This window comes from Simochromis diagramma, unplaced genomic scaffold (genome assembly GCF_900408965.1).
Source record: "Simochromis diagramma unplaced genomic scaffold, fSimDia1.1 OVJJ01000321.1, whole genome shotgun sequence".
NCBI classification, from domain to species: Eukaryota; Metazoa; Chordata; class Actinopteri; order Cichliformes; family Cichlidae; genus Simochromis; species Simochromis diagramma.
The window spans coordinates 11,828,491-11,932,483 of NW_024386772.1; the positions used below are offsets into that span (position 1 = coordinate 11,828,491).

Genomic DNA, 103,993 nt, shown 5'->3' on the forward strand with positions numbered 1-103,993 from the left:
GGAGCGTTATTCAGTCTCTTTTAGCTCCCAGACGTAAATAAATCTTCCTTTTGAGCTAATGAATAGACTTCAGCTTCAACTTAGGGTTGCCTGCTCACCAGAGCAACTTCATCCCTGTTTTCCAAGAGAAAAACACAGATGGAGTAGAACAAACTCAGTAGCCGCTGCTAACGATAGTTCTTTGTGGCATAAAGTGAACACGGTGCAGAAGTGACACCTGGTGTGGTCTTCTGCTGCTGTAGCCCATCTGCTAACATGCTCTACATGTTGTGCAATTAAAGATGCTCCTCTGGAGCTAATGATCGTTATTTGAATTACTGTTGCCTTCCTATCAGCTTGAAGCAGTCCTTTTCCTCTTACTTCTTCCACTCATAAATATTTGCTGTTTTTCTGACCGTTCTCTGTGAACCTTGGACCCCTGGTCTGACCCCAACATGCCATGTTCGAAATTACTTAAATCACATTTCAATAAGGAGAGAGCTAAACATGATTTACTGAGATGAAGAAATTAGCGTATTGGGCGATTAGACACCAAATGACCCATCATGGCAGAACAGAATCCCAGCAGTGATAGGATTTAAGACAGGACCTCCACAAATGGTGGTAAAGATGAAGACTGAGGCTTGAATATAGCTGTGGCTGAGGTAACTGAAGTGGAGATGGGGAGGAGGTGGGTTGCATGAAAGAGAATCTGAAAGGGAGAATGGCAGGGAGCACGGCAGGGAGCACAGATTTAAACCATGCAAAGCCGAGGCTTTTGGCTCAAAGAAGGCAGGCGAGAATTGATTGGACTAGAGTAATGATGTCAGAAATTAGATTGACAGCATGGGAAAGCAGTAATCCTGTAAACAACAGAAAAGCAGCTGAATACACAGGAAAACAGACAGATGAGTGACTACAGATCCCTCCTTATTGAACTTACACTTAAGCTTAATTTCTGCCTCATTCTGATGCTTACCTTGTTTCTCAGCAGGTGATCTTGACCATCTCTACATGGCTAAATGCATTGGGTTACTGCTATGTGATTATATGCTGTTGGCATTAAGAAGCTGCTGAACCACCCAAAACACTCTACTGCAGCAACATTACCTTTGCCACACATATTCACACAGCACTTTATTCTGTACTTGCATGCTTCATCTACCTTGCATTTACACCTGCAGCCAACTGAGAATCACCAGTTGACATATTTTTGTAATTCAGGAGGAAACCAGAGTAATTGGACAAATCCCACCCAAGCACAGGAAGAGTATGCAAAGTCTGCTCAGGAAGCCCTAGAAATCTGGAAGGGATTGGGCATCCATAAATCCAACTGGTATCTCTCATACATCATAGCCACAGACTGGAGGTAAAAGATGGGTTGGTCTGAAATGTCAAATAAAAAAAACAAACAAAAAACTCCCCAACTTGGTAGGTCAGCAGCATCTCCCCCTATTACAAAAATAAGTGATTATACAAAAGTGAATGAGAGACTTGTGCAAACTTGATCTATCACCCACAGTAAACGTCCTGCTAATGAGATCTGGTCTCCATCTGTAGTTTTAGGACTTGTTAGGTTGTTCATCCTGTAGATTAGAGTCCTTTTCAGAGAGAAAAAAGACAAGAAAGCAGTGTATACTTTAGAGCTTTGCCTGTGGGTTACAAGTGTTTGGTTTCCCAGTCAGAGCTCACCCTAATTCGTCAGATCTGTTTAAATCAAAATTTGAACATCATGCACAATTTCTTGCAATTGCATTGAGCACCATGTTTCCTTGAAATGGTACACAAATGGTTTTGAGGTCCATTTTAAATGTAACCCAACCAGCAGCATGCTGTATTAACAAGAAAGTGCAGTAAGTGGTTCAGCTTCCATAGATAAATGCAATACAACATACATGCACCTCTTTTGGTAAGTCAGACTTTCTTAAAGAAAGAACCCTTCTTAAACAGTGATGCTCACCCTATTTGTGCTGTTTACCCACATACCATTTGTAGATTTGGAAAAAGCAGAGGAAGACAAAGAAAAAAAACCCTACAATCAGCTCACAAAAGTCACAACTTTATTGCACCTTTTCAGTTAGCTATTACGAGGTAAGAGCTACTTTCATTATGAAAGCTCTCTTCTCTGGTCAGAAAAGGTGGTGCAAAATATGGAACCATCAATGCAAACATGTGGACTGTCCATTCACGCCAGTAAATGTTCATCTGCCAGTCTGCCAGTCCACTTCACAGCTGTCCTTTGGAAATGACACTGCCCCTCTTGTACTGTACACATTACAGTGACATAAGGAAGGACTTGCATGAAAAACAAATGTCTCTCTTACACACAACTGAACAAACACACTTGTAGATAAATTCTCAACACCCACCGACTACTCTGAGTATTTAGTAGCACAGTAAAGATCTTCTTTAAATTACATATTTATAACATTAAAACCTATGCTTTTTATAGCCAATTCAAGGCAACATCTCTAGAATGAAAAGAAATGCGTGGGTAAATCTTTACAGCGTTGTCGGGGTGGGGGAAACACTGGTAGCACAAGATGGACTGTACAATCTACACTGGCAAAGCATTTGTTTATTTAACTTTAGTTTCTCTACACATCTGTGCCCAAACTGGTGCAAGATGATTAGATGGATTCCACACCTGATATATTTTGTATAAAACAGTTGTTTATAGGATGTACAGGATGCAACGAGGCGGCCTAGGTCCAGGGATGACTCCTACATGAAATGGGGTCTGATCAAGGGTGGAGATGGGAATACAGGAGGTTCTGGGTTCCTGAGTCTCAGCCCAGTTTCTAGACGGCGAGCATGACTGTCAGAAAATTGCATAGAGGTATAAGATACAAGGGGACAAGAAGATCTCATCATGTAGTTATCGCATCATAACACAGTGCCAGAAGTATAAAATGTAACCCTTTAATTGCAGTATAGTGGTGAAGGACCCATTGTGGAGTTTTTTTCCTTCTTTACAGAAAACAAAAACATGTTTCCAAACTGAGCTTCTCTAAATGAAGAACTGATGAGATGAGCTACATAGTTGGATAGCTGCACAGTAGAAAATTAACTGCGCCAACGAGAGTTCCTCCAGAAACGCCGGCCTCTACGACGCACACAACGATTGCACCGAGCTGTAAGAAAACAATAACTCATGAATAAAAAATAAAACTAACAGCATCCGATGCGTTTCCTACATATCGATGACATCGCCCGAGCATTCCTTTGTATTATTAATGTATTGACATTAAAGCTGAACTTGGTAAGGAAGGGAAAAATCACGTGTGTAACAAGAACTGCGCAACTACAAACGACCCTTCATTTAAAATGGGTTTTGAACCAGTTTAGGCATGCGTAATGAGGAAACGGTGGCTATTTTAAACCTCAATTTTACCAACAATATGCAGGCAAAACTCGGTCCTTAAAAAGAAGCAGTGTGGTACAGACACTAGAGTACAAAATAAAATCCCAACTTATGAGAAAAAAATAATAATAACATAAAAATATTTAAGAAATCTAAAACAAGAATAATGAATGAGTCCAGCTTTGTTATTTGACATAGAATAATTTCATTTTTTGTTAAAAAGGTCACTTTTTTTGCTCAGATTGCGTTTTCAGCGCAGTTTTCAGCGAGGCCAATGAGTCACAGCCTACCTTTCACAATTACGGTAAAGCTTTTTGTATTTCACGGTAGCACATTTTCAGGGAAATAATCGGGGCTCAAAGGACACAAATCTAGCGCGATATTGACGTGATGTTCGTGATGTAAGGATTTTCAATTAAATACTGAATGCATAGAAAACTTTAAGCTGCTCATGGCGGCATCTAAAGGGGAGATAGTGAAATTCAGCTGTCTGCTGAAAACAATATTTCACATTGGTTAGTTTAAAAGTTGTGTTGGCAGACTGCTGATGCAGTAATGTGTACTGCTTTTGGCACATATCTTATTCTTGAATATGGGGGATTAAACAAACAAAAGACAGAAGAAAAAAGAGAGAGAGAGGGAGAGATTGGGTAAATGAGTTTGGTAAGAAAAGTATTTTCTGTCTCAATTTCAAGTCAGCAAGACTTCAGCAGCAATCTGGACTCTCAGCGTCGGACTCCAAAAACTCTCTTCCCTCCGGGTGTTACAGACCACTTGTTCCGCCTGTCCTGAATCTTCTGGAACATGCTGCTGGCCCCTCTCCACTTCTCTCTTTTATACTGCTTTACTTTCTTCACCTGTTAACAAGTAGAAAAGGGGACAAATTAAAATTAAATAATTGCATATCGTCTCGGAGAAGTATTTTAGTTGTTAATAATCAAAATACCAAACAGGAAAGCAGGGTAAAAACTGGCCATCATAGAGAGAAATAGGGGCGCTGTGTTGTTTAATAACAGAGATTACAACAACACATTTTTAGACAATCTTTCCAGGGATCGTGCTTGATTGCACAATATACATGCAAAGTGTAACAAGTAACTGTTTAGGTCCCAAGAGCAACAACGTGTCTGGTTAGTGGCACTAAATTTGCCTGTGAAATGACAAATGTAACTTTGACCTCGTGCACGTTTTGAGTGAAGACCCATTAGGTGATCACTGTGTGCAAGTTTCACTGAAATCCAACCAACTCTAATGCAGCAGTACAGATTCTTGTGAACTGAACAGACAGACAATGACTTTTTTCATGTTGCATTTCACCCCTCACCTTTCCCCTGTCGAAGTCTTCATCCCACTCGTCGATCACAGTGTCACACCTGGCATCGCGGGCATCTTCAATGGCATCTCTGCTGACAGCAGAGACCTCACCATCCCAACTGAGGACTAGTGAAGACAAGACATTGACACCCTTTAGGGTCTTTAAAAACACATTTTCTTTAAAATTGCATTTAAAAACACAAATATGACTCTGCATCTCACCATTGGCTCCGTAGGCTTTATCCGAAGCGTTCCTGAGCAGCTCTTCTACCACACTACTCGTCTTTTTCCCATCCCAAGCTACGGGTGCGGCGCGGGTCGAGCCATCTGATGTACTTCCATCAGCCGCTGGTGCCACGCTGCGCTTGTAGCCGTCCTTCACTTGGCTGTCCCACACTACCACTGTGGCTGGGAATTGAGAAAAAAACAAAACAAAACAAAAATCACAGAACTGTGATTAAATCTGACATTCTCAAAATGCAATGAGTCACACTCTGCACAAAAGTAGAATAACTGGTCACTCCACAGAAAGGCTGAAAGGCTGCAGAGGTGCAAAGTGATTTTGTCAAATGGCTCCAATCAAAATTTTACATTGACACTCCACGGGTAATCGATGTAATGTTAAGTTCTCGCTCACACACCTGTGCTTTCTTTGTTTATTCTGTCCTTCTCCATCGTTTTCTTTTTGTACGGGGGCTCCGATGCTTCAGTCTCAGCATCAGGACAATGCTTGCTCTCCTCCCACTGTCGCATCTCTTCTTTTAGCCCCTTCTTCACTTTTAATTTCTTTTTTACTTTTAATAAATCTCCTGTATCTTTCTGGCTCCCTGTGGGCTTCATCTCAGAACTGCTTCTGGGGAAAAAGCAGATGAGAGATCGAGGTAATGAAAGGCATATAGCAGAAGCAACTACTTTGTCTCACTCTTAAACCCTTAAGGGTGAGGAGATCAAATATTTAATGAAAAAGAAAATCTTATTTCAAGTCCTTTATGAAGATATGAATAATGATAAAACATTTAGAAAAGTTCTTGATTCCTAGAGTCAAGCCAGTAATGTAGACTTTCTGAGAGCTTTACACAAAAACTCAACTTGAGGTGAAGAACAAACATAACCAGACTCGAACCAACCTTTCTGTTGTAGAGCGTGCAGACGCTGTATCCTGCAGAGCGTCTCCTGACTGACCCACATTATCTTTCTTTTTCTTCTTTTTCTTCTTCTTCAAAACACAATCCGTTTCCTGCTTTTTCCGGTTTGACTCACACTGCGATGGAGTTGTAGCGGATAACTGAGGCTTTTTCTTAGACTCTTCTGCACTGGACTGAGGGGTCAGGCTCCACATGCCACTCTGACACCAGTCCTCCTCCTGGCTTGACGTGTCCAAATGAGACGAGACACACGCCCGCTCCTTCGCCTTCTCTCCGTCTTCGTCCAGCCGCTTTCGCTTCTTCTTTTTCCTCTTGCACCTCTTCTCGCCATCGGACTCTGCTGCAGTGCACTGTGTCTGTGGAGCTGGGGATGTGACTGGCTCTGGGACGCTCTCCACCTCAGAATGCCGCCGCTTCTTCTTCTTCTTTTTGTGTTTGACATTTTGAGCGGGAGGGTCGTCAAGGTCTGGTTCTTGAACCACTGAGTTGAGCTTGTTGGAAGACTTGGGACTCTTTGGGCCTGGACAGTGAAGACCGTTTGTTTTAGGAGGAAGGCTCACGCTTGGCTTTTGCAGTGTGGAGAAAAGGGACTGTTTCTGAGGACTCTGCAGTTTGAAGGATCCAGTTGAATGGGCTAAAGGTGATGATTGGACTTTACATGAATGGAATGGATCAGCTCTGGAAAAGAAATACGGATCGTCTTTGTTTTTGGGTGTCAAAATTTGAATGGATACACTCACATTAAGAGTATACTGACCCCCTAAGTGGCAGAGGACTGTACAACTCAACCATGCCTAGTGTGAGTATTCGCAATACGAAACAGGTTTCCATATACATACCTGTGAGTGGGAGTGGGTGAGGCAAGGGTGAGGGAGTTAAGTTGATTTTGATGCATGGGGTCACTGGACGGCAAACGGGGCAGAACATCAATGCTGTTCGGACTCCGGCTGCGAGCCTGCAGTTATCGACATAAATAAAAACTTGGTGGTCTAAAGAAAATAGCCATGAGTGTGACAAAAATAAGGAAGAGAGTAAATAAAGGAAAAAAACAGGGTGATTAAAAGGATGATGGGGGGGGGGGGGGGGGGGGGGTGGAGAGAGGAAAACAAAGTGGAAAGGGTATGGCAGAGAAGAATTAGAAATGATTAGGAAAAAAGAACAAACTAAAGGAAAAGAAGACAAACTTTAAACAAGTGCTAACATGTGGTTGATTAGACGGTACACTGGAGAAATAAGACATTACATAAAAGGCATAAAACGTAGCACAACACCACTCTTTAACTTGCCTGAATAAAAAAAGACTAATTGAAATCAACGGTGCAATTTGTGACAGCAGGTGTGGCGTTACACGACAGGAAGCAGAATTATTATGAGTTTGTAGTAAGACAGGAAGTGAGGCAACTGCTGTGGATGGGGATGACGTTCACCTTCTTGGCCGACAGGGCAAGCTTCTTGGCAGGTGGAGGTGACATGGTGCTGGTGGCTTCAGATGTGATGTTGCCGAGAGCCGGGGGTTTAATTTTTGCCGTCTTCTGCTCCTCTGTGCTCTGAGAGCGCTCCACGCTCCTTGCTGGAGACGCCAGGCCGCTGGAGCCTTTCCGAGGAGTGGAGGGAGTCTCTCCTACTGGTGCACTTTTGGGACCAACGGAGTCCTGGTCCAGAGAGAGAAAACCACAGGTGGCGGTTATGCTTTTGTGAAGCTGCAGATCTGATCTTTTACATCAAACATGGCTTCTGAAATGTGAGAGAATCCTTCTTTTCATGCTACTGTAGACTGAATCTCTGTAGGAAAGCATGTTTCCCTAAAGAAATGCCACTGCTTTTCACAGCACTCAAATATTTTGAGTATTTTTATTACCTGATGATCAAAATTAAAAATCCCTGTCAAGATTTCACCCTTAATGTAACATTTGTATTCATGCTTGTTGACTTTATACCGTACCTTTGACTCAGTGGTGTCAGCAGAGGAGGAGTCAGACAAAGACTTAAATGAGGTAGACGCTGCCATGCCTCTGCCTTCTCCACCTTGTTTTTTATCTCCCTCCGTTCTGCTGACCCCGTTGTTGGAAGGGGTCGGAGTGCTGCTGCGGGATGGCAGCTGGCTCTGCGGAGAGGGCTTCTTCACCTTCTTGAAAGGTTCCTCTATAACTGCGGGTCCACCCGGCAGCTTTGGCAGACCGTTGGAAGAGGATGTCCAGTTGGACAGTCGGGGCTGTGGCTGAGTGCTCACACCGTTCCTGGAAATGGGCAAACCCAAACCACCGTCCATCGACTGGATCTTGCGCAGCTGGGCTGGCTCAAGTTTCTATCAAGAAAACATGGACTTTTCTTACATTTTTTATCCAGAATGTTAAAAGCTAGAAAGTTTAACACATACATTTACTATTTTACAAAAAGCCAAATATTTCTTATACCTTTTTCACCTGTGGGGAAGAGAGAGGCCCGTTCAAGTTGGACCTCTTTATCTGTTCCGATGGTGCCGTATTCTTCCCGGAATACAACATCCCCTGCTTGGTGGTCTGCCCATCTGCATTTTTCTTGGTTTCAGGTATCCTTTAACACACAAACACAGACTCTAGTTTGTTGGACTGCACATCCAGGAGGTACAGACATCTTTTTTGATCTCTTGCATCACTCGCTACCGTCTCACCTCAAGTAGAAAAGCACATAAGCCTGCTGGTTCAAGACCACTTTGATGTTACTTGAGTGCACCATTGAATCATTCATTTGGTACCATTGTCCATTGCTTGCCTGTGAGGATAAAAGAGAGAAGAAACATAAAATAAAGCCATTTTCCCTGTAATGATAACTAAAGCTCTCAAATCTTAATCACTAGTTTAGCTGTGAAAGGGATTTATTTACTTTTAGCTTTTAAAAAGGAACTGAGAGAAACCAATGTGACCCTGACTTTTGGTGAAGATCGATATTTGGCAAAAACTGGCAGCTATCTGTGTAAATGTGTTGTACTGGTATATTCTATGGATACAGCTTGTTATCCAGGTCTGCTATGGTAAGCTATTAAAAATCCACTCTCTTGTCCACATATAGTCACTTCTGACTCCAAAAAACTGACGTATTAATGGGAAAGTTTCACAACAAGCTTTCACAAACAGTGTAGAAAAGGAACTATAAATTCAGATCGCTGACACCTAATTTGTCACCTTTCCCGATCGGAATCCACAAGACGGAGTGGAAGGATTTTTAAAGCCAATTTTCCTTCACGTTGCTGTCACACGCACACTAAAAAGATTGTTTATCTATACTGTCTTGCCTTCACGTAGCAGTAGTAGTGTCCAGCATGACAACTGTAGCCTGAATGCACCAGAACAGCATAGAGGCCGTACATGACAGGATCGCCTGAGCTCTGAGACATGTAAGGGCGGATGTTTAGAAATTCTGGGTAACCAACATCCTGAAAAAGAAGAAGAAAATGACAGAAAGGTGTGAGATATATAGAGGAATGAGGCAGTTTTGCTAAAAATCAGTCCGTGTCGTGAAAATTCTTTAACCTTTGTTATTTTTCCACCGCTGAAGTTTGCAAACCTCTTCAGTGAAAGGGTGAGTACGTTGGATGTTCGATGCACTGTGAAGCGCTTGGTGGCCGGCACTTTCTTTTTGCACCTGAAGAAGACGAAAAAAAAAAAATTATGACGACACTCTTTAATCTTTTTTAATTTTAAGACCTTTTCCCCAAAAATTTTAAGATTTACACTCACCACTGACTTTGTTAGATACACTTGTTCAACTGCTTAATGTAAACATCTAGTCAGCCATTCACATGGTAACGACTAAATGCATTTAGGTACGTACACATGGTCACAACGACCTGCTGAAGTTGAAACTGTGCATCAGAATGGAGAAGAAAGGTGATTTAAATTACTTTGAACGTGGTTTGGCCCGTCTGCCATCAACAACCAGTCTATTTCGGAAACTACTGAGCTACTGCAGTTATACTGATCTGCATCACGGATGTGCTACCAACAAATCTGCAGCTGTGTGATGCCATCATGTCAATATGGCCCAAGAGGCACCTTGCTGAATACGTGCCACAAAGAATCAAAGCAGCTCTGAAGCCAAAATGGGGTCCAACCCAGTACTAACAAGGTGTACCTAATGAAGTGTCTGGTGAAAGTATTTTGAATCATTTCTGACTACATGAGAGGGGAACTTACTTGGCACACATGTAGGCATTCTCTCCACTTAAAACATCTGGTTTAACAAACAGTTCCAAGGCTCGCACTATGTTTGCTGCTTGCTAAAACAACACAACAGAAATTACGTTACCAAACTTTCCAAAGACAGAAACATGAACATTTCCATGAAAATAAATGTTATACAATAAGGAGATATCGTGCAACATACCCGAATCTCAACGGCGATATCCAGGTAAGGATCGTACGTATCTGAGACACTTTTACAAATAGAGCATTTTACTGAAAGGCAAAAAAAAACAAGTCTCACTCTTCTGACAGTACTTGTAAGTAAAATCTGTTGAAGCTGCAGCAACCTCAGTTCAATTTCCTGTAAACATGAAACTGTCAGGCACCTCAAACAACCTCATCTGACTATTAGAGCAAACTTTAAGGGGAAATTCCTTTTACAATTTAACTCGTTTCTATTTTTCCATTATAGAACAAGCGAAACTCTTGAACCCACACAAAAGAGAGCCCTAAAATTACATGAGCTGCTCCTTAATCTCTCACTTTCAATATGAAAGTTAATCATAATGAATGTCTCTTTTAATAAGATTTAAATTAGTATTATTAATAAGATTTAAATTCAATTTAAATTAGAATATTTGAGCAGTGGGTTCTTAAGTAAAACACAGAGATTGTCAAAATTTAACTATTCAATACAGTTTCTTTTTCTAAAAAATAAATAAATAAAATAATTACACAGGATACCTGCATCTTAAGCCAAGGTAAGAGACACATATATGACACCTCTCTGTTTTCCATGCATGACTAAAAAGATTATATTAGCCTAATTTAGTATATTGAGTATTAACCTGCATCAAACCATTAAGACTTAATCTGAGCTGCGTGTTTATTCATCAGTCAATACCTCTTGACCTGAGGTAACCTCCAAAGATCTGGTGAACCAGTGTCGTGGCCTGGGTCTGCCTGTCAAGCCTAAAAACACAAAGACAAAAGTTAGTCATGTAATGACTAATGAGTAAACAAATATCATAAGAAGCTTAAACCCTTACTTCGGATAGCCATTGAGACAGGCTTTCTGCATGGCATCGATGGTGTACCGCAAAAATTCATGGGCGTCCTCTTGACTACCAAAGCGAAAATGTCTTGCAATTTCTGTGGACGACAAAGAGCCCGTCAGATTTCATGCTTTACCAGAGTTACATTTTTCCTCTAGCCTCGCACTTACTGAGACAGGGAGGCTCAGAGAAAGGCGTCTCTCACTTTCCAACTTGTCAATAATGTTCCTTGTATTTGATAAAATGTTGATGAACTGCAATGACCCACAGGCTCATTAAAGAAATAGATCAACCACTGACTACCCAGATTATCTGACTGAGGTCACAGACATTTGTTACATATCGTGATTTCTGACAATAAGTGAGAGCAAAGCAAGAAACAGAGGTTCATTAAAAATAAAAAAAACCTAACAAAAAATTCATTTCTTATTTATAACATGACAGCTTATCACTTATGGCCTGATAGACACCAAAGTAAACCATTAAAGGTCACAAATTGAAGTAATATTTTTATTGTTAAATAACAGAAAAGTTATTGTTTTCCATAATTTTCTACAGAAATGTTTTTATTTATACACAAACAAAATGTAAAAACTGAATTTTGCTGTTAATTCAAAGATTTTTTCTATTATTTTTTTTTTATTTTTGTTGTTGTTTTAATTACACGTCAAAGATCAGGAAGGAGTTGACAAGTGCTTTTAATGTTTACAACTTTATTTCTTATAGACAAAGTCTAACAGCAATGCTTTTTACTTTGATTTACTACAGCAGCATTTCTTCACAATGCAGAAACATGAAGACTTAAGGAGAACACATCAGGTTTTTTTTAAATGGTCATTAGGTGATTGACCGATTTGTCTGACCCACTGAGATTTAACTGAACTGGCCCACAACGTAAAATTAGGTTGACATCCCCTCTCTATAGTCTTCATAACAAGAATAAGTGATTATAGTCATTTAACTATTAAAATATGACACGGCACATGTGCACACTTATAAAGTGAATGGCTAGTACAGATAGTAGTGATGTACAACAATCACTGAGCTGATTCATCGGCTCTCTCTCGGCACTCAAAGGAAATACATGCATGTCGAGGTAATATGATAAATACCACTCCTTTTATAGGCTGGCACTATACTCTTCCTACACTGGCAAACTGGACAGTACAAAACTCTAGCAGTCCTTTGTTTCTTCCTTTAGAAACTAGCACCTCCTGTCCTTTTTGTGTCCAGTCTCTTTAGCTACACTCCAGCCATCCAAGTTGTCATTTTCCCCAGACAGGTTAACAGTCACACTTTTTTGTAACTATTATAGAAACAGGTTAGGTCAGCACATTCATTTCAAACAGTGGGCTGGCTGTTTCACTGTAACTACATAAAGGTCCTTTATCAGGAAATACAGTACACCCTGCAGCCAATCAAACTAGATCTTTCACCCAGACCATGGCATAATGACCCAATAAACATGTTATGGTTACAGAGCGGTGTCTAATCTGCAGTAAGAGTCTCATAGTAGAGATAATGTACCCTACTGTTATTTCCTAATGGAAAACTGGATGAGCTAATAGAATGTGGTCATCAACATATTCCCAGCATAGCACCCCTGCACATTCACAACAATGAGTCACCCGAGAGTGGGGAAAAAGGAATATAATACATCAAGCACTAATGATCTATTCCAGGCACTTCCAGGAGAGGAGAGAGGCAACATCTTGAAGACATTAAAGCTGTGGGCATTAAGACTGGTGTGTCGTGTTTTTATTTTGTTTGTGAAACCTCAGCTGTGAGATCTGGTGGCAGTTCAGGAATCGGCAGCAGTAAGCTCTTTTGTTTTTGTGCAGTGATATGGCACTGTATTAATGGGCTTTAGAGTTGGATTAGAAATACCGAGGTTGATATTTCAATGTGTGCATTTAAACTGTTCCAGCATTAGCGGCACATTTTAAGCTACAGAGGAGGCCACTAGCTAAATCAATGTATAAAAAACCTGAACACACATACAGCGCATCCTGAGCTCTGATGGGGGGGGGGGAGAAAGCAGGTGGCCTGTACATTTTTGTGCTAAAGCCCGCAGTCACAAGGAGACAGAAAGGGCATTGGGAAAGGAGGGAGGCAGAGAAAATGAGGCACAGGAGGTGGAGACATGATTGCAGCAGCACATAAGGAGGAAGCAGCCAGGTAGGGAGGGGACTAGGGTGCAATGAAACTACAGCACAGTAACTCACCGTGTCAGGGCACTACTCACACCTCATCGCTACTGTCTACGTGGGATTCATTCACTAACTGCAGTCTCACTGCTCCACTTCTATACTGCAGTTACTGCCCATTGTTGTCATACGGGACACTGTTGCAACACATTACCCTTGAGAGTAGCCAACCAATAAATGTGACGTCTGAGATAAACCTAGAAGGCATAAACTGCTCAGGCACTGTTAAAGGAGGGCGATCTTACTTTTTAAGTCTCTGATGAAGGAGACGGGCTTAATGGCGTTGCCTGTGTTGGCGAAGGCTTGGATGATATGGTTCTGCATTACACAGATCATACAGAAGCCTGACTGGTGACCTGAACAACAAAGAGGAAGAGGAGTTACACATAACATAAAAGTATAAGCAGGTGTTAGCATTAAATACAAAAACAATACCTTTAACTCAAATTTAAGGGGTTAAAAGGCATTCCACAAACCAGCTGCTGATATTACAATATGTTAATCTTTTATATAGAGTCTGTTTGAATGAGATGATCAAAACGAGTAAAAAAAAAAAACAAAACAAAAAACGCTCCACATAATAAATGTCTTGATGCATGCACAATCATCCAGGTAAGGAAATCCCTGGATGATTGGGAGCTCAAAATAAACTAGCTGAACCAAATTAAGCTACACTTCTTGTTTTTCCTTCTTCAGGCACACGCAGGGATATAGGCCAGGTAAAAGTAATTCCCCAAACTGTGTGAGAAACTGTTAGTGTTTAAAAAAAAAAAAAAGAAAATAAGTAAATGGGATAGTAAATCTACTCACAGACACGGCTGTGCTCCTTTGAGAGTAAGTAGTTGGCAAGTGGCGGCGTGTAGGTGAGACACTGCACTGTGGAATTGAGGAAGCAGGTGTTTCCAAGGTTATGGAGGCCGGCTCCCACCCTGTACACACGCTCCCACTTAAGGGTGATCTTGTTCCCCGGAAAGAGCATCTTCTGCGGAGCAGGGATCCCATCGCTCTGGCCCCCGACCACATTCTCTAAGACTAAAGAAGGGGTGCAGGCAATTTTGTGACATTAGCCGAGGACAGAACGCCAGAACTGAGCTTTCAGGGTAAGCATCAAAGAACAAAAGGTCAAACATGGAAAATGTCAGGCCATCAAATTCTGCTCAATTTTCAGTTCATTTTGAGAGCTTACCTTGCCTCTTAATTTGAGCAGGCTCTGCAGCTTTCTGTGCTGTAGCACCCTCAGTCCTAGGATTGAGGATCACATACTTGTTCTTTAGGCTGTCAAGCTGATAGGAGAACCCCTTGGTGGCAGGCTCAAACTCTATTTTCTGCAAAAGGACCTTCTTGGCAGAAGAGGCCAATAGCTTGTTGAGGTCACCCTCATCGCCTGTGTCCTTTCGGCCAGGTTTTAAAGCCTCCTTGAGTTTATCCACTATCGGCATTGTTGGAACATCACTGTGGGGACAAACAGATTGGGTATCAGCATCACTTCTCAAGACTGCACAAAAAAATAAATAAATAAAAATGTACCATTTCAATGATATCAATGACATCCCATCCTTTTTTTAATATCTGCAAAAAACGCTCACACAAAAGTACTTTGTTTCAGAGTTAAACATGAGCAAAATTAAACCTGCAAATACAAGTTAAATTGCTCTCATAGCTAATAAATTAAGCCCGTTTGTTTGCCCTCCAGTGGGTACCTCTCTAGGCACATTTTCTGACATCACCTTACAAGAGAGATAAGGACTGAGTGCTTCCAGCTGGGTCTTGGCAGCTGTCCCTGCAGTTATGCAAGGCATCAGATGTAACATAGGGTGGGGGAGTGTATGGGATAGGAGAGGGAGAGCATTTATGCTTACACATAAGGTGTGAGCAGCTGTTGTTAACTGCCAAATTACATTTATACAACCAATACGAGTCACATTTTGACCTAATCAAATTTTTTGTCATCCTCTCGACTCCAGTGAGTGCATAATCAGTAAAACTGTAGCTCCTTAAATTTTGTCACAACAGTGAGAGATCTACAGTAACAAGTAATAACAGTAAACCTAAAAGTGTTTTCCATGTACTGTTTCTACACATAAAAAGCAGCTTAATGTACACAAAGACCATTTTAGTGTTGAGAACTGCTGCTTTACACCAGGCAGCTGTAAAGGAGCTCTGATTCAGGCTGCTGAACTAAACAGCTGATGAAGGGTGTTAGTCGATCAAGTTGACTGGCCGGCTGACTGCAGCGGGAAGAAATGAGGAGATCAAAGTCCAAAGGAAAGAGTGACACATTGTTTACACAGCTGATCATTGCAGTTAACAGAGAGCAACTCCAAACTACGGGAGCATTAGAGGGTCGGAGAGTAGGTGACCTGCAATCCCCCGAGTAACACATTCAACTATCAATCGCTGAACCTGTGACTTACTTTTTAAACTTACGAGTAAGCTATTATTACACAGCATAGCAAAGCAATATTTTGATGGTGAGTGTGTAAAACATTCAATCTTCTCTCAGTTTACCCATACAAATGATACCGTCCCCCCCAGATAAAGACAACAAAACATCTAAGGAAAAACAAAAACAAACAGAAGCGAAGGCTACATCGTAGAGACAATACAGCACTACGACTTACTCATCAGAGTAGGCAGTGACGTCATGAAGAGGGAAGGAGGGCCGAACATGCATTGTATGCACAAGGGCATGCTGACCTTCACGTGCTGCTGATACTGATACAACTAAGAAGCACAGAGCCCACAGGGAGAGGGAGCTAACTGCAGTGATGCAACCGTCCAAACAGGCAGCTCTGCTGATGCGCTGACCAAAACACGGATGTTTAATCCGATTGTGTCACATTACTGATAACACAGAAACTTTCTGACTGCTGTTTGGGATATGCTGGTTGCATAACTAACAAATGATGCTATTTAAGAGATGGGTCATTTTAAGGTGAGTGAAGGTTTTCACAAACAGTGATAATCTGGGAATAATTACTTACACCGATGCTTAATTTGAAAAAAAAAAAAAAAATCGATTAAATCCAAAAATAAAACAAATACAATTCCTCGTCTTGTCAACTCAAGCTTACATCAAGCATAAAATTACACTGGTAAAGCTTTTTAATGTTAAGAGTACTTCAGATATCTTAAAGCCAACTTTAATAAGTTTCCACTTTATGTGGTAATTTATGTTAGCATGGCTTTGTTTTCTGTTCAGTTTTCCATCGATGCCCTTTGCCTTTTTCGTTGTACATGTACCATGACAATAAAGGGCTATTCCATTCAATGAAGGAAGGGATGTACACAGGCAGACAGTCATTAAGCATAAGGTCTGGTTAAGCCATTGTGCCTATGTAATCAATATGTAGTGCAATGTCAAACTAAACAATACGACTTAAAGCCTATTTACAGGGGTTTAAAAACTTATAACCTGGTTGTTTCCAATTTTAAAAGGTAATCCTCACACTGATATGAAAATATTTCATTCAATTTGTAGGAACACAACTGATATTGAACTTAAATTTAGATGTTTAGAAAACTGACTCGTAAAGGATAGATTGACTCCATATTGCACAGTGAAAGTTCGGAGAACCTCAGTTTGATCCTGAGAGTTCCTTCTGGGATTGCATCACGAAGGGCATCCTGTGTAAACATGCGGCGCGATCCTTTCCGAATAAGTGAGCAACCAAAACTAGCTTTTACTTTTGTAGGATATATTACAGCTGAATTAGTTTATTAAGTGCTTTTATGGACAGTCAATAGCAGATTATGTTAGCTACTAATATTTAAACAAAGAATTAAAAAAAAAATAAAAAAATAAAAAAATGTAGAGACAGTGGGATTACTTTCAAGTACCCTCCAGTGAATACTTGCATTACCCAATACTGACTCTTTATTTGCATTTCGTAAACTATGTATACATAGATCGTGCACATATCCTGCCTAAACTACTGCTGGATGCAGGTGACTTCAAGGGCTATCAAAAATGTTGAATTATGACACAAAACAAACTATCAGAACATTTTAAAAAAATGATTCTTTTTGAATATATAGGAGGCATATATATATATATAGAGAGAGAGGCAATATATCATTAAAAAAGGGCATTTATTTACAAGGGGTCACCACAGCGGGTAGCTTTACATGTTTTATTTATTTATTGTCTTGTTGAGCCACAGAAGCTTTGGATAATTAACATTACTTACTCAGCATAATTTATCCCTGAAATAATTCATTCTCAACTACTACTCAAACGACAGAGGAAAAAAAATCCATAAACTATTAAAACAAAACACCAGAATATGAAAACATGCTTTCAGCCCTCACCTTCTCCCATATCTGTTCTAAGTCACCCACCACCACTAGAGGAGCATTGGGTCAAACCCACTGCAACACCACATGGTGCTTCCCACAGGCAAGAATTGCTCTAAAAAAAAAATCTGCCATCCTATGTGTTTTTAAAACTGAGGGTTCAGATCACTCTTAAAGAACTTGCTGCAAAGGTTTGTCTAATGACACCAAAAAAAAAAACCAAAACTGGACTACTCCAAGTTTAATATATAGATCTACAAAAAGCTACTCACTCGCTTCAACACACTCCCACAAGCACACACTCAAAGTGTAGAGATTTCACTTCTTAAATCCCACAGCTTATTGTTTTAACCTGCTTATAAATCTACCTGGACGCATAATTTAAGCTATTTTGAGGTCTTATTTTTTCTAAATGTCATTAAGAGCTCCATGAAGTAGCCGGTGTAGCTGCTCACCTACTGGTCCCACCACTATGGGCCAATCACCAAAGCTTGAATGCTAGTTTGCTTATCTACAGCCGCAGCTAATCTCGCCCTGAACCGTTTAAAATGTATACAGGAAGCGTCGCTAAATATCGCAACTGCTCGATATTTAATCGTTTATCTGTCCCTGCTGTCGACTGATTCGTGTTCTGCTATTTAATCGTTTAACAGTGGAGCAACGCGGTTAGCAGTCAAGCTAACTTAACGTGGCGAAAGCCAGCCTCCCTCAGTGCTGCAATGTGGTTAGCATCCCAGCACCCAGGTAGCTAACAAACCTCCCTAACCGCCACATCTCGCCTCTTAGCCCAACGACAGCACCATGTAAACAAGCAGCGAACAGATATTACACGAATACGCCTTTCCGTTCACTTACCTTTCACTCAACGGCACAAAATAATTTAAACTAGAAGCCTCTGCTTCCTCAGATGAAGCTCTTCAATCTAGTATTTTCGCCCATGCTGCATTATGAGAGGGCGATAGAAAAAAAATGACTGACAGGAACCACGGACCAATCAGAGCACAGGTCACGCTGTAGCCGAAAGGTTCAGCCAATCGGCGCTTAACGTGACGTCGATCTGTCGGGAGAGGGCTACACGTGACTTCCAGCCAGCGCTGTTTACCATTGATGCGCGATACCTGATTATGTTTTTATATAACAACAAAAACGCGCGGAAACATGGCAGGGCCTGAATCACACCGCTACTCATGCTCATGAAAATTCCCAGAGGAGGGCAAAAAAAACCAACCCCCAATTTTACATTTTTAATGATGATTTTTCATTTGCTTTTCTTTCTAAGATTGCATTTCATTCGATTGTCATTGCAAAGACCAGCAGTGTTATCCTAAGAGCAGGACATTTTAATGTTAGAATAGTAACGCATTTAAAATCTACAGTGAAAAAGGATTGCATGCTGTGAAATGCTGAATGGACTCATGTTTGCTTGATCTGGGCACATGGATTGGCTCGTGAATGTCACGTTGCTGTTGTCTCCAGTAGGCGGCAGTAGATTGCCTCAAACGAGTCTCTAAATTACAGATTTAGTAAGCTAAAATGATGCACTAAATGCACATTCCTAGGCATTTAGATTTAGCAGCAAAGTGTGCTTGCTGCATGTACTGGTATGAAAATACTGAGCACACCGAAAGAGGTTTATGAATTTAATTGTAAGGGTCAAATGTACAGTAATGTTTCAGATGGCTATGCATACAAAAGTCATCTTATCTCTAAAAAAAAGTCCCATGTGAAACCAACACATCATACTTGACTACAGTTTCAAATGACGAATCTTTTTACACTCTCATATTAATTATTCATGTCACATTTGCGCCACACTGACAGCAATCTTAGTACCGTCAGTGCGAGAAAAATGATTGGTTACAATCTGTTATTCCCAACAAAAATGTATTTTACTAATGTTAAGAAAATATATGGTGTTCTTTATTTAAATATACTGCAACAAAAATTAAGGGAACAATTCAATGATCTTGTTGTTTTCCACTGACCAAGCCGATGGGCCATTTAATTTTTTTCCCACAGTATATACATACACTTACATTTACATATTTTATTTATCAAAAAAAGAGAATTTAAGTGTTTTCCCAATAATTATTATATGTAGTACCTTAAATAAAATATGTGCTCACATGTACTAAAGTATAACAGTGCCTAGAGCTGTGATCTATATATGCAGAAACAAAACAAACAAAACAACAAACCATGGAGGATTTGATCCTCTTTTAATTCCAACATGTTTTTTTCATTACAGACAATATGAATGTTGCGATATAATTATGTTCAAAGTGCCTTCTTGTCTATTCAGGATTATAGTATAAGAAAAGCAGCGACTGTGGTTAAAGAGTCGTGCTTTAACACAAATCAGTTGCCACACATTTAAAAAGCATGCTCCTGTTCCCTGTGATAGCTCTGCCAGGATGATGATTGTTTCCTGGTGTTATTTATCAAAGCAGATTCAAAGAACTTTGATCAGTAGGTACATGTTATTTTAATTATAGAACCCTTTAAAACTTGAATAAAGAATTACAGATTAATAGCTCAGGAAGAAATTGTATCATTGAATTATGGTGTTTTCCCCCCTTTGTTCCAGCTGGAGGAGAAGTGGTTTATGAGGATGTGCTTCAGATTCAGGGGCCGGTGTGGCAAAAAGCGCTGAGCTCATAGGAATGATAAGTGAAAACATGAGATCTGCAATTAAAACCTTTTTTTTTTCCTTTTTTAAAAATCCACTCTACAGCTTTTTTGATAATTAAAAGAAGGGGAATTTGATGAGTTTTTTATTTTTGTTTTTGATATTTCTATGGTGGCATATTTAAACTGCAGACATGTGCACAGTGGTAAAGTTAAGGGTCTTCGATGTCCATGAAATCCTTTTTGGGCGCTGCAGAGCCTCTGTACCAGGCACAAGAGTTATCACTCCTCTTGATGCATGCATAGTGTTTAGCTTGTCTTCCATTTTCAGTCTTCTCCATCAACCAGTCCAACCAAAGGCACTCGGATGGGCTGTTGATCATGCAGGGGATGGAGCTGCAGGAGGTGATCTGAGGATCAGAAAAAGCACAGTGATCGTTACAACATCGTGCATCTAGCGGTGATTTGTTTTATGCAACTGGGAAGTGATCATCTGGTAAATGTAAACTTTAACTACTCCCTTAGACTTTTAATCATAAATTTTCCATACCCTGCATTCGCAGCCCATTTGATAGCGCTCAGTCAGACCCATCTTCTGAGTGGTAGTCAGGTTGTCCCAGGGTTCAAATAAGCCACACAGAGTGACGTGCATTGTCCCATCAGCCTCCAGCATTCCTACAGTGGAAGGAGAGCAAAGTGTAAATCTAGAGGATATATAAGAATCTATATGAAGCCACATTAAAGAACATGTTTTGTTATATTACACAACATGTGCCTTACACTGCACTGAAAGTCATACCTGTGATTAGATACTCTTTCCTGCCGTCAGTCTCCAGAGACACTCCACACATCGCAGAAGAGCGAGCTGTGTAGAAGGCATCGATAGCGTTGCTGGGACCTTTGAACATCTGGGAATTCAAGCAAAAACATTTAGATTCCACTGAAGTTTTTACACATGGAAGAAAAATGATAAATGCAATAGCTTTGTCCTAAATACCTTGATCTGTTTAATGTCGTACTTAAGCCGTTTGATGGAATCCCCATAGACGTCATTGCCAACATCCACCTCTTGCTTTCCGACTACCTTTGCCCTGATAACTGGATAAAGACAAGAAAAAAAGAGAAAAAACAACTTGCATTAACATTCATTTTGTGTGAATGCCAGCTTTGTAACTGGAACGCTGCTTTGTTATGTTAAAACTGAAATGAATCCGCATCTATCTGTATCTGATCTAAGCCCTGCCCAGGTTTGGCATGCTGGAGTTGGCCGCAGCACATTGCTGTGGCTTGAATCTGAGAAGTTTGCATGTGCCAGGTCCTGGGAAGACAGAGGCGCATGAGTGTTTCATCAGCTGCAATCAGAGGGAGGAATGCATGCTGCCTGTTCCCAGGTTCCTGGGCCGACACAGGAGGAAGCCAGTCAGCAGTCTTTGAAAAAGCTGAACTAGAGTGCCCCCCGCCCCCAGGCCTCTCAGCCAGCCTGCCTTTCTGTCTGGAGAGAGGTGCTGACATGCAAATCAACCTCCTCCTTTCATATGTAGCCTCCTCCTTTTCTCTCTTGCACTCTGAAGCTGGAAGAAAAGAGCTCATGTGGAAAAAAAACAGGCTTTAATGGAAAATTACTATTAGAGCCATACAAATGAGCCGTTGAGCTAAAATCCCGAGTAGTCAAAAAACAAAAACAAAAAAAACACAAATCAACTTGTGTTTTTCAAAGTTGCTGCTCTTTCCATGTGTGTTCAAAATGTGGAAGTGCAGTACAGTATGATCACATGTCAGCTGCAACCAGACACCCGGCAGTTACTGTATATTCACAGGACTGCAAGGAAGCAAGCGACAGAGCTAACACTAACCAGATGTTCTCTCTCAAGTTCCACTTCAGTCCTTGCTTTCCCAAGGTGGCAGCTACTGACTGTCTCTGATCGCTCCTTGCCAAATAATATCAAGCCCTTTCATTTGCCTTTTTTTATATGAAGCTATGAAGATGTGAGCCATATGTGCCCTCATTCATGAGGCTTAGAGAACATCTCCTTTTAAGGGTCTAAAGCATCAATCCCAGACAAAAGGAAGCAAGAGAAAAAAGGAGAATGTGAGCACACATGGAGTGATGGAGTGATGGGTCCTGAAGCAAGCACGGGAAGGCAGTCACATTGCCGAAGTATTCTTAGCGTAACAATGTGCTGTGTATACAAGGAGAAGACGGCCCTTTAAAGTCAAGAGGGATACAAAAGAAAAGCTGTGTTAGGGATAATCTACACCAGTCACCGGATTTCTCTTTTTCTTTTTTGTTGTTTACATATCACAAACTCCCTCCCTCCCTCCCTCGCTTTGATGCAGAGTGAGGTAGCCATGCCGAGAAACTCTCCAACTTCTCAGCAGAGTGTATTAGCGGTAATCCCCCTTTGCTCCAATGTGTCGAATCAAACAGAGACCTCTTCTTCTACGCCTAAAAGCAGGAATTAGAGCAGGTGGAAATAACCACAGGATGTTAAAGAGGCATAAAGTGAAAAATACTGAAAATGGGGTCTTATGCGCATACTGATATATAATCTTAGCATGTTTTAGAATTAGGTGTAGCTCTTGAGTTACATGTACATGAGAAAATAAGGCAAGTTATCGGGGAAAAAAGGATCTTTAAGCTAATTAATGTGATATTCCTTTGACATGCCACTTATTTGATTTGATGGATTTTTCCTCCACAAACTGTTCGAGCGGTTTAGAAGTACAACTTTATTCTCTGTGCTGGTATATAGTATGTACGCGAGTTCTTGCCAGGGCCTGGATGTTTACTGGAACAGGCTGACAAAGCCCTTTAAAAATCATAAGTTTCACAGAACTGGAAACCGAAGGAACCATCTAATTTTCTAGTTACTCAAACAATAAACACAATATTTTGCATGCAGTATTGTGGTCATGGGAGGGTTTTAAAAACAAAGAACAAAAAAGCAAATGCATGTCATGTAATTGAAGAGCATGTGCCCTCGTCTTCCTCTCCGAGGAGCCACAAAGCGGTCAGAGTGCGAAAAAGTCAAGTACAAATTCAAACTGACTACCCTGCTGATCCTGTGCAAAGAGATACAGACTAATCTGAGGTAATCCTTTGTTTTCCTTTTAAAAACGGACAATTGTAGAGTTTAAATACTCATCACCTCATCGGTGTGCGTGTGGTAAGCAAAAGGTCCCCGGTACGATTCCAGCCAGGGATACAAATCGCCTTCAGGGAAGAGCATCCGATGTAAAACGCAAACACATGAAGCTATGGACGAAGATAACTTTAAAATCTCACCATCTACATTAGCCGTTAGTTTTGTTATGCCTTGCATAAAAAAATGTTTTTTTTACAGTCTGCATGTGACTGAGGCCATGGACATAACGTTCACATGCAGTTTCCTAAAGGGGAGTTGCAAGTGTCGCACTGCACGGATCAATCCAGCGCGCTATTGCAAGTGGTGCTGGAGCTTAAGGCAGCTGCTGTGGTTATTTGCACAAATTCTGTCCAGCTCAAAGGACGGAAATCTGGTTTTAATATCAGCTGTGTTTGCACAGCTTGCAATTTATGGGCTGCTTTTGTCCCAGAAGTCGTACCCACTAATGTTAACTTTCTGTTCAGGAACCAATATGACTCATTTTCTTTCTTCACAAAAAGCAGCACAGATAGTTTTTAAATTTAAAAAGAAAAAGAAAAGTAAAGAATAATGAGTGCGGTTTATGAATACCCAACATTCCTCTGCCTCCGCCAAGGAACCAGAAGATAGATTTCCATTTATGAGGAAAGATTGCTCTGACTGTTTTGACAGTGGAACTGTTTACAACAAAACTTGATCCTAGGCGTGCACTACAAACCAGGCTCTACAAAGCCAGACTTACTTTGCTGGATAAAACCATATACACCAATCAGTGGCAGTTACTTTTTTCTCCTAATCACATTTTCTCTATCAGCCTCTGTGCTGACTCCCAGTTAAGGGGGGTTCTGACAAGACATTAGACTCTTCTTCTGCACAAAGTTGACCAACAGCTGACTTCACTAAATAGGAACATGATGGCAGATGGCTGCCCCTCCCTGGTTCTGGTTTTGCCCGAGGTTTCCTACTGTTGTGATTTGGTCCTGTAGACATAAAACTGAATTGAATTGAAAATCATTGTTGTTCCAGATACAAGGATAAAAGAAGTCTCTGATTTTGTGTGTGTGTGTGTGTGTGTGCTTTTTTTGTTCCTGTAGCACCCAGGAGTTGCAATAGATACTAAAAGGTGCTACTTATCCTTAACTATCACTGCTCACTGACATCAAACCAACCCATCTCCATGTTTATCCAAATCTCTGAAAATAAGCTGGTTAAGTCTGCAGCATAAGTTACCATGGCGATCAACTGAGGTTAAAAAAAAAAAAGAGAACCACTGTTATGAGATTAAAAACTCTGGCTCAAGGCTTAAGCCTCCATTAATCTTAGTATCAAACTTGCATCTGGAATTTTCATTTTATATCGACTTTCAGGTTATACGAAGGCCCACCTTTAAAAATGACATCACAAGTGGTGTAATGATCTTCCTGCACTGTGGAAATGAACTGCTCTTCAGTAAGTATCTGTAATCTCCAAAAACCAAAACCAGCACTAGCTATGTGAAACTTTAGCAATACTTCCAAGTCAGTTAGCTGTCTGGCACTTATTAAGATAGTATCTTGACTTATTTTAATCTACATAGGAATGCTGTATTTAATACACACACATCATTTATTATAACACAAGTGGCCCATGGTTCAAAGAAAAACATGATTCACCTTCATTTTAAGCCCAAGAAGAATAAGAATTTTGAATGAGCTTGCTTAATGCAAAAATTCATCAACCCACTGAGGTAGCAGTCTGTTCATGGGGTGGTGAAGTGGAATGCCAACAATTTCGTAAATTCCCGAAACTTCTCTCTGACGTTTAAATAAGTTGTGCAAGTGTGCAACAGTTGACTGCCCTCTCTGTGACCCAGCAACTTGGTGAAGTTTTGCTGGCGCTTTTCTTCTCCAACTAGCTTGAGCCCACTCTTAAACTTTGCCTAAACCCCCGAAGACACGAACTCAAGAATATTTGGCCAAGGAACAGATTCCCCGAGACTCTATGGTGGTTTATGTTTATGTGAGGGTCTATCCATGGTGCTGAAGCAGGAGCGGAGGGTCAAGGTCATGTTAGAAACTGACTTAAGAGATGGAAATGAGGTGAATCAGCTGTGAGGCTGAGATGACTGCCAGCATCTTCGTTTTTCTAGAGTTCTGCACAATCTGCCTAATCAAAAAACAGAACTTATTTTAATAGGTTCACTTTGTAAAGCCTAAAGCACCAAAATAGGGTAATAAGAAAGAGAAATTGTCTTCCCTTTTAGTGCGGTATCTGACTTTCCATTTGTGTACATTCTCAGGTAGCATAATAAAGTTTATTCATCCTCTTGAGCAATGGAATCCAGTGAGTAAAAATCTTTGAATAAGTCACCTTCTGTCCACATGCCACACACTCAGCCATCTCAGAAGCAAGAAAAAAGACCCGGAGCTGGACAGGCTGGTCACTGTTAACAGTCCTGTTAGCTTAAGGTCTGTGTTGAAGGCAGCAACAAGTACTTTTTTGTAACAGGCGAAATTAAAGGGAAATTATCCTCAGGAGCGTTTGAGTGGGATTAAATGAATTTGCCTTTCAGTAAACTATATGATCACTGAGGTGATACTGGTGAAAGAAAATGAAGTTATGTTCATGTTGTCATAAACAAGCACAAACACAAATGATTTTGTTTAAAGTCTCCTTAGCAACAACAAGGAATAATGTGGTTTACTGTAGATAAAAAAAAAGCCTAAAATGGTATTGAAGAAGACAAAACTCCAGACAGTATATTGATGTGTCTATGAAAGAGCATTGAAACTATCAACAGAAGATTAGAGAAAAAGAGGAGGGCAGTGGAAAGAAAGACTGGGGGACAGAAAATTCCATCCTCCTCCCACTGCAACTGTAAACACGGGAGCTGGGCAGTCTCCCTCTCAGAATACGATGGTTTCCTTGTGGGGGAAAAAAAAAAAACCCCAAACCAATTTATCCTAGACATTGCTAACTAATACATTAATGGCAAAAACACAACTTGATGTGTTGATTGTTAGTCTAAAAATCAACTTACCGACGTCTGAGTTGCAGAACACCTGCTGGGGATGCCTCGGGGAGCAGCTGCAGGCTTCTGCCAGTTGTTGCACTCGCCAAAGACACAGGATGGCCAGAGTGACAAAACATCTCTTCATCGTCCAGGTCATCTCTGAAAACTACGCTTTCTAACTGAAACTGGAAAAGTGAGTGAGGGTATAGATATAGATCTGCCTGTCGGGTTTAAAGGAAACGAGTCGCTGTCCTTGGCTAGAAGTCGACGCACGACGGTGCTGTGCATAAAATGATGCACAGGGCACGAGAGAAAGTGTAATCCTGCTAAAGACTGCACACCAAGTCTGTTTTCCACTACCCTCAGCAGCAGCAGCCACGTTTTATTAGCAGGCAGCAGCAAACTCCTCCCCCCCTCCGGTGGCCAGAGAGCGCAAGAGCGCGACAGAGGTCAGGAGCTGCCGACTTTACACACGCACCCCTTAAACTACGTAAATCTCAGGCTGATGCATGAGGAGGCGGATAATTGTTTTTAGGAAACGACGGTGATAACAAACAGCATCACCCTGTGACACACGTATTTTGGGACTTGTGACTTTTTTTCCTTTTTTTTTCGTAAGTTTTACGCGAAGTGTTTCCTCACTCTTGCACGCCACTCCATAAAAGTACAAGTCTTGCAGTGAGAGTATGTAGGTATTACAATGGAAATAATGGGCATCTAAAAATATTTTAAAATGTTTTAATTGTTTAATTTTTGTACTTTTTTAAGGCTCCTTCTTTCATTTAACTAATTATTTGACTTATTCCTTGTGTGGTTTCGCGCGTGTAAACTCTCGCGTTGTTTTAATTATAGAAACATTTTATATTTTATCATTTTTTATCTCAAGGTTTTTAAGAAATAGTAAATAAAAAAGTGCAATATTTCCCTCCGAAATACGGTAGAACAGTAAAAACTAAAATTTGGCATAAAAAACTATCTGTTTTTCAGTTTGTGTGGTTCCTGCCACAGAGGTAACATTTGTTTCTCTAATCATAATAAACAATTTCTCAGTGGATTATATATAAATGCCTACAAAAGGCATCAAAGAGCTTGGAACCTGAACATCTGGATTCAACTCCAGAGGTAAGAAAGCGTCAGACTAAATCTTACTGACGTTTACAACTATGCTACTAACTTAAAATACAACTTTGGAATGAAAAGCCTTTCTAGATGGACGTGTGTGTGTGTCTGTGTTACTCATTTAAATTGTTAGATAAGGACAGGAGCTTTGTTTGTTTTAATGATAATAAATATGACGTATTACAATGTATTACTATTGTTAATACATGATATTCATTATAGTCACTGTACTGGACACCATGAGGCAATGGCTCAGCACACCAGAATAGTCTTGTGACTACATTTCTCCACTAACAGGAGACCAAAAGGAGCAAATACTGTGGAAGTTTAAAAAAAGTCTGTATAGTCTCATTAAATGAAGTGGTTCAATTATCACATCCTGAGAGAAATCCCCAGTACAGCAACAACTATATAAGCCATTTGTTGCCGTACCTTTTAAAAACACATTCAGCAATCATGGAGCAACACTGATATTTAGTGTCTTTTAGCCCAGTTTTTTGCATTAACAAACTCCTGGAGGAAATCTCTGTCTTGGCATAAATAATTCTTCTATCATGCTAAAAAACTATCCTATAAAATCAATGAGACTCCTGTGAGGGCAAAACCATTTGGCAAAGCTGTGGCCTGGACAGACAAACAATTTACTAAAAATTGCTATAAATCTCACTTAAGCTGTGGGTAGCGGGAAATTCAGGCCACAATCCCCTGCAGGTTCATCGCTCAACTCCTTTCCCGTTGCCAGGTCTTGTCACGGCAACATTTGATTCACTGTCACAAAAATATTGATTTTAGATGCTTTAAACATTTGCACACATGATAATTCACCTATGAGTAAATCCTAACGTGGGTCAGGCTGAGTAATCTGTAGCCCACGCTGCGCAGTTATCTGAGGTTGGAATTTAGCGAGAGTGTTTATGTATCTTATAGTCACTTTCAGGAACTCCTAAAACACTGTCTGACAGAAGGAGGTGTGGCACGGTGGAGAGAAGTGACATCATGCCCTTAAAGTTAATGAGCTCAGTCTGGCAGCAATTCAGCAGCTCCCACCCCCAGCCTGCCGAGAAAGAAACATTATGCTATAGTCGAATTCCTGAGTCGTTCCTCATCCCGTATTCATGTACAGAAATAGATGGAAAGTTTACCGCTGATTCTGGAAACTGAGGATCTTAAGAGTTTTAGGGTTGCGGCCTCTTGTGTTGATTCTGGCACAGGAGGGCGAGATCACAGCGAGGGCATGATGTACAGTATTCAGCGATTAGAGCTGATGATGAATGAAGAAGAATGCCAGAGAGGGGACTGGATCTGCTGTGGCTGCCTCGCTCCCTGACATCATATTTGGCCACTGACTGTGAGTCCTCTGGCCACTCCGGCAAATATTTCCACTGTTTTTCATGGCTGAACAATTTTTGTATGTTTTTCTTTTCCACAGGTCTTTTACTTGATGTCTGTGTTAAAGAAAAAAAATTTAAAAAACACAGGCGGGAGAGGAAGAAAGCAAAATGGTACAACCAAATTGGTGTCATCTGCGTAACTCATTACCTTTGTTAAATTCAGACATTTATTTTACCGTTGTATTTACATGTACCTTTGGAGTGAGATCACCACCAATTAGATAAGAAAAATTCCCAAACTGTTTGAACTCTGGTAAGTCGTTATGACTCGTAAACAGAGTGCAGTTTACCAGAAACAATAGACCTTAGAGGGACAATACCACAGAAGATGGGTGTGAGAAAAATCAAGACAAACATACAAAAGGAAGTGACACATCTGAGACAGAATTGCCAGAAATATGCTTCTGTTTAATACAACTGTTTACCAGGGGCACTGGGGGAACACCAGATGCCTTCTTTAAGGCAAGGCCTGCTGCCTCCTGTCCAAACACTCTGCTTCCTTTACACTCATATGCTGACTGATGTGGTGGGCTCTGCTCACATCACACCCTTGTCCTGAGCTCCTGGGTATATTTCAAATTACCTCAGAGCAAGACCATTCTGAGCGATTTCCCGCACTGCGACTCTCTCTTTAGAACAGTTTTATCCACCAGTCGAGATCTGGATGATTGTATCAACATTTGGTTTTAATTCGTTGAAAGAGGGCGGATTTGTCAAAGAAGTGCAATGTAAGCAGCCCCCTCTGTGTACATTACCAGCTACAAATGCCAAAAGGGGCTTAAAAATGGCCTGAACCTCCATTCCCTAAATTACAGACTTGCAAGGCCAGGAATACTCTCAAAAGGAAGTGCCCAGTAAGGCATAAAAAAAGAGGTTTTCATTGTGGGTACTGGTGGGTGCTGTGGCACTGACCCACATCCTCTGACTCCCAAACAGACCCCTCGCCTGTTATCTGCACACATTGCACATGACCTGACCGCCACGCGGATTTCCAACTGTCCAGCCCCTCTTTGCACCCCCAGCCACAACCCACGGGGTATTTCCAATAACTTTCCATCCATCATTGCAGCTATTCGCAATTCACCGGTGACAATGGAAGACAGTGAATCAGCATTAGGAAACTGCTTCAGGGACACCGATGTGGAAGAAAACATCTGTTTGAAGTTCCACGCACTCTGAGGTCAAATGTCCACATCCACAGATGTTAGCAACTGAGATGTTAGTCACCATGAGTCTGCTGATAATATCCAAAAAGCTTTCTTAGTCTCTTCAGTGCATTTTAATAAGTGGTGCCTCTCTGGGTAACTACGGTGAGTGTGTTTACAGGAACTTTCACTTTTACCTAACAGGCACAGACTTGTAAAATATCAAGTTTGTACAAAATGTACAGTCATTTCCTCTGCAGACAAAGGCACTACCGTTTCGTGACTTTGGTACTGTGGGCAGCTCCTTAAATGATGAGCAACTTAAAGAGGGGAATAGATGTTGTGCAATTTGTTTAACCTGCTAATTCCCACAGAAATCCAAATCCACTAGAAAGCTGTTTCCTCTTACACATTGGGAATTGGGACATGGGACTGGTTTGAATATAGTGACTACACCTTTCTATCTAACATTCAAACACATTCATACTGTGAGGAACACATCAGAGACTGGAGCAGCCAAGTATCAAACTACCAACCTTCTCATTAGTAAATGAGCTGCTACTTTCTGAGCTACATCCAACAGACTCAGAGGAAATCAGAAATGTGTTTTCAGTATTCCAGTAGTTGTTAGCATAGTTCTTTTTTTTCTTAAAAAGTCACGTGAAACATCTAAAACGCTAAGAACACCTTCACTGCTACCCTTTATTCCATAGAAATGAAAAGGGTCAGTAGCAGTCAGGTGCTGCTAATAAAATATACTCGATTAACTGAGCATCAGCTAAGTGTGAGCAGTCCTTGAAAAGCAGAAGATTTTGAACTTTGTTGATCTGGGGCATTTAGCTATGTGTTAATATAATGTGTCGCAATCTTCCAGGAAATTCACCCTAAGGTCAGACTATCCTCGGACAAATTGTGTAAAACCCGAGAGCTACACCTTAGGATCTACAGGCCTCGGTTAGCAGGTTAAATTTTAAAGTTCGTGACAGAACAATTAGAAAAAGACTGAAGAAATGTTGGTTGTGAGGGTTGCTCAGGAGAAAGTGTCTTCTTTCACGCAGCTTGCGTTTGTAAAGTTGCATCTGAACAAACCACGAGACTTCTGGAACAAAGTGGAGATGTTTGGCCGTAATGCACTGCACCACATTTGGTGAAATCAAACAGCGTATTAGCACAAATACCTCAAACCAGCTTGAGCTCCTCTGTATACCTCTGTGCCTCCATGTGCCACCTCTGTGCCTTTGTCCTATCATCTCTTTTAGCTCTGTCACCTTGTGTTTGCTCCCGTTCTGTGACATTTTGAACTTCCTGTATTTCTGTTAGCATTAACGCCGTTTTGATCTCCTCACTCCTGCATTTGGATGCGCAATCTATCTTCTACACAGCTGAACCTTCACATTTGCAAAGAAAAGTGGGGCAAAAACCCTCCGCGATGCTGTGAGACTGAGACCCTTTGCTGCGGAACATTTCAGTATTAATGTGATGCTTAATTCTCGGCATGTTTGCAACTTGGTTTGTTATGTTGTTGTGCACTTTTGCCATAACGACACACTTAGTTGCATCTGACATCGGTGGAAATTGGGAAATTCTGGAGGATGTTCAGATGATGAAGATTACATAGTAAGAAGAACATTGTTCATAAAAGCCATGTGGAATTTCAAAATTTTGGGGCTGACCAAACAAACAGAATATGTCATGACATGCGGGGTTAATTTTTTTGGTGGGTTAAGTGACACAATAATGAAAAAGCTGCCAGATATTACTCACAAAGCAAGTCTGCCCTTATGATGAAATAGGCAAACCTTTCCTTCTTGTAAGTATATATTAGAGTACATTAGACAATCGCCTTAGGATGGGGCTACTTGTGAATTGATCTATTTTCTATCAACCAAACGGTTGTTCTGAGTTTATACTAGACTAAAGATTAAGTATTTGGTCATCTTTAAATCTAAAGCCCACACAGATTGCGTAGTTTGATCGACTGGTTCGGTACAGCTCTTGTTGTTTTGCCCACCTGCTCGGGCATGTAGGGGCGCTGCTGTCATGAATGACTCTCAGTTGTGTGAAGATGAAATGCAGGAAGACTTGAAGACAGTCTGGAGGGTGGTAAAAACAATCACCTGGGAAAATTTCATGATTCATGACGTGAGACTGCAACAACCTTTAATCAAAGCCCTGTAAACAGTTTTGTATTCGGTGTCCTACCGGGAGATAAATCTGACAGGCTTAACAGCTGTTGTTTTTATTCATTTTAACTTTTAAGACCTTTGAGTGTGACCTTTGACCTTTTTCACTTGCCGTTATCTGTGCAGGTACATTGGCTCAAGCACACCCCCTGTGAAGAGCAGTTAAAAATATTGTCAGTTTTTGAGAAATGTGCCAAAAGTCTGTTGTGGAGTGCAGAACTGCATTCACATGTCATCTGTATGAACAAATACATCTTCAGATATTTGTAAAAAATCATGACAAAGTCATTCCCGAGCGTTTTCAAACTAGCTTCTAGTATAAATCACTCATTTACTTATATAAGAGTATACATCATATACTTTACAGCTTTACAATTTACAACCAGCTTGCAGGGAAGCGAGGCTTCAGTGAGACAAATGACACAAAATTGCTGATTAGTTTTGGAAAGAACAACTGGAGTATCTGCAGTATCTGCCGTAAAGACATTTTATTACTCATATCAGTGTCATACTTCCTTCTCCTTCTGGACAGTAACAAACTGTCTGACAGCAGATGCCATTTAAGCAGGGTTCATGTCTGGATCTGTAATGTATTTGCTAGAATTTGGCTAAAACCTGTGGAAGAAACAACTTATAATATTAATAAATCGGAATGCATTATGTCTGGTGGAATGAACGTATGAATCAATTTGGTGATTAATGTAACATTTATACTTGTCCTGTGTTTCATATCAGGCTAAACTGCCTATTACATTCCACATTATGATTTATTTGTTCTTGTAAGGAACAAATCTTTCAAAATAAGACGAATGCACAAAAAATAATGCGGAAATCACTGTTTATTTGCCAGAAAAATATTTGTCAGTAATAAAAAAGAAAAAGAAAATTCACATGGATTATAATGAAAGCATCTTATTGCAACACACTAAATAATAAGGAAACAAAGTCACCAGGATTTTCTTTTAACCAGGAACAAATCATTCAAAAGAAGATGACTCATACAATTTTCACAGAAACCCCTTTTCACCTTTTTAATAAATGATGCTATGATTCTTATATGTGAAGAAGATATGTTTCATATATATGTCAGAAATATCAGTAATCAAAACAATTAGGACTCGCATGGATAATAATGAAGCCAATTGATTTCACTCCATGAAATAACAAGGAAACAAAGATCCTGGACCTGATGGTGCATCACACGTACTCTGGTGTCACTACAATCTGGTAGGTGAACTGGTCACCAGCACAGGGATAAGGAAGGACCTGAGTAGCATTCGCAGAGACGGAAGCCATATTGCTTTTGAAGTCCTGAATTTGACAAACATACTGGCCCTGGCAGACCAGCAAGATCCGGTTACGAAAGAGGATTTCACTTTGGCTGATGTAGCTTTGGGGTGTCAGCCTTGCCACAGGAAAAGACTCACAACTCACACCATAGTTTGAACATTCATACCTGTATATGAATATATTTGCTTGCCAACTCATCACGATGTCCTTGAAGATCAGACTGTTGTGGACAGGTGTGGTAAATGACTTGGATCTGGTTTGACTGTAAGGATTATAGCCATAGTTGTTATAGTGGTTGTTGTACTGTCCGGACTGGGTTTCAGAGGATGAAACCTCTAAAACGATGCTCCAGGGCTCAGCAGTGTAAATCCTGGGCTGGTAATCATTATTTTCTTTGCCGAACTTTTGCTTTGTCAGATTACTGAAGAGGAGCACGTTAAACTGAAAAGCTTTCAACATATTATCACGATACACGGTCTTGTGAGTGCTGTAGAGCGGAGAGCTGGACTCGATCACATACAGCTTCTCAGCAGGAATCATAGGAAAACGAATGCGTCCCAACAGATCAGCCTGCGTTTCCAAATCGATGGAGTCGCCTTTCTCACTGATCCATCTCTCTACAGACTGCAGCACAAAATATTCATCTGGTGCCACCAAATCTGAGCGAGTAAGAAGAGCTCTAAGAAGCCCCACTGAGAGGCCGGACCAAGCTGGAGACCTGGTCAGGTTTTGGTAGTTCCAGGCCATGTACTGGACACAGTTCTCCTCAAGCACTAAGTCCTTGGTCTCCACTGCATACTTGTAAAAAGACACCTGGTTGTGAAAGGTGGAGTCTTCTGGGAGGATTTTAGAAAACAGTCGGCCAATGTCCTCCATCAGCTGCTTTAACCCAAAATTAGAAGCCATTTGGTGGAGACACAGTGCAGAGGAGAGGGTCACATCCATCTTACGGGTGTAAATGTACCTAATGAAGATCAGATTATCGAATATTAGAATTTGTACACATTTGTAGATGATTGCAAAACATTTAGATGTTTTAAAGAATAAGTCATCTACTGCAAATGCAGCAAAACATTACGTTCATTATACCTGATGAAGGAGGTGAAATGTGGCTGGCAGGGCAAGCTGAGGTTGACTGTGATGTTAGTAATCCCCACTGAAGCATTAAAGAATGGGATTTGTGACAGGATCATTTTGTGAGCACAGATGGTTTTCTCACTTATCTCTGGGGTCCCATCCTCCTGTTTGTTCCCAGTAGGACTCTGCACTACGATCAGGAAGTCACAGCCATTTCCATCATCAAAGATTTGGCCGAGAAAGTCAGACAGACCGATACTGTGGTCCAGTGAGTGAGTAGAATCATTGATGTCCACATTAATGCCTGAAAAAGAATAATTAATGTAATGAACAAAGGGGGAATGAGCGGTGATCAAGCCATATTCAGCATCAATGCTTCTATGGGTTCTACAAAAGAGTTGTAAGAGTTTTGATACCTACTTCCTGTTTCACAAACTACTCCAACATCCTCTTTGTGCGTGCAGTCAGTTTCTCCCCAGCCTTTGAATTCACAGGTGAAGAGATGCGTTTCTGTGCCTTTACAATTGATGTCATCCAGCCAAATAGGTCCAGGCGCTACAATGGAAATGGACACAACACTCAAAAAAACTGAATCATCTTGCCATAACATATTAGACAGCACTCATTCACTCACCTACCCTTTTGTTAGGTACACCTTGCTGAAACTGGGTTGTACCTCTGGGTTGTTTACACCAAATTCTAACATTACCATCCACATTGTGTAGCAGAAATCAAAACTCAGCACACCAGGAAACAGTTTTTTCAATATCCTATTGTCCAATTTGGGCAAGCCCATGCAAACTGTAGACAGGGTGACTCAGTTTGTGCAATCTGAGCCTGCAAATTGCAGACAGGGTGAAACAGGGTGACACACACTAAGTGACACTCTCTGTGTCACTGGCCATTTACCTTTGACCTCTGGCATCAACAAGGTATTTTTGCCCAGACATCCGATACTCACCGGATACTTTTTCTTTTTCAGACTGTTCTACAGGTGCTTGTGCAGTGAAATCCAAATAGATCAGCAGTTTGTGAAACACTCACACCGGCCATCTAGCACCAACATCCATGCAACATTCAAAGTCACTGAAATCACCTTTCTTCCTTATTCTGTTGCTCAGTTTGAACTTCAGTGACTCCAACCATGCCTAATTTCCTAAATACACCGAGTTGTGATTGGTTGCTTAGAAATCTGCGTAAATAAGTGTACCTAAAAGTGGTTGGTGAGCGTACACATACATGTAGAGTTGCTTTGTTTAAACTGAAATCACAAACTACAATTTCAATCATTTCACTGCCCTCTGGTGGTGGATCAGTGGAAATAAAAGCCACCTTGTCCGTAGTCCTTCCCAGTCACAATAGATTTGGCTCCAAGAAAGTTGAGCTGGCGACACAACACCTGGGCGTCAGCCATGTCCCAGTTGTCGTCACACACTGTGCCCCATTTCCCATCATGGTAGATTTCCACACGGCCCTCTGACACATTCTTAGAGCCAAACAGCCTCACATCACCTTCCTGCGGTTCGTGGTGTGTTTCTATTGAAATATATATAAAAATAGGTTATGTGAGCAAAGACCATGATGATGGAAACCACATATTCTAGCCCTTCATTCCAAGTTAATTGGTCACTCTCAAAATCTATTTGTAATTCACTTTCATACTCACATAGTCATATCTACTGCATAGCAGCTATAGGATTTATTTGAACTGCTTCGTATGCAAACTGGTGATTACTCACTTAAGATGTCAAATTTGTAAGCCCTTGCAGATACGTGCAGAAGCAGAAGAATCCAAAGAGTGCGTAGATTTTGATGCGTGAGCATTTTCGACTTCCGGTGTAGGACTGACACAGTGATTAACAAGAAAGAAATAATGTGAGAAATCTGCTCCGTCAGCTGCTTTTGTTTTCAGTACAGCGCACTGCAAAATCTACTCAAATTAAATGTCTCGACCAAATTTGTGCATGAAAAAAAAAAGTCAAAGTCAAATCTAAAAACCTTACAAAAAATAAAGCCACATTACCCTTTTTGTGTTATCGAGCTGCGCTGTCCGCAAATGTGCTCCTGAGTGTGTCTTGCCCAAGGTTCACTCCTTTTAAAGTCCCGTGACAAAGGAAAGAGGGGGAGAGGGGTCTAAATGAACGTGCGCTCCTCCAGATTCTGTGAGTCTCACTTCACATTAAACTCCTCTTTTCCAAGCACCTTTCCTAAGTTTCATTTCTCATTAAAGCAGAAGACCACACTGGTTGCATAACTTTTTGTGGGTAAGTCGAAACTTGTCGGATCAAAATGTCTGCACTTTACTTGAACTCGTGATTGGATAAAGATCCCTATGTCAGCAGAAAAGCAGAAAGAACAGACAAGTAATGGAAAAGAAACAACCACTGACTTTGAGATTGTAAGGCCCCAAAAGTTAGAGGAAATAATTATAATCTGAAAAATCATTCATCTGTATAAGAAAGGAAACACTAATGTTTAATTTTCACCAGTTAACCTGTGAAGAAAGTGATCCATCGCAATACAGCCCTGCATTCTCCGATTTGACATGTATTTTCAAGTGAAGAATAAAATGGGACTACACTTCTGTAACTGTTAGAGTCACGTGTTTTACAGTTTTCAAGAGTAAACGGGTAAACAAACCGGGGTGCGTAGATTAAAAAAAGAAAAATGATAATAATAATACAAAAAAATCACCACCATGCAAATAGGTAAGAGTGCTTCATTGGAGACCTACTGTAGTGATAAATGTTTGAGGTTATTTAAACGTAACTGATGGAGTGAGTAGCTGCTCATTTCTCAAACAACCATGCAAAAACACATCTTTCTGTTTTAGAAGGGTCGAAATATTAGCGTGCATTAAATAAAGAGAACAACTAAAGAGACTGCTGAAACTACAAAAACTGACAGTGGTGAAGCTTTGTCTTCCAGAAAGAAATGTGGCTGCGTCTTTGATGGTCGTGTTTGGAAATGAGTTTTGGTCAAATCAAATTAAACAGCAGAACTCAAGGCTAGGCTTTGGGGATCAGGACTAAACAGCTGCCATAAGAAAATCACTTGGCAGAGAGGATTTTTTTTTTTTAAAAGGCTTCAGTTTGCAACACAGTGTAGAGATAGGGCTCTGGAGTTATGGAAAAAAGGACATCTAATCCAAATTTACCCTGTTCCACAGTAAATTTGTCTTCCTACTTGTCAGAAAGACAAGCAGATGAAATGATGCACCCATCGTGTCTGGGGTCTACAAGAACAACCCGGGTTGGTGGCTTTGGGGTGCTTTAGTATGTGAGGTTCAGATTATGGGAGAGTGGTTCAGTGAGCATAAGATATCATTTCCACGCATGGACTGGCCAACACAGAGACCAGACCCAAAACCTATTGAGAATCTCTGGGATGAGAAGACTTTATGGAGCAGTACGACTCTGTCAATATTAACAGAAGAGCTCACCAAATAATAAACTGTGGATGGAAATAAATGTTGTGGCATTGCATTAGCTTAAAAAGATGCCAAAGCAAATGCATACCAATTCAATTCAATTCAATAAAACTTTATTGATCCTGAAGGTTGACCCCGAAGGAAATTGGGTTAAGGCTGCCGACCTTTGCCAGCGCCACCTTACCCTTCCGACCATACATACATTACACAAACATCACATGGGGTAGACAGGTCAGAGAGGTATAACAATGGAAAATACACAACATGAGGAGAGACGAGGAGAAAAAAGATCTCCCCCCAGACTGAGCTCCAACGGGGAGATCAGTTTGAGAACAGAAAAAAACACCTCAGCACATAGCACATGAATCATCACATCTGACAACATGGAAGACATAAGCTTCAAAGGCATTTGGAGGGGGTGGGGGGTGAGTGTAGGTCTGTGTCAGTGTGCATGCATGTGTGTGTGTGTGTTCCGTGTTCAGCCGAGAGAAAGTGTCCCTTCACCCGGTTAAGCAAAAGTCAACAATCTTCGGTCGACTCGGGTGGCCTTGAAGGAGGGGGAAGAGAGTCACAACACAGTCTTGTTATCTAAAGGAGAGAATTGTTATTCCTGTCAGCTTTTGCCTTGAGAATCCAGCTGGCACCAGGGGGGTCGTATGAGATGAAGATGATAGCTGTTTTGGTTAGTGCGAACAAACTGCTTCCAATTTTACAGTTGGTCTAATGTCCGTCACTGGTCACCAGGTCTCTCAATTCCTGTTGTTCTTCTTCAAGATGTTGTCCATAATGCAGAGCCATGAGCTTCTCCAAGATCTTATCCATATTGTGTTCCAAAAAAAAACACAGTCTGAGTACTCACAGCCCTGCCCATCGTCTATCATGTTGGCCAGCCTTGTGGGATTTTGAGCAGCTGTAGCCGCTTCTTGTTCTTCGATAAGCCAGGTCTGAGCCAGCTCCAATCAGCCAGAACTCTGTTATCATGGTTCCGAATTGGTAGATGTCATTCAAAGTCCTCCATCGAGAGTGTCGCCAGACACACGACGCAACCGACCATCGAGTATCCGGCAGCAAACGTCTCTGCAGGACAATCAGGCTCTCCCAAGCCTAGGAGTTGTCAGTTTCGTTAAGGGACCAGTTGATCAAATCCATAATTCTTCTTTAGGTTTTTAGAGAACAAGTCTGGGAGACTCTCTTAGGGTTAGAGAATAAGCAAGACTATACAAAGACATGAGAAGCCAACCAGGAAAGATAAGGGAGAGGGAAGAGGGAGAAGGAGAAGGAGAATGTGCGACTGCCTCCGTCAAGAGCCAAGAGAGAAGGCAACAAAGTAATAGAGCATGTTGGTTTATTGGTTTGTTTTTTATTCAGTGGCAGTCAAGAGGCAACTTAGCCGGCCTCTTTTGACGATCGTTAAGGCCTTTAGTGGACTAGTAGCTAAACTGTCCAGCAAGATTATAATCTTTAAAGAAAACTAACAAAATAATGAACATTAGAAGTAAAAAGTCCAAATCCAGAGTCCAATTTGGGATTACTCTGACTATGACTGCGTTTTAGATTAAAGCAAGAATGTTGTAGTGAAATGAGATAAAATATTTATAAAGGGGGAAAATCCCACAAACCTCAAAGTGTACTTGAAAAGCTTGCAGAAGAAGGCTAACCTAGCTTAGGTAAGAGAGCACGCCCAACCCCCATCCCCAGAAGCAGAAGCTAACCCCAGGAAAGGCAACGTGACAGGCAAGGCAATGTCATCTGGACCAGCTGTCTTCCCACTCTTCATAGCAGCCCTCACTTCCTCCTTAGTAATCCTTTGTCTTTCCTTTAAAGGTGGAAGTACTCCTTCCACTTTTAAAGGACACTCTTCACTTCTCCTTGATCACCCTAACCTGTTGCGCAACACTTCTCTCTCTCTGCTTAGCCAGTTGATAAAAGTCCTTTTTTCCTTCCTTAGTGTCTAGCCTCACGTACAATATCAGTTGGCCGTCTTGTCCTTAAAAATTGGATTATTGTGCTGAATTAGATGATTTGACTGTAATGACATCTGTGTGATGGGCCACCACATAAGCGCCCAGACTTAACAGTGTAAATCCTGGCCTGGTGATTTTTATGACAAATGTCGAATTTATCAGACAAACACAAAAATGGTATAGAACTCGCATTTTATCTGTCAATAAACTATGCTAGGATGGTTATATGAGGCAAAAGATATTTTTTCACATATTTGTCAGAAATACTGGTCAGTAGTCAAAACAATTATGACTCACATGGATAATATTGGTTGTTTCTTTATTACTTCATGGGTTACAGAGTGATTTGGTCAGTTATTGAGAACACAAAATGATGAACGCATTGATCCTGAAGCTGACGCTGCATCACACGTACTCTGGTGTCACTACAATCTGGTAGGTGAACTGGTCACCAGCACAGGGATAAGGAAGGACCTGAGTAGCATTTGCAGAGATGGAAGCCATATTGCTTTTGAAGTCCTGGATTTGACAAACATACTGGCCCTGGCAGACCAGCAAGATCCGGTTACGAAAGAGGATTTCACTTTGGCTGATGTAGTTTTGGGGTGTCAGCTTTGCCACAGGAAAAGACTCACATCTCACACCATGGTTTGAACATTCCTGCCTGTTCATGAGAATATTTGCTTGCCACCTCTTTACAGTGTCCTTGAAGATGAGGCTGTTGTGAACAGGTGTGCTGAATGACTTGGATCTGGTTTGACTGTAGGAAGAAGTTTCATAGCCATAGCCGTGGATATAGCGGTTATTGTAGCGCTGCCGTTTGTCAATCGGTCTTGAGTGGGTTTGAGAGGATGATGTTCTGATTGAAAGCTCTAAAACGATGCTCCAGGGCTCAGCAGTGTAAATCCTGGGCTGGTAATCATTATTTTCTTTGCCGAACTTTTGCTTTGTCAGATTACTGAAGAGGAGCACGTTAAACTGAAAAGCTTTCAACATATTATCACGATACACGGTCTTGTGAGTGCTGTAGAGCGGAGAGCTGGACTCGATCACATACAGCTTCTCAGCAGGAATCATAGGAAAACGAATGCGTCCCAACAGATCAGCCTGCGTTTCCAAATCGATGGAGTCGCCTTTCTCACTGATCCATCTCTCTACAGACTGCAGCACAAAATATTCATCTGGTGCCACCAAATCTGAGCGAGTAAGAAGAGCTCTAAGAAGCCCCACTGAGAGGCCGGACCAAGCTGGAGACCTGGTCAGGTTTTGGTAGTTCCAGGCCATGTACTGGACACAGTTCTCCTCAAGCACTAAGTCCTTGGTCTCCACTGCATACTTGTAAAAAGACACCTGGTTGTGAAAGGTGGAGTCTTCTGGGAGGATTTTAGAAAACAGTCGGCCAATGTCCTCCATCAGCTGCTTTAACCCAAAATTAGAAGCCATTTGGTGGAGACACAGTGCAGAGGAGAGGGTCACATCCATCTTACGGGTGTAAATGTACCTAATGAAGATCAGACTATCGAATATTAGAATTTGTACACATTTGTAGATGATTGCAAAACATTTAGATGTTTTAAAGAATAAGTCATCTACTGCAAATGCAGCAAAACATTACGTTCATTATACCTGATGAAGGAGGTGAAATGTGGCTGGCAGGGCAAGCTGAGGTTGACTGTGATGTTAGTAATCCCCACTGAAGCATTAAAGAATGGGATTTGTGACAGGATCATTTTGTGAGCACAGATGGTTTTCTCACTTATCTCTGGGGTCCCATCCTCCTGTTTGTTCCCAGTAGGACTCTGCACTACGATCAGGAAGTCACAGCCATTTCCATCATCAAAGATTTGGCCGAGAAAGTCAGAAAGAATGATGCCGTGGTCCAGTGATTGTGTAGAATCATTAATGTCCACATTAATGCCTGAAAAAGAATAATTAATTAAGCATTGATGCCACATACCACATCAGTGCTATTATGGGTTCTACATAAAGTTTTTTTGTAAGAGTTTTGATACCTACTTCCTGTTTCACAAACTACTCCAACATCCTCTTTGTGCGTGCAGTCAGTTTCTCCCCAGCCTTTGAATTCACAGGTGAAGAGATGTGTTTCTGTGCCTTTACAATTGATGTCATCCAGCCAAATAGGTCCAGGCGCTACAATGGAAATGGACACAACACTGAAAAAAACTGAATCATCTTGCCATAACATATTAGACAGCACTCATTCACTCACCTACCCTTTTGTTAGGTACACCTTGCTGAAACTGGGTTGTACCTCTGGGTTGTTTACACCAAATTCTAACATTACCATCCACATTGTGTAGCAGAAATCAAAACTTAGCACACCAGGAAACAGTTTTTTCAATATCCTATTGTCCAATTTGGGCAAGCCCATGGAAACTGTAGACAGGGTGACTCAGTTTGTGCAATCTGAGCCTGCAAATTGCAGACAGGGTGAAACAGGGTGACACACACTAAGTGACACTCTCTGTGTCACTGGCCATTTACCTTTGACCTCTGGCATCAACAAGGTATTTTTGCCCAGACATCCGATACTCACCGGATACTTTTTCTTTTTCAGACTGTTCTACAGGTGCTTGTGCAGTGAAATCCAAATAGATCAGCAGTTTGTGAAACACTCACACCGGCCATCTAGCACCAACATCCATGCAACATTCAAAGTCACTGAAATCACCTTTCTTCCTTATTCTGTTGCTCAGTTTGAACTTCAGTGACTCCAACCATGCCTAATTTCCTAAATACACCGAGTTGTGATTGGTTGCTTAGAAATCTGCGTAAATAAGTGTACCTAAAAGTGGTTGGTGAGCGTACACATACATGTAGAGTTGCTTTGTTTAAACTGAAATCACAAACTACAATTTCAATCATTTCACTGCCCTCTGGTGGTGGATCAGTGGAAATAAAAGCCACCTTGTCCGTAGTCCTTCCCAGTCACAATAGATTTGGCTCCAAGGAAGTTGAGCTGGCGACACAACACCTGGGCGTCAGCCATGTCCCAGTTGTCGTCACACACTGTGCCCCATTTCCCATCATGGTAGATTTCCACACAGCCCTCTGACACGTTCTTAGAGCCAAACAGCCTCACATCACCTTCACGTGGCTCATGATTTCTGTCTATTCAACATAATAATATATTCTTTTTTTAAAAAGCCAGAGTAAATGCATACATTTTTATTTCATATTGAACAATATTAATATTGTTAGCTCATTTTGCATCCTGTAAAAGATCAATTAAAGCAAAATAAAACAAAACTATTTTTATGACACTCTATTCCAACCCTGAATTTTCTGTTTTGCTTTTTGGCTTTTGTTGCTCTCTGAACCTTTGAATTAATTAAACACATTTTTATTTATATTTTGCCAAGAAACTACAACAATGAAATGACCGTCTATGAGTAAGCACTTGGTGACAGTGGGGAGGAAAAACTCCCTTCTAGCAGGAAGAAACCTCTAGCAGAACCAGGGAGGGGCAGCCATCTGCCACAGCAGCAAGACATTAATAATAACTGACAATAACTAATGATTAAATACATATTGGATAAACAGAATGAAAACACTATTTCTCCTGTATCTTGGTTGAGATAAAACAAACAAAAAAGTAAACAGGCCTTAAATTCTAAAATCTAGTTAATGACTAAATCTGCCTCCCTTTTTAGGAGACACAACCTCGTGAGCTATTTGTTCTGAAAACACTGAGAAAGCAATCAATCGCTGCTGCATCCCACAAATGACTTCATTCTGTGTATAAAAGGTGCCTGATATGAAGTACATCAGTTAAAAACTATTCCAAATCAGCCAGTACATTTATCAAAGATAGTCAAACAAGACTGCATGTAAAGAGAGCACAGTCAGAGCTTCAGGTCTCCAAAGCCCGAGAGCCGTTATGTAACTAACTAAATGATCATAGTCATTACATAACTTTGACACTAACGTATATTATTTACACTTTTTTATTATTATGTGTAATTATAAAACTAGGAATATACTTAAAAGTATTTGTGGTTTGGATTACTCACTCAAAATGTCAAATTTGTATGCCCTTCCAGACGTACAGAAGTAGGAGAAGACAAAGACTATTTCGAGGCGGGAGCATTTCCAACAGCTAGTGCACGACTCTAACACAAAGACAAAAAAATAAGAAGCGGCAAATGACACATGCTCCATCTGCTTTACGTCCTAAAATTATCCTCCAAAGAATAAATAATCAACCTGCTCAGTACTTCCAAAGAGTTACTATATATTTCCATGAGATAGAGAGGAAGATCTATTCAAATTCAAACTGATAGCACAAAAAATCAAAAGCTGAAACTTTAAATACAAACTTACTTAAATCCTTACGTGCAATAAAAATGCATTACCTTCTTTCCTGTGGTTACGAAGTTGTGTTTGAGGTCTGTGAGCACATACCTGATTGCACAACTGCTCTTGGTTTAACAGGAACTTGTTTGAGGACAATGTCTAACTTTGGCAGATTGTGTTTTGAACATGTAAAAAGATATGACAGGACTCAGAAAATAGAAATTAAGATTTTACTCAGTCACCTCCCTCCACACACACACACACACACACACACACACACACACACACACACACACACACACACACACACACACACACACACACACACACACACACACACACACACACACACACACACAACCAAACAAAACTACATAGGATAAAATCACCAAAACAGTCTTCAAACAATATACAGGATTAAAAACAAGGCTTTTGCTATCCCACTGACAATACTCGTGTGGACAGGGTGATACTGTGGAAAATGGAGCAAAGGGGAAAAAACCTTAGACCTTCTGAGTGTGTATAGTGTGTGCATAAAGATGTATTTATCAGGGGAAAAAAACCAAAGAAAATCACAGTCTGATAAATTAGCTTTTGTACATTCATTATAAGAAAGGCTACAGTACTGTTTACGCCCACATTTGGCCTAGGAAGAACGCAGTCCACCACAACCCGATCCGCACATTCTTGAAACTTTACTCTTTCAGCCATTAGTTCTTTTATTTGTATTGACGATGTCGCTTCAACGGTTGGAGTTATGTGTTTTAGACTCAATGAGGAAGCAGCGAGTGCAAAAAGTTCAACAGTGACTGTAAACAAACTAGAACCACAGTGAAGTGGCCTCAAGTGTGAGTGTCTCTGTGTGTGAGCCCTCTATATAAACTCCAAGCCCTCATATTTTACATCCCCGATCTTAGTTTCAGACAAAAGGATGCGCCCATCAAGTGTGAAGGCCATAATGTACGTGGCAATCTTCCCAGCGTCCTCTTCAGACTTGAGCGCCAGGATGATCTGGTCATCAGTGTTGGGGACAAACTTGAAGGAGGAGAAACCGTGGGTAGGATTAAGTACACCCACTCGGCTGACTTTGATGTCGTTGAAATCTGGCGAGCAGCTAAGGACGAGGTTCGTGCCGCGTCTCTCGTCCGCCGTCTCTTCGTAGCGCTCGCTGCTCGCGCGGCGAGGAAGGAAAAACCAGCGCTGTAGGGTGTCGCTCCATGCTGCAGACTCGTGAATCAAATAGCCTGAGGAGATTCGGGGAAATACGGTAATGAGTAAAGCACGGAGATGGAAACGGAGGCGGCTGTTAGCAAGATCAGATCTGCGTCTTTACCTGGTTGCTCTATCCCTGCGGCGGACTTCAGGGATTTGTACTTGGGAACCCAGTTCTTGTGCTGTACGTCGCCTCTGAAGCCCACAACTTTCACCCATTCTGGATTGTTGTTGACAAATTCGCCTTCAGTGGTGGTCCACTCTTTCCCGAGACCGCCAACATACAGGTGCTCGTCCTTCACTGCCAGCCATTCGGCTTTGAATCCTATCGGATGAAGGCACCATGTAAATGCAAAGCAAATGAAAAGTGGAAACAAATCATCTAAAAGTGCAACACCAACCTTTTGCAACGCTGCCATCGCCATCGGGTAAGATGACCCAGGGTACAGCCTTTTCTCCATCTATATGGTAGACTACACCTGTTCTGTCATCGACACTGTAAAGCTTCCCATTGAACACCACCAGCTCAGACAGCTCCATGCCCCTGCCTTTCTCCGACAGGTGGCTTTCCAGCACCACCCTGTCAACATCCCATTCAACAGCCACCTTGTCACCGCTCTCTGACACCAGCAGGTACCCCCGCCGCATGTAGCTGAACCACGTCATCTTCTTGTCGCTGAGAGAGCTGGTGTCCAGGTCAGCGATGACGCCGATGCGATAGCGGGTGCCCTGCGACGTGCGCTCGGGTGGACTGAGGGGGTAGGTGTCGTTGTACTGCAAATCCGACTGGTGGCCGTCGCTCGGGTTGACTCTCCAGCTGCGTGAGCCGTAGGAGCGGTACCGTAAACCCGAGCTCAAGTGCATGAAAAACAGCAGGATTAAGGCCACAGAGCCAGCTACTGCCACGATGGGCTTCCACTTAAGGCGGAACCGGGGGTCGGTGGCATTGGCCATGGAAGCCAACATGGGGAGGCCTCCTACGGAGATACGCAGCGGGTTCATAGGCTCATTATGCTCAAGTCGAGTATAGCCTGGAGAAGCAGGCATGGGGGAACCAGGCTTGGAGTGACCTACAGAAAAATAGAGAGAATGTGAGTTCACTGTCAGAGAGGCCACTGGAAAATACTTCAGTCTGGTTCTCTGGTGTCAACATGGAGGTTATCGGAGATCCTTTTTTCAGCACCAAGCCACAGTGAGGTCATCTATTCACATAAAGTTGCTCTAGCCCAGGTGTGTCGAACTCCAGGCCTCGAGGGCCGATGTCCTGCAGGTTTTAGATGTGTCCTTGATCCAACACAGCTGATTCAAATGGCTAAATTTCCCCCTCAACATGTCTTGAAGTTCTCCAGAGGGCTGGTAATGAACTAATCATTTGATTCAGGTGTGTTGACCCAAGGTGATATCTAAAGCCTGCAGGACACCGGCCCTCGAGGCCTGGAGTTTGACACCCTGCTCTAGCCCTTACAAAATGAACATGTCACGGTTTGCCGGGGCAAGCCGTGTGGAATATGAAATAGGACCCAAAAGGCAGCAGCTCTGGTGCAGGTGAGTGTTTATTTACAGGGGTGTAAGTACAAACAGCGGTGGTGACAAAACATGAAACCGGAAACCTAAACTGGGTAAACTAATAAGACAAACCAGAATGAGGATGCAGGGAGGTCCGGAGAAATACATATGGGGAGACGCAGGGAGACCGAGGGGAAACAACACAGACGAACCAGCCACTACCATAACAGAAGACACAACTTAAATACACTCAGAGAACACAGGGAGATTACACACAGGTGGGGAACACAGGTGACACTGATAAACATAACGAGACAGGGCAGGAGTGAACACAACATGACGCATACTGACGAGAGACTGTCAAAGTAAAACAGGAAGTACACAGAGGTTCAGACAGGAGGAGAGAGAGCACGGGGAGAACACAGACATAACAGGCTGGGGGAAACATGGAATAAACACAAAGAGAGACGAGAGCTCATAAATACACAGAGGGGCACACAGGGGGTAAGAGTCACAAAGGGAAAACACTTAGGGAACACCACAACAGGACACCTCAGAAAACATGGCCTAAATAAGGAGCGAAAATACAAGGAACCAAGAATACTGGGCCAACATGGCCCAGGACCATGACAGAACACGTATCATACCTGTGAGCAAACACCAAAACTACAACAATGGGGTTGGTTGATCCTAAATCCCGAGCAAAGGTCGCAACCTCGGCTCGTAGTTAAAACACGACTTTCCAAAATGACAACGCAAAAGTATTAACAAAAAAAAGAAAAAAATCGAAAAACGACAATTAGTTTTTTAACCAAAAGGCTCATTTTCGTCATTTCTCTTAATCCACAAATGAGAGAATGAACGCAATTAAAATAATTAACTTCAACTTACACACTTCCATAAGCGATGGCAGGCAGATGACTCATTTCAGGTTATAGCTTCATTCTTTTCTTTTGGTTTAATTATTCTACTAAGTGTTAGAGTCAGAGCGGACAAAAGCGAGTCCACTGGTTGAACATTGATTGCTTAGAAGGAGGAAGAAACCGCTCTAGGTGAATATCAAATACAAATACAGGCCATCAAGCGCCCGACAATGAGTCTTGTCGACGTGGTGATGGGAGGAGCTTGCTCTGAGGTAATAAGAGGGCGGCTGAACAAGTTATTCAGGAAGTACACAATCACTGAGCAACTGTCACACTGATGAGCCGTCACATGTAGTGTAATGATATGGTAAACATGAGTGTTGAAATGTACAGTTGCCAATAATTCAAACTATCTATTGATTTACTGCAGGAAGTCCAGCCGCTTTAAAGATATATTCAGACATCTTCTGTCATATCTGAATATATCTGATTTTTTGTGTGCGTGAGCCGTTGTTCAAATATATAAAGATGGCTGAAGAAGGACAGAGAGTACAAATTAGTCATTCAATAAGCTGTCAGAAAACTGAAACATCCTGCCCTACCAGCTGTCCAAAAGCCCATTGTATTCATTAAAAATATATAAAATAAAGATTGTTACAATTGGATTAATCTGTCAGGACCTTCTGTCCCTTCTTCCCTGTTTTTATTTCAGGTAAATCATCCAAACTTGTGAAGTTTTCACCCCTTTTTGAATTGCAGCGTCCTAAATATTTTGTTTTCGGATAAAACACGTGATAGTGAGATAACAGATAAACAGCGGGATTAATTGGGAATAATTTAAACAACGCATTTTTATTTTACTTTACAAGCTCACGTAGAGCTGAAAGGCCTGTAACTTGGGAAAACTACATTCCTGTTATTTGCTTACACACCCAATAAACTAGTGCGTGTGACCTTTCAGCTGAATCAACACAACCCAAACACAGCAGTGGAACTGTCCGCTGTTAGAGGGTCTCCTGAAAAGCTCTGCAACCCTAAAGCTCCTCTGAGCCCAGCTGCCGCAGGATCATACCCCGAAACCTGAACGCGTTTCTTAAAGGGGAGCAGGATCTGAAAGGCTCTTTCATACGAGGGCCCTGAGCCAAACAGCCGTCCGTTGTGGCAGCAGCATCGGGTCTCCCTCTCTGAGGCCCGCCACTGTAACTACACTCAGTGAGTGGCTGAGAATAGAAACAGTGTTGCTGATTGACTGTTGGTGTAAAAATTGCTTGTGCCCCACAACACAATCAGATGACGCGGCTTACCCCTTCGTCTCCTCCTGCCCGCACGCTGATCCTGTGTCATTAAGTTTACTCCACAGGTCCTTCCACAAGTAGTCCTGAGCTCGAAAGCTGTCTTTCTCCCCACTGATCATTTGCACTGCAACCATGACTATGTTGCTACAAAGCTTGTGAACTTTACCTACACTTGGAGGATTATCACCAAGTCCAAAGGGGCAAAGCCTTTTGAGAGACAACGCAGTTCATTCAGTTTGTTACTAATCACCGCCTATGAATGAACAGCTACCGAGGGTTACGAAAACCTTTATTAAGTGCTCAGCGACTATCGGCATAAAGGTGAAAAGCCACAGCCCTGGACATATGAATAGAAGTTAGCTGCAAACCTACAATCAGAGGCGTTCCTGTGATGTAATCATTACACTGAGGACTGCGAGCAGCATAGTCGCACAGGAAACCTCACTGACTCTGAGACGCAGTAATGTCTGTTAATAAGTGATTAACACCTTCTGGACTTTAGTTGGAAACATGTTAAGAGCACAGACAGCTTCTTAAAAAGCAACCTTTCAGCTTCTCAGCCCGATACTTTCATGTTTCAGATTCCCCACGCAGTGAAGATGACCTAATAGACAAGACTGCAGCGCTGGGTGATAAGAAGACACTTAAAAGTTTGGGATGAATTTGAAATAGCCTTTGTTTTTAAAGAAAAGCACAGACGTTTCCCTCTAACATAACACTGAACTGCTTAGAATTGGCATCCTAGCTGATGGTGATGATGGTGAAAGGCTGCTCATTGGAATGATCACGTTCCACTTAGTTAAAAAGCTGACGGCATTTCTCCTAAAATGAACCAATAGATTTGGCTAGTTGTGTCTCTGCAGCTGCACCGCACCTCAAAACAACCGTTTGACAACATCAAACAAGCAAAATTAAAAACGTAAGAGTTCAACCTGAGCATCAGAATGGGGAAGAAAGGTCACTGAAGTGCCTTTCAATTTGGCATGGTTGCTGGTGCCAAACTGATGATTTTTCCACACAACCATCTCTAGGGTTGTGATCCCTAGAGGATGGTCCACAAGGGAGAAAAATACCAGTGAGTGGCAGTGGGTGGAAATGCCTCTCAGAGGAGATTAGTCTGGGCTGCTTCAAGTCGTTAAATGAGCACTTATTAGAAGCAAGGTATGCATGTCTGAATGCACAACACATTGCCCCTTGAAGCAGACGGGCTACAGCAGCACAACAAGTGAGATAAAGACTCCAGGAACACTAGTGGCCTTCATCGGGGTCATTCAGGCCACAAGCCGAAATGTGTTGGCCTTCTAATAAAGTTGTTCCCTAGTGTTTCATGTGTTGCTGGAGTCTTCACCTCACCAGGTCCAAGTGTGCCATGGACCTCTTCACGCACCTTGGAAGTAGGTGAAGTTGTGCCAGAAACGTTTGGATCTCTACAGCAGCAGAAGACCACACCAGGTGTCTCTCCTGTCAGCCAAGAACAGGAAACTGAAGCTACGGTTTACACAGGCTCACTAAAACTGGATAATAGATCAGAAAAATTACAATCAGACACATTATAGTCAAGCATTTTAATCTGTGTTTGCAGGTCTCTAAGTTACTTGAATAATTTAAAGTTCTCTAAACCCACCCCTGCCTGGTAGCAGCTGTGCATAATGTTGAGTAAGTGTCCTTTCAAGCGCCTCTCTGACCATAAACTTGCCTCTGTGCTCCCATAAACGATGACATCTGGTAAGGCTGACCTTCAAAGTGTGTGTGAGGCCAATAAACACTTTTACTGAGTACTTTAACTCGGGTTTTAAATGCCCTGCGTGTCAAGGAGCCACAAACAAATGTGCATCACACACTATGGACCTGATGTTACGTGGTTGCGCTGTCTGCAGATTCCCAGAAGATAACAGAAGCTGCGGGTGAACCAGGACAATACCCAAGTTTTTATTTCCAGGCCTTTAAGCGCTGAGACACTAAACCTGTAAGGGAATTAAATGTCTGCCGGACCATCATAGTTGATTTTCTCGGTGAAGAAGGCGAAGCTTTTGGACTGACACACGCGATCATCTCATTTGCAAGCGTGCTTTTAGCTGCTGTGGCTCTCTCCTGCCAGGAGCGCAGAGGTTAAAACGCAGATGCCGTCAGTAACGGCCACCTGAAACGTTTCCGATCAAACCCCTCCTCCCGCTTCGTTACTCACCGCAGATGTGGGATCTTCAGCTCTCAGTCCGCCGGTGGTCGGAGCTTGGATGTCATTATTGTGTCGCTTCCTTCCGCGGCCCCTTTTCCTCTTTTTGCGTTGTCCGGACAGCCGATCATTACTTCCTATGTCAGTTTGATGACGACAGCACCATGTCGTGCTTACGTGTAGTCGATGCAGAGGGAGGGGGGAGAACGCTGCCTTCAGGGGCTGTCGGAAATATGACAACTTAAAGTTTCAGCCTACCTGTGAGAATTATTATACTTTTATTATGTTTTATTCATTTCTTTAGAATTTAATTTAGTTTTACATACATTAAATAATGCAAAGAAAGACCAAAATTTAAACATGTCTCTCTATTGGTGAAAAAAAAACAAAAAAAACAATAAGGAATGCAAAAGAGACTTTGAGATGTTTCATTTATCTATTTAAATATTGTGTGTTGTGGATGTTATTTTTTACGATGCATTTTAGAATCTTTTTTTATGTTATGGGTTGTGTGGCTGCTACCTTGGCCACGAGATCACATCTATCTTTGTTTCTTTTACAGGTTGTGTTTATCACATTTAAGAAGTTCAGAACATGTGTCACATACACACTTTGCTCAAAGGTATAAAGGCTTTATACCTTTATGCCTGCAAGCCTTTATGATAAAGGCTTACAGTACTGTAAGAGAAGCTACTATTCCATGTTTATTATGATTCATATTATTGGATAGAGAAGACAGGTGTTAGAATATGAGCATTCACTCTAGATTTTGTGTAGATTTCTCAAATAAAAGTATAAACCAGTGTCTATTTAAGTTTGTTACAATGAAAAGTCTGCCGTAATTAAGACAAAAACCTAACTTTTAATATGTTTCTTTGCTTTATTGCAGTTCATTTTTAATTGATATTTTTATTTTATCCTGTTTTAAGCCTTACTTTTTAAAAATCCCCTTCAGGGTTGCATCAGGAAGGACTACTGCTGTAAAACTCAAATCAAACGTGGAGCTTCCCGTTGTGGTCTCCTCTTAAGACAAGGGAGCAGCTTTCACTTCTACTTACTTTTATTTTAACCTATAATGCATTACTCAAATCTTAGTACCTCAGTAGTTGTCTGGATCCTGCTGTCTCCACAGCTCAAGTGTTCCTCCACATTTACTATTCAAATATTTGACAAAGGTGCAGAGGCAGGAACTACACACAGTCTTGCCTTTTCTTTTAAAGAAGTCTGACTCAGAGTTTTAAAACCTGTTTTTATTTGGCACACTCCGTCTGATACAGGATCACTGTGCAAGGCACTTTAATGAGGAACATTTGCAAAGCGGTGACAAAGCAAAAGTGCAGAGGAGAAGAAAAAGCAAGGGGGGAAAAGTAATGTGGAAAATGATTCAATTTGATTGTCATGTACCTGAATTTAACAGTATTAAAAAAGAAAATAAATACCAAATTTGCCACAACATCAAAGAAATGCTAAACCTATGGCTGAGACATTTATGGCATTGATTACTTTAAAAATCCTAAGCAAAGAATTCAACAGAAGAATCCAATACAAATCAATCAAAACACCTGTAAAAGCCAAACTACAAAAAGAAACGATTGTGACAAATTAAAATGTCAAACAGAAACAAACTGAGTTTTTCAGTGCATGAAAGCCTATTTAGTGGTTGATTACTTAATAAAAAGACAAACACGTGGCATTACAGTAGTTATAGACTTCCGATACTTCTGATCTACCAACTAATTGAATAATATGAGTTTGCAATGTGGTGAAAGAGCAGTATACTCAGCTGTACGTTTGAATTGCAGTTATTGAAGTAAACACTGAACAGTTACATATTCAGTAAAATTTTTTAATGCAAACCAGATTTCCTAATGAATTACACTAAGTCTAACCTTTCTGATAATTAGTGCTTTGATAGGAACAGCAGCAAACTGCACTCGCAATAGTAACTAAAGGAGGCACTGAGAAATCTGCAGCGGTTTTGGTACAAAGGCAACTCAGGCGTGGCCATGCTCTCTCTCTCATTTTTTTTTTTATTTTTTTAACCAAGACAATCACCCGCTAGCAAATAAAAGAACATCTTTAGACTTTACCCGCTGTGAACAACACAGCAAAACTTCCACCATTGCAGGAAACTAAAAAGATATCAGTGCACCCAGAAAACCAAACGCGTTCAGCAGGAACAGAAGGGGGAGTGCACAGAACGGTCCGGCTCTGTAAAAGAAACAACTGGCACACATATTTAAAAAGAAAACTTCCTCATTTGATTCCTGCCTTTGAATCTTAGTCTTTCAATAAGATGGAGGCTGATACGCTCCTGGAGTCTCCTGGGTGTTGGAGAAAGGTGACTGCTGATAGCCAGAGGGCCCGCTGGTGGTGGAGTAGGGGCTGCTCTGGTAAGGAGCATTGTGGTCGTTGGCTGGGTCTCTGTATTCCTGCTCGAATTCATTCACTCCTTGGCGATACCTTGCAAGTGCAAAGTAGGTCAAAAGGCTCTGTAGAGAGAACTTTGAATTAGTGCTAGGATCTTTTATCACAGCAAATTCAAAGCTAATGCGAACTCTGCCTCAGCCTCACCCAGGTGATGATCGAGAAGAAGGAGAAGGCAATGACACCTCGGGCAGCGTCGGCCACGACTTGTTTGTTTGTCGTCTTGGACCACAGGTTCGTCAGGACGCAGAAGCAGATGAACCACAGGAACGTCCACACCGCTGTCAGGTGTTCACAGGAGAGAAACATGTTTCATGCGTTAACTTTAAGTCTCACTTCCTGATTTATGGCACAGTTCCTTCATTAAACTATGTGGTGAAAAAATGAAAACCAACTCTTACCAGAGAAAGCAAGATCACTTATTACAATGTATTTTCGGTCTTTGGCATTGCTGATGTTCGGGAAGTAGGCATCTAGCATGAGGAACAAAACACAAGCCAAGAAGGCCAAGACTCCGACTCCCACCCCGTAACTGCAAGCACTGTCAGTGTTGTGGAACATGCACTCGTTTTCAGCTTTTTCCTTCGTGTTGGTGTAGCCTTCGGCTGTGATGGTTGCAAAAACCACGATAGAGAATATCTGCAAAGACGGGACACAAAAAGGTCAAGGCCAAGTTTAAGCCACGCAGCTATAGAGTTTGCGGAATTACCATGACTCACATTACAAGAAAGCTTCTTTAATCAAAAAAATAATATCTGTCAATCCAATCTAAACAAGTATAACACCACCTTTTCAGCTACTCGTGACCCACATCCCCTTTTTCATAACACAGCTAACATGAAAAACATTACACAATTACGTGACACAAAATGAAAATACTACTTTTAAAAGGCAACCGAATCACCGAGTCACTGTTCACTCACGTTCTAGCTTCTTAATTCATGAAGACTTCATGCATTTTGTATGATTTTGAACAGGTTTTAAGCATTCTTATAAATACTCTACATGAAGACATCTGAAGAGAATATGAACTTATGGACAACCATTTGCCTGCAAAACCATGTTGGTTTTATTTATAACATTTGAACACTTAAACTTTCCTACATTAGTTATTATAGTTTTGTATTCTTTTGAATTGTATTACATAGTGACTTTTCATTTTTCTTTCGGTTTAGTTTCAGTTAGTTTCCAGACTGGATTGACTTATTGCAGTTTACTTTATATTGTTCGAAAAGGTTTTAGTTTAATATTTATAAATTTCAGTGCTAGTTTTAGCCTTTGTTTTGATTATTATTGTATGGAGGGTGTATGTCAGAAGCGAGATTTAGGAAAATCAGTGCAGGAACCTTTTGAAAACAGTTGATTCATAGTTTTAGTTAAATAAAATATCCTTGTTTTCTACCCGTCTTGTTCACAGATGTAGGTTTTCACTAATAGGCCCACTGAACTTAAATGCACTTACCGGAAAGCAAATACTGTAGCACAACTTTTACTTGTCTGTTTTCTGTTAGTATTGCTTTTTTTCCTTGCAAAGCACTCTGAACGTGTGCTTTAGTAACACTGCATACTTAAGCTTCCACTGCAGTGCCTGCACATTAAGCATTTCCAATCACCTGACAACTGGAGTTGACTTGACAACAGATGACGGCGGAAGCTTCAATTTCTGACAATTATCTAAACTATAAAACTGCAAGAAAAAAGCAAACAACTCCTGTTGTTTTAACCTGTCTCGTTTTTAAACCACGGGAACACAGAAACTTTAAATTAAAAGTCTGCAGATCGCTTATCATCATGTGGCAGTTAGTGTGGTGACACAGCACTGGTCAGTTGCTAGTTATTATTAGCTACCATCAACCAGAGCCACAGAAACACCTTTTTTTTACACTTTACTGAAAGCTCATTAAAATGTTTAAACGTGACACTCAGATAATGTCCCGCGTTGACCGCACAAAAAGCTAAAAAAACAAATTTTTCACTAATTTGGGTGGGCGCTGGCAGCGCACATCTGTTAAGCTAAACTCGGTGCAGTGACAGCTGGCTAACTGTGATGCTAACGTTTCCGTGAAGTCACTCACCCAGCTCAGGAAGCGCAAAATAGTTTGAGGCTGTTTTAGAAAGTTCGCTAAATCAAAGGCGCCACCGGCCAAAGAGGCCCCGTAAGCACTGTTCTGCATTTTCCCCGTGAAGAAAACCCCGACAGTCAGACAGTTTAAGGACAAACTGACAAGTCTTCCTGTCACAACTGCGGCAGTTTCGATTTGTCAAAAAAACTTCCTCAAAACTTTTTTAACGCCGCCCCTGCGGCGATGCGTTCACGGGACTCCCGGAAGTTTAATTCCTCAACGCCGTGGATCTTACGGAGGCCGTGTTATTATGTAAACCTTGCTTTTACCGTGTTTGGTGTTCAAGGCCCCTTTTCCCACCCAGAACTGCTTTAATTCTTCATGGTACAGATTCAACAAGGTGCTGAAAAGATTTTAGTGCATATTGACATGATAGCATCACACAGTGGCTCCAGATTTGCAAGCTGCACAGCCATGATTCGGATGAACCAATCATGTGAACGATTCGAACACATCCCAAAGGTGCTCATTGAGCTAAGATCTAATGACTGTCGAGCACTGAATGTGAGGTAAAGAAACCAGTTTAAGATGTTTCTGACCTTTACCTGTCAGAAGATGGTAGTCATAAAGGGATGGACATGGTCAGCAAGGTTATGGCATTTAAATGATGCTCAGTTGCTGCTCAGGGGCCCTAAATCTGCACAAAAAATAAAATAAATAATAATATCCCCACACCATTACACCACCGGCAGTAGCCTATACCACTGATACAAGACAGGCTGGGTAGACGCTTTAATGTTCAGAAATCAAGAATCATCAGTCCAGGTAACAGCTGTCTCGTTTTCTTGAGCCTGTGTAAATTGTAGCCTCAGCCTCACGTTCTTAGCTGAGCTGACAGGATGCCCATGGGGTCTTCTTCTACTGTAGCCCATCTATGCCAAGGTTCAAAGTGTTGCGTGCTCTTCTATATACCTTAGTTGTAACAAATGGTTATTTGAATAACTTTTGCCACAGATGAGCACAAAAAAAAAAAAATCCCTCATCAAAAAAAAAATCTAATACATTTTTCCACAGCTGCATATCTGTTACATTTTTACGTGCTGATTTTTTTTTTCATTTCGCACAAACACTCATAATCAACAGATTTCTACTAAATTATCACTTCACACTGAGATGAAAAAAGAAACTGTTTTGCAGAAAGGGCAGGATCAAGTGTCCCTGAACCCTTCCTTAGTTCTACTGCAATAGTGCTAGGGTGCTGGGGGCTTTCTATGATGCAATTAGTTTTCCGTTTTCAGTCACCCATGCACCTCTTTGCATTTAATCATTAGCTATTTTGATTGTTATATAATAATAGACAGAAGACACCTGATTGTTTTGGGGTTCTCTCTATTATTGCAGGTCTTTACCTTACAATATAAAGGCAATTGTCATGATTTGGTGCTATATAAATAAAACTGAATTGAACTTAAGAGAACAAAAGGGCAAGTATTTGAGCACCACCAGGAGTCTATCTGCCTATCAGCTCCAAGCAGCCTGGATATTCTTCTTTGGCATCAACGAACAGTGCTGGGGTCTTAACTCAAAAACGAATGCATACTCCTGCGCTTTTGTGCAATAAAAATAAAGATACTGTTCACATCTCCACTCCTCCCCTCTGCCATCAGTTGACTGTAGTGCAAGTGCACAAGGAGAAAAAGGCATGTTTGATTTTTATGTTTTATTCCTTTGCGCCTTTGTAACAGAAGTAATGACATCACTTTAAAGTGGTTACTGAATTTAGTACAGCATTACATTATTACCTCAGTGTTGTGTATTTATTGTCCTTCTGCATTCAGTTCTCATCTGATCTCTTCCTTTCGATAATTAGCTTATTTTTGCAAGGTTTCATTTATTTGTGTCCTATATTAAAGGACTGAAGGTATTGTGCTAGTCCCTCAAATTCACTACACCAGAGTGAGAACGGTCATTTCTAAAACAAGCACAGGGCTGGAAATAGCCATTTAACCATGAAGTAACCAATCATAATACTATTCACTCACCCACTCATAGGTAACCAAAAGGTCACGCACATTGAAACATATTACAAAGCACAAACTATTTGCCAACAATGGTACAAAAATAATTATACAAGAAACAATGACATATACTCTCAAATGCATGAAATACAGTACTACAATACATTGGTTTTGCCTTTATTTCAAAAGCCTGTATATTTTTTCCTGCAACTCATTTAGCTTCCTAATATAATGTTGTAGTTTGTTATTATGACCACTGGAGGGTCAACCATAACTCAAAATGCTCATCTTATTCTTCCAGATGTCTTGAATGCAAATACAAATGTTTCCAGTGGAAAAAAATGAATTAGACGTATTTTCTATTATTGCTGTTGTGATTGTGTTACAGTTATTCATATACTTTGTCCCCATACAAAGAATGGTCATGAAATGTTATAGCAAACAACTGAAAGGAAACATTTATGTCTTTAAAGAGTCAAGAAAGACTAACCTAACCTCCTCCTCTTTGCTCTGTATTCATATTCAAATGATTAAAGAAAAAAAAAAAGAGATCGTAAATCAGGAAGTTGTTAATACCCCAGCGGCTATGATAAAGGTTGTGGCAGGATGTCGCAAGTAGCAAAGCAACACTGTGAGGTTATCAGAGAAGTAGTTAGACAGTGTGACAAAATAAAGCATCATACTCATTTGCAGATAGTTTATTTTCAGAAGTGCAACACAGCACTGCTCCACTACACAGCAGACTTGGACGTCGTGTTTGAGATAAACGGTGATCATCAAAAACCATGGATTACAATGTGAACATTTGTGAAACAGATATCGACTACGAGTAAGTCTCTTTAAAAAAAACCCCAACTATATATATATATATATATATATATATATATATATATATATATATATATATATATATATATATATATAGTTTTTTAAAAATATTTTTCTGTGATGTAAGTAAGTAATAAAGATGTATTTCTATAGCACCTTTCCAGGTAAAATTACAAAGTGCTTCACTTCAAATAAAAATAGCAAAAAGGGGGAATAGACAATGAGACACAATAACATGCTACCTAAACGCTAGTTTGCAGTTTATTAATTTGGTTTGTCAGAGAAAAAACATAATGAAACTGTTACCACAAATCAACATTAATTAGATTAGGGTATTTCCTGTAAACATGTTATTTATGCACTAGTTTGCCTATAAAAACACATAATTCACATGTTCAAGGCCTGGGATAATAGGTGATGCGTTTAATGCCAGAGGAGTGCCGAGTGTCTGTTTTAACCATGACTAACGAGGAACACACATTTTCTCTAGTACAATTTAAAAATGTCTTGTTACACAGCTGATACAAACAACGCATACGAGCCTGAGGAGCAGAGCTTTTTCTAATCTGGACATTTTTTAAATAATCAAATGGAAAGTCTTTTACAGACGTAGCTTCTCATTGGTTGAAAATGGTTGAAGTAAACTGTAAATAAACAACAAACACAGACAGGCTCCTTTTGTTTTACTTTTAGTAGCCCACAAGTCCAATCTGTTTGGCTGCTGAAAGTCAGTCTCAAAGTTAATATTTGCTGCCTCGAATCCAAATCTCACCTGTGTGGGGTTTGAACAATCAAAGTCTATGCTGTACCGAGGGCACCGTGGGAGAGAGAACATCTATTCAGAATTCCCATTTCCAATGATTCTGGAAAATAAAGCAGTCAGCCACTCACAGGTGTTCAGGTTTACATTATACCTTCCGTATGCAACGTACGCCAAAACAGCCTGTTGAGAGAAATTTGAATTAGTACATTAATTGTTCGCACAAGAGATTCCAAACCAACTGTGAGTTGTACGTCAGACATACCCAGGTGATGATTGAGAAGAAGGAGAAAGCAACGGCAGCTCGGGCAGCATCGGCCATGACATATTCGGAGTTAGTTCTGGTCCACTGGTTGAGCAAGACACAGAAACAGATGAACCACAGGAAGGTCATAGCCGCTGTCAGGTGATTCAAAGCAGAGAAACAAATTCAGGGGAAAAGATTACAGCTGATGAAAGCTTCAAGTTATGACAGGCTGCACTTCCTTCTTTATAGGGTGGCTGTAGCTCAGGTGGCAGAGCAGGTCAGCCACTAATCAGAAGGTCGGTGGTTTGATCCCAGGCTTCCTCCTGGCTGCATGCCAAATATCCTTGGGCAAGATACTAACCCCGTGTTTGCCTACTGGTGGTGGTCAGAGGGCCTGGTGGCGCCAGTGTCCGGCAGCCTCGCCTCTGTCAGTGTGCCCCAGGGCAGCTGTGGCTACAATGTAGCTTGCCATCGCCAGTGTGTGAATGTGTGTGTGAATGGGTGAATGACTGAATGTAGTGTGAAGCGCTTTGGGGTCCTTAGTGACTAGAAAAGCGCTATACAAATGCAGGCCATTTACCATTTCTTTTGTACTCTTTTGTTCCTTTAATGAACTATATGGCATAACAGTTAAAGCTGACTTACCGGAGAAGGCCAGATCTCCTTTGACAATGCGATCTTTCGCTGTGGCACTAGAGATCTTTGAAATGATGACGTCCAGGATGGGGAACACAACACAAGCCACAAAGGCCAGGACTCCAACTCCCACCGCATAGCTGCATGCGCATTCATTGTTGTTAAACATACAGGTGCCATTTGTTTTACTCGTGGGGCTATAGTAGCCTTGGTCTGAGATGGTTCCAAAAACAACAATGGCGAATACCTGCAAAGTGGAGACACTCAGGGTTCAGTCTCGGGTGAAGTTGCAAGATCATGACATTGCAACATTGCAAGATTATGAAATTGCAAGAAAGCAGTCTAAAAAAAGAAAACAAAATAGAGACGCCTTTCTGAAGAAGTAGAGCTCTGTCAACATCAACTTGCTTGCCTACACAGAATATCAAACATAAAATAAACATGTTTGACATTTGTCCGGAAAAAAGATATTCACATAGTCCTGTAGGTGGGGCACTGCTCTGGACTACAGATCGGTGATTGCAGAGAGAAATCAAACTACTAACCTTCCACCTGTTTTACCTCCTCCTGCTGCAGCCACAGCAAACACTAAATAAATATATGAATATAAATACTTTAAAGCATTGACTTCCTCGTTTGTGATAGTGTTGATTTGCATCTTTAGTTGTCAAGTTATTTTTATATAGTCAATTAGCTACGCTTACTATTGTATGATTAAGAGAAAATGCTGCTTAAAATTTTGTGCTATGAAAAAGGAAGCGCACCTTCTCTGACTTTTAAATGTAAATTTCAACTACAGGAGCAAAAAACTTTAAAGCCTTTAAGACATGTCACTCATTATCAGGTGGCAGTGTGGTGACACAGGGTTATTTGCTACTATCGGTCGTTGCATAGTTTACATTTAATTTACAGTTAATTAAAATGTTTAAACCTGTCTACACTGGGTGTTCATGCCTCATGTAGACAGGTTTAAGCACATATATCTAAAAGCCCGCATTAGTCACTACTTTGCAGTGAGTAATGTGGCTAGCTAACTCTGATACTAATATAATTTCACTCACCCAGCACAGGGTGCGCAAAACAGTCTGTTTTATAAATCTCCTCCAATCAAAAGAATCATTATCCAATGAGGGTAGATTGCCAGTGTTTTCCATTTTACTCCACAAAAATTGCCTATCAGACAGTTTTAAGTTAAAAAGAAAAGCCTTCCTATTACAGTTGGGTACTTTCGATTTGTTGAACAATCTTGCTGAAAAGCACCTCGTAGGTGCCGTGGAAACTGGCCTTACAACATGCTATGCATTAGTGTGAAAAAAAGAACAGGTTAATCTCGTTTGCAATGCATCTGCCAAGTGGATGAAAAGTTGTGAAAATGATGAACACGACACGCACACGCATGGGGAGATGCCAGGCTATAACTGACAGTGTTTCTACTGTGTTTTTATTCTTTTTTTTTATCCACATCTGCTTTTACTGCATTGTTGTGCTTAAAAATGAAGCCATTGCCAATCACAGGTTTTCCAGATTGCAGTTTTGCATGGTGAATCAAAACCTGACGACACTGTGTTCGTAATTCCATCAATTCTAGCAAAATGCCCAACACAAAAAATGTAACCTATGGTCGAGCCGCCACTGTGTTTTAGAACTCTAAACACTCATATCTGCACCTCTGTCGTTACGTCTTGCGTACATGTTAACCATGATTTGAACCAAAAACTTTCCAATCTGGGTTCATCGCTCCATCAGACCTGCTGCCACTGATTTTCACTCCACTTCTTGTGCAACTTGGCATATCTCGGACAAACACTGAAAACATTTCTGATGAGGTTTCAGTGAATAGAAGATGGATTAAATAAAGTTTCGAATGCATCTTTTAGGTCCTGTTTTTGGTCTTACTTTGAAATTTTTTCTATTTTTTATGGATTTTCAGATCCTGTCCATTTGCTGTATATATTATTTCCTTATCCTTTTACGCTCGCTGCTTCTTCTTTTGTGGTCCACTTGTTCAATTTCCTCAAATTCGTAAGGACTCACTGACCAACATGCAAAGATATGCTTTTTTAAGTTTTCAGCTTATAGCTGTTTGAGCTAAAATATACAAGAGCCTAAAGATACAATTTAAAATGGTCAGTCGTGGTTGTTTTCTGAGTTGTCTTTGATGTGGAGACATAACGCTGTTTCCTCACTTGAGTTAGGGGCCATTTTTATGCATAAATGATGCAAAGTTAAGAGTTAGGCGGCGTAACAGATGAAAAAAGCACTCCCCTGAAAATAAGTGAAAAAGCAGCCAATGTCCAAAGAAAAACTCCAAAAGCTATTCATATAAAACAACATGAGCTATAAGTCCTCTTCATGTTGGTCAAAGGTTTTGGGGACTTTTGGTCATTATTCTGTTTACTCCCTTGTAGGAATCTGGCAGATGGAGAACCAGCTCAGGATTTCTCCTTCAATCCCATCAATGAGCCAGAAACCAGCACCCAAAATTGCCCTGAAATACTGGAGATGGAAGTCTTTAAAGAATGCACAGGTACAATGACTCAGTGTTTGCTGTTTACACCCCAGCGAAATGTTAGAATCCAATTTCTATCTGTAGTTTTATTTTTGATCTACAGATTATATAACCTATAAAACCTATCATTTCGTAGATGTACAGTCAAACAGAAGCAGTTACACGAGTGACGAATCACACGACAGAGAAGAGATCAGCCATCTGCAGAGACACGGCTGGTCGGCTGCAACGGTAAAGGTGCTCGCCTCGATGCCTAGTCGCACTGCAGGTGAGGGGAAAATCTCTCCGTGCTGTCTAAATGTTTGCTAGGATTTATTCACACGTGTTAACTACAACATTTGTTCAAAACGAAATTCCTCATCCACACAGAATTAAATAAATCCCGGCGAGTGCGATATCAGGCCTCATCCCATGAATCTCCTCACCTCTCCAGACCAGTCCAGGGTGCCTCTGTTCTGGCAGAGGCGGAGGAAATCAACACTGAAGGTGCCATTTGCTATTTTTTTGACAGGTGTTAACAAGTGTTTTCGTTCTACTTTTAACCCTCTCACTACAGTGAGATCTGACCTCTCTTATTCCACAGATTCCAATTTGTGTGCCGCTGAAAATAATATGGACCAGCTGGTGTCCAGCCTCCAAGGCCTCTCAGTGAGTGAAGGCACCCGCAAGCTGCGAGCAATGCCACTTAGCTTGGCAGATAAGATCGAAATCCGGTATGTGAGACACAAACCACTGGCGTGACCAGAGGAGTCGTGCAATGGAAATCACAATCAGTACTTTACGTCATCTTCAAGAATCTTAGAATCTATTTGGATGGCGTCTCACCATTTTTCTCCCTATCTTCTTCTAGAAAAGTTGCTTTCAGTTTAAAAACTGAAAGTTCATTCATCGGCAGAAATATACCCTGCTACACTCATCTAAGCATGTACATTTCAATGGTAAGTGCAAACAGCGTACACAGTGATAAGATTTCGCCATGTGTGTAGGCGACACGCTCATGTTCCTTTCCCCTCAGACTTGGCGCCACTGCCTCTTTAGCTGCCTGCCCGTCTTCAGTTCGTTCAAATTGTGGCATTCAGCCTTGAAGACACTGAGCGGACGTTACGGAACCGGTGTGCTGTCCTACTTCCTTTTTCTGAGAACACTCCTGTTCCTTAACCTTTTCCTCTTTGTCATCACTGGCTTGTTCCTAATCATCCCACAAGCCATCAACCCTCCTCCTAGTCCTAAAGCAGACTTCAGTGGTATTGAGCTTCTCACGGGCACGGTGAGATGGCTGTACATCATATCCCAGCTGTATTTACAAGCTTATTTCAGCGACAAAGAAACCAGAGCTATCTTTAATGTTTTCTTTGACAGGGCTACTTTTCTGACAGCTTGATGTTTTACGGCTATTACTCCAGTGAAACGTTACCTGGAGACCAATACCGAATGCCAGCAGCCTATTTCTTTACCATCGGCTTCACCCTCTTCATTATCTGCATCATCCTTGTGTACAGGTTGAACTCAAACTCAATTACTTATGCTTTAATTCTATTTTTGTTGTGTCTTTTTTTTTTTTTATGCTGGTTTTTTTTGGGTTTTTTTGACAGGTTGTCCAAATCCTTCGGAAAAAACTTTCAAGTCCTCAAATCTAACGAGAATCTGGCTGTGAAAGTTTTTTCTTGCTGGGACTTTAAAGTGAGCAAGAAGATATCTGTCAGACTCCAGTCTGAGAAAATCAGCACTCAGCTCAAAGTACGACCTTATATGAATACTCACTGAAGCGTGAAACGTTTCTTTTGGTTCTTGTTTTGTTGAAATTATTTTTAAAATAGACCAAACCAACCAAGTTATTTAAAAAGGGTTTCTTTACACTGAATGCTCTCTTGATGATTCTTAGCAACAAGTATTTCAGTTTTTGCAGCAGTCTTTGTCAGTTTGACATCACACATAGTAGTGTTTGTGGTTATCGTTTGCTCACAGGAACCTGATCACATGTTCACGTGTTATGTCACCCTCGGGGCCATGTCCTTAGTTTAAAAAGAACAAGCACCCTATTTGAAAGGCTTAGTTTACAAATGGTGCTTTTCCAACAGGAGCAGCTGTCTGAGATGATCAAGGGAGAAGACAAAAAGACCTGCATGCAACAACTTCACCGCCTTATTGTTCATCTGTTGGCGTGGACCGCATGCTTAATAAGCATTTTCTTGGGTACCATAGGAGTGCACAACCTGTCAGGAAAAAAATTCAAAGTCAAGGTACATTGTTGGGAAAAGGAAATGGTAGCATTCATGCACAGTCAAGCACCACTTTAAGTATGTAAATTTTAATTCCCCACCCACTGTGGTTAGCTACTTCTTCTTTTCTGCTAGACCTTTTGATATCTTTGTCTGTCTACTTTGTGTGATAATAAGCGCGCCCCCCCCCCCACCCCACACGCACACACACACACACACAAAACCCCCCAAAAAGATACTGGTGTTTCAAAGCTTTTCTGTGCAAGGACAAATAATAATAGAAATAACAGGAATAATATAGAAGTAATAAACTTTTGTGTTATCATCTCATGACTCACAAGGCTCAAGATGGTCCTGAAAACCTGCATATACAGCGCGGTGAAAAAGCACTCGCCCTCTTCCTTATTTTGTAGATTTCTGCATATTGCACACGTTTCAGACCTTCAAAGTAAATGCAACATGCAGTTTTGACATTATTTCATTTATTAGGGGAAAAAAGCTGCCAAAACCTATCTGACAATGTGTGAAAAAGTAATTGCCCCTAAACCTAACAGCTGATCATATCACCCTTGGCTCAGCTTTCTAAAACATTTGATTCATCACAGTTAATTCACGATTTAACAAGCGAGGGCAACTACTTTTTCACAGCACTGTACATACTCAAAGCGGTGTCGCCAATTTCACTCTTCTCTTTCTGAATAAGTCTAAAGACAATTCTTTAGTAATAAATCAGAATCAGTCAACGTTAGAGAACTGCAGATTGACTTCCAGTATAACCTGGACACGTCCCCATGATGTCAAACACAACTGCAGGTAGATGGTGTAAGAGGATTACTGATACTATAGCAATACTTCGTTTTTAAATATCATGGTTGTCAAGACGATCTCACTTCAGTTGCATATAATGTTTAAGCGGAACTTCATTTCCTGTTTTGATTATAACTTGTCGGTCTGCATTTTTCATTGTGATTTAGACCATTTTAAATCTGCCCAAAGACACTGAGTTGCTGGTCTTGTCAGCAGTGGTGTCGGGCATTAACCTGTTACTCCCTGGCTTCTTCAACTTGTGCGTTTGGGCAGAGCAATATGAATCACCTGGCACACGTGTCTATGTCTCTGTCTTCAGGTAAGGGGAAAAAAAAGGAAAACACGCAAAAGAAGTTTTCAAATGAATAACATAGTTCAACACGATGTAAAATTATTGTCTTTGTTATGTGATTTGATTTTTATAAAGTTTAAATATTTATAATAAAGTATTTGATCATTTATTTTTCAGGAACCTGCTGTTGAAGGTCAGTGTTATTGGAGTTCTATGTTATCGCTGGCTGGAGAGCATTCCAGCCAATGGTCTGGAGGTTAGTAACATCCTCACGCTCTTACATGATTCAGCACTCAGTTACTGTATGCAATCGTTTTTATTCCTTAAAGAAAGCTTTTTGGACGCAGATGTTTAACACATGCGATATTATAGCTACAGTTTTGGAATCTGAAAGCATTTAACATCCACATTTTTACATTTTTTTCAGTGTTGGGAGAGTTCAGTTGGCCAAGAACTGTACCGGCTCCTTGTGATGGACTTCATCGTTACGGTGCTTTACACTTTTTTGGGAGAGTTCCTATGGAGGCAAGTTTACCAGTTAGAGCAAGATCGGGTGATTGGTTTTACATCTGTTTTAAGCCAAAACCTAATTCTTCCCCTCTAGGGTCTTTTCCCAGACAATCCTGCAAAAGAAAAGAAAGCCAGTGTTCGACATTGCTCGTAACGTGTTGGAGCTCATATATGGGCAAACTCTTACATGGTGATTATTCAGTAAAAACACAGCTTTAATATCAGCGTTAAAAAGGAAAATCAGTGGTCATGTGTTGCATTTCTTCTTGTAGGATCGGAGTTCTGTTTGCACCACTTCTTCCTGGAGTCCAACTAATAAAACTGATTGTGTTATTTTACATGAAGAAGGTTGGTAGAGTGTGTATGCAGTGGGGCTGTAGTACCGTATGCCAAGACTGCATTGCAAACATGATTCTTCCTCTTTATTTTCCAGAGAAGTCTCATTCTCAACTGTCAGGCCTCGAGAAAGCCCTGGAGGGCCACTCAAATGACAACGCTGTTCATTTGCATACTGTGGTTCCCCTCATTTCTTGGCACTGTCGTGACTATCATTTATACAGTATGGACGTAAGTATAACAATCTTCTTGGAATGCACGTAAGCGTTTTCATGCTTATAGCGTGAAAATGCTTGTGAGCGTTTCAAAACCACAAACACGCAGCTCGCTAAAAACAAACCTTAAGTAAAACAACAATCTCTTAAGTACAAACTAAAACTACAACTGGAATATTTTTACCCTGAAGGTAAATGGCCTGGAAATGACATTTTCTCAAGAAAGACCAAAACCAATAGTTTCAACTTAACGATTACAATCTATGTATTCAAATCTTTCTATATTCACTTGCTACTGTGAAGTAACAGGCTGGACACTCTTTTGCCTTCAGACCTGCTGTAATGAATCAACACTGAGCTGCAATCACACAGGAAGAAAACAAAAACAGGAAATAAGAGTAGGACAAGAGACATCTGGTAGATAAGCAGGCTGAAGGTTCCCACGTGATTCATCTTGAGTTCACTTGGAGTTTTCTCTCTGCGAATTCAAAACTACAGGAAAAGACAATGAGTTTACAATCTCATCAACTGATTCAGATCAGAGTAAACAAAAAAACACGAGACATAAAGGATCAGGCTAAAAAAAGATGATATATATATATATACACTCTTTACTGTATCTCCTTAAATGCATCTGTCTGTCATTCACAGAATCAAACCCTCGGAAAACTGCGGCCCTTTCAGGAATCTCACAACAATGTTTGAGGGAGGGCAGATGTCGACCAGGCACCTGGAAGATGCTCATCCAATCCTGAAGTGGCTCAGCTGGGTCTACGACTGTTTGGTAGAGAATCCGGTGTTTCTATTCCTCGCCAGTGGAGTCTTTCTGTGAGTGGTAATGATTACGCTCCTGTTTCTGCTATGTATTTCATTTCATTAGCAAGTCAGCGTTGTTTGTTGGTAGCAATTCGTAGCAGCAAGCATCTCCTCCATTGAAACATTTAACTTTCGTGACTTACAGAAATGGTTTTACGCTCTTAAAATTTTGAAATGATCCATTGCTATTTTTGCTTTTGTTTTTGCAGAATGGTGATATACTTTCAGGCTCAAGTTGTTGATGGCCAGAGGAAAATCATCAGCCGGTTAGAAAAGCAGATTGAAAATGTATGCATAAGTTTGTCTATGTTAGCGGCATTTGTGAGTTTAAGCGCTAACACTCGCACCATGTTAAGGCTGACACTGATGGCGCACTTTTAAAATGTACAAGTAGCATTTGAACCACTTTTAGCATTTCCCCTGATGATGGCAGCGGAGAAAAAAAAGGCATCGCTAAAGATGTGAAAATTCCTTCTGAGTTGAGAGACAGAAATGACAAAAACAAATTCAGCATCCTAGTTTGAATTCATCATCTGAGTATATATGGTTATGTTAAAATTCTTCTTTCGTCTCTTCCCTCCTGGTTTTCACTTCTTCCTCCTGTCTTTTTGTCTGTGACATCATCTCTAAAGCTTACAGCCTACGGTCTCTTCTTCACCTCCCTTTTATACTGTCCTTTGCTTTGGATGGTTGACCCAGGTATTTAAACTCATCCATCTTCAGTACTTCTACTCCCCTCATCTTCACCTTTCCACCTGCTTCCGTCTCATTCATACACATATACTCTGTCTTACTTGTACTGACTTTCCTTTCTCTTCTCTCCAATGCATGCCTCCACATTTCCACTCTCTCTTCCTCCCGTTTTACCGACACCCAATCATTTGGACATTTAATACACGCTTTAATTTTTTTCCTGTCTTGATCATTGTAACTGACTTTTCATGTGCTTTTTATAATGCCGCTTCATGGTGATCTGAACAGACAAAAGAGCTTCCAGTGCTACTGAAAGGGCTTGCTACAAGCGTTCAAAGATCTGTGAAACATAGTCCAAAACATTCGTTTTATTGGATTGTGCAGAAGTTGTTATTTAAATAGTTTTAAAAGACCCCTGCACTGAATAACCAAAAACAACTTCAGCTGGGCTAAGACACAGGGATCCTTGTTTAGCTTCCCGTATTGCACATACCATTAGTGGAACTCCTTCATCCCAGTCATTACCAGTAGCCAAACAGCACTTCTGCAGCATAGATTTAATAGTCTGGTGCCACCTTTCCAGAGCTCCCTAGGACTCAGGATGACAGGCACTAGAGACCACATGTTTAACTACTAAGAGTCTGCATGACCTAGTTAAAGAGCACTCAAAAGAATCTGTTGTTGGATGAACACAATTTAATCATGGCACCTATTTCCACGTGATTTAACCAAGTACAATAACCAATTTTTGACCATGTCAAACCAACACATTTGGCATTTGGTGGTTTAATGTAATCAGATTACATTGGATCAACGTAGTATACTTACATTGAGTTGAAGTGATTTATTTAAGTATGAAATCTGTTTTAATTCATTCTACACAAGTTAAGGAAAACGCAAAGAAATCTTGTTGCTTGAATAACTACTTTGTTAAGCAAGACAATTACTGCTAGTCTTGCGTAATGAACCAATACAGGGGTTGATGATTTTATAGAGAAAAACAACCATTTACACTTAGATTTATGGGTAATGCAGAATCACCAATTAACCTAACTCTAATTACACACAGCAAACTAGCCAGATTGTGGATTTGAACCCAGGTCCTTCTTGCTGTGAGGTAACAGCATTAACCATAACACCACCAAGCTGTCAACCCAGGCTTAACAAACTAGGAAAGCTATGATTACAAGGCTTGATGCAGCATTTTCTGTACGTTTTTGTCCTTGACAGGTTAAACCGCAATAAATAGCAATAGCATACACGTGGTGTGGGTGTAGTTGTCTGCCTCTTAAAACTCCAGCGATTTTCCTGCAGTTTGACATCTAATGTGATTTTCGTGAGTCCAGGCAATGAACCACTCTTACTAGATTGTATCATGTCATCTCAACAAGAACAAATTAAGTTGCTGAATTTCATGCAGATGCTACATGATTTAATTACGTTCACCATAGAAACATGAAATTATTTAGTTCAAATTACAAGTTGTACATGTAACAACCACCCAATTTCATCTTTTTGAGTGTGTTTTGATAGAAAATTTATGCCTTTGTCTGTCTGAACTACTTTGGACTTTGGGAGGCCAAAGATGGTAAAAAAGCCTTTATGATTAGAGGAGCTGACTCACTCAAGGGCAACAAATCAGTGACTATCAGTGACCGAGATCTACCAGTATCCCTCAGGACTTTTATAGTTTGCTCAACCTCTGGTTTGCTTGTTAAAGACAAAGATCCCTGAAAGATAAATTGTTCAAAACATGGATCAGGCTCTGGGTTTGAATTGTTTTAATTAACCCCACCCCAGCTCCAACTTCCAAAGTTCAAACTCTGTCTGATGGTTTGGGCTTTATCCTGAGCCTCCAACTGTAATCCTGCTAAACATTCCTTGAGAAATGCTTCTTCCTTTATTCCAGGAAGTGAAAAGAACTAATTGAGCTAGGTCAAGTGGTTATTTTTGCAATTTTGGGTGTGTCTCGATAGCAACCAATTCCCCATCATCCACTGGCAGAGCAAATTTTGCTTGTGTAGATCTATTAGGTGAAACTGGAGGACAAGATGAACCGAGCCCACAAGTTTGTTTGAGACCACATTTCTCAGACCTCTCATAAGCATTTGCTTGCTCACATTTAATTCAAAGTGTTATGCTATGGACGACAAATCATCTTTTCTACACAAATACAATTCCGTCCATGAAGCTTCCTTCAGAAACTTAAGTCAGAAGCAACAGCTGCCATACTCAGCCCTGTTAACAGTCACCAAAAACACAAGATAAGATAAGAAACATAACATATAACTTTCACTATCTAGTGTTTGGTTGAGAACAGGACAGATCAGTCAGAGTTAACAACCAACATCAAGCTAGCCACAAACATAAACCTATCAAAAAGACCCGACATGGGTAGGCTCCTGCCTACATAGCAGAGCTTATAACAGCAGTCAGCTTCTCTGATCATCGGTTTATAGTTCCACACTATTTATAACCAGAGGTGACCACGCTTTTCACGCAGTAGCTCTAAAACTTTGAAACAGCCTTTCTCAGCTCATCTGGTTGGCTCAGTCAGTATTTTATTACAGTTTTTAATTTATTGAATCAATTTATTTTTTAATAACTGCTGAAATCAATTTTTTGTCATTATTAATGTCAATGCATTGTGTTTTGTTTTAATGCTGTTCACAGGAGGGTAAGGACAAAAAGTTCCTCATTGCCAAATTACAGGATTTATGCAAATAATCATCCCACTTCCCCTCAAGGGTGAGTATTCTCAATACTGCAGCTCTTCACTGAGGCTAATTTTTGTTTTGTTTAGGTTTTTTTTGCTTTGCACTGGTATTTCAAGTCAAAAGATGAACTTTCTTTTCTTCCCCAGTCTCTGGCTGAACACTGTGAACAAAGTGCACTCTCTCACTACACATCTCTCACTACGCAGCAGTTTGGCTCACTGAGAAGTATTTTGGCTTCGATATTATCTCAAAGCTGAGTTGATTGTCCAGATAAACAGGAACGTCTAAAACATGCTACAAACATGAACAAAATAAAAGTAAAACCAGTAACCGTGAAGTTTGCTGTTTTTAAATATATGTTAATCTTGGTCATCTCTGAAAACTGAATCACTGACAGTTGGCACCTCAGCAGGGTTATTAATATTTATTTATAGGCTTTTATTATCACAGTGTACAATGATCTTCAATGTATTTTATGACAAGACAAAATAAAATTTCTTCTTTGTTTTTGTCCCTGTTGTTTCTTTTATCTGATGGCAAGTGTTAAATTCCGGTTCTTTCGGATTCTTTATGGCTAAAAAGACACGGCTCAAAAGTGGTCTTTTTACTTTAAAAAATGATCTTTATTTTACATATACGGATATGGAGACCTTAGCACACAACACACAACCCAAGATTCTTTAAAATCAGTCATCATGAATACCTTCACAATGGATTTCTTAAGAACGCATTCCACATGACATTGTTTAACCGGTAAAATATGCAGAAGTGCGAAAGAAAAAGTAAAGTGGGGTCCTGTTGGATATGTTGTCAGTGAAGAACGACTTTTGCCTGACTGTAAAACCTTTTGAGAACACATAATGGTTATGTGAGTAAAAACTTACCTGAGCTGACTTGAAGTTGTTCTTTGATCTTTTTGTTGTTCTTCTTTTCCAGTACAAACAAATTGAGTCATATTCATGGTATAGACCACCAAGTTCTAGTCAGTTCATCCTTGAGTTCAAGTGAACAATTGAAGAACATTTGCCAAATCTGAAGGAATATGTTTCATCAAAAGAAATAAAAATATTATAATTATTTTATTTACATTTTTTTTACTGTTTCAATGAGAAAAGTCCAGCTGGATGAACCAACGGTCTAAAAATATGACAACTTGCTCCTGCGTACCACCATGTCCAAATACAGTAAGTTAACTAGCACATTGCTACATTAACAAGTTTTCAGTAATGCCAGCCGTCCCTAGCCACCATACAGTTTCCCCCTAGCTGCTAAACAAGTTAGGTAACTCTGAACAGTTATTCAAAAATTCTTCATGACTTTCCTTCATGAAAACACAAGAATGAAAGTGGGAGGAGTTTTCCTACCTTACATATTAACCCACTTTGCAGCAGGTTATTTTATTCCTTACTTCGGTCTAATCTGAAGTGCAGGTTTGTCTCACATCCGACTCTCAACAATGACTTCTGGTAAGTAAGGGCTTTCTTGATTTCATGTCTCATCTTTAAAGAAAATGAAATTACAAATTGTTGTGCGACTGCTTTAGATGCATCACCCTTCTATGTTATAATTTTCTTGCTCATCTTTCCCCCAGACGGCATGAAGACAGCGCCTAACAAAAGGCCGTACATCTGTATTCCGAAAAAACTCATCGATCTTTTGGCCGAGCAATATGAACTTGTAAACAACTTTTCTCATTCCCATATCTTTGAGCAAAGCTATCATTTTATTTCCTTTTATCTTTTTATGTTTAAATGTTTCATGAAGCTCTTGAATTTCTGCTATTTAACAGGAACATGGATTGCTTGTAGAAGATCTGAATCCCTATATAAATGAAGGATATATACAAGCTTACTTCCGAGAATGGGGCACCATCAAATCATGCAAAGTAAGACTGAAGAAAAAAACTATTGGTTTGCTTTTTTTCCCTACAAGAGACCTGTGATAAATACTTTCTGTTTTATACTGGATCTTAGATTAGGAAGAATCCCAACTCTGGGAAACAAAAATCGTTGGCCTTTGTGAAGTTTTCTTGTGAGGAAGAAGCAGACATGGCAGACTGGGTCGGTCCTCACTATATTGGTGGAACAGAAGTTAAAGTGAGGCGCTTTGTTACTTTCAAGGTGAGCAAATGACAACTATTTTATGTTAGGGACTTTTCCAATCACAGCCTATCATAATTAAATAATATTTTTTTTAAAAAGGTCTTGCAGGGTGAGGAAGATTCAGAGCAAGGGGTTGATGGAGCCACAGTTAAACCTCGACCGCGGCCTTCAATGGGTCTTCGCTACCTACTCGAAGATGCTCAGTGGTTAGACGAAGATGAATGAATAAACAAAGCTTTGATCCAAAGTTGACCAGCTTGAGGGCATTGGTTGTTATGTCAGTACCATACATGAGAACATACAACCTAATGCACATGTATTTATGTATGTATTTCTCTTAGTTTTACTAATAAGTTTTACTTACTTACCCATAACTGTGAATTTCTGGCTAAACAATATTTTTTTGTTTATTGTATATTTTGTAAATGTATTGTGTTTATGACATTTTAGTTTAAATGTTTGTAAAGGACCTACAGATGTCACACTATAAGTGAAGTTAGTCATGTAGTCCTTTGTCCAGCCACTGTTGGTGAATGTGACATGATTGTTGACTTTATGGTAACAAGACAAAATTGTGAAGTTGTAAGAAAATATTAGGTTATTGTTGGTTTTCTTTGCTCAGGAATAAATACCAAAGAAGTCAAAGGATTTGTGCTCTTCTGTGTTGCCTGTTTTCTGTTTTTTCCTCCTATGGTATATATGTGTGTTAATTACGGGGTGCAAGATGTACTATTGCGAAAACCAAAATATGTGTTATTGATATCGTTGTATGTTATTAGATGGCTATATTAGTGATTGTTGTTGTGGCAATTATATAAGCAGGAAGACAGATAATTAAAATCGGAGCACTATCTAACTAGGCAGTCTAGATCTATAGATCTCTGTATCAGTCTATATATATATATATATATATATAATATATGTATAAAATTTCAAATCTTTCTGTAAGTCCTGTGTACTGTACCGTCTACATGAGTTTTGCGTCACGGGTCAACAGCCAATCGCTACGTAGAGCGCCAAGTTTCTTCTACAGCGTAAAAACAACATGGCGGAAAAGGACGTAGAAATTTCCTTTAAAAAGGTAGGAGCAGTCAGCCGTTTGTTTTTAAGTGTTTATGCCTGCTTGTCCCCCCTCGTGTTTTAATAAAAAAGCGAACTTCTTTGTCGCCGACTTGTGTGTTTCCACGCCCACCATATAAACACAACATGTTTTGTCAGACGACAGCTAACACTTTACATCTTGTTAAGATATTCAGATATTGCAGGGAATAACATTGTAACTACCACGCCGAATAAAAGACTGGGTCCTAGCGATTGCTTTAAGACCACACTTCCCAGGACAACTTCCGTTTTTTGCGCGGACAGCGGAGAGCCCTTTAAATCGCCAAATTCACCAAAGACGTTTGGTTGGCGAAAACTCGAGAAGGAATTCGACGGACAAACTTAGCTTGAAAGCCAAATACGAGTTTTTTCAAAAGTGGATACGCAGGCAGGTTTTGTTGTGTCTGTGTTGCGTTCATTTGTTATTTTTACTAAATCGTGTCTGTTTTGCTTTGTTAGTGCTTTACTAATACTTTCTTTGGCCAGCTACTCAGTGGAAAACCTTATGACTAATACACTCCTATGTGCTCTGTTCTGCACACAGGATACAGTAAGCAAACTTTTGTCTAGTTTCTTCAAAGAAGACAAAACAAAACGTGAGTGGGATAACTATGCTGTTATCAGTGACGTCTTGCTCTCTTTGTGACCGTGCTGATGAAATGCCACTGTGTTGCAGTAAGCGGAGATGCCACACTGCTCATGGTAGAGATGCTTAAAGTGTTCGTGCAAGGTAAGGAGCTTTGACACAGTTGCACAACATTTGAGACACAATAACAGACTGGCTAATGATAACACTCTGAAGCTGTTATCTCCTTTTTCAGAGGCTGCTGTGAGATCACAGAAACAAGCCGAATCTGAGGACTGTGACCAAGTAGACATTGAACATTTTGAAAAGATCCTGCCTCAGCTGGTATGTGGCTCAACAGGCTCAAGAAATGTTTTCGTTTTACTTATTTCCGCTTGTTTGCATAGTCTTATCTTTAGCCCAGATTACAGCTAATACTGAAAATAATGGGATTTTTTATTTTTCTTTGCAGTAAAATATATTTGTTGCATTAGCTTTTGCACTTTGTGTATGGTTCGGGAACAGCTTCTACAAATCAAAATCATCATGGGTCTTCTGCTGAACTATCTAATATTATCTATATTTAAATGGTCCATCTACTCACTTCCTTCATGCTTTTTGTTTCTCACTTTGAAATCTAAGGCAGTAGACACTGCAATAGACAGCTAGTGACTATGTCTGAATGGTATTTAGGCATATTTCACAGTGATGCAAAGCACAGTATTTAGAGTACTTTTTAACATAAAATTTTTAGTTGCAAAAATGCTGTTTTCATTCAACTTTCATGCTGTAATGATCCAATATGGCAATATTGTACAACAAAAACAAAAATATCAGTAAATGGCCTCATCCGAATGCAAGAAAATTCTGTAATTTCCAGATGGTAATCTAATTATAACTGAGAAAATAACTTTGTAAGCATGCACTTTGCCCTGGAGTTTAAAATACACTAAGTTATGAAAAGCTCAACAAGTATTGTAATATCATTCGTAAGTATTTATAGTAAAACAATTAAGATTAATTAAAAAGGGATTAGTAGCTCATGTCACATGGGTAGTATTCTAGTACTGACTACCAGAATGAATGCTACAAGAATTGTAATATATATGAAAATCCTACATTGTTTAGCTTTCAGTAACTCTAAGTATATTTTAAACTTAGTGTCTTGTAATTAAACTGAATTATAAAACTCTTCCAGGGTAGCAAGTCTTGAAACAGTAGCTAGAGTAGGCCTTGAAAATGAAAGATATGCACATATTTGACAAATCATTTTCTAATCTAATCTCTGTACCATCTGTAAATTACAAAACTGTGATCTGTTCAGAGCAGACTATCTGCTGATGTTTTTAACTTATTTTTCTCAATCCAACATAGCTTTTTTATCAAATGCCATTTTTAAGACGTAGAATGTTATAAAGTGTTTTTGCAGTATTGATAAAAACATTTATATACTAATCTTTTGCAATGTGCATTTGTTATTAGCGTGTGCTCAAATATGGAACTTTATAGGAGAGCTTGATTTTTTTGTTGATGTTTTAACAGCCAAATACGCTGAGATTTTCTTCATGTATCAGTCCCAAATTACAGATCCTGCTTTGTTTTGATGGTTAAAGAAGGCGGTGAAAAATTCTGGCTTTTATCTTTAATAGGTTTTGAGGTCTTTATGCTCAATGACTGCTTCTGATTTTAATCCATTAAAAAAAGGCCTGAAAGTAGGTGGAATGGCCTTTTAGAAAAGAAAAAAATCCGGAAAGATATTTGATATATGAAGCTGAAATGTTGCAGCACTCATTATATATGTTCACACTTTTAGGCACATTGGAGATGGTTGAGTAGAAAATGTGATGATTTGAAATGGAGTGGTAATGCAAATTTTTTTCTGGGGATACGTAAACGAAAACCTTAAATGTGTAGATGCTATGAGAGCTATCATTAATCTCAAATGTATTTAACCTTTCTGCAAAAGACTTTTATGTCTGCTGTCTGACAATCTCGTATTTCTTCAATTTTCTCCAACACAGCTTCTGGACTTCTAGCACAGTGATACCACAAGATGGAGCCAGAGTGCTGCTGAGATGTCTCTCGATCAACAGTCCCCCCTTCCACATTTCCACCAGCTAAAACTTTTCAATTTTTAGTATGACTGCAGTTTCATAAATCCCCAAATCTGAGATAACGTTGAGATTATGTTTTTATTTGAGCTGCACGATTTTAGCAGGAAGCCCCATTGCAATCCGCACGCTACCACGCCACCACCAATAAGGGCCACCTGTGCTCCTGTGTGCAACAACAGGTGCTTCCAGCATGCTCCGTGGCGCCCTTCATCAAAGCCTCCAGGAGCAGTTGGAAGCAATTAGAGTAATAAGGGGAGCAGCCAGTCCCTTAGATGATGACAAGTGCCAGGAAAAAAGGAGTACCCCCTCCGGCCACTTTGAAGTTCCCTTTTGCTGTCCTGCGATGTTTAGTTAGAGGAGGGGGGGAGGGCAAAGGGGACCTCTGGCACAGGGGGAAAGTTGAACGGGAGTGTGTGTGCACGTATGTGTGCGTGTGTTAGCCAAACATGGCCAGAGACCACACGCGTAGATATTCTATTTGAAGGGAAACATAACAAAACACATTGGAACATGGTCCAAGAAGAGCAGGCTGTAATTCTGAAGGTAAATAAACAAAAGAGGCGAGTAGTGGAGGTGCTCTCTCTACTTTCATCACAGCACAGGGAGGGAGAGGGCGGGGGGTGAAGCTGGGCCTACAAGGAAGAGGGTAATGTGGGGTTTTCTAACCTGAGCGGCTCTGATGGTTTTCCACCAGCAGTGTGTTTGACCAACGCGTCCTCGCTGTGAGTCAGCATCGCTGTGCAACACCTCGCAGTACTTATTTGTGGGGCTCTTGGGTGACTTACGAATGCTACTCACGTTTACAGCTGGAACCATCTTAGGCTAAAACCAAGAATCCAGCCCTGAATAGACGTTCAAGGACACGACACCTGGAATTTGACCCAGCATCTTTTTAGTAAGGCTCACGCTGGATTTGTGTTTCCCAGGGGTAACTTTCAGACCACACTTTCTTGTAAAAAAAGAAAATAAACTTGAGCACAGCTTAAGTCATCACCAGAGGAAGAAAAAAAATTGTAAAGGGTTTCGTTTTGTGCGTAGCCTTTGTGGAGATTAACTCAAATTGAAATGGATCTTTCCCAACAGTTGATTCTTGTGCACAAAATAAAAAAGATTATTATCTTGGATCTGTCACTGGTTTTTTTTTCCTCCCCTCCTTATGCGTGTTAGTGGAACAAATTCATCTGAAGTCGGTATTATTAAACATACGAAAGCAGTTAGGACAAGAATGGGGAGGGGCATTGTAGAGAGTAATGAGTTAAAGCTTTTCTTGATCATACATTAAAGGCAGGGAGTGTCGACAGCCAGTCCAGACGCTTTGGAGAAGCTCCGCAGTGAGAAGCTTTTCCCAGGAGACGGAGACTGATCTGTCTCCAGCTCCTGCCTGGTCTTTGGACAGCGCCGCACGTGGGATCGGGCACTCGGCATGGCTTCAATACATCCACAGTCAATGTCAGTAGAAGCACCTGTGACTGCCATGATGGATCTTCATCTTTTTTGTTAAATTTGGCAAATTAATTAATAATCAGTGGGACTGTCAATGACAAAACTGACCCATTATGATTAAATATAACTGAGGTTATTGCCATTCTAGGAATGCCTGATCTATGTGGCTGTCTACTTTAAAGAGAGCTGGATGTTTACATAGCTCTGATAAGTTTGTGGTTCATGGTAATGTTTGTCTGGGGTGGAGTTGTCTGCATTTGTCTAAAGTGTCCCTGCGAGAGTATGTCAGGATTATGTCAGATTTTTCTCCTTAATTCTCCGTTTACAACTCGGTGGTGTTTTTCTTCTGTTAGAGTGACACAGCGTCTCCGTCTCCAAATTTCTGACATCTCAAAGCTCCTTTCCTCTGAGGCCCAAAGCAAAAGGCTGTGACATGTCATCATAATACGCCCTTTTCTCCCTGATTGCTGGCTTTTTTGCGATGGCAACATTCAACCAGTCAAAGAGTATGAGCTTACATCAAAGTCAAGGGCTTACATGGCCCATAAAATATTCAGCTTTACCATGATTATGTGTTTAAAACCATTTAAAGTGCCAAGTAGAACATTGCCATTACTAATGCTGCAAGTCTGAACCCTTTTCAGGCAGCAGACCTTCAGCTTCTTTAAACATTTAGTTCTGAAAAAAGCCATTCTGAAAGTCGAGAATCATAATCCAAATGTGGCGACAGGTGTTATCTGCCTGTTGCCATTTTATTTAATCTATGCATGTTGGGAGGCACTTGCATAAATAAACATGTGACGCATGGCGTCTGTTCCTAGATGTCTGTGCGTTCGTTTATTCTATGTGCTTGCATGGATGTTGTGCTTCATCGGAGGCTGTGATAAATTAGGAGACAAGAGGCCCTTGTGGCCCCCTCGTGGGCATGAAACTGCCTAACCATGGAGGAATGCTTCAGAGGACAGAGTGGGAGCATTCCTTTCAGATACCCCATGGGTAACTCTCACACTCATGAAAAGTTACCAGTGTTTATGGTGCTGTCTGAAAAAGACAAAATATGGTAGCAGACGATTACTGCGTGTGTGTTTTACAGGAAACTCGTGTGTTTTGAGGCAGCAGCTCTGCTGACTGTACATACTGCTGTGACATGTGGGTTTCTGGGAGGCCCCGGGCCCCGCTAAGCGGCCACGGGCCCGTGCTGGGGATGATAAGAACATACCTGGCGGGTTGAGCCACTTGGGCGCTCTGCTGGGATCACTCCTAAATGGTTGTGGCGCTTGGCTGTTAGTCTGAGGCAGAAGATGGTTTGCTGCTGTGCTCCGTGTATCGGCTGGAGCTTTGGTAGCCACAGGGGCCCTAGGGGACGGAAAGGATTCTTCCGGAACCAGTGAGGTGGATGATGAGGTCAAAGACCTTGGCACGCAGCTGGACAGGGAATAGGGAGCAAGAGAGATGTACAATTAGGCCGGCGGCAGGGTTATTTCTGGAGCCCTGCGCTACTACCTTAACTACATTACCCTCCTCTTCCACCCTAAGTCCTTTACTGTCTGTGTCCACCTCCCTCCTCTGTGTGGTGGCCTATTTGGTCTCTGGATATGAAATAACAACAAAGTAATCCCCTTACATAACACTGCACAAACTCAGCGAAACAAGACCATTTAATTAATTTTGGGAGCATCTAAAAATAAAGAAGCAGTTCGTTTGAGGTGACGTGCGGGAGGTGGACTCATACCCCAAATGAGCTGCTGAGGAGCAGAGGTCAGCAGAGAACTCTATTTTTAGGTCCCATCAAAAGTGGTGATATAAAAATACTCCAGAACTGAGCTTCACAATATGTGTCAGTCATGCTTAGAGAAGCAGTAAACCTGAAGGTCACGCACTTGGAATGATGAAAGGGCCGATGTTTGATGATATTTAAAAAGAAGCCAAGTAATGACCAAAATCTCTTTAGCTGGTGGCAGGTGGCACAGTGTGAGGTTGGCCTTTGTTAGACTTGTTAAAAGACTTCATCAGCTGACATGTGAAGCCCTTGGCAAAGGGCTAATATTCGCTACAATAACACCAAAAATGTGGGCAAAACTGGTGAACCGCTGCCCGACTCTGACGTCCAAATTAAAACAAAGACGAATAACAGACCGTCGAACTGACGGTGTTAGCATCGCGCTTCTTCACATGCGCCTGGCTCTCAAAAAGCTCAAAATTGAGAGAGGACAGCGTAACGAAAAGTCAAGCGTACGTTAGCTTTTTTTGTGTGTGTGTGTTTGTGTTGGGTCAAAATAGTCCGTCTAAAGTTTCCTCCAGAGGCCAGCGTGTCAACTGTCTGTCCTCACAGTGGTCGGGGGCACCGGAACTCTAAATTAGCCCTGGTGAGTCAACAGGACAGCTTTCATGTAGACAAGGGATCATGTCAGATTGCAGGAGAGGTCAGGATCTAAGGGTTAGAGGTCAGGATGCAGTGTTGGTCCCTGTCTTTAACAGCTTCCTGTCTGCCATGTTGTGCAAACTTGGGCAGTAATCCCTTGATACAGGTTCAAAGTAGGGAGATCTATCTTGGTATTACACTGACGCCCAGGTAGTTTTTTCTGCATTAACAGTGGAGTGAGTCTTAGTAAGTGACTAACTTATAGATAGAGTTGCATAAAATTTCATACATTTTAATTTTATATTCATTGTATAAGACCTTTACCAGGTGTGTGGCACTTTTATTTTAAATGTGTTGTTTATTGTAGACGGTTCTATTTTTATTCTTTATCAGGCTGCTGTAACACAGCATGCTGGCAACAACATTAATTTTAGTCACATGATTTAAAAGAGCACCCCAAGAAGAAGAATCACACAGTAGTAAAACTCTGTGATTGACTAGTGCAACTAGTTCTAGTGTAAGTGTAAGAATAATGCTTGTCAGCTTAAAGCTGTAAAAAAAAAAGGGTGTTAGATTGGAACTGGGCATCAACAATCTGACTCGATCAGTTGAGGAGTGCTAGTGCTGCTTCATTTTGCAGACTGCAAATGTTAAAGTACAAGTGCTCACAAAAATGGGGGTCCTAAAGGTGAAAAAACTTGAAATCCCAACTCAGGACAGTTACTGCTGGCAGTTACTGTTGATAGGAACAGTTAAATCATGATACACTCCTAAACTAAAATAGATTAAATACATATTGTAGTCTTCATTGTTGTCACATATTAAAAAAACAAAAAGCAGGGTGCAGGTTTAGCTCAGCTGGGTGAGCAGGCAATCGTATGCTGCATGGCTGAGAGCGGCCGGCCTGGGTTTGAATCCGACCCACGGCCCTTTGGCGCATGTCTCCCTCTCTCTCTTTCCGTCTGCCTTCTTGTCTTCACTGTATCTGTCCAATAAAGCCAAAAAATATATGAAAAAGACAACTTGAAATGTTTACATATGCTGTTACATATCCTTCGTGATGTATATATAGCAGCATTTCACTTCAAGCAAATCCAAAACTGCAAGCTTTGCTTTTAAAAATGTGTTTCTTTGACACCTGTTTCTGAACGTGTTCTGTAAGACTGCAGAGAAGCTCAAACTGTCGGGTGTGCGGTGATGTTTGATACTGTAGGGCTCTGCGATGCCGGCAAATCGCCTGTTTTTTTTTGTCTTTTTCTTTTCTTGGCTCAGTGGCAATTTCTAATAAGGTACTAACTTAAGTGGCCTCATCTTTGAAGGCAAGTATGTTCTCTATCCGAACGACAGGGTAATGCTTTTATTTCCCCAGACATAAAATATAAGCCCTCTCCAAAAACAGCAAAAGAGCAGATCCACTCACAATGAGCTGTATTAAAAAAAAGAAAAAGTAGCTCTCCTGGAAAAACAACAATAAATTTGAAAGGGCTTCAAAGAGCTGGTGCTCTAACTTTTCTGTACATAAAACAAAAGCACCGGCAAGTTCAAAAACCACTCAAATGTTCAGCCCATCGTGAAACAAATATCTTGCGAAACACTGAGAGAGACAGAGAGAGGTGGAAGGAGACGAGGAGAGAGATTTCTTTGAATTTGACTTTCTGTGTAAAGGTTTTTATGGTTTCTGACTAGAGGACTCCTTTCTCTTTTATATGACTTTGTTTGCAGTCATTCTTAATATGGTGATATTTTGCTGCAAAGGACAGAAGTGGCCAAGAAAGCTCCCTATTTGTCTGCATGCTTAAAATCTGTAGGTTCCCCATTTGTTCTAACAGCTAAGATTCTGTCATATAAAAGCATAGACTACTGCAACCAGATATCCTGGAGGAGCAGTTGGATACACTCCACAGGCGGAGGAGTTTCAGGACGCACATCAATGGGAGGGCAATATCCTGCATTCTGATTCTGTCAAGAGGCACAGCCATGACATGTGTGAGTGCCCAAAGAGAAAAGGCCAGGTGTCCCCGGGTCCTCTTCCATTTCGTCCAATCTAAAGCTGATCTCACTAACTAACAGCACCAGGGATCTACCACCCCTGGCACAGGAACCTGAATCACTGAGCTGTGGAGCTGCGTGGAAATGAGGAATTAGATTACTTTCAATTGCTCCCTGGCAAAAGACAAAAAAAAAAAAAAAAGGCTGAAAGAAGAAAACAGGCGCTTTAATGTGGCATTTCAGTGTTACAGCAGGATGTTAGATGTTCCAGATTCCCAACACTCTGGCTCTAACCATGTAACTATACAGTGCACACTAATGCCTGTCTCCCATTTGACATTTAAATGGTTAAATAAGCTGAACTGCAATGTGCAGCAACAACAAGTCATCAGGAATGTGCTTTGAGTTGGGTTAGCTGATATATATATAAATATATATATATATATATATATAAATATATATATATATATATTTTTTTTCAGTTTTCTGGTTTGGGTAAAGACCTTTGACAAAGAAAAAGTGTCACATAGGGACGTCGATGATATAATATGAAATTTATTAAATTTTAGTGAGAAAAGAAAAGTAAATAGAAAAAAGCCATTACAATATTATTAGGATCCAAGTTGACTTAAAACACTAGGTCTGCAAATTGGTATTGACTGATTCATTATTTTGTTATTATTATCAATAACTAATTGAATTATTAGCCAATGAAATTGCAGAGGCGCACAACGACTGACTCAATCTAAAATGTGAAAAATCAAATCTCAAGGAAGATGTTGACTTAATTTATTTGAAGAAATACTTCAAGAGGATTGATCCTCTTTGAAACATGGAATTAAAGCACAGCAGAAAATATATATTTATAGTAACTTATATTTTATATTAAAAGATTTAAATAAAAATGAACAAACGCAGCTCAGACTTGCAAAAAAGGTAAATATACCACTATTGTTATCACACGTGCAAGTCTATAAAGAATCACAGGCTCCAGATTTGGTGCCAAACATTACGATCGCTGCAGAGAGAGATACTGTCTTTAAAAGTTTTCTTTTTTTAAAGCCTTTGTTATGTGTTTTTGGGGGATAGGACCAAAGAGCTCTCTAAGGCCTTCAGTAAGACTAAGAATGGATTTAAAAAGATCCCGAAATTATTTGAAATATATTGAGTGCCGTCAATTTTAAACTGTCAGTTTGTCCAATACGGGCCACTTCAGTAAAGCCAGGCTCTGCAGGTGACTTTTGAAATGGATGCAGTAACAGGAAGAGGTTGCAAAGGCCGGGAAAAAATCCTTTGGTGATCAGGACAGGCTAAAGTTCTTTGAGAAGAAATTCACACCAAGCATGGTGGTGTAAATCATAGGGTTTGGGGGTCTCTGGGTCTGGGCATTGTGCAATCATTGTTTAACACATCTTGCAGAGACAATATACAATATTAGGGCATCTATGTGAAAGTTGAACTTGAACAGGCAGCAAAATGAAGCAGAAAGTTAATTTTGCATGCAATCAAACAGTCAAAGAGTTGTTACTGCCATAAGCTTCTGAAGCTAGATGCTACTGAATGTTTGACTTATAGGATATTTAATTGAATACATGAATGATAAATCATTACAAAACTACTAAACTATCTTTAAAACCAAGTACAAGAGGATCAAGTGAAATGTCTGTTCAAATTTGTAAGGAAAGCCGACAATTTGTTGTTTTATTTAATGAACCACAGTGATAAAAAAAACTGAAGATAAATGCTTGCCGTTTTTGCACTTTAAATGAGTGGACTACAGATTACAAAAAACTGCAATTGTATGACTTAATATTAAAATAAAGCAGAGTGTACAAAACTGTTGCCTGTGAATAATGATAAAACTACTCCTTCTAGATATAAATTAGCATCAATCAGACGACTTGTAGCCCTCATAGGATACATTTTCACTCCGCTGAGGTCATGGGTAACATGTTTACAGAAATTGGAGTCTTACGGTGCGGTGCTGCTGACCCAGCTAGTCAAAACACAGAGAGAACTGGACGTGCCGTTCGCTGTGCTTCTGAGGTTATGAAACCTTGTATTTGCTGACGGCACCCGTATCTCCTTCCTTCATCTTTCTTAGCTGAAGAAATATTGTCACAATATGAAAAGGAAGGTTAAATGCTTAGCAGCAATGTAAAACCACAGCCACTGCTGATGCTGAGAAGGGGAGCAGACCTTGTTCATCCACAGCTAAATAAACTACTTAAGTCTATCTTATATGACTACAGACGTGATTTCTTTAACCTCAAAAAAACAACAACCTCAAAACATGGTAATGAAAGGGATATATAAACATAGACACGGTTGATTGCCAGACTTCCTTTTGTGATTTCGCAGTGTGTTCGAAGTCTGGGGAGAGTTAGTGAAATCGTACATTGCTGCACTTTCTCTGAATCAAAAACCAGTGATAAAAATCTGCTGCATGAGATTCACAGATACGTCTAGAGGCAGCCAGGCCTCTAACATCTCTTACTGTCCTCTCAAATCAGCTGTGTTAAACCTGACAGCAATAAGGTAACCTCTGGGTCTTGTTTCCTGTGCTGCCGATAAATATGGCCTAATTACTCTCCAGTGGAACTGTTGGGACAGATGTTACAGTTGCATCCCTGCTCCTCGCCGAGGTACATGTTGATGGTTCACAGACTGTTTACACGCTTCTCATTCATCTGTGCTATGACCATTCCCAGTTGTAGCTGTTTGCAAACCCAAGTTTAGTGGTTTACATAGCTGAGCCCCTCCAGCATGTGGAGCCCATGCTCTTTACCCTCTGCTTGTTTCGTGACTGCACGCGAGCAAATAAATACAAAGTGAAGATGTATGTTCAAAAGTAATCCACAGAGGAGTGGGCCTCGCGGGCATGGGATCTAAACAGACTATGAAGACTGTATATGTGGAATGAGTTAAACAAGTGACACAGAACATTATACTTTGATCTGCTAATTATAGCAGAAAACAACCTGGAAACAAAGCCGCCGTGATCTGATTGACCGCATTACCTGCATTTTCCACATTGCACACACTGAAAATATCCAAGACATAAATGTTGAGGTTCAGCAGCTTATGCTCTTTGTTCTTTTTGATTTTTCTATTACTGCAGTTACAGATTCACAAACAAACTGTAATGATTCTTGAAAACGTCCCTTAACAGTTTCAAGACTGTGGATTTTTCTTTGCCACTCGAGGGCAGCAAACAAGCTGTGAGTGCAACACTGGCATGTAATGAATGTGCTGGCTTAATTACACATCCAGCAGTTACGGATAAGTGTTGCTGGCCACATGAGGACTGTACGGAGAAATCAATGAGTTTTAGCTCTGTTCTTAGCCTTAACTAACTGCTGATAGAAGGTTCTGGCTCTTTAGTTTTTATTGACTCAGCTGTGGGCGCCAGCTATCACTGATTGTGTTTCGGGAAATTTTTTTTATTTCCTGTCAGCTTTACTGATATCACTTCAAATAACAAGTTTAAAAGTTAGGAGTAAGCTGAGACTCCCTTGCAAAAGATAAACTTTCTGGACTCTCATTTTTGAAGTGTCAATGTTAACATTTTTGTGGGACCGAAAAGTAGCCACATGTACGCAAGAGGGAGGATTGTTTATCAAAGTTCATCCATAAGCTGCAGGGCTGCTATGCACAGACACAGAGAGCTGCAACTCTAAGGAGGAGACTGATAAAGTACTAGAATTTTAAATGTGCGTGTGTGTATATTATATGTAGGGTGTAAATTCTGAATAATGATTAAACAGGGTCAATATCTTATACTCGTGAATTTTTCTTCCAGCGGCAAAAGAAAACATTTGATTATTGTTGAGCTGTCATTTTTATCTTCCAAAGATTGTACACTCCTCAAAGGCATTAATACCTGCGCCTTGGTGATGCCTTTAATTGCCATTTAGCATTAAGCTGGCTGAACAATAAAATCCAGGCTGCGGGGATGTTGTCAGGTTTAATGAGACCCTTGGTGAATGAGGTCTGCTGTGTCGGCACCACCAAAGGCTGCTGCCTGAATTCGCCTCCAGTGGACCAGAGTGGTCCTGTGGGGATTTGATGGGCTCAGGGAGCACAGACTGTCCCCCCTTTCATTGTGGGGGTGTCAGCGGCCGCAGTGGCACCAGCAGCCCTTGCTGTGCGTGGATATGCGGACAGAGAGAGCAGCAAAAGAGAGTGATGTGGCATTAAGACGATCAGCGCACGGAGAGAAGAAACTTTTATGAGGTCCAGGAGCAGCTGGTGGTCGTGCACAACACCTGATTCCAAAGAGTAAAATATGGGCCATTTTGTCCCATTGGCAGAATTAAAGAATGAGAACTTATAGTGCCAGGCACAAACAGACTTATGGAGACACTGACATGCTACACAAAAGAGAACAGAGCCAAAAAGAAAGAAAGAAAGAAAGAAAAAGCAGTAACAAGTGTGAACTCTGGGCCCAAATTTTAGAGGGCTACATGGTTCACAGTTTCACATGGAGTCCTCCGCCTTCAGACCCCATTCCAGTTACTTTGATTCTTTATTCACCAATCCCCTCTTTTAACCCCCACCTCCCCATCCTTAAGTCCAGCTGATGGAGGCTCTTTTGTCAAGCAGCACCCAGGCAACAACATCAAAGAGCTGCTGGCTGACTGAAAAACAAAACTAAACTAAAAACTAAAGAAATCCCCGAGGGAATGGAGATATTCAGCACCCCGGAAAGGGAAGCGAAAACTACATATACAGCAGGAGAGAAAGAAAGAAAGCAAAAAGAAAGAAAGAGAAAGAAAGCTGTCGGATATCCGTCATCATTAAGTGAATACACAAAGGTGTGGGTTGGGTCATTCTCAGTTTGATGACAACAATAAACAAATGAAAAAAAGACATTATACTTTGCATAAGACCTTAATGACACTTTCTTTGTGTTGGATCATCAAAGCCCATTAGGGGACAGAGAGAGGGCCTCCACTGCTGTTCGTGACCACTTCCTCATTCAGTGACAGCTGAATTGGAGGATAGTTGGATTGTTGTGCAAGACAATGTCATGCTTTTGGACTGAATGCTTTGCTTTGATCTCGCGGGATGCCCTTGAAGCTTCATCACGGGATGATATGTTAACAACCTGTCTGGTTACTCTAGTTTGATTCTTCACCTACTTCCCTGCCAGTCGGAGCTCCAAGGGAAAGGGGACAGTGGGAGGGGTAAGGGGAGATAAAAGTCTTTCATCTCTGCCCCCATGTGGGAGCCCTGTAGAGTCTCGCTCGGCGTGGCATCAAGCCTTGTCTCGTACCCACAAAGTGCCCGCCAGTGACACACTGACTCCAGAGCTTGGCACCAGGTCTTCAGTCAGCGCTGAGCAAACCCTCTATTCAGCAAGATGGAGGAAACACAACTAGATCGGGCCCGCAGCTTATAATTAAAAGTCCTTAGCCTCAAAGAGCACAGCATCTCCATCTTAATGGTAGGCTTCAATCTGAGGTATTGGTTTAATACTTACTCTGCGTCCCATCAGATAGGGATGAGGACATAGTAGGAAGGGAGACATTAGGACTACAAAGAACATGTGTCCCATCAAGGATTAGAGGTTCACTCTTCCCTCAGTAGGCTAATTGCTGGATTGGCCGGATCAAAATCACTTCATCGAGATCAAGGCCACTGTCTTCTTCTTGTCTCGCTACTCTGTTGCACAATAACTCAACAAAAGCAGCGGAAAACCAGGGGAGGGAGCGAGGGTGGTGGTGGTGGTGGTGGGGGGAAACCAGAAGTCGTGGAGCAAAGATGAATGTAGTTCATGTTTAGAGAGCATGTTGTGTGATTAAGGGAAGCCCACATCAAACATTGTGGCTTAAGAAAACCACCAGTTGAAAAACAAGTTGCTTCTTCAGTGCAGAGCAGCGCAGACTGGAGATGCTGTTCAGAAGGCAGCCCAGCCCAAAACTAACCCGCCTGTCTGTCTTTTGAGACAAACAGGGAAATAAGAGGCATAGGTTTGCAGAGCACCAGGAATTTGTTCTCAATGAGAGAGCAGGACGAAGCACAGGCTTTAAGCAAAGTGAAACTTAAGGATGTAAACATACATGAATTTAAATCAGGACATGCCATAACTTGTGAACTTTCTCTCAAAACACCCAGTTGATAGAATTTTAGATGTAGACATATCAATATCATTTCAAAAAGCAGCTTCACCTTTTGCCCGTCACTCAGCGCTGATGCATTTAATATAAAAATGTTGATGTTGCAAAAAATGGCTTCATGTACATAGTTTTGCATAACAGGAGACGGAATTCTTCTCAAGCCTTGTGTTTGGCTTAATATTTCTATGTATTTGGACAAAACCTCAATGCCCTCGCAGGTTCTCTTGTACATCCGTGAGAAACGCGACATGAAAAGGATGGATAACACGCCCTTTTCCCACAGAGGGAACTTGAGTGGACAGAAGAACGGCAATGTTGTGGCCACATGTGTAATCTTGTTTACTTACGCTTGCCTTTTAACTGCAGGAATCTCGTGATCTAAACAGCGGCATGAAAAATTATTGGCATGTGAGGCGCTCTGCGTTTGATTGGAACGGGAGAAAGTGCCTATGCGTCGACCCGCGTCAGCTAGAACGCCTACAGGAAGACGGACACAAGCGATGTGTCTCCTGCTTCCACACACACACAGAAACACGCAAACTTCAACAGCCTCTTAAGCAAAGATATGTTTATTTTATAAACCGCAATCATGGAAATCTCCCCTTTAAACAATAAACTTCCAACTACTTCATCTCTCTCCTTGCCAGGACCACATCAAACAAATCCTAAGGTCAACAAGGGTCAGCAAAAGGATTTGGATAATGATGAGGCTCAGAGAAAAAGACTGAGGGTGGTGAAAGAGAGATGGTAAAAGAAGGGGAGGGGAGCTGATGGGAAACCAAAGGAAGAATGAAACTGGTGGAGAGAGGAAAGGTGCAAAGGCTAGGTCTTGTAACGACAGACCCCTTGATTACATTGTTGCACAAATAAACAGGCCCTCTGCAGGCTCCCTGGAGCCCAGCTGTGGTGCAGGAGAGGAAAGCTTTCATTTCAAGGGGCTGAGGTCGAGCCACGCAAGTGATAGGATGGGGCCTGACCATCTACCCACACCATCTCCATCAGCAAGTCAATGAACAGAGCAACAGGGAAACATCTCGCTTAAGGAGCCCATTGCTTATGTGCCATTTCCTGCCCTTACAGATTGCCTAGAAACGCCGTCAGGGTGCAGATTAATAACTGTCAATCTCTGAGAGCTACAGAGAGGCGCTCTTTAGGTTGAAAAGCGGAGAGGAAGAACGTTGCATAGCTGCACCTTTTGATGATGATGAGGGACCATCTGTAAGGGGTCAGATAAGTTTTGGAGGCAAGAAGCTGAGAGAGACAAGGTTCAGATGCCCTTGAGCCACATCTGCAATCGTCTTTCATTCACCTCCGACCATTACAGAGTCCTGGTCCTCTCTTCTCTCTGTGTCCTGCAGCTATCAAAGCCCACATCAAGGCATGCCCCTGCCAAATGTGTGCCCCCCTATTAAGGGGCCATCATCAGATAAACAAGATAAACAAGTCTAATTCCTGGCAGGACTGATCAAAAGACTCAATGTTAACCCCATGGCCAATTTCAAGTAGGCAAAAATCAAACACAGATGAGGTCATATGGAAATGGGCACAAAAGGGGACAGTGAAGAGGGAGGAGAAAAGAATGGAAATGGGTTTGGAAGCAAGTATCCCCCATGAATTGTACACTTATCCTCACAGGAAAAACAACATTCCTGCCTTTCGTGCAGCCGTGCGCACCTGTTCATCGCCACACATCAACAGCAACAGACGGTGAATCCCTCCAATCCCTCCAAATTGTAAAAATCATCTTGGCTGCTCGTAGTTGGAGCGACAACTTGGCTGCACACTCCTGCAAAAAATGATACATATGCAACCCTCCATTCTTTTCATTTTTTTGGATTTCCCTGAAAAGATGATTGCGTCACACAGCCCAAACATTTGCGTATATGGTGGTTTTTTATTAATCTTTTTAAACTTTTTTCCAAAGCTCTTATGTCATTTCTTCTATAAATCACCCTAACCCTTCGCAGACTCTTCCCAGACCCACACATCAAACAATCAAACAGCTGGGCTTGCCAAGTATGAATACAGTTATTCATTGCCATCTACATATTATTTTAAAAGCATTGTTACATAAACACAAGACAAAACAGTTTTAATTGTATTTTTATCTTTTCGATGGGGTGTCCACAGATGTTGAGAAAGCAGTGCCAAGCAAGTACTGAGAAGTTGTCTGCCTTTGCTCGTGTAATTAGTTCATTCAAGCTCTCTCAAGAGGACCATACTGAATTGTAATCAAAAGATTAACCCAGAATAATCAACCCCCCCTTACCCACCCAATAGGACCACCCACGGAGTCTAGAGAGGAACGTGAGACTGGTCGCACGTTCTGCTGCATGTTCTGCTTCTCAGCGAAAACTCAAAGGAAGAGCAAATACAGAAACGAAAGAAGGACACTCACTTTCAAAATCTGTCCCTGACTTGACTGACATTGTGTTGCTTTGTTTGGCGTTAAGTGATGGAAGCATCTGCACCACAAGTACAAGTTCTTAGTTCTTTTTATGGATTGAAGATCCCAATTTAACTGCCACATCACAGATAATTCGCCCGACGTAATACTTAGGTCACGCTACCACAATCTACTCCATGTCATTGTTTGTGTTGCAGGCTTATCGCATAATTGGAAAAAGTAGCTCCGAGCAAAACAGCAGCTTTTCTCTCAAATGATCCTGATAATGACAGGTCTGGTCTATATTTAGCGCTTGTCTCTCTGAAAGACCTCTGACTGTCGTAGCTGGAAGGGGGAGACGTAAACAAAGCTGGCAGAGCTCAGACGAGCATGTGATGGCTGATCTGTGCTGCCTGATATACAAACCACGAAGGCCGGAATCAGAGACGGGCGGTGGTGAGGGTGGGGGGGATACGTGAGCTGCTGGTTGAGGTTTGCGGTTCATCTTAGAGCTCCGACAGACAGAAAAACCCCACGACAGACCAGCAGTCTTTGCTGTTCAGGATTGCCGGTGATGTTATTTTCATCACAGGCCAACTCTGATTGAGGAGATCTTTTTAAGGATCAGTGTGTCAAATGATGACTTCACTTCACATTTTATGGGGTTAAATAATAGGAAAATGATTGCATATTAGAAGTAACGCTCATTTTCCTCTAAGTCTGGGGTGTTGGGTGGAGGTGCTTGCGGTATGTGCTGGGTAGAGGATAGACAGACCCAACCCAGTTTCCTTAGTCCTGACTAATTAAAGGACCACAACTCATCCAATTTTTGATGGGTTCAAAGAAACCTGAGTGTCCTCTGCTGTAATTTCAAATTACTGATTTCTGTTATTAATTATACATCTTAAGCGCCTTTGAAGAATGCTGCAGACTATCCTTCACGAGGAAGACATAATGTCTGGTGCATGTATGAAAGACTTAGAAAAGCAACGAAGCTTCCCTCCATCGGCTCCAGGGAATCTCGGCTTCCAGGAAAATCAGCAGGCCCCGTCTTATTGTATCATTATTATTTTTCTTCCTTGGTTTTTCAAGCAAAACACCCGTGTCTGACGTTAGTGTATCATTGTCATTTCAAGAGTAGTCTGGAAGCAGAGCAGGGGTTGTGATTGAACTCTGAGATCTGCCCCGGAGCTGTACTTTGAGGAAGAAACCACGGAACCACAGATAATGCTTCACAGTCCGCTAGTCTCAACTACTGTCATCAGATTTTCACTTTGTAAGAGACTTGAAAAAGATTGTCATTCTTGGTTCCTCCAGAGCAAAGGACACTGCACTACTGTTAAAGTGAAGACATACATCCCAGAGCATGAGATTTATGCAAAGACAATGAATTATATGTATAAATGCTTTCAAACTGGGTAATATAGGAACATGTAAGACACTTTATTTAACTTGCAACATGAAAGTCGAGTTCTCCATGATATAATATGATCAAACTATATGGACATGAGAGTGAAGAGAAGATATTAAGACCTCTCGATAGTGCTGGGATCATCTAGGGCGATCTGGCCAGTATTACGGACAGAAAACAAAAGCATCATAGTGTCAAGAACACAATAAAAATGAAACCACCTCTGTTGTCTTGTTGAAGACTAGGACGGCACGAGAGACAAGTTCAAACACCACAGAGTCTCTTCCTCGTCTACTTTCCACTGGTGTAAAGAGTTTTCAGGAGACAGGGAACGGCATCTCCCTTTCATCCTTCACCACAGACAAACATAGACACATAAAAACATCCATGTTGAAAAGTGGCAATAGTCCTTTTAATTCCAGACAAACCCAGTGTGTAGAACTTAATTACAGAACGGGGGCAACCCAGCCCTTTTGAAAATTACACTTACAGTAAGACCTTTGAAGCAACTACATCCTTTATCCTATTTTCCTTTTGTTCGATGTTTTGTCTCTTGTAAAGCATGCCATTGACTACTGTGGTTTCTAGTGGGTCTCTGTCTTTTCTCGTCTGTCTCCATCTTTGTCAGGCATTCACTCATCAAAGGCACATCTTTTGGACACAAAGCAGAGGGCACGAATATAACAAATTACTATGTGGCTTTTGGGCATATTTTTATGTAATCAATTATTAACACCAGACTTGGAAATAAGCTAAATTTTAGCAATCAATGAAAAAACAAAACAAAACGAACTGCTTTTGTGGAAAACAATCATATGAATCTGTTTTAGTTTATTTAGTAGCCTTGGTATTGACTGAGTGAAGAAGTATAGGGAAAAAAAATCTCAAGTGAATGTAATAGATCATCTTTATCTTACAGTTGGCCTTCATGCAGCCCTTCAGTGTGTCCTGCATGTACAACAAATCATTTTAGCTCTTCAATCTCTCTTTAAGCTATATTCTGATTGGCCATTTCCATACAATTTGAAGTCCATCATTCAACAGTGTAAGACATCCAAAGTGTCAAATATTCAAAACAGCTGCCAATCCTCTCAGGAGTGGACGTCCCAGAAAATCCCCCCCCAGGTCAGAGCTGCAAGAGCTGCATCTCTACAGGGCTACAGGGTTCAGTTAGCATGTTAGCAATTATTTAGTGATTCTACAACCTACTGAAACTCTTAATTTAATGATTTTAAGACCTAGTAAGAACCAGATGATTTTTTGTATAATGCTCTCATATGTAAAATCTCCTACTTCCTTTTAGCATGACAGTACATTACTGGAAATACCAAAAAGCATGGCGAGTCCCCTTTAGCTTTTCGCTGGCTTTCTTACAAAGCTATGGTGTTTTCAAATATTACCCTGGTGATCACCCAGGTGCTTCTTTACAAACTGCTCTAAGTTGCCGACTGCCAGTGCAAGTATTGCAATCATCCAACAACTATTTACTCTGCACAAACATGTGGGAAGTCATAAAACCGCGCTTAAATAAGACAACTTCAAAGGTGAAGTGTAATACCATGATGTAATAACCCAAAAATAAAAAACAGACTTTTCCATTTTGTTTGACAAGAAAACTGTTGTATGTGAATGTCTCGCACAAGTTAAAGATTTCCTCTTCATTAGCTCACTAGTTTCTAGCATTAAAGATAAAGCAGAAGGCCCTGTGGTTGGATAGCAACAGCAGATCTGGCATTAAAACTCCACTTAAAGCCATTGTAGTGAACTGCCAGAACGTGAAAGAGACATGCCGGGGGCTGTGTGTGTTTCACGCTCATCTTTCTCTCAGGCAGCTGTAGGTGATGCTCTGCCAGGTACAAGCTGAGGTGTTGGGTTCACCAGTAAATCAGCATGGTCTACGCTGATGAAACGCTTGTTGTATTTCCCACACTTTCATGTAATCTCATAAAAGGCCGAGAGCTCTGATGGACACAACCTGCCTGCCAAGCCAGCTGGGCCTCCCATACTCAGCACCAAAGTGGGTATAGTTCAGATGGTTTGGTGCTCATGTTAGGCTCATGTTAAGGAGGAGGTGCCCTAAGTAAAATCGGATAGACCATTGTCCATGATTTTCCATTATAACAAAAAGTTTGAACACCCCCGACTTACTGTTTGGTTTAACCTCCACTAATTGAAGTCACTGTACTTCCGCACCATTTTTAATGGAATTAGCTCACAAATAATATAGCCATCCTTGTGGTACAGCCCATCCATAAAGTTTGTGCTACTGTTCTACTTAGTAGAGTTGTAGCTCAAAGTAGCAGGTAACTGTGCCTGGGCATGGTATCTATATAATTTGTAGATGCTATCCAGGATAAGCTACCTTAGCACCCCACCCTAATGATTAATTTAGGGCACTGCGACCGTGGCAAAATGCTACATAGAGTCTTCCAAAATCCAGTGCACCGTAGGTTTTACTGTTTGTTTGGCGAATGCTGATTGGATAACAGATTAGCTGAAACAGGAAATTAACCAACAGTGGTATTGGGACAGATGCAAAAAAAAAGAGAAGTACAGATGGTATTTAACGCTCGGTTTCACTTTGTAGTCTTTAACTTTGCCGTTCATGGCTAGCTGATGGAGCAACAACAACTGCTAACACACTACCTTTGTGTAACCATAATTTTTCCATAGTATGGTAAGTTATGGCTCTGAAAAACATGGCAGTGGCTAAAACGCTGACTATGAAGCTTCAAAATGTGAAGTCCAGAAACCAATGGGTGACATCACGTGCAGCAATATATGGGTAAAAGTTAGGGAAGACCGTGAGCATTCGTGCCAGTAAAACATGAAATGCGCACCTGAAAAATAGATGGCAGAGAGAAGATGTGCAGCGTCTTTGTGAAAGACTAATAAAAAGTCTGAAACTACTGCAACTCACAACGAAAGACATGAACATCAAAGTCAAATGACTGACTGTTTGATCTCAAGTTTTTCCTCTCTTTTTAACTTCACTCTGGCCTGTTTACACTCTGGTCTTCATTATCCTCATTTGCCCTTAAAAATCATTTAAAATCTATCTGGGTCTGACATATGGTGTGATGGGTAATCACAGCTTTTCAGATATAGAATAAAAGAGAACTGTACAGAGTACAAAGCATTTAGCAGCCATCTCCCACCAAACTGGATATCTTATCTAAGGTACGGTGTCACTTTTAATAGAGCAGTTAGGTAGCTTCTCTGTTCTGTTCTCCGCCTCCAGGGACGTTTATGGCTTGTTTTTTGACAAACGGTCAGGAGGGAGATAAAATGCTTACACACAGACTCCATCTTCAAATAAAATAAATCAATAACTATAAAAAGGCAGCTATTAAAGTGTTGGACAGCATCACATTGGGAATAAAACTAAGATGTTGGCTGCTGTGCAAAGTCAGAAACGGTGCAGGCCACACACATCACCAATAAATGAATGTTGGGTGCTATTGTGGTCAGAATGTATCAAACATGCTGTTAGGCCAATAAAAAATAAATATACAGCACTGGCAGCTGCGAGACAACGCAATCATAGCTTTCTGAGATTTGGCCAGGTTGGCTTCCTCTCGTGAAACATTTCCCTGCATTCAGTATTACTGAAATTTTATTTGGATATCTGCCTGACTTCATAGCTAGACCGGCTTCATGTTTGTTTATCTGTGCCGTTGTGTTTTTAGGCTGTAGGTACTTGTCAGATGTGCGTGTATATGAAGCCTCAAAGAGACAAGGCCACTTGTGCCCATGGCGTGCGGTAGAGCTCGTGACTGTGCCTGTTTAACTCCACTAACAGAGCACCATTCCACAAAGCCCATCACGCAACCCACAGATGTCCCACAGAACAGACAGGACTGTGCCGCAACCAACAAGAAGCAGTAATAACCCCCCCCACCTCCAATCGGAGCACACATACACACACAAGCATGCACACAAGCAAACAAACACATACTCCGAAACACGGGGGTCTACTGGGCTTTAAATTTGGTAAAAAGCAAAACAAAAGCAAAAGCAAATAAGTAAAAACATTTCTTTATAAAAACTGTTGTGGTATTTATCTATAAGTACAGTTTGGTGTTCATAATAATAAGTCACTTTAATACAATAAAGGTGACTGAAACTTGAGCAGCATATGACACACCCCCATTACATCACGTAATCTGCAGAACAGGTTTTCACAGGGACTACCTCGTCTGCAGAAAGCAATTAAAACTGTCAAATATCAAGGGTGTGAATATCAACAGAAATGGGTAAAAGGAAATTAAGGAATTATTTATTTATTCAATAATAAATAAATATAACTAAATACATGTTGAAGAGATCATTAAACAGTAATGTTGAAATTTGAAATAAAGGAGAATATCTCAAAGTTAAGCTAAAAACTGTCCTGAAACACCCTTCATTTCTTTACGAACCCGGAAACCTTGGAAGAAGTTTGCTTCCAAGGATGCAGACTTTCTTGTAATTGTTTTTAAAGTGAATCTGACCAACAGTCCTTCAGACCTGAAGGTCTTTCAAAGTTTTTTGCTGGACACTGACTAATTTTCCCCCCACCTAACTCAAGGGATGTGTTGAAGAATAAAGGTGCTAATATGAACTTTTTTAGACTTGTACGAACTATATTTTTGCCTTTTTGACTGTACATAGGATCTATTTAAATCCATTATATTTTGCTTTTCTGTATACTTTGAATAACAATCAGTTGTAACAAACCTACGAACATAAAACTGTGCTACATATAATACATAAAAACTTTAGTGACTTGCTCAGGCTAATTTATAGATTTAGTGTTCTCCCACCTTATGTTCTTTGGATTAAACACACATGTACCCATTATAAAAACCAGATATGTGAGCTGTGAAATAAAGTCAGGCCTTTTTTTTACTACGTAAGAGTAAATCACTTTAGAGATAGAGTTTTTGCATGGGTGGTTTTGGACAGAACGTTTGTCAGTGATGTATCTCTATAAAGTTTGCCTTTTTATTTGATCCATATGGGACATTTAGAGCAACACCTCTAAAATGAACAAATCTAGAATCTATATAACTTGATACTCTGTGGAAAGAAATACATGAATATAAAAATGTTTGTGTTTGTGAAATCACTAAGTCCACCGAGTCAGAGGTTGAAATCAAGCTATTTTTTGTTTTCATTGCATGCATGCATAGACTACTTTTCCGAGTTGCCCGGGGCTGACATGCAACTTGGGCCGTGACTTCAAAGCCTCCAAAGAAAATATATAAATACAAAACCATTAGCCGGCTTGTTTTCTTTAGTTAACATTTCAAACACACTGCGGAGTGGATCATGTTTTCAGTCCCCCTCCCAGTAACTTGAATGTTGATGTTGTTTTTGTGATGGTCCTAGGGCAAACTGCGGTGCCACAGCTGGAAAGTCCTCAGCATCCTTGAAAAATGGCTGCACAAACACCCGAGCTTCCCTGCCAGCTGCCCTCTAGGATACAATTTGCATTTGGCCCTCGGCACAGTAGAGCCACAAGCATAGGGTTCAGTATCAGCAACAGGTCAAACGCACATGCACGCGAACCCATCGCCGAGGTACCATCACGGAGGAGAGAGAACAGTCGATGCAGCTGAAACACATCACATTGTTTGACACACAATTCCTAAACATGGGCATAGTAGAAGCTGTTTTTATTAGAGATACAAAGGAGATTATAAACTGAGCCACTTGACACAGTGAACTTCACATTTGAGGGTGAACCTCTGTGTAGACAGATTACCACTTCATTAAACAAACGAAGACCTCAAAGAGTAACAAGCCCCTTGGACACGCATACCACAGAGAGAGAGAAAGAGCGAGAGAGAGCGCAACCCGGATCCTGTAGCCACATGAGACAGCAACAGGCTGTCTGTCCCAGAAGTTATTACAATTCCAAACATTTATTGGAAGGAAATCAAAAAATGTGTGTCTTTTTTGTCTTCCCTTCTTATTTCTGCCCACAAAATTACAATTGAGCAATAAAAATGTTAGGTACATAAATGCTTGGGAATAGGGCTTTTGGTATATTTTTAAACCAGCTTGGAGCTGAAATAACATCATAAAAAAGACACATGAATCAGTAAAAATAATGCTCAGAAGGAAAATAAAAACCTTCCTCCTTTTCAAGTAGCTATTATAAAGGCGCAGACAGCTGTCAGGAGAACCATTTGAAATGTGTGACCACAGTGCAAGTTTGACCGGAATAGGCCATAAAAACATAATGAAGCACTGGCTAGAGCAGCATGAAGGCATGCATGACAAAAATCAGTAAAAAGTGAAGAAAGATACAACGATTATGGTCTGGTCAGTGACTTTGAAGAGGGGGCAGTTTTGTTAGTGCGAGGCTTCGGACGTCTTGGGCATAATTTAGCTGTACTCTCAGTTTAAAGAAAAGAAAGGAAGGGAAAGTATATATGATGGCTCCTTCTTCAAGTCTTTGGAAATGTAAGAGCAATGAATGAATTTATTAATTCAATTCAATTCAACTTTATTTAGAGAGCGTCAAATCACAACAACAGTCGCCTCAAGGCGCTTTATATTGTAAGGTAGACCCTACAATACAGAGAAAAGACACCAATCATATGACCCCCTATGAGCAAGCACTTGGGAAGCAGTGGGAAGGAAAAACTCCCCTTTTAATAGGAAGAAACCTCCGGCAGAACCAGGCTCAGGGAGGGGGGGTGACTGGTTAGGGTGAGAGAAGGAAGACGGGATAAAGACATGCTGTGGAAGAGAGCCAGAGATTAATAATAGGTATGATTCAATGCACAGAGGTCTATTAACACATAGTGAGTGAGAAAGGTGACTGAAGAAGAAATACTCAATGCATCATGGGAATCCAACATCCAACAATCCAATTATAACTTGAAGTGCCCACCAAACACTATTTCATAAAGTCCTCATCAGGGAATAGCTTACTGTTTTCCATTTTGTGGAAAATCATAATACAGTTTCTGTGTTTAAGGATTACAGTTTCTATCACCATTAACTAAACACACAAAGACTTGAGAATGTGCCCCTCTTCGGGTGAACAGTAACAAGATGTATTGAGTGCATTGTGGGAAATTTGGACCTTCAGTATAAAGACAAAGGGGATCGTTTTGAATTTTTCTCCTTGGCTCTGGGCAACAGCTGCGATGTCTTTGACACAGCCCAGTTACTCATCTGTGTGAGTAACAAAAGAGTTTGAAATTACGCAGGACATAGCAGTAATACACTCAGTGAAAGGGCCTGTGACAGAGAGTGATTTGTTCATGGAGGTAAGTGCATGCTTTGATAGACTGGGGCTGAAATGGAACAGACTGGAATTGTTGATTAAATAGTGATAAAATGTTAGTGTTTCTACAATGTCTGTTTCACTGTTTTAGTTCAGTTTATTTTTGCAACCTTCCACAACAGCCAGTTTCTCATATGCCCCCCCTGGGAAAGTGAATTGCCTAGCCCTGCTCTAAAACCATTTTCACCACACACAGTCATTGAATCAGGAGTAGGGTTGTCAAAAAAAAGGATACTCAGAGTAGATGTTGGATTAGATGACCATCTTCAAAAGTGTTGTCTTCACTTTCTCCAGCTGAGATACAACTTCACACAGCACAGCTGCACACAGGCAGCCCCCCCCCCCCCCCCCCTCTTAGTAGCAGCTGAAGTAGCTGACTTTCACAACACTGAAAAGAAGTTGGTAATAAATGGATGGACAGATTATTTATATAGCGCTGAAAACTGTCGTCTCAACGTGCTTTATATTGTACGGTAAAGACGCTATAATAATAGAGAGGAAAAACAACAATCAAGTGACCTGCTTTGAACAAGCACTTGGCAACAGTGGGAAGGAAAAACCCCCTTTTAACAGGAATAAACCTCCATCAGAACCAGGCTCAGCGAGGGGCAGATATCTGCTGCGAACAGTTGGGGCCGAGGGAAGGAAGACGGAACAAAGACGACAGTAAAACTCTGTTCATTTATCATTTATTAATTCTTTCATCAACGATGGCACGCCCATTACTGTTAGCCGTTTAACTATTAGCAAGTACCCGAATGCCACATTAGCTGTTAAATTAGTGGCTAGCGGCTGTCGGTAAAGGCCATTACACACTGAGTGTATTTCTGGGTTTCATCCAGGAGTTGATGCTGTATTACAAATGCTTTTGTGCATGCATTTCAGCATGTCGTGTGGGGCAGTTTGAGTTCTCGTTAGCGAGATGCGACCACATCTGAGAAGTCTGAGAAATAATTTCACAGAGCCGACTGACCCAGGGCAGCCTCTAGCTGTGTCTCTGAAGTAAAACAGTGTAAGTTTACTTTTTCTATATGCAGTTAAGGTGTGCATTATGAGCTACGATGTATTTGTTACCAAATCCCCTGGTCTGATTGGTCAGATCTGTTCATTCGCATCCGAAACATCTGAAAAATTCTAACTTGGTTCCAAAAAAAGAAATGCTGCAAATTCATCCAATGAACTGGATGAATTAAGTATCTTCTGAGTTTTAAATTCTAGTCTGGAGCAGCTTAACAGTCCTTTTAGATTATGTCATTAGGCAACAGGAGGTTAGCCAGTTAAAATATCTGATGCTCATGCTAAATTAGAAAACAACTCTAACATGAATATTCTATGCCAAAAAACAGGGAAGGCTTAAAGTCGACACATTTTTCACATATACAAGACAACTAGTGTTCAAAGCGTTGCAAGCATTCAGAACAGAGACACTGTTACGTGAATACGTCTGTATGCACATAGATTTATTCATTAACTATTCCTTTAAAGTTCCTCTAAGGATAAAATATACTTTACAGTAAGTGTCAAACATATCTCTTGTAATCTTCTTCTTGTCATCTGGGATAAGTCAACAGATTTGTTCAAACACCTGTTAGACAGAACTGCATTTTCAAGTGTAATTCTCCTGCTCTGCTGTAGACAAACCTGACCAGACATTTGGACACTGAAAGGGGATTCCATTTGATCCAATAACAGACAAGAAACAGGCAGGCAGTGACACCATTGCAGAGGAAAAACAGACCCATTCTCACTTCAAAGAGCTGGGGAAGGGGTGCTTTTAAAAATCACACCGGCAATAAATTACAACAGAAGTTCATCGCTTGTCCACAACATGAAAGGAGTTTTCAAAGTTATGTCTCCTCGAGCAGTCCCCTCTCTCTGACCCGATTCTACCCCTAAACTAAGTTCATATCAGCAAAGAGCTGGTGGCGCTGATGCTGTTAGCGTGGAGATGTTACCATGGGAGCGGTCCAATTATTTACAATTATTTATTTCAAAGGCATAGGATAACATCATATACTTTTAAAGGCAGTGCTTATAAATCACTAATCTTATTTCTTTGTTTGAAGGGTGTTCACACCCTTTACCTTAGATTCAAATGGCTACTTGATTGACTACTTGCAACAGTGACATGGGAGTAAATTATAATCCCAGAGACAGCAGCTGAAACCCCTCCCTCCTCACATGACTAATTGAAGTAATTACAGAAAGGAGATGAAAGAGCTGCCCTGCCCTGCCAAATAAACAAGCGCATTACATCAACTCTTCATTTACTCTGACAGGATAAATATAATAACGAACACAATACCAGAGAGGGGTGAAATTACACGCAACGTGCACAGAACCAATATGAGGATGAAAATAAATGAAATAAAAAGAAGGTGTAAGGAAGTCACCATCCAAATCATCATCTGACTGTCAGCAGAGGAAATAGTGAACAGATGAGAAAACGGCACACTCACTGTCGTGTCATCTTCAGTGAGTGCAGTAGTAGCCACACGACTCATTTACGTGTTTCTCATGTGTCATGAAGGGATAGGGTGCAGAAGCATGTAGTGGAGGTGAGGTGACAAAGTCTGCAGTTGGTGGTTGCGACTGAAATTAGCAGAATCATGAGCAGTTGCAGCTCCCTCCTGAGGTAGATGCTTGAAACAGCATAAGCTTCTGGGGACACCTCAAATTGCTGAGGCTCATATCTAGTGCTGAGATCATATGAAAGACTGGGAAATTAGCACAAACTTTGAAAAAAGGGGGAGGGCTTGCAGAAGTGTTTATTAAGGCATTATTTTGTGTATTTTAGGATATGGAGAATTCCCAGACTTTGTTCCACATGCCTGATTTGCATCTACCCGACACAAATTATTTCTTGAAGCGGACAATAAAAGTCTGTTTCAGTGATTTTTAGTTTACTTTTTAGAGAAAAAAAAAGTTTACCTTTTAGAGAAAAAGCAGGTTATAATAGTTATATATATATATATGTATATGTATGTATATATATATATATATATATATATGTAACTATTATAACCTGCTTTATATATATATATATATATTAAAAAAAAATATATATATATATATTTTAATTTTTTTATATATATATATATTTTTTTTTTAATTTTATATATATATATATATATATATATATATATATATATATATATATATAAATTAAAAATATATATATATATATATATTTTAATTTTTATATATATATATATATATTTTAATTTTTATATATATATATATATATATAAATTAAAAAAAATATATATATATATATATATATTGCATGGATTTTATGGGAGCACGGTGGCTAGTACTGTTGCCGCACAGCAAGAAGGTCCTGAGTTCAATTCCAACATCAGGCCGGGGTCTTTCTGTGTGGAGTTTGCATGTTCTCCCCGTGTTTGTGTGGGTTCCCTCCGGGTACTCCGGCTTCCTCCCACCGTCCAAAGACATGCAGTTTGTGGGGATAGGTTAATTGGAAAATCCAAATTGCCATTAGGTGTGAATGTGAGCGCGAATGGTTGTCTGTCCCTGTGTGTTGGCCCTGCGACAGACTGGCGACCTGTCCAGGGTGTACCCCGCCTCTCGCCCTATGACAGCTGGGATAGGCTCCAGCGCCCCCCGCAACCCTGAAAAGGAGAAGCGGAAGCGAATGGATGGATGGATTTTATGGTGGTATGATTCCACCTAAGCATTATTAGGTACTTTTACTCTACATCTTTATTTTCTTTTAAAACTATTCTGATTTCCTTTTCCTACATCTTGTACTGCTCGGCTTATTTTGCCC

General features: G+C 40.8%; 10 protein-coding genes across 15 annotated transcripts; 3 read left to right on the plus strand and 7 right to left on the minus strand.

Moving 5' to 3' along the window:
* Positions 1–2,017: 2,017 nt before the first annotated feature.
* usp36 (ubiquitin specific peptidase 36) lies at positions 2,018–18,510 on the minus strand. 2 transcript variants are annotated; one of them, XM_040049221.1, is made up of 20 exons: positions 18,376–18,510; positions 14,411–14,676; positions 14,035–14,256; positions 13,470–13,580; positions 11,012–11,114; positions 10,867–10,934; positions 10,165–10,235; positions 9,975–10,057; positions 9,312–9,423; positions 9,074–9,214; positions 8,453–8,553; positions 8,217–8,355; positions 7,745–8,107; positions 7,230–7,454; positions 6,642–6,757; positions 5,785–6,480; positions 5,299–5,507; positions 4,880–5,065; positions 4,668–4,783; positions 2,018–4,200 (listed from the first exon to the last, which is right to left on the minus strand). In XM_040049221.1, exons 2-20 carry the CDS (start codon positions 14,661–14,663, stop codon positions 4,069–4,071), a joined length of 3,447 nt encoding a protein of 1,148 aa, XP_039905155.1. In that variant the 5' UTR covers positions 14,664–14,676; positions 18,376–18,510; the 3' UTR covers positions 2,018–4,068. The 2 variants fall into 2 exon arrangements, with proteins under 2 accessions (XP_039905155.1, XP_039905146.1); XM_040049212.1 differs by having other exon boundaries at positions 5,299–5,510; positions 18,376–18,509.
* A 637-nt stretch (positions 18,511–19,147) lies between these two features.
* timp2b (TIMP metallopeptidase inhibitor 2b) lies at positions 19,148–26,638 on the minus strand. Its single transcript, XM_040049336.1, has 5 exons — positions 26,293–26,638; positions 21,146–21,246; positions 20,948–21,056; positions 20,699–20,823; positions 19,148–20,558 (listed from the first exon to the last, which is right to left on the minus strand). Exons 1-5 carry the CDS (start codon positions 26,420–26,422, stop codon positions 20,361–20,363), a joined length of 663 nt encoding a protein of 220 aa, XP_039905270.1. The 5' UTR covers positions 26,423–26,638; the 3' UTR covers positions 19,148–20,360.
* A 6,286-nt stretch (positions 26,639–32,924) lies between these two features.
* LOC120744720 (galectin-3-binding protein A-like) lies at positions 32,925–36,702 on the minus strand. The gene is made up of 6 exons (XM_040049263.1): positions 36,494–36,702; positions 36,210–36,314; positions 35,803–36,006; positions 34,891–35,025; positions 34,483–34,774; positions 32,925–34,357 (listed from the first exon to the last, which is right to left on the minus strand). Exons 2-6 carry the CDS (start codon positions 36,292–36,294, stop codon positions 33,301–33,303), a joined length of 1,773 nt encoding a protein of 590 aa, XP_039905197.1. The 5' UTR covers positions 36,295–36,314; positions 36,494–36,702; the 3' UTR covers positions 32,925–33,300.
* Positions 36,703–40,196: 3,494 nt separating this feature from the next.
* LOC120744709 (galectin-3-binding protein A-like) lies at positions 40,197–44,061 on the minus strand. 2 transcript variants are annotated; one of them, XM_040049243.1, is made up of 5 exons: positions 43,899–44,061; positions 42,793–42,996; positions 41,881–42,015; positions 41,491–41,782; positions 40,197–41,365 (listed from the first exon to the last, which is right to left on the minus strand). In XM_040049243.1, the coding sequence occupies exons 1-5, from the start codon at positions 44,044–44,046 to the stop codon at positions 40,270–40,272; spliced, it is 1,875 nt and encodes a 624-aa protein (XP_039905177.1). In that variant the 5' UTR covers positions 44,047–44,061; the 3' UTR covers positions 40,197–40,269. The 2 variants fall into 2 exon arrangements, with proteins under 2 accessions (XP_039905177.1, XP_039905182.1); XM_040049248.1 differs by lacking the exon at positions 42,793–42,996.
* A 448-nt stretch (positions 44,062–44,509) lies between these two features.
* On the minus strand, positions 44,510–51,370 carry cant1a (calcium activated nucleotidase 1a). Of its 3 annotated transcripts, none has more exons than XM_040049275.1 (4): positions 49,067–49,121; positions 45,795–46,463; positions 45,515–45,718; positions 44,510–45,425 (listed from the first exon to the last, which is right to left on the minus strand). In XM_040049275.1, the coding sequence occupies exons 1-4, from the start codon at positions 49,104–49,106 to the stop codon at positions 45,055–45,057; spliced, it is 1,284 nt and encodes a 427-aa protein (XP_039905209.1). In that variant the 5' UTR covers positions 49,107–49,121; the 3' UTR covers positions 44,510–45,054. The 3 variants fall into 3 exon arrangements, with proteins under 3 accessions (XP_039905209.1, XP_039905214.1, XP_039905221.1); XM_040049280.1 differs by lacking the exon at positions 49,067–49,121 and adding an exon at positions 47,791–47,917 and having other exon boundaries at positions 44,511–45,425; XM_040049287.1 differs by lacking the exon at positions 49,067–49,121 and adding an exon at positions 51,243–51,370 and having other exon boundaries at positions 44,513–45,425.
* A 1,095-nt stretch (positions 51,371–52,465) lies between these two features.
* On the minus strand, positions 52,466–55,925 carry syngr2a (synaptogyrin 2a). Its single transcript, XM_040049323.1, has 4 exons — positions 55,733–55,925; positions 54,059–54,296; positions 53,805–53,938; positions 52,466–53,722 (listed from the first exon to the last, which is right to left on the minus strand). Exons 1-4 carry the CDS (start codon positions 55,829–55,831, stop codon positions 53,519–53,521), a joined length of 675 nt encoding a protein of 224 aa, XP_039905257.1. The 5' UTR covers positions 55,832–55,925; the 3' UTR covers positions 52,466–53,518.
* A 2,448-nt stretch (positions 55,926–58,373) lies between these two features.
* On the plus strand, positions 58,374–71,816 carry LOC120744700 (transmembrane channel-like protein 6). Its single transcript, XM_040049234.1, has 20 exons — positions 58,374–58,567; positions 62,618–62,736; positions 62,855–62,986; positions 63,088–63,204; positions 63,302–63,431; positions 63,569–63,656; positions 63,734–63,985; positions 64,078–64,217; positions 64,311–64,455; positions 64,797–64,958; positions 65,912–66,063; positions 66,214–66,292; positions 66,464–66,561; positions 66,641–66,736; positions 66,819–66,894; positions 66,980–67,113; positions 67,749–67,925; positions 68,123–68,201; positions 71,280–71,354; positions 71,470–71,816. The coding sequence occupies exons 1-19, from the start codon at positions 58,524–58,526 to the stop codon at positions 71,331–71,333; spliced, it is 2,274 nt and encodes a 757-aa protein (XP_039905168.1). The 5' UTR covers positions 58,374–58,523; the 3' UTR covers positions 71,334–71,354; positions 71,470–71,816.
* Positions 58,810–61,544, minus strand: LOC120744792 (synaptogyrin-2-like). The gene is made up of 4 exons (XM_040049359.1): positions 61,271–61,544; positions 60,219–60,456; positions 59,592–59,725; positions 58,810–59,509 (listed from the first exon to the last, which is right to left on the minus strand). Exons 1-4 carry the CDS (start codon positions 61,361–61,363, stop codon positions 59,402–59,404), a joined length of 573 nt encoding a protein of 190 aa, XP_039905293.1. The 5' UTR covers positions 61,364–61,544; the 3' UTR covers positions 58,810–59,401.
* An 834-nt stretch (positions 71,817–72,650) lies between the features above and the next one.
* Positions 72,651–74,047, plus strand: LOC120744799 (heterogeneous nuclear ribonucleoprotein A2 homolog 1). Of its 2 annotated transcripts, none has more exons than XM_040049371.1 (5): positions 72,651–72,789; positions 72,915–73,000; positions 73,113–73,208; positions 73,297–73,443; positions 73,525–74,047. In XM_040049371.1, the coding sequence occupies exons 1-5, from the start codon at positions 72,780–72,782 to the stop codon at positions 73,648–73,650; spliced, it is 465 nt and encodes a 154-aa protein (XP_039905305.1). In that variant the 5' UTR covers positions 72,651–72,779; the 3' UTR covers positions 73,651–74,047. The 2 variants fall into 2 exon arrangements, with proteins under 2 accessions (XP_039905305.1, XP_039905315.1); XM_040049381.1 differs by having other exon boundaries at positions 73,534–74,047.
* Positions 74,048–74,375: 328 nt separating this feature from the next.
* On the plus strand, positions 74,376–78,329 carry cenpx (centromere protein X). The gene is made up of 5 exons (XM_040049399.1): positions 74,376–74,506; positions 75,071–75,122; positions 75,203–75,256; positions 75,348–75,436; positions 77,113–78,329. Exons 1-5 carry the CDS (start codon positions 74,471–74,473, stop codon positions 77,125–77,127), a joined length of 246 nt encoding a protein of 81 aa, XP_039905333.1. The 5' UTR covers positions 74,376–74,470; the 3' UTR covers positions 77,128–78,329.
* Positions 78,330–103,993: the final 25,664 nt, after the last annotated feature.

Bases quoted from the DNA above. Each gene is read 5' to 3' on its own strand.
- LOC120744792 (XM_040049359.1), bottom strand. From the start codon at position 61,363: ATGGAAAACACTGGCAATCTACCCTCATTGGATAATGATTCTTTTGAT. The intron at 60,457-61,270 runs GTGAGTGAAATT...TCCACTTTGCAG, and splicing joins TTTTGCGCACCCTGTGCTGG to GTATTCGCCATTGTTGTTTT. The intron at 59,726-60,218 runs GTAAGTCAGCTT...ATCACCTGACAG, and splicing joins AGGAGATCTGGCCTTCTCCG to CGGCTATGACCTTCCTGTGG.
- LOC120744700 (XM_040049234.1), top strand. From the start codon at position 58,524: ATGGATTACAATGTGAACATTTGTGAAACAGATATCGACTACGA. The intron at 64,218-64,310 runs GTTGAACTCAAA...TTTTTTTGACAG, and splicing joins TGCATCATCCTTGTGTACAG to GTTGTCCAAATCCTTCGGAA. The intron at 66,562-66,640 runs GCAAGTTTACCA...CTTCCCCTCTAG, and splicing joins TTGGGAGAGTTCCTATGGAG to GGTCTTTTCCCAGACAATCC.
- LOC120744799 (XM_040049371.1), top strand. The intron at 73,209-73,296 runs GTAAGACTGAAG...ACTGGATCTTAG, and splicing joins GCACCATCAAATCATGCAAA to ATTAGGAAGAATCCCAACTC. The intron at 73,444-73,524 runs GTGAGCAAATGA...TTTTTTAAAAAG, and splicing joins GGCGCTTTGTTACTTTCAAG to GTCTTGCAGGGTGAGGAAGA.
- LOC120744709 (XM_040049243.1), bottom strand. From the start codon at position 44,046: ATGGAGCATGTGTCATTTGCCGCTTCTTATTTTTTTGTCTTTGTGTTA. The intron at 42,997-43,898 runs GTGAGTAATCCA...TATGTTGAATAG, and splicing joins ATACAAATTTGACATTTTGA to ACAGAAATCATGAGCCACGT. The intron at 42,016-42,792 runs GTGGCTTTTATT...TTTCCATTGTAG, and splicing joins TGGGAAGGACTACGGACAAG to CGCCTGGACCTATTTGGCTG.
- cant1a (XM_040049275.1), bottom strand. From the start codon at position 49,106: ATGACACAGGATCAGCGTGCGGGCAGGAGGAGACGAAGGG. The intron at 46,464-49,066 runs GTAAGCCGCGTC...ATTTTTCTGTAG, and splicing joins GGGCAGGAGGAGACGAAGGG to GTCACTCCAAGCCTGGTTCC. The intron at 45,426-45,514 runs GTAAAGACGCAG...GAATCTCCTCAG, and splicing joins CGCAGGGATAGAGCAACCAG to GCTATTTGATTCACGAGTCT.
- usp36 (XM_040049212.1), bottom strand. From the start codon at position 14,663: ATGCCGATAGTGGATAAACTCAAGGAGGCTTTAAAACCTGGCCGAAAG. The intron at 11,115-13,469 runs GTAAGATCGCCC...TGTCGTCCACAG, and splicing joins CTTCATCAGAGACTTAAAAA to AAATTGCAAGACATTTTCGC. The intron at 5,066-5,298 runs GTGTGTGAGCGA...CTCAATTCCCAG, and splicing joins AATAAACAAAGAAAGCACAG to CCACAGTGGTAGTGTGGGAC.
- timp2b (XM_040049336.1), bottom strand. From the start codon at position 26,422: ATGACCTGGACGATGAAGAGATGTTTTGTCACTCTGGCCATCCTGTGT. The intron at 21,247-26,292 runs GTAAGTTGATTT...GTCTTTATCCAG, and splicing joins GTTCTGCAACTCAGACGTCG to TTATCAGGGCAAAGGTAGTC. The intron at 20,824-20,947 runs GTATGACTTTCA...CTTCCACTGTAG, and splicing joins GAAAGAGTATCTAATCACAG to GAATGCTGGAGGCTGATGGG.
- LOC120744720 (XM_040049263.1), bottom strand. From the start codon at position 36,294: ATGCTCACGCATCAAAATCTACGCACTCTTTGGATTCTTCTGCTTCTG. The intron at 35,026-35,802 runs GTGGCTTTTATT...TTTCCATTGTAG, and splicing joins TGGGAAGGACTACGGACAAG to CGCCTGGACCTATTTGGCTG. The intron at 34,358-34,482 runs GTATAATGAACG...GATCTTCATTAG, and splicing joins CATTTCACCTCCTTCATCAG to GTACATTTACACCCGTAAGA.
- syngr2a (XM_040049323.1), bottom strand. From the start codon at position 55,831: ATGCAGAACAGTGCTTACGGGGCCTCTTTGGCCGGTGGCGCCTTTGAT. The intron at 54,297-55,732 runs GTGAGTGACTTC...CCGTCTTTGCAG, and splicing joins TTTTGCGCTTCCTGAGCTGG to ATATTCTCTATCGTGGTTTT. The intron at 53,939-54,058 runs GTAAGAGTTGGT...AACACCTGACAG, and splicing joins AAGTGATCTTGCTTTCTCTG to CGGTGTGGACGTTCCTGTGG.
- cenpx (XM_040049399.1), top strand. From the start codon at position 74,471: ATGGCGGAAAAGGACGTAGAAATTTCCTTTAAAAAG. The intron at 75,123-75,202 runs GTGAGTGGGATA...ACTGTGTTGCAG, and splicing joins CAAAGAAGACAAAACAAAAC to TAAGCGGAGATGCCACACTG. The intron at 75,257-75,347 runs GTAAGGAGCTTT...CTCCTTTTTCAG, and splicing joins GCTTAAAGTGTTCGTGCAAG to AGGCTGCTGTGAGATCACAG.